Below are 132,232 nucleotides of genomic sequence, written 5' to 3' on the forward strand. Positions count from 1 at the left end.
TTTTTGAGATGATGTCTTGCTCCGTTGCCCAGGCTGGAGTGCAATGGTGTGATCCACTTCCTGGGTTCCAGTGATTCACCTGCCTCAGCTTCCCTAGTAACTGGGATTATAGGCGCATGCCACCATGCCTTGCTAATTTTTGTGTTTTTAGTAGAGATGGGGTTTTACCATTTTGGCCAGGCTGGTCTAGAACTCCAGACTCAGGTGATCCACCCACCTCGGCCTCCCAAAGTGCTGGGATTACAGGCATGAGCCACTGTGCCTGGCCGACCTTGGTATTTTATAGCAGGAAAACAGAAATGCCAAAATCCTGCTCACTCTTTCTAGGTGTGGCTGCTGAAGGAAGATAAGGATTATGAAATAGATGGCCAGGTAACACTGATAGTACACAAAGTTTTGACCCTGATACCAGTGCAAACAAATGAACTCCCTGGGAACCTGGGCTAAGCCTTATAAAAAGATCCTTTTTCCTAAGGTGGTGTCTTAGTCTGTTTTCTGTTGCTATAACAGAATACCTGAGACTGGATATTTATAAAGAAAAGGAGTTTGTTTGTGTCACATTTCTGTAGGCTGTCATGTCCAAGGGCTTGGTGGCAGCTTCTGGTGAGGGCTTCCATACTGCGTCATCACATGGCAGAAAAGCAGAAGGACAAGCAGGTGCATGCAAAAGACAGAAAGCAGGAGGTGCCAGGCTCACTTTATATCAGCCCACTCTCACAACAATGAACCCACTGCCATAACAATGCCATCCATCCATTCACATTCACGAGGGCCATGCCCTCACAACCCAATCACCTTTCATTAGGCCCCATGTTCCAACACTGCAACATTGGGGACCAAGTTTCAAAATAAGTTTTGGAGAGGACAAACACCCAAACCATAGAAAGCAGTTAGATCTAAATAATTTAAATAGCTTAAAACAAAATGGGCCATGAAGTCACGGGGCTCTTTCTTCCTGCTGCTTGGGATTCAGAGAAAAGCCAATTAAATTGACGCTGTGAGAAAGGGAAACAGAAAAGGATGGGAGGAATGTTTGACTGCTGCTAATCTAGCTGGGGAGCCAAGAAAAGGTATGTCTGGAAGGCATGGTTGGGTTTTTAATGTGTGGGAGGAGGTTTTGTTTCTTCCCTAGTAAAGAAAGAATAGAAGTGAGAGCCCCACCTATGCCCTTTTTTTTTTTTTTTTTTTTTTGGTAACCCACCAGAAATTTGCATCTCTAGAAAACAGGCCAAGTGGTATTCTGAGAATAAAACCAATCAAATCAGGCCCTGAATTTGAACTTCTCAAACATCCAGGACTTCCATTTTTCCCCAATCAGATCACCCAAGTAGGAGACTCAAATGGACACTGGCCAAAATACATCATGTGTCTCAGTTTCCTCATTTGTAAAATGAAGGACTTTGTTGAAGTCATCTCTGAGTTCCATTTCTACTCTGCTGTGCATTTTCTGTGATTCTAGATGGACAGTACGTACCTGTTACTTGGGGAAATAAGTGTAAAACCACCGGGAACTCATCCTGACTTGATAAATGCAATGGAACCCAGGGCCAAATAGGATGTGAGCACAATTAACCAGAAACCTTGGGGAATAGATGACTGTGAGTAACTGAATTTTCTGGCTATATAAAATATCTCTTTTTTCTCAAAGCCCATGGAGAGGCTCTAAAATATGAGCCCCCGTTTTGTCCAAGCACTTCCTGTCCCATGCAAAGATTTTGTTCTATATGCACGTTTGTAATTCTCTTTTTCCCCCATCTATTTTGGAAGCTCCAGGGCCCCTGACCCCCTTCTCTTGTATCAGGGGGTCTGATGACACATGGTGTGCAAGCAACATAACATGATCTGTGGTATCGTGGATGAAGCATGGATTTACCAAGAGGCACTCAGGCTGTGGATCTTCTCTCCACTGCTCTCCTACAAAGAGATGCAGACACATGCATGCTGCAGTGTAAATTTAAAACCAGGTTGGAGGTTGAGGGGCTTAAAGCAGAGGAAGAGCAGGACACACAGGATTCCCTGAGTTGTTAGGGAAGTGTGCCTGGGTCAGGCATAGTGGGGCTGCATGCACCCAGGAGAGGTCCAGGAGGGAGACTGACCTCACAGTGCCTGATATGGTTTGGCTGTGTCCCTATCCAAATCTCATCTTGAATTTTAGCTCCCACAAATCCTATGTGTTGTGGGAGGGACCCAGTGGGAGGTAATTGAATCATGGGGGCAGGTCTTTCTCATGCTACTCTCATGATAGTGAATAAGTCTCAGGTGATCTGATGGGTTTATAAAGGGTAGTTTCCCTGCACAAGTTCTCTTCTCTTGCTTGCTGCCATGTGAGATGTGCCTTTCACCTTCCACTACGATTGTGAGGCTTCCCCAGCCCCTTAGAACTGTGTGAGTCCATTAAACCTCTTCTTTTGTAAATTGCCCATTATCAGGAATGTCTTTGTCAGCAGTATGAAAATGGACTAATACAGTAAATTGGTACCAGTAGAGTGGGGTGCTGCTGAAAAAATACCCGAAAATGTGGAAGTAAATTTCGAACTAGGTAACAGGCAGATGTGGAAACAGTTTGGAGGGTTCAGAAGACAGGAAAATGTGGGACAGTTTGAAACCTTCTAGAGACTTGTTGAATGGCATTGACCAAAATGCTGATAATGATATGGACAATGAAATCCAGGCTGAGGTGGTCTCAGATGGAGATGAGGAACTTGTTTGGAATTGGAACAAAGGTGACTCTTGTTATGTTTTAGCAATGAGACTGGCAGCATTTTGCCCCTGCCATAGAGATTTGCGGAACTTTGAACTTGAGAGAGATGATTTAGGATATCTGGTGGAAGAAATTTCTAAGCAGCAAAGCATTCAAGATGTGACTTGAGTGCTGTTACAGGCATTCAGTTTTATAAGGGAAGCAGGACATAAAAGTTTGGAAAATTTCCATTCTGACAACGTGACAGAAATGAAAATCCCATTTTCTGAGGAGAAATTCAATTGACTGCAGAAATTTGCATAAGTAACAAGGAGCTGACAATGGGGAAAATGTCTCTTGGGACTGTCAGAGGTCTTCACAGCAGTCCCTCCCATCACAGGCCTGGAGGCCTAGGAAGAAAAGATGGTTTCATGGGCTGGGCCCAGGGTCCCTCTGCTGTGTACAGCCTAGGGACTTGATGCCCTGAATTCCAGCTGCTCCAGCCATGACTGAAAGGGGTCAAGGTACAGCTCAGGCCATGGCTTCAGAGGGTGCAGGCCCCAAATATTGGCGGCTTCCACATGGAGTTGAGCCTGTGGGTGCACAGAAGTCAAGAACTGAGGTTTGGGAACCTCTGCCTAGATTTCAGAGGATGTATGGAAATACCTGGATGCCCAGGCAGAAGTTTGCTGCAGAAGTGGAAAGCTCATGGAGAACCTCTGCTAGGGCAGTGTGGAAGAGAAATGTGGGGTTGAAGTCCCCACACAGAGTCTCCACGGGGGCACTGGCTAGTGGAGCTGTGAGAGGAGGGCCACTGTCCTCCAGACCCCAGAATGGTAGATCCACTGATAGCTTGCACCGTGTGCCTGGAAAAACTGCAGACACTCAATGCCAACCTGTGAAAGCAGCCAAGAGGGAGGCTATCCCCTGCAAAGCCACAGGGGTGGAGCTGCCCAAGACCATGGGAACCCACCTCTTTCATTAGTATGACCTGGATGTGAGACATGGAGTCAAGGGAGATCATTTTGGAGCTTTAAGATTTGACTGCTGAGTACTGGCATGGGGCCTATAGCCACTTTGTTTTGGCCAATTTCTCCCATTTGGAACATCGGTATTTACTCAATGCCTGTACCTGCATTGTATCTAGGAAGTAACTAACTTGCTTTTCATTTTACAGGCTCATAGGCAGAAGGGACTTGCCTTGTCTTAGATGAGACTTTTGACTGTGGACTTTTGAGTTAATACTGAAATGGGTTAAGACTTTGAAGGACTGTTGGGAAGGCATGATTTCTCACAAGATCTGATTATTTCATAGAGGGGAGTTTCCCTGCACAAGCTCTCTTCTCCTGTCTGCCACCATGTGAGATGTGCCTTTCACCTTCCGCCATGATTGTGAGACCTCCCCAGCTACTTGGAACCGTGAGTCCATTAAACCTCTTTCTTTCTGTAAGTTGCACATTCCTAGGAATGTCTTTATCGGCAGCATGAAAATGGACTAATACAGTGCCCTACATATTTATAGACAGGAGGCAGGGCTGACTAGATGACTAAGTAGCAAGGACAGCTTCCTGGGTGAAGAAGCTGCTTTGTTAGAATGGGGAAACTTTGGACACCCCTAGTGTCAAGCTGTACACCCCTTGAGCTCAGTCAAGCCTGCTGAGCCAAGTTTTCTCTAAGCCACCAAAAGGAAAGAGATAGGGTGTTCGGTATGATTGTCCAGGGTTATCCTGATTTGTCACTCCACAGCCCCTTACTGTGACTTTGAGCAAGATATTTAAACCTTCAAGCCTCCAATTTCTTCCTCTAAAACAGTACCTCACTATGTGGTAATAAGGATAAATACGAAAACATGAAATTCTGTCTGTGTAACAGAATGAAGGGGACTAAGACTCATTAGAGTACAAGACAAAAGTGGCTTTATTTCCACCCCACCCTGCCACCACAGTCTGTAAACTATGTCTGTTTTGCCTCTGAATTAAATTTCAGGCAAGGCTCATTACATTTCTGATATGACAAACATCCCTGCCCTCACACTCCATCCTGTGTCATTTTGGTCCTTACAATTTGCAGTCCAATAAATATACAATTTATGTAACTATTGGAGGAAATTAAGCCAGATATTGGGCGAAATTCACCCCCAATATTTCACGTAGGTTCTTTTCTATTTTCCTTAAGTGTCGGCTGGTCTGAGAAATAAAGGGACAGAGTACAAAAGAGAGAAATTTTAAAGCTGGGTGTCCGGGGGAGACATCACATGTCGGCAGGTTCCGTGATGCCCCACAAGCCGCAAAACCAGCAAGTTTTTATTAGTGATTTCAAAAGGGGAGGGAATGTACGAATAGGGTGTGGGTAACAGAGATCACATGCTTCACAAGGTAATAGAATATCCCAAGGCAAATGGAGGCAGAGTGAGATCACAGGACCACAGGACTGGGGCAAAATTAAAATTGCTAATGAAGTTTCAGGCACGCATTGTCATTGATAACATCTTATCAGGAGACAGGGTTTGAGAGCAGACAACCGGTCTGACCAAAAATTTATTAGGCAGGAATTTCCTTGTCCTAATAAGCCTGGGAGTGCTTCAGGAGACTGGGGCTTATTTCATCCCTACAGCCCGACCATAAAAGACAGCTGCCCCCTGAAGTGGCCATTTTAAAGGCCTACCCTCAGGGGCGTATTCTCTTTCTCAGGGATGTTCCTTGCTGAGAAAAAGAATTCCATGATATTTCTCCCATTTGCTTTTGAAAGAAGAGAAATATGGCTCTGTTCCACCCGGCTCACCGGCGGTCAGAATTTAAGGTTATTTCTCTTGTTTCCTGAACATTGCTGTTATCCTGTTCTTTTTTCAAGGTGCCCAGATTTCATATTGTTCAAACACACATGCTCTACAAACAATTTGTGCAGTTAAGGCAATCATCACAGGGTCCTGAGGCGACATACATCCTCCTTAGCTTACGACGATGATGGGATTAAGAGATTAAAGTAAAGACAGGCATAGGAAATCACAAGGGTATTGATTTGGGAAGTAATAAAGTGTCCATGAAATCTTCACAATTTATGTTCTTCTGCCACGGCTTCAGTCAGTCCCTCCATTCAGGGTCCCTGACTTCCTGCAACATATAACTCCATATATTCACTGATTTAGCTTCCTTCAACTCAGTTTTAGAACTGGAAGGTTTCCAGGCTGTGTGGGCAGGGGTTCGCCAGCCCTTCTCTCTGGTCCAGTGCTCCCTCCTTCATGGGCATTCCTACCTCACCCACCACCCACCCCATCCTACCAGGGCCCCTCATGTGCAGTGCCTTTGATGTGGACAGTGTTTTTTCCTTAGCTTAACGTTGCTCTCCCACTCTGGGGCATCTGCCAGTGCAGCTCCTCTTCAGGACACGTTATCCCTCCAGGACTCCTCTTGTTGGCATCCAAGACAGCCCCCTGCTGGCTGTGCCATGGGGCCCACATGGAGTCCCACACCCTTGACTCAGTGTGAGAAGCAGTGCAGTCTCTTCCAACAGAGCCCCCACTCCTTAGCTACTCCTTAGCTACCACTGGAGCCTCACCCAACCTCTTGCCTAGAGGAATTTTCAGGCATCTGTGTGCCACTGATTCTTGCCTACCCAGAGAAATACAGAGCACAGGTAACTCCCTTTTGGCTTGAAGCCTCTCACCTGGTGAGGGGAAACCATGTGCCTCTCCTGCTTCATGGGAGACGGGTGGGAGGTCAGGAGGATCTGCCTGTCAATGAAAACCAGAGCTGAACTGCATTTAAAGCAGTAAAAACAAATTTTAGTCAGGAACTATTACAATAGGGAAAAGGAGATTTCAGTATAGAACCGGGCTCAATTCCAAATACAGTATGGATGACAAGTGGGTATTTATAGCCAAGAAGCTGGGTTGGGGATGGAAAATCTAAGAGGAAATATGGAGGGTAAGGACAGATTCTGGCTAAATCCACTGGACAGGATTCTTGCTGAAGGCAAACCTGAGTGATCAGGTACCAAGGGTGGGGGATGAATATTTGGATCAGATATCAAGGGGTCAGGGGTTGCCTCTAAACTGACTTGCTGCAACTGGGCCATTAGGCCCAACATGGACAGATGCCAAGGTCAATGCCTAGAGGGTTTAGAGGAGCTGAGTCTTTGTCACTCCTCACCACAGAAGTCTCTCTGCCTCTTCCATTAGTCCTCAATGTAGGCAATGGGCTATAAGGGTGACAAAAACAGTTATCTGAGGCCCCTGTGGCAAGTCTCACATAGGATTTCAAGTGCCCTACTTTACAGCTGTGGGTTTAATAGCACTTGGCATGTGCTATTTGCAGTAACTGGGACTCCACGTGAAACTGAGAGATGAAGAACCGCATTTTGATATCCTGTTACAAATATAATATCCAGCCCACAGTGAGACCCTAATGAGTGTTATTCCTCTTTCTGTGTTGAATGAAGGAATGGATACATGACTCACAGGACACCTCAGGATCTTGCTGTGGCTCAGGGTCAGTGCTGTGAACAGCAAGAAGAGGACAGGGCTATAAATGTGGCAAACACTGGACCCTGCTTTGCTGGGCTGTGACACTTACTATGAAGGATTCCTTGCCATGTTTTTATTTTTACTCTATCACGCAAATACATGGGTGTTTCTGCCATTAACTATCTGAAAGTACAGTTCCAAGTACATCTGCAGTGGAAGATGCTTCTTCCTTTTATTCTGATTAGCTTTGAATGTATGACAGCATCCTATAATATAGCTAATAATGTTTTCTCACTTGGTAAAATTGCATTGCTTTCCTCAATACCCCCATATGCTGGTGGTATCTCCCTAAGTGTGGAAAAACCAAACCTTATGAATTTTTTCTTCTACTTGGAAAGAGAAAATGGAGCTGTGCTTTTGGTACCAAGCCTCACATTAATAGTCTTTTAAAGTCAATTCAACAAACACTTACTGAGCACATACTATGGATCAGATAGTGGTTAACAAAAGGGAGATACAGAACCATCCCTTCTCAGAGCTCATTCCCGTGCTGATGAAAGTGAGAAATGGGGGATTATAAACACAAAAATCAACTGACATTAGTGGTCCCCACTGGGTTCTGAAAACCAAAGGAAACATTTCTGAAACACACATGGATTCACAACATGTTTCACCACTGCCATCACTGCATAACCATCTTTGGGGGAGGGATATATGTTGACGAAGTCCCCCAGGCTGACTCCTCTGCATCTCACTTATTCTTGAAAACCACCACCATATATTGTGCCTTGAATTCTCCCCAGGTTTTCTCCCTCCTCCTCTCTTTTTCTTCCATCACAGAATGTCTTAATTTGCCTTCATTTTTGAATAAAAATTTCACCATATATAGAACTATAAATTAACAGGGTTTTTTTTTCTTATAGCACTTTGAAGATGTCATTTCATTGTTTCTTGGCTTATGTTGCTTCTGATGAAAGGGCCACAATCACTCACATCCTTGTTCCACTATTTATTAGGAGTCTTTTGTCTTAGAGCTGTTTTTAAGATTTTTTTCTTTATCATTACTTGTCAACAATTTGGTAATAATGTATCTTGGTATTGTTTACTTGGTGTTTATCTTTATTAAACTTCTTGTATTTATGAGTGTATTGTTTTTAGAAAATTTGGATAAATTATGGCCATTATTTCCTTAAATACTTTTTCTTAACCCACTCCCTGCTCCCATATTTCTGGGATTTCAGTCATGCATATGAGGCCTCCTTGATGTTGAATTACTGGCCACTGAGGTTCTGTTAATATTTTTCAGCGTTTCTTCTGTCTATGCTTTAGTTTGGATAGTTTCTGTTCAAGTTTCTGTCTTTAAGTTCAACTAAGTTCACTCTTAGTTTCCTCTGCAGTGTCGAGTTTGTCATTAAGCCCACCCATTAATTTTTTTATTTCATGTATTTTATTTTTCTAGAAGTATCAATGCATTTTTTTAAAAATAGTTTCTATTTCTCTGTTATTTTTCTTTAGATCTTTGAATATACTTATACTATTCAGTTAAAAGTCCTTGTCTGTTGTTTGTGTCTGTGTCTCTTAACTGAGTTTTTCTCCTTGTTACAGATCACATATTCCCACTTCTTTATGTCTAGTAAATATTATGTAAGTTTTTCATTGTTGAGTGTTTTCATTGTCTTCCTTTACAGAGTATTAAGTTTTATTTTCATAGGAAGTTAATTTATTTGTAGGACACCTTAATCCTTTTGAAGCTCATTTTAAAGCTTTGTTAGAGTAGGTCTAAAGTAGCCTCCATTCCAGGGTTCCTAAAGAGTGATTTTTTCAGAGTCTCTGCTGACTGCCTGAGATATTCAATGAATATAGTTAATTCCACTCTCAATGAATATAGCTAATTCCAACCCTGTAAAAGCTATGGCAATCTTGTAAATTTGTTTAAGTTCCTTGTAGATTCTGGATATTAGACCTTTGTCAGATGGATAGATTGTAAAAATTTTCTCCCATTCTATAGGTTGCCTTTTCATTCTGATGATAGTTTCTTTTGCTGTGCAGAAGCTCTTTAGTTTAATTAGATCCTATTTGTCAATTTTAGCTTTTGTTGCAATTCCTTTTGGTGTTTTAGTCATGAAGTCTTTGCCCATGCCTATGTCCTGAATGGTATCGCCTAGGTTTTCTTCTGGGGTTTTCATGGTTTCAGGTTTTACATTTAAGTCTTTAACCCATCATGAGTTAATTTTTGTACAACGTGTAAAATAAAAAAAAAAAAACCCATCAAAAATGGGTGAAGAATATAAACAGACACTTCTCAAAAGAAGACATTTATGTGGCCAACAAACATATGAAAAAACGCTCATCATCTCTGATCATTAGAGGAATGCGAATCAAAACCACAATGAGATACTATCTCACACCAGTTAGAATGACGATCATTAAAAAGTCAGGAAACAGATGCTGGTGAGGATGTGAAGAAATAGGAATGCTTTTACACTGTTGGTGGGAGTGTAAATTAGTACCATTGTGGAAGACAGTGTGGTGAGTCCTCAAGGATCTAGAGCCAGAAATACCATTTGACCCAGCAATCCCATTCCTAGGTAAATACCCAAAGGATTATAAATCATTCTACTATAAAGACACATGTGCACATATGTTTACTGCAGCACTATTTACAATAGCAAAGACTTGGAACCAACCCAAATGCCCATCAATGATAGACTGGATAAAGAAAATGTGGCACACGTACACCATGGAATACTGTGCAGCCATAAAATAGAAGGAGTTCATGTCTTTTGCAGGGACATGGATGAAGCTGGAAACCATCATTTTCAGCAAACTAACACAGGAACAGAAAACCAAACACTGCATGTTCTCACTCATAAGTGGGAGTTGAACAATGAGAACACATGGACACAGGGAGAGGAACATCACACACTGAGGCCTGTCGGGGGTTGCAGGGCAAGGGGAGGGACAGCATTAGGCCAAATACCTAATGCATGCAGGGCTTAAAACCTAGATGACTGGTTGATAGGTGCAGCAAACCACCATGGCACATGTATACCTATGTAACAAACCTGCATGTTCTGCACATGTATCCCAGACCTTAAAGTAACATAATAAAAAATAATTTTTAAAAAGCTATGGCAATCATTAAGCTTATAGCTCTCTGGTAGGTGTTTTCTCTCTAGTAGATGTCCTTTGCCCAACCTCATGGAGTCTTGCTCTACACACGCAGAGGTTGGTATTCAGCTGATCTCTTTCAAGATTTCTGGAGCTCTTTCTTGCTGTTGCTTCCACCTTTCTCTATTCTACAAATTCTAGCCATGTCAGTCACCCTAAGCTCCAATCTATTTTCTCATCTTACCAAGACTACTGTGTTCTGATTGTTTCCCTGCTTCTTGAAATGGAGTCTAGTGAATCCCTCCAGGGAGAAAGCCAGATATTGTAGAGCTCACTTCATTTGGTCCTCTCTGTTGGGAAGCAGTCCTGCATTTTCAGCTTTCCAATATCTGGAAAATACCTTATCCACTTCTCTGGTCTTTCTTGTGGTAGAAGGGCTAGTCCAGTCCAGTTACTGTCACAGCATGAAACAGAAGTCTCTCCACTCTGTTGTATTTTTCATGGAACTTAAGTCTAGCTGAGAGTTATATTTATCTGTAAAAAGAGGCTACAATAACTCCCTTCCTTGTGTCTACACCCCTTGAAATGTGACTTTACAACTTCTCTCCTCACAAGCTAGCATCTACTCACAGTCTCCTTTACTTGAGGCTGGCCTGGTGGTGAAATGACTTTCCTGGCTGACCCCAGGGCTGAAGAGACTGTGTGTGCTTCTGCTTGCTCTTCTGGGACTCTCCTGCCACCGTTTAAACAAGTCCACTTTACTCTACTGCAGGATAAGAAACATGCGGCTTCATCATTGCCATCACATTGCCCTAGCTGATAGCTGGTCAGCCGCCAGAGCTGTGCATAAGGACCTGAGATGAGTTGGATCCAAGCAAATCTGGAAGCTGAATGCACTTGCATTAGTGAGCCCAGACAAGAACTGCCTGAGCCAGCCTAAATTTCCAACCTGAGATTTGTGAGTTAAATAAATGGTTACTGTTTTAAGCCACTCAGGTTTGAGGTGCATTTTCACACAGCAATAGTTAACTAATACACTACACTCCCTGAGGGCAAGAGCAGTATCTCTCTTGTTCAATTCTGAGTCCACAGTATTAAGAACAGTGCCTGTAACATGGTAGTGTTTAATAGTGAATTAATGAACAAAATCAGTGGATTCATTGTGGGTTGGTGCTAGGTGGGACCTATCACCAGAAGTCAGATCTCTGCCACTACCCCTCTGTCCTTGTCATCTCACCCCATGACCTATTTCACAGCCCTCATGCTAACTTCTATTATAATCCTTCAGAAATGCAGTGGAGGAGCAGAGGCTCCTGTCTTACCTCACTCTTTCAGTCCCAGCTGGCTTTCTGGAGTGGTGCCACCTAGCCCATTTCCCCATGCTTGTTTCTCAACAACAGGCTGATGCCCTGGATGAAGATTTTGTACTTTCTGGGTCACACAGTTTTTGTGTATTCACCACGAGCTATTTGTTCTGCTCTGGAAAGCTAAGAACCTTTTCTTCTTTTGAAACAGACAAGGAATTAAGCTAAGCAAGAAGAAGGGGTCAAATGCAAAGGGTCACTTTCAGAGACTGGCTCTGTCATTGATGATGTTGGTTATAACAATTAGGGTCAGAACAGAGGCTTCTCTTTGCCAAAATACATCTGAAGTCCAAAGACATCACAGGGCTCTGATGCACACAAAACAACATTAAAAGACTCAGCGGGGTAGCACTGAGAGTCAGATTAACTGGAGGTCGGATCTTTGTAGCTAAGCTGGCCTGAATTCCATTCCTGGTTTTTACCATTTATTACCTTTTACTTGTGAATTAAACAGGTTACTTTACTTTCCTGAAATCATTTCCTAATCTGAAAAATAGAATAACACCTGCTGAGGTGGAGTATATGACTGGTCAAAAGTCCGCTGTACCCCTCTGGGGTGCCTTTCCTTGTGGTGCTCCTCCCTGTAGGATGATTATGTATAACCACCTTCATGAATTCAGGAATGGCCGTGTGATTGGCTTTGATCAATAAAATGAGAGCAAAAGTTCCACAAGCCACTTCTAAGTGTTTGAAAGCTGGCTAGTAGTGCAACGTGTTTCTTCTCTACCATGAGACTACCAGTGTTCTAGATAAGTGTCTGTCACCCTATGTCCAGTGTGACAAACACGAAGCAGAGTCACAGCTTATTCAAGATAAACATATGATGTGAGAAATAAACCTATTTTTTTTTGAAGATGGCCATTTCACTTTATTTTTTTTTTCATTTCTATGTAAAGATTTTTTTTATTATTATTATACTTTAAGTTTTTGGGTACATGTGCACAATGTGCAGGTTAGTTACATACGTGTACATGTGCACAATGTGCAGGTTAGTTACATACGTATACATGTGCCATGCTGCTGTGTGCACCCATTAAACTCGCCATTTAGCATTAGGTATATCTCCTAATGCTATCCCTCCCCACTGCCCCCACCCCACAACAGTCCCCAGAGTGTGATGTTCCCCTTCTTGTGTCCATGTGTTCTCATTGTTCAATTCCCATCTACGAGTGAGAACATACAGTGTTTGGTTTTTTGTCCTTGCGATAGTTTACTGAGAATGATGATTTCCAGTTTCATCCATGTCCCTGCAAAGGACATGAACTCATCATTTTTTATGGCTGCATAGTATTCCATGGTGTATATGTGCCACATTTTCTTAATCCAATCTATCATTGTTGGACATTTGGGTTGGTTCCAAGTCTTTGCTATTGTGAATAGTGCCACAATAAACATACGTGTGCATGTGTCTTTATAGCAGCATGATTTATAGTCCTTTGGGTATATACCCAGTAATGGGATGGCTGGGTCAAATGGTATTTCTAGTTCTAGATCCCTGAGGAATCGCCACACTGACTTCCACAATGGTTGAACTAGTTTACAGTCCCACCAACAGTGTAAAAGTGTTCCTATTTCTCCACATCCTCTCCAGCACCTGTTGTTTCCTGACTTTTTAATGATTGCCATTCTGACTGGTGTGAGATGGTATCTCATTGTGGTTTTGATTTGCATTTCTCTGATGGCCAGTGATGATGAGCATTTTTTCATGTGTCTGTTGGCTGCATAAATGTCTTCTTTTGAGAAGTGTCTGTTCATATCCTTCGCCCACTTTTTGATGGGGTTGTTTTTTTTTCTTGTAAATTTATTTGAGTTCATTGTAGATTCTGGATATTAGCCCTTTGTCAGATGAGTAGGTTGCGAAAATTTTCTCCCATTTTGTAGGTTGCTTGTTCACTCTGATGGTAGTTTCTTTTGCTGTGGAGAAGCTCTTTAGTTTAATTAGATCCCATTTGTCAATTTTGGCTTTTGTTGCCACGGCTTTTGGTGTTTTAGGCGTGAAGTCCTTGCCCATGCCTATGTCCTGAATGGTACTGCCTAGGTTTTGTTCTAGGGTTTTTAAGGTTTTAGGTCTAATGTTTAAGTCTTTAATCCATCTTGAATGAATTTTTGTATAAGGTGTAAGGAAGGGATCCGGTTTCAGCTTTCTACATATGGCTAGCCAGTTTTCCCAGCACCATTTATTAAATAGGGAATCCTTTCCCCATTGCTTGATTTTCTCAGGTTTGTCAAAGATCAGACAGTTGTAGATATGCGGCGTTATTTCTGAGGGCTCTGTTCTGTTCCATTGATCTATATCTCTGTTTTGGTGCCAGTACCGTGCTGTTTTGGTTACTGTAGCCTTGTAATATAGTTTGAAGTCAGGTAGCGTGATGCCTCCGGCTTTGTTCTTTTGGCTTAGGATTGACTTGGCGATGCGGGCTCTTTTTTGGTTCCATATGAACTTTAAAGTAGTTTTTTCCAATTCTGTGAAGAAAGTCATTGGTAGCTTGATGGGGATGGCACTGAATCTATAAATTACCTTGGGCAGTATGGCCATTTTCACGATATTGATTCTTCCTACCCATGAGCATGGAATGTTCTTCCATTTGTTTGTATCCTCTTTTGTTTCATTGAGCAGTGGTTTATAGCTCTCCTTGAAGAGGTCCTTCACGTCCCTTGTAAGTTGGATTCCTAAGTATTTTATTCTCTTTGAAGCAATTGTGAATGGGAGTTCACTCATGATTTGGCTCTCTGTCTGTTATTGGTATATAAGAATGCGTGTGATTTTTGTACATTGATTTTGTATCCTGAGATTTTGCTAAAGTTGCTTATCAGCTTAAGGAGATTTTGGGCTGAGACAATGGGGTTTTCTAGATATACAATCATGTCATCTGCAAACAGGGACAATTTCATTTCCTCTTTTCCTAATTGAATACCCTTTATTTCCTTCTCCTGCCTGATTGCCCTGGCCAGAACTTCAAACACTATGTTGAATAGGAGTGGTGAGAGAGGGCATCCTTGTCTTGTGCCAGTTTTCAAAGGGAATGCTTCCAGTTTTTGCCCATTCAGTATGATATTGGCTGTGGGTTTGTCATAGATAGCTCTTATTATTTTGAGATACGTCCCATCAATACCTAATTTATTGAGAGTTTTTAGCATGAAGGGTTGTTGAATTTTGTCAAAGGCCTTTTCTGCATCTATTGAGATAATCATGTGGTTTTTGTCTTTGGTTCTGTTTATAGGCTGGATTACATTTATTGATTTGCGTATATTGAACCAGCCTTGCATCCCAGGGATGAAGCCCACTTGATCATGGTGGATAAGCTTTTTGATGTGCTGCTGGATTCGGTTTGCCAGTATTTTATTGAGGATTTTTGCATCAATGTTCATCGAGGATATTGGTCTAAAATTCTCTTTTTCTGTTGTGTCTCTGCCCGGCTTTGATATCAGGATGATGCTGGCCTCATAAAATGAGTTAGGGAGGATTCCCTCTTTTTCTGTTGATTGGAATAGTTTCAGAAGGAATGGTACCAGTTTCTCCTTGTACCTCTGGTAGAATTCGGCTGTGAATCCATCTGGTCTTGGACTCTTTTTGGTTGGTAAGCTATTGATTATTGCCACAATTTCAGATCCTGTTATTGGTCTCTTCAGAGATTCAACTTCTTCCTGGTTTAGTCTTAGGAGAGTGTATGTGTCGAGGAATTTATCCATTTCTTCTAGATTTTCTAGTTTATTTGCGTATAGGTGTTTGTAGTATTCTCTGATGGTAGTTTGTATTTCTGTGGGATCAGTGGTGATATCCCCTTTATCATTTTTATTGTGTCTATTTGATTCTTCTCTCTTTTTTTCTTTATTAGTCTTGTTAGCGATCTATCAATTTTGTTGATCCTTTCAAAAAACCAGCTCCTGGATTCATTAATTTTTTGAAGGTTTTTTTTGTCTCTATTTCCTTCAGTTCTGCTCTGATTTTAGTTATTTCTTGCCTTCTGCTAGCTTTTGAATGTGTTTGCTCTTGCTTTTCTAGTTCTTTTAATTGTGATGTTAGGGTGCCAATTTTGGATCTTTCCTGCTTTCTCTTGTGGGCATTTAGTGCCATAAATTTCCCTCTACACACTACTTTGAATGTGTCCCAGAGATTCTGGTATGTTGTGTCTTTGTTCTCGTTGGTTTCAAAGAACATCTTTATTTCTGTCTTCATTTCGTTATGTACCCAGTAGTCATTCAGGAGCAAGTTGTTCAGTTTCCATGTAGTTGAGTGGTTTTGAGTGAGTTTCTTAATCCTGAGTTCTAGTTTGATTGCACTGTGGTCTGAGAGACAGTTTGTTGTAATTTCTGTTCTTTTACATTTGCTGAGGAGTGCTTTACTTCCAACTATGTGGTCAATTTTGGAATAGGTGTGGTGTGGTGCTGAAAAAAATGTATATTCTGTTGATTTGGGGTGGAGAGTTCTGTAGATGTCTATTAGGTCTGCTTGGTGCAGAGCTGAGTTCAATTCCTGGGTATCCTTGTTAACTTTCTGTCTCGTTGATCTATCTAATGTTGATAGTGGGGTGTTAAAGTCTCCCATTATTATTGTGTGGGAGTCTAAGTCTCTTTGTAGGTCACTCAGGACTTGCTTTATGAATCTGGGTGCTCCTGTATTGGGTGCATATATATTGAGGATAGTTAGCTCTTCTTGTTGAATTGATCCCTTTACCATTATGTAATGGCCTTCTTTGTCTCTTTTGATCTTTGTTGGTTTAAAGTCTGTTTTATCAGAGACTAGGATTGCAACCCCTGCCTTTTTTTGTTTTCCATTTGCTTGGTAGATCTTCCTCTATCCTTTTATTTTGAGCCTATGTGTGTCTCTGCACGTGAGATGGGTTTCCTAAATACAGCACACTGATGGGTCTTGAGTCTTTATCCAATTTGCCAGTCTGTGTCTTTTAATTGGAGCATTTAGTCCATTTACATTTAAAGTTAATATTGTTATGTGTGAATTTGATCCTGTCGTTATGATGTTAGCTGGTTATTTTGCGCATTAGTTGATGCAGTTTCTTCCTAGTCTTGATGGTCTTTACATTTTGGCATGTTTTTGCAGCAGCTGGTACCGGTTGTGCCTTTCCACATTTAGTGTTTCCTTCAGGAGCTCTTTTAGGGCAGCCCTGGTGGTGACAAAATCTCTCAGCATTTGCTTGTCTGTAAAGTATTTTATTTCTCCTTCACTTATGAAGCTTAGTTTGGCTGGATATGAAATTCTGGGTTGAAAATTCTTTTCTTTAAGAATGTCGAATATTGGACCCCACTCTCTTCTGGCTTGTGGAGTTTCTGCCAAGAAACTGTTAGTCTGTTAGTCTGATGGGCTTCCCTTTGTGGGTAACCCGACCTTTCTCTCTGGCTGCCCTTAACATTTTTTCCTTCATTTCAACTTTGGTGAATCTGACAATTATGTGTCTTGGAGTTGCTCTTCTCGAGGAGTATCTTTGTGGTGTTCTCTGTATTTCTTGAATCTGAATGTTGGCCTGCCTTGCTAGATTGGGGAAGTTCTCCTGGATAATATCCTGCAGAGTGTTTTCCAACTTGATTCCGTTCTCCCTGTCACTTTCAGGTACACCAATCAGACGCAGATTTGGTTTTTTCACATAGTCCCATATTTCTTGGAGGCTTTGTTCGTTTCTTTTTATTCTTTTTTCTCTAAACTTCCCTTCTCGCTTCATTTCATTCATTTCACCTTCCATCACTGATACCCTTTCTTCCAGTTGGTTGCATCGGCTCCTGAGGCTTCTGCATTCTTCACGTAGTTCTCGAGACTTGGCTTTCAGCTCCATCAGCTCCTTTAAGCACTTCTCTGTATTGGTTATTCCGGTTATACATTCGTCTAAAATTTTTTCAAAGTTTTCAACTTCTTTGCCTTTGGTTTGAATTTCCTCCTGTAGCTCGGAGTAGTTTGATCGTCTGAAGCCTTCTTCTCTCAACTCGTCAAAGTCATCCTCCATCTAGCTTTGTTCTGTTGCTGGTGAGGAACTGCTTTCCTTTGGAGGAGGAGAGGTGCTCTGCTTTTTAGAGTTTCCAGTTTTTCTGCTCTGTTTTTTCCCCATCTTTGTGGTTTTAACTACTTTTGGTCTTTGATGATGGTGTTGTACAGATGGGTTTTTGGTGTGGATGTCCTTTCTGTTTGTTAGTTTTCCTTCTAACAGACAGGACCCTCAGCTGCAGGTCTGTTGGAGTTTGCTAGAGGTCCACTCCAGACCCTGTTTACCTGGGTATCAGCAGCGGTGTCTGCAGAACTGCGGATTTTCGTGATCTGCGAATGCTGCTGTCTGATCGTTCCTCTGGAAGTTTTGTCTCAGAGGAGTACCTGGCCGTGTGAGGTGTCAGTCTGCCCCTACTGGGGGGTGCCTCCCAGAAATAAACCTATTTTGTTATAAACTAAAATTTCAGAATTACTACTGCAGCATAACTTACCCTATGCTGTCAGATAGACCTGCATTGTATTTCTTGTGAAAACATGAGATCAAAGTAACATGATAATCAATTACGGTAGTAATGCTGTATGGTTATTTCATAGAAGCATCCAGTTATGCTGTTATACAATTTGGAGAACTTATTTTTAGACCTTTTTTTTCCCCAGGCAATTTGATCTTTTCCTCACTGTGTCCACAAAACAAGATATTCTCCCTGCTTACTACAGGATAAATTACAGATTCTTCAGTATGGCTGCTATGTTGTAAAACCCCAGGCTGCCATTCACTTGTAGTCTAGGTGAATGTTGCCCTCTGGAGTTGGACCATGTAGAGTAAGTTTGTCCACAAGCGGCCTGGATGGCTTTGAATGCGGCCCAACAGAAATTCGACAACTTTCTTGAAACATGAGATTTGTCTTTTTTTTTTTTTTTTTTAGCTCATCAGCTATCGTTAGTGTTAGTGTATTTTATGCATGGCCAAAGACAATTTTTCTCCTTCCAACCTGGCCTGGGGAAGTCAAAAGATTGGACACCCCTGATGTAGGGCCTGCATAGCCATATGTAAGGGCATGCTCCTTAGGTGGACATACGGTAATTTTTGTGATCTGAAATCTATTCACCTTTTGAATTACATCTCTTAGTACTTCTCCTGCCAAAGTACTGAACTATTACTTCCCTAAATAGGCCAGATCCTTCATCATCTTCATGTCTTTATAGAAGCTAGTTTTTCTGCAAGAAATGTTTAATTATACCTGGCAGACTCCTATTCATCCTGTAAAGGCCAGCCTAAACGTTAGCTCTCCAATGACATTTTTCTTGACTCTTGGTTAGTTGCTCCTTCCTCCATTCCCTGAGAATTTAATCTAAAAGGCTTTGTTTCCTATTTCCATATAATCTCCCAATTAAAATGAGCTTTTCAGAGGTGACTGTGTCTTGTTCACACACATTCAGTACCTGTTTCATGCATAGCAGATGCTCAGGAAATGTTTGTTGGATATTTAGTGGGGGTAAGGGGTAGGGGAGAGCAAGCAGCCAAGTGACATTAATGCTGCAGTGTGCCATAAACTTTCTGTAGCCATGCAGAAACCTCTATATTTCTTAATTTCACATTCTGGAAAAGGTGGGCTTTAAATACTGGTTACTAAGGTCACTCCTACTTTCAAAAATCTGACTGACTTGTGGAGAGATCTTCTGAAATGGTAACATAAGAAGCTCCGAAAATCTATTCCATAAAAGCACTGAGAACATGAGCAAAAATAATCAAAATCAACATTTCCAGAATGCTGAAAATTAAACAAAGTCTCACAACAACCTGAGCATTTGTTTAAAAAAAGAAGAGCTGCTCTCAGTAAAAACAGGGAGCTCTGTTTTAACTTGCCCTGTGCCTGTTCTCCTCTCCCCAGCTGTCAAGTATCCTTAAAAGCAACAGTCTCACAATTATGGTAGCTGTGAATACCAGTGATCAAGCAGCCACTGGAGGGAGGAGAATGGGTTTAGAGCACCCCAAAGGCCCCATTCCCAGAAAGTTATCATTATATGACCTCTCTGGCAGTTCCTTGAAAAGCCCCATTCTCAGAACCTGTCTTTATTTTACCTTACTAAATGCTGATTCTGTGCAAACCACACTACAGGACATTTGTTTAAAAAAAAATCTGTGACAATTGTGCAACATTACAGTAACCCAAGGTAGCAATACAAGTTGGAGTTAACAGAGGATTAAAAGGATAAACTGGAAATAGAGATGCCCACCGGGGCTTCTAACACTCTAACATATCCTAGAAATCTAGAACGCCATGCACATGTTAGGGCTACATGCATGCCCAGGCAAAGACCTGGAAAGACTTGAATCTCTCATCTCTGGCTGACTGTGAGGGTCTGTGTAAGCAAGAAACTAAGGTTATGATAGAACTGTAAACTACCTGCTGGAGTGTTAAAGGTATAACCCAAAACACATGTAGAGCCCTTTGGGAAAGGCTGAGAGACTTATTTCAAAACATTTAAGGAAATCACTGTCCAAAATTAGCTGAACACTTTGTTTAAAAAGCACAGAATTCAGTGGCTGCACATGATGAAGAATGGAATTTTTACAGAATTAGTTCAAGTCTCTAAACAAAAGGCAACAACAGTAACAATAATAAACCATGGGGCGGGGTCTGATTTCCAGAATTTCCACATATTATTTATAATGCCAAATTTCCGATAAAAAATTATGAATCATGTGAAGAAACAGAAAACAATGGCTCATAGACAGGATAAAAAGAAGTTACTGGAAACAGTCCCTGAAGAAGCCCAGGCATTGGATTTACTAGACAAAAGCTTTAAGTATGTTCTATGAGCCTAAAGAAAGAATTAATTCTTGGATAAAGAATTAAGTTAAATATGAAAATGATTTTCCACTGAACAGAATATCACAATAAGGAGTTAGAAATAAAAAAAAAAACAGCAACTAACTAGAAATTCTAGATTTGAAAAGTACAATAACTGAAACAAAAAATTCACTAGAGGAACTCAGCAGCACATTTGAGCTGGCAGAGGAGGAATCAATACACTTGAAGATAAATCAATGAGATGCTCTATTCTGAGGAACAGAATCAAAAGAGAATGAAAATGGGCAGAGCCTTGGACACATGTGGGACACCAAGTATAAACGGGTGCATAATGACAGCACCAGAGAAAAGGATAGAAAGAGGAAGAAAGTATGTTTCAAGAAATAATAGCCAAAAATTTCCCAAGTTTAATGAAAAGCATTAGTCTGCAGACACAAACTCAATAAACTGCAAATAGAATAAATTTGAAGAAGTCCACACCTAGATCCACAACTGATCATCTTCTGATAGTCAAGCTGTCAAAAGCCAAAGACAATGAGAGAAGCTTGAAAGTTCCATATCCCCTGGAACTTCAGAGGAATGTGAACTGTGTACATTCAAGCTAGATATCTAGAACAAAGCTGTACCCCACCTAGTTATATAGAACCTGGGAAGCAGAGTTTTGGTTTTCTCTTTTTTTCCTGGATAAAATAATGTAACGAGCTAAAATATGGGATTCCATCACTAAAGTAAGAGGGGTAGAATGGATATTCAGGGATAAACAGCAGTTTCTAAAATTATAGTACCCAGGAATGTCTTGTTTTTTTTTTGAGACACAGTCTTACTCTGTCACCCAGGCTGGAGTGCAGCGGCACAATCTCAGCTCACTGCAACCTCTGCCTCCCAGGTTCAGGCAATTCTCGTGCCTCAGCCTCCCAACTAGCTGGGACTACAGGCGCCCACCACTGCACCTGGCTAGTTTTGTATTTTTAGTAGAGACGGGGTTTTGCCATGTTGGCCAGGCTGGTCTCGAACTCCTGACCTCAAGTGACCTGCCTGCCTCGGCCTCCCAAAGTGCTGGAATTACAGGCGTAGCCACCACGCCCGGCCCCAGTAATGTTTTGATTCCGTGTTAATCCAAGATGTCTAGGTTCCAGAGGTGAAATTGGAGACATAAAAAGACATAGTCCCAAATCATTTAATGTATCTTTTCATTCCCCCAAAAATTAAAAGGAAAAACAAAATTAGAAGAATGGAATTACTTTTTCTTTACAAACCTATTTTCAGTCCTCTATTTAATGCAGCAAATAAACATGCATTTATGCCCACTAAAAACCCATCAAAATCAACAGACACAGAAGCATAAAGTTTATTTACTTAAATCATTTCACAACTATTATAATGATAATGGACAATCATTTATTTAAAATAATATCCTAAATACTTACAAAAATAAATCAAATATTGGTTCTATTTTTCAAGTGTCAAAGTCTTTGCCATAGAAAATAGAAAGGACCTTTTATAAACTAAACATTACATTTGTGCTACATCATTTAATATCTCCACACTATTTTCTTTTATGGTTTGTGCTTTACAAATTTCCAAACTACTTCTTCACAATGTACAGGTGCATAATAAGAATGTATGCATACATTCACATACACACATTTTTACATAGGAATGTTTCTCATTAAATACACATTTAGAGAACCTAACACAGACACTACTGTGGCCTAAAAGCCACCCCCAAGCCCCAGGGTCAGATGTGCCCCTAGAAAGAAATAGGTACAGATGTGGACACATTATCTAACATTCAAATTAGCATTCTAATTATCAGAAATGATGACATAATGAGGAATACTCACTTTAATATTTCTAAAAAAGACATCATTAATCTATACTAAATCATTTGACAGCCTTATTCATTGAAAAAATAAACTTCAAATTTTTCTCAATATATAAGTTAATCTCAACATAGACATCACTGCCATATGTACACACCCTTAACCTTAAAAAGAAAAGGAATTTTAATCTTAGAGCAAGTGCTTAACATTGAAGATCATTTCCAAATTGGTCTGTGGTTTTACTTTATAGTCACTAGGACATTTAATTCCTTATCAAATAGACAAATGCTGAATATCTCTTCATTGGTATATGTACTCAAGCCTCCCTTACAACACAGATGTGTATAAATCATGGTTCAAGATGAAATGTTTATAATGCTTTACCACCCACAGGGTGTCAACTCACTACATTAACCAGATGTGGAAAAGAATCTCACTTCTGATCAGTTCCTGAACTTCTGTATGATTAATCACAATAATACAGAACTTTAAATTACATTAGTCTTATATAAATACTTACATATCAAACGTTTTGAATTCTACTTATCAACTAGAAAAGTGATAAATCAGAAATTTCCTTTTTCTCTATTAAGGAAAATGAATCTAGCCTTAAGTCCTTATTCAGAAATTTCATGATTTAGAAATTCCAAGTATAATAATCTGATCTGTGAAAACACTAATTTATTAAAGTTAATGTTTTACAATAAATTCCTTTAAAACAGAGCTTGAAAGGCTTGTAAAATCTCAATCGTAAGCAAGTAGAAACACCAAAGGGGCAGATGTCTTCACTGACTAAAATATGTCAAAATGCCATAATATTTAGAAAATGTTAAATACCATGCTAAAATATTTTCAAAGGCTCATTTTATTTTACCAGAAGTCACAGGCAAGCAGACACTACAAGAATATATGAAAATGAAACTCAACAATATAACTGTATCAAAATCTAAGAGGTAGTCAACAGAAGTAACCCTGATAGAACAAAATATCCTGACAGGTGCTCCCTAATCTCGGAGATGCAAATGCAGTATGAAATTCTTGTATTTTCAGTAAAAAGTTACCAGGCAAGAATCTAAAAATCAGATATCTAAAAAATAATAATACTGTAAATGGAACAATACTCACACTGTATTTGCAAAGAAAGTCTACGAATAAAATTTAGACCACAGCTCTACAGCATGCAAGCCAAATCCGGCCTACCACCTGTCTTTGTAAATAAAGTTTTACTGAAATACAACTATGCCCATTTTGTTTGTATATTGTATATGGCTGCTTTAACTCTATAATGGCAGAGTTGAGTACTTGCAACAAAGATCATGTAGCCCACAAAGCCTAAGACATTTACTAAAGTATTTACTCTTTGTCCATTCACAGAAAGTTTGCTGACCCCTGGTCTAAACACACTGCTGATAGGTATGTATGTTCAACAGCACTGAAATGATTAACTATGGTTGTCACAGCATAAGGTATTCAACTGTATGGAATGTAAGATGCTAATTATGTCACAATTCAGTTCCTTTTTATATCTGAAATAGTCCTAACATTTTTCTTCTTTTTGTGGTCTAACATCTAGTATCAAATAGTATGTCCAAGTTAGTTACTATAAAAAGATTTATTATGGTGCTATCCAATAGAACTTTCTGCAATGATGGGGAAATATTCTATAGCTGCCCTGTCCAATATGGTACCCACTAGCCACATGTGGCTATTGAGCATCTGAAATGTGGCTGGTGCAACCAAGAAACTGAGTTTATAATTAATTAAATTTAAATTGTCATATATGGCTCATGGCTATGATATATGACAGCACATATTTAACACAACTAAAATTCAAAAGTGCTAACCTTTAAAAATGACCCCAAAAGTTCAAAAGTAACACCTTTGAAAATAAGAGCTTTGGGCAGAAACAAGCTGAATACCACAAACTGAGCCCAAGATAAACTCCTTAATAAGTAAACAAAATCAAACTGATCCCACCTTGTTTCATCACTGCAACATCCCTTTTCAATGAAGCAAAATTATTATATGATACAATTTTTCAGCAGAAGCTAAATATAATTTTATGCTTAAAAGCAATAACTGAAATCTTCATTAATTACCTTAAAAAGTATATAGACATTTCACAAAAAGTATATATATATATTTTGCTTGCTTTCCATCAGAAAGTCACCTATTACAAATGTCAGTTTATTTCTTATGCTTAACATTTTAAACATGATGTCCAGAAGCTCTTATTTGCCATAGGTACATATTAGAACTATGAGATTAGATTTTCAGAATATGTAAAATTTCCAATTAATCAATTTTATTATTCCAAAGTCATTCCAATTGTCAAATCTTCCAAATGTTGTATCTTCCATGACATGACAAGGTAGAGGTACACATTCAATGGAAGAATTAGGGGACAGAAGTAAAGCCTTGTATATATTAAGTCAAAGAAATCACCCTTGCATAGTTCTCCATGTCCCTGCCTCAAGACTGTTTTTATATAAATCAACAAAAAACAAAAAAAGATTAAACAAATCCAGATAATGTTCTAAGATTAAGTATTACTGAATAGCTATTGAAAATTAATTAAGTTACTAATACAACTGAAAACACTTAACTAAAATATATAAGGCCAATTTGAAATTATAATACTCTCAAAAGACAAATGTTTGTTTGAAATGTGTGTATAACTGCATCTCCAATTATTCAAATGTGCTCCCTCAGAGAGATGGCTAATTCTATAATTTGTTTCTGAAGTCAACTGGCAAAATTAATTTGATGCATGTTGATTTTAAAATACCTGATATCCCGCATCATAAACTCTTTTTCAATCTGGTAGTTAGTTGAAAGGTACAAAATATTTTAAGGACACTTCTATTTTATGTGTTCTTTTTTGTTTTTTTGTTTTTTTGTTTTTTTTTTTTTTTGCAGTTTAATCAGATGTTGTAGCAGGGACTTTAACAGAGAGATTTCTTCTGGTGTTGGTGATGTGCCGTTGCTGTGCTAAGAAAGACCGCGCAGGAGTGCATGCACCAGTGTCACTGCAGGCACCACCGCCGCTCACCAGTCTAGACTCCATCCCCAGTTTCTGGAACGCTAGACTCTGAAAAAAAAATACATATATTTTTTATTTAACATGACTAAACAGAGTTTGCCAAGTGCGTCTCACATAAAGACACTTAATCCTTAAAACCAACCTATAAAGCTAAGGCTTTCCTCATTTTTATAGAAAATAAGGGTTCAGAAGCTGATTAATCTATGAAATGGTAATGCTAATAAGAAGGCACAAAATCCAGTTTCTCTATTGAATCCACTAAATTTAAAATTATTTAAAACAGTAACTTAAAATAATGGCCTGGAATTAGACCTAATTATAACAAATTTTTGTGTTTGGGCCATCACTCTACCACCTATGAGCAGACAGGTCACAATAGAATGGCTTAGATCAAAGGTTCTTGAAGGGTGGTCCCTGGATTAACAAGATTAGCATCCCTGGGAATTTGTTAAAAACACAAATTTAGGGGCCTTACCCAGACCTACTGAATCAGAAGTTCTGCCAGTGCATCTAGCAATTTGTGTTTTAACAAGTCTTCTGAGGCAAGTTAATGTTGGAGAACCACCAATATAGATTAAATTTACTATAGTCTATCTCAATATTGATACCTGATAAATTACCATATTTTGGCTGTTGAGTTTCTTATAAGGGAAGTCATAACTCTCCCACTAGACCACATAACACAATTTTACTGAACTTAGCATCACTAGTAACTAGTACAGTACATGGATATTAGATGCTCAACAAATATAGGTTAAAAAAAATGAATCAATCATGGACTACTTGGCTACAATATCTTCAGTGATTTATGTATCAAGAGGTCATGGAAGAACAAATAAATAATACACAGTCACTGATCTCAACTAGGATGACTGACTCATGAGAGAAAGTTCTGAGAATACCTCACACGTAATTTCCTTCAGGGCCCTTTAAGCAATATTTTACCCAACAGAAGAAAGGAAAGAGCTCAGATGAAAAGCATGGTGTCATGAAAGCATGAGCCATGTTTCAGGAAGAATAACTAGTGCCTTCTGGTGGAGCACAGCATTCACCCATGGGAATTTTATAAAGTGATATGCCTTTGTATAAATAAGAAGAGATAAAAGTAGATAATAGCCTATTCTGGCTGACTAGAATAATGCAAAAGAACCATATACATCATGAAATGCTACTCTTGAAAATATCCTACTGATACTACCAATGACAAAATAAAACACATTTCAAACTATGCTATTTTCTCCTTGGTAGGACAAAGAGACAATTATGAAGAGTAACCCCTGGATAAAAAAAAATAAAGTAATAAATACAGTAAAGGACACACAGGCTTTAGAGGATGTTAAAATAAATACTGAGTAACTAGAAGCATTTAATTTTGCATTACACAGATCTTCATATTTCTTCAGAAACCTTTTATGGGCAAAAATTGAATGTTTCAGCTCAAATAAGGCAATTTTAAAAAGGTTTATGAATTACTACACCTGTGCTTCATATGTATCAGCTAAAGGCTGATGAGTCACAATATCAAGTTAGTGGATTAGAGTCAACATTAAAGGAGAATATGACAAAACATCTGAGTGCAATACACAGGGTAACTTTTGTTTCAGTTATATACATAAACATGCTATGTCTTGGTTTATGGTATAAAATAAAATATATTTTCTTATATTGTACTTGGTCAAAAAAAAGTTTGCTCAAACACCGTTCTCATCCAATCATTTGCTGAACTTCAGCTCACCTTATTATACCAGGCAGAAACAATGAGTTTTTCTTCATAATCACGGAATTTTGCTACTTTGCATTCACTCTGGAAAAAAGATATGAGAACAATTAAAATCCCAGAAATTACCTCAAATTACTAAAGATAGAATAATTTCTTCACTATGTTCATTATTGAGAGAATCTAAAGATTGCACTTGTGAGGCACACAATGTAGTCAAATGTAAACTGAATCAAGCACAAATGCATGCCCAACACCTTTAGGAAAGAATAAGGTTTGTGACTAATAAACCTTTATTTCAAGAAATTTACAGGTAGAACAGAGTGATTTAAACATACATATACACAACTAGTGATTTTAAGGCTACTGCCCACCATATCTAGAGAAAAAAGTAACAAGTGGCTTAGGTAAACGAAACAGAGCTGCACCTCTGGAGGGGCCAAAACTAAGGAGAAAGAGGACATAGTCAAAAATGCCTGGAAAAATCTTTTTAAGTTGCCTATAAAGTTTATACAAATTTTTCTCTCTTAATTGTTGGTGGCCTGTGTACTAGATTCCATAGCCATATTTATGTGCCATCACAGAGACTGACATACGTTTCTTGAGTACCAGATATAGTTTGGTTGATATAAGTACTATTATCTTGATACACAGGAAGTTCATGATACAAAAAGTATATGTGAACCAAGCCCAAAAGAGAGGTGATGCCCTTCTTCGGACTCACACTCACTCCAGGCACAGAATTCCCAAGAGGGATGGCAGATAGAACAGCCTCTGCTATTTACATTACATTTCTCCTTTTTACTTTTTGCAGTGTGTGTCTAGATGAATACACACAAATTAAATGCCCATGTGCTGTGACTTAACCTAAGCTTTTCCTCAGAGTCTTACAGTTACAGGGACTATTTTCTCATCATATCTGTTGGGGATGTACATTTCAAACATCAACGATGGTGTATATTTTTACTGACTTTCACTGGGACGTAAACAGAGCAACTTAGATGTCAGCGATTATCCAATTCCAGTCTCACCATTTTATAGATAAGAAGATGGCCAGCCAGAGAGGAGAAGTAACAATTTTAAGAAAAGAAGTTACTAATAATGCTGCAACCCTGGCCTCTGATTTATGTAATATTTAATGTTAGGGGTACAGAAATAAAAGAGTCTTTGCCCTCAAGACACGTCCACATGTACCAAAAAGAAAACCAATGCTGTTGTGGAATAAATTCATGAGTTCGAAGCACATGGACTCAGTGTGGAGAGTGAGACAGTATTAAACTTCCCCTAAGGAATACAGGGAAAGTTTAATAAAGAGATATTTGACTTAGAATTTCAAGAATAGCATTTCTTCAGACAGGTCTCCCTACCCAGTGCTTTTGAGAACACACAACATAGCCTGGACAAGCATTGATAGCAAGGGCATATCGGGTTGGTGTTGTACTATGGATGTAGGAAGAATGGTGTTGTACTATGGACGTAGGGAGGAGGGGGTGTTAAAGTCTTTAAGTCTTTAAATAAAAATATTTCTACCACAGTTCATACCTACTTGCTCAAATACCAAGAAAAAGGTACATAAATAGAGTGCATTTCTTTGAAATATAACATTCCTAGATGATTTAAAAAGAAACTGAATACAGCTGGGTGCGGTGGCTCACATCTGTAATCCCAGCACTTTGGGAGGCTAAGGAGAGTGGATCACTTGAGGTCAGGAGTTCCAGACCAGCCTGGCCAACGTGGCAAAACCCTATCTCTACTAAAAATACAAAAATTAGCTGGGCGTGGTGGCATGCACCTGTAATCCCAGCTACTAGGGAGGCTGAAGCAAGAGAATTGCTTGAACCTGGGAGGCGGAGGTTGCAGCGAGCCGAGATTACGCCACTGCACCCCAGCCTGGGCGACAGAGCAAGACTCCATATCGAAAGAAAAAAAAAAAAGAAACTGAGTACCATTTAAGAGAATTTCAAGGCCAGTATGTAGAATTCAATATGGCTCTGCAATTATGCATCTGTTATTAAAAGGAAGTATATATTTACTTCAAGAATAGCATCAAATCTCACTACAGTATTAAATACAGTAGTTTTGTAAAACACTTTGCAAAGGAAACCAGAACGTGCTCAATTATAAATCTAAGAATACAGAATTCCATAGTGACATACTTACCTAAGGCTCATAAAAATAATATAACCACTAACACAAAAATATCTTTAATATTTAAAGACTCAGCTAATTAATGAGAGCATGCCATTACTAATATAACTTTACATGATTAATAACTAAGAATTCCACTTTAGTTCAGGAGTTCACTGGGATTCTGTGAGTACTTCCTTCTCCCAGAAATTCCACTATTAATAAGTTTGTTTAGGTTCAGGTGAGAAACGGCTGAAGACAAGAAAAATGTGGTTGACTGAATCAACACAGTATCTTTTTTAAACGGTAAAGATCAGGTTTATATCCCCCAAATGAAATCATATTTGCATAATTTTAAAAGAAACATTATAGCAGGTCTCTGTTAGAAAGTCAGGGATAGCCATATAATGCCTATTATTGACAAGAAGAGCTACAACTACAACGCTGCATATAAACAGGGTATATGAGCTACACACAGACCATCTATTGGGCGGCCAGTGAGATGCTTTGTAATAAACACACTGGGTGCTAAAACATGACATTTTTAACTTTTTGTAAAACTTGATCATTAATGGCAAATATATGACAGCAGTTAATTACCAGGATTCTACAAAATAATTAAGAGATGAGTAAATATAAAAGTTTTACCTCCAGAATCTCAATTCTTCTCTCTTTCTCTGCCAACTGCTTTCTTAGTAGCATTATTTCAGCTGATGCTGGATTTAACTTGGGATCCAAAGTTTTTATTACCTGTTTAAAGAAAAAAATACTATGTTCACTTTATATTTTGAAGTATTAAAACATACAGAACATATCTTACAAAAACTGTGTAAGTAAGGTGGAAAATAATCCACAAAGTCATCCAAGAGCTAACTGTAGCTTGTTTTACAATCCTAATTGGGATAACAAAAATAACTCATTCTATATACAAGAAACAGTACAAAAATTCGGTACAAAAATATAAATGTCCCCATTCCAAAAACAAATTTCCCTTCTCCAAGGCTCAGTACATGGAAATAGTTATTTAGCCTTTTCAATACTCAAACTTTAGGCATTAAAGTCTTGAAATAACCCTTTCTATATTTATTTGACTTGAGAATTTTTTAAAAAATCAAAATGAATTCAATAACTCTAAGGAAACTTATTGATTTTATAAAGTAAGAATAACACACAGAAGAAATTCTTAGCAATAATCTTTTTTACTATTATTATCCAGTCAAGTGTAATTCAATATATAAGATCAATATAATAAATGCTGGTGATTTTATTTGCAAAAGGTAGGGTGCTGAATCGCATTTATGTTATTACTAAAAATTGAGTAAAAAGATATGTTTGACCAGAATGTAGTAAAGAGATTCAGCTAAACTATGGAGATAGCATTCTGTTAGAAAACCAATTCAGAAATGTCAAGAATATATTTCAAGCAAAAACCATAAATTTCAAACAGGGACATCTGCATGATGTAGTTATAAAACTATTAAAAATATTTACAATTATTTAATGAGTTAGGAAAATTTCATCTATATTTATAAAGGAAAAAGAAGAAGACTGGATGGTAAAATACCAAAATACTATTATGGCTCCTTCATTCATTCAAAAATCATTTATTGAGTGACAACTATGTGGTAGATACTGGCAGATGAGGATTCAGCAATTTATGGGAGACATGGTGCCTGCCCTCATGGAATGCACATCATAAAAGCAGAATACACTGAATAATTTATATCAATTTAATTACAAAGAGCAAATCATAGTTTATCATCTCTAAGTGATAAATGGTTGTGATTTGTATATTTTCTGAATTTTCTACAATGGACATGTTATTACTTTAGCCAGTATCTTAACCATTATTTAAACCTCTTGCCCCAAATTAGGTAATGGGGAAAAAAATCATATTTATGAAAGCAAGCAACTGTCTTTTAAATGATATTAATCAATGGTGGCAAAAATGTGGTATTCATTGTCATGGTTTTGTTCAATTAGTTATAGTCCTCTTAAAATGTCATTTAGAAATACATATCAAGCATCTTATGGTCTTATCCTATGACCCAATACTTGCATTTCTAGGAAATAAGGTTAAGATAATAAACTAAAATAAAGAGAAAACTTTCTGTATAATTATGTTGACTACAGTCTTATTTATAGGAGCAAAAAAGGAAAAGGAAATGAATACAGATTATTTCCAACAGTAGGATAATGCTTAAGTAAACTATATCCCACACAACTAAGTATTATATAGGCATTATTTTACTTTTGCAAAGTCTGTTCCATAAATGTAGTGTGGTCACATGCCTGCGCTCCAAAGTGGGAGTGAAAGTGATTTATGCTGTTTTCAGGCCTCGCCCATTACATATCTCCTATGCAATCTAGGCTGTCTTTCTTCACTTGACCTAGTTGGACAAGGTCAAGTGAACCTGGGATCCCTATGCTGAAGAAGGCAGAGCCTCTGTCAGCTTAGGACTCTGAATGACTACATGTAGAAGTGTCCCTTCCCCATTTATGATTGGACTCAATGTGACTATGAAGTAAACCTCTACCTTTTTAAACCTTGAGTGTGATGAACATTTGAAAAGTGTTTAACTGTCTAATCTAAAACTAAATGCTACAACAATTTCAAATATATTTAAAAAGCTAAATTTTACAAAAGATAAAATGTTCATTTTGCTATTTCTAGAAAAACTGTATTCTTAGAAAATTTGCAAGAATTCTGGGCTTATTTTGCCAAGAACTAAAGATTCCATACATTATAGCCATCACTCTCTCTGACATCACTACAGTCTGTCTAAACAGTCTCTATTAGCTATGGCTTATTTTATCTGACACTGATGAGTGAGACTGAGAGTATGAGAACTGATTGGGAAATACCACAGAAACCTGACAGGTAAGGCAATACAGTTAAGAGAGAAGTGATTAGATACAGATACAAGAATGGCAGAAAAATCCGGTGAAATGGGCCTTGCTAAAACACAGGCCACAAAGTCTTGAGCTCCGAAAGATAAGTCACTCACATTTCTGGCCTTCTCCAAGTACATTTTATATCTTTCCTCCATTGCTTTCATATCTTCATCTTTCTTCTGAAGAGCAGCTTCAAGTTCATTGATCTTTTGTACTATTAGTAAAAATAAAATGAAACAATCAGTTATTAATATTTACTACCTATTAAAATACTTCATCCTCACATAAAATTATGTTTATATTTATTTTCTAAAGACTGATAAGAGAACTTAAAAGACTGTTATTTATTCTTTGTAATGAATCCTTATCTAAAAGTTTTGAAATACAACCAACACATCCTCAATCATTTATTATTTGACCCTTAAAAATATCTACAATCTGCTTTATTAGATCTTTTTCTCCTTTCTATCAAGTATAAATAGCAAATATACCTTACAGTAAGCACAACCACAAGAAAAATAAAGCATTTCTACACAATGTTTTAAAGTTCATATCAATCTGATTTGAAATCATTTTTATCCACATTTCCACAGATTAATCTTATTTTTTAATGTTTGATACTCCTGTATATCCATCAATTCCTTTTATTAGATTTTTTGCTTTAATAATATATCATTTATTAATGACTTCAGCACTAAAAATTATCATAGTCCTTATTTACAATATGTGTATCTACACATTGTGCAAAAACTTACGCATAGACCTTGCATCCTTCAATAAAAAAGGGTAAGTCCTTAGATATATTATTGTCTGATCCAAGTTTTCACAGATACCTACCATTTTGATTTATATCTGGCTGAAGATCTTCAATGAGTTCTTGTTTCTTCTGTAATTCTTCATGGACCTCTGTGAGTTTTTCCCTAAGTGGTAGAAAAAGCATGGAGACTGGTCTCTGCCATATAACATTTGTGGACCTTGGGCAAGTTGCTTTCTGACCCTTGGATCCTCATCTGTGAAATGGGAATACTATCTGCCTGACTACAGGGGTTGTCATGAGGATGTAAACAGTCAGGCACATAGCAGGTGCCAAAAAGGTTAAATTGTTTCCCTTGCCACCTTTGCTTCCTAAGAAAGTAAAATATTTTATAGGTTTAACATCCCATATAATCTAGTTGTGATAGTTAATCTGTTTTTTTAAACTTTTCAAATGATATTAACAACTGAAAGACGTAGGAGTTTGGGATGGGGGTAGCAGGGAGGCTGAATCTTTAGCATGCTTTTCACTTTTGCAGCAAGTGTATCAATTAGCATCAGGATATTTGCTTTTCTAAACAAAATCCAAAAATGAGATTAACTTTAGAGGCTTTTACAACCCCTCCCTTCTCATATTTGAAAAGAAATATCAGTTTTACTTACATATGAGCTTCCAACTTCTGCTTTAATTTGCTGGACTATAAAATTTAAAAAAAATGCTGTAAGATGACTATCTTGACAAAGGTCAATTTTCCAGACATCGAAATCTCTTTACGTCCTTTTGAAGGTGTACCAGGCAAAATTATAAATATTTTTAAAATTTGTATTTCTAATAACACACTTTAAGAAGCATGAACTTTTTAGGTTCTTTTTTTACTTCAAAAAGGAAAGGAAAAATAGAAAATGAAATATAAAAAGGTACAAAAACAGAAAGAAAAATGCCTCATGTTTCTGAATGTAATAAAAATTAAATCTGAACTTGAAAAACACCAAATGCAAGCTGAATGTGATATACTGAGGAGTATCAAACATTAAAATATTTTAAAAATCATTTATTCAGAATAAAAATTTTAAGATTTTGGGCCTCTTATGAGGAACAAACTTAAAGATCTAAAATAATTATCTTTATAATAAAACTTTATTATTATAGTTGTAAATACTTTAATAACTAACATCAAAATGAAGCAACTGGATATTGTTAAAAAGCAAAATTTTAAACATACAATTTCCTCTTTTAAAAACCAGTACTTTAAATTGCAATAGTCATTCGGCATCTACTGTATAGGTGAAGTATTTAAAATATATAATCCGAAATACAAGTTGGATACCAATATATTAAAATAATAAAGACATTTATCTTTAAAACACTGCAAGCCAAAATGTGCTCCCCCCAAAAGACCTCATTTTAAAAGTATTCTCTAGTATGGCTTAAAATAATATTTGTATTAGAGAAGTTACAATACCGTATATATGCACATATGAGATGCCGCCATGCATGAGACGATTTCTATTTTCCAAGCCCCCAGGGAAAAAAAAAGAAAATAATATAAAGCACATAAAAGACAGAAAGGAAATGCAACTCTTTCAATTTTCCTTTTCATCTCTTTACTCTGCAGAGTTTCCTCCCCCATCAACACAGGTATAATCACCTAGCATTGTATCTAATCTCAATCAATCAAGATATCCCTAACACATATCTAGTCCTTTTTTCTTGTTATTTTTAATTAAGTACAACAATCTCTCAATCATTACTTCTTTTTCTCTTCACATAAAAAGATCAAACTATAGAAAAGTTGCTAGGTATAGTCAGATTTTGGCTAAGTTTGATCTCTTTTAAATCCTCTTATCTCTGCTCTCACAATATCTGCTGTCAAAATCCATCAGAAAACGGTAAGGAAGGAGGAAGAAATGAGTGATGCCTCCAAGGCTGCATTAAAGTTTCTGTCCTTCAGAGATGGGTATAATCCATTTTTGGCATGCTCTTTAGGTAGAAATCATTTTCCCATTCTCTCTTTTCCTATTAGAAGGTTTCCTCAATTCTGATTACTAATTACTCTCATTTGGATTTTTCTCAGGCCAGCCCTGTTGGAATTCCAGCAGAACTATGAAGGCCTCAATTGTAGTATGCTCTCAATAAAGAATAATCATGAACTTTGGTATAGCTGCTGAATGATGTTGAATGATGATCAAGAATCATCACGAACTTTGGTATAGCTATTGAAGTAGGACAGACAGAAATCACCTTCCAATGTAGATGATCAACTGACAGGCTCCAAGTTGGCAAAATCACTGCATCTATTATGCAGATATATACGGTATTTAAGGGTATTCTCAATGATAAGGGCTGTACTTTCCCATACAAGATTAATTTGGGCATCATGATCTATTAAAGAAAAGCCATACACAGCAGAATTATTATAATTTCTAAGTTACTTACACTTTCGCCTTCAGACTTGGAACCTTGTTCCTGTAAAGACTTCTGGAGGTCCTCAATCTGCTGCTGCAATTCTCTAATACGCTCTTTGCTCAGCCTATTGTAAGATGGGTCATAAGCATTTACTTGTATTGAAAGTCAAAGCAGTTAAGGATCTACAAAGGTACATTCAGTTAGCAATTTAAGTAAAAAATATTTTTATAGCAATGACAAATGCGGAATAATTATCTGTGCCTGGCTACAATATGAAGTAGGGCAGGCTACATCTAAGAAAATACTTTTTAAAAGAAAACTTTTTTCCTGAAAGTATATATGCCTACATTTAAAATTTTAAGGAACTTAAATGTAGGTGGCAAAAACATTTCTACACTGTACTCACTGGTAGAAAAATCAGAAAACCAGCTCAATTTTTCTACAGTTGTATTTTTAATGAATGAAAACTAGATTTCCATCTTCTGTTTCAGATTTCACAGTGTATTGAAAGAGGAAGGTCACCATTTTCCAATCATTTCCACAAGTTTTTTTAAATTTAAATTAAAGGGACTGCCACTAGTAACTAATTCAGCTTCTAATGTGGCAAAATCTCATTCTTTAAAACCCTGCTTTGGAGTTACTTCCACTGGAAGTTACTAGGAAGAGTTAGTATCTCCCTCTCCCTCTATGTATATCCACACACATACACTCACCTGCCTGCTATAATATTCTATTGTTGCAGTTATCACATAATATAACAATTATCTATTTACATGTCTGCTTTCCTATGTTAATTCCTTAAAAGCTTATATGATTTTCGCAGTGCTAACAACTTGTCTTGAACTGAATAAGACAGTAATATGTAATGGTCTCTTCAGAAAAGTGTTAACAACTGGTATTGAACTGAGTAAGATGATAATATTTAATGGTCTCTTCAGAAAAGTGCTAACAACTGGTATTGAACTGAATAAAATAGTAATATTTAATGGTCTCTTTAGAAAACTAAATTGTTATTCTTCTTTTAACCACCGTTTATGTAACCTTATACACACAAGTTATACACAAGTTTGAGAAAGGTAAGATTCAAGTGTGTCTAAAATTTCTGTTGGTGTCTAGGATTCAATAAAGGTTAAACAAATCCAAATACCCTTATAGTAAGTATGCCATTTATAAACGGCAAGTTACCATAGTAGTTAGGAGTAAAGACTCGGTAATCAGATTGACAGAGAGTTCATTATGGAGGATCCAGAACTACTAGGTGTATAACTTTAGGTATGTTATTTAACTTCTCTGTATCCATATTCCTTATCCATAGAAAAAGAGCTAATCATGGTTACTATTTCATAAGAGTTATTATGAGGATTTACTGAGTTAATAGCAAAAAAGTACTTAGAAAAGCATATTATAATAAGTTTTGAGCACTTCATTGATACCACATAAGCACATCATTTGCTTTAAGCTCATTATCTGTAGTCTTCCTAACAACTTGTATTTACACCTGAAGACACTGAGTGTAAGTTTAAGTAACTTGTCCAGAAACAGTTAATAAGTTAAATTAGAAGTGGTATTTAAATTTGATTCCACAATTTATATCTCATCTATGCACTAGACTTCAGTAGAAAGCCAAACTGTCATTTATTCATTTGTCAAACTGTCTGAATTGTGAACATATCTAAATGAAATTCAAGAATAAGTAGCCTGGTGGGCCAGACACAGTGGCTCATGTTTGTAATCCCAGCAACTATGGAAGGCTGAGGCAGGTGGATTACATGAGGTCAGGAGTTCGAGACCAGCCCAGCCAACATGGTGAAGCCCCATCTCTACTAATAATACAAAAATTGGCCGGGCATGGTGGCTCACGCCTGTAATCCCAGCACTTTGGGAGGCTGGGGTGGGTGGATCATGAGGTCAGGAGATTGAGACCAGCCTGGTCAACACGGTGAAACCCCATCTCTACTAAAAATACAAAAAAAATTAGCCAGGCGTAGTGGCGTGTGCGTATAGTCCCATCTACTTGGGAGGATGAGGCAGGAGAATCGCTTGAACCTGTGAGGCGGAAGTTGCAGTGAGTCGAGATCGTGCTATTGCACTCTAGCCTGGGTGACAGAGCAAGACTCCGTCTCAAAAAAAAAAAAAAAAAAAGAAAAGAAAACAAATACAAAAACTATCCAGGCATGGTGGTGCATGTCTCTAATTGCAGCTATTCAGGAGGCTGAGGCATGAGAATCACTTGAACTGGGGAGGTGGAAGCTGCAATGAGCAGAGATCACGCGACTGTACTCCAGCCTGGGTGACAGAGGGAGACTCTGTCTCAAAAAGAATACAAAGAATAAGTAGCCTGGTTAGCCAAGAATGCTGAAATTAATGGATTATCCATATATTTTATAAATATAACTGAAATGAATCACCTGACTTCTTTCACAGAGTGAAGCTTATAGTGATGAAAGACTACTAACAAAAATATTAAACTATTTCTAGGTAATTCTAATTACTTTAGCTACAATAATATTTTCCATTTCTGTGAATCAAGATTTTATGGCTCGGTAATAAAATCACCAAGATTTTCAATTACTAAGGAGCACATCACCTCTGCTCAGTTTCCAGTTCATTCATCTTACGGTGTTTCTGTTCTAGCTGCTCCTGAAGTTCCTCAATACGTTCATTCTCAGAGCCCTCTTGCTGTAAGCGAAGCATCTTATTTTCATGTTGCAGTCGAATAAACACCTCCCTGATGTTACAAAGCAAAATCTTTTTTAATTTTTAAAAATATGAATCATTATATTCTTTAGTTAAAAAAAGGAAATTCCTGTCCACTTAATAGCTACCATTTTAAGATGCAAGTAGGACCAGCTAGCACAGCTGGTAGGGCATGAAACTCTTAAACTTCAACAAAAGCTTCTGAAAGTGTTTAAGAAAAAATTATGTAAACTGCAAGACTGTGCCTTTAAAAAAAAGCAGTAAAATTTTATAGGTACCATATAGGATTATGCTATAAATCATTAAATTGTTATTATGCCATTCCTGAAGAGATAATAGAAATTATTTTACTTTGGTAATTTAGAAACTATTCGCTAAAGGAAACAAATAGTATATGCTTAGAAAACACATAAAAGAAAAGCAATAGATTTAAGAAACTATAGTTTGACTAAAATTTTAATATATACCTTATAATGGCAATAAGAAAGTTTCTAGATCTTTTGTTTCTGAAAAAAATTTTATTAAAGATTTACAAGTACTTTTAAAAAATGCAACTTTTTATTAATATTATTGATATTAATATTATTTGTATTAAATAGGAAAGTAATACTCTCCCTTAGTTGTTCCCCTGCCAAATCCCATTCTTCAAAAGCAACTAATTTCAATTAATCTCAATTTTTGTAATTCTGAATGCCAATAGTATAACTCTAAAAAAAAAGCTCATATGGCTATTTTTTAAATTACTAATTTTAAGTTAATGATTGACTCCCCACTAAGCAAGATAAGTAACTTTTCTCACTTTACACATATACCACTTCTCCAATCAAAGACTTGTGAAATCATAGTGATTTTTGTTTTCTAATAATTTCCTAACTTTAAAGTATATACTTAAATCTCCCTAGTTAAAGCAATTATAACATAGCACATGGGGGTCATGTCATGTTATAAAAACTAAAATATGTTATTCAACAGGTTTCTGAAATTTTACTTCTGATAAAATTTTAAATTGTTGTGGTAGCAATAATAATCTGATTTAGAAAGTTCAAGTAGAAACAGCAATTTTCAGCTCTATGAGCCATAAAATAAGTTTTTAAAGGCCAAGACATTTACAAAAAACAAAAAAATTATAATATTAAATATAATTCTATCAAGTTACAAAACAAATTTACCTATATTCCACTGGCATAATCTCAGCGGCAAGATTCTCATAACTTTTTGTAGCAGATGCATCTAAAAAATAACAAAAAATAAATTAGCATTTCAGTATTTCAACTATTTTAAAAAACCCTCCCTCCTTCCCCACCTCCCTCGCTTCCTTTTTCTTTCTTTCGATAGGGTCTCTCTCTGTCCAAAAACCCTAACCCCCCACTCCCCTCCCCTCCCCTCCCCTCTCCTTTCCTTTCCTTCCTTTCCCTCCCTCACGTGCTCCTTCCTTCCTTCCTTCCTTCCCTCCTTTCTTTCCTTTCTCTCTTTCTCTCTTTTTCTCTTTCACACCAAGGCTGGAGTGCAGTGGTGCAATCAGAGCTCACTGCAACTTCAAACTCCTAGGCTCAAGTGATCCTCCCTCCTCGGCCTCCCAGAGCTAGGACTACAGGCATGCGCCACCATAACAGGTTAAGTTTTTATTTTTTGTTGAATGGAGTCCCACTATGCTGCCCAGGCTGAAACTCTTCTAAATCTAACAAAATTAACCTGTTTGGTTTAGGTGGTCCTGTTGTACTTGTGAACATCGAAGCTCTTCATTTGTTTCTTTCAAAGTATCACGCTGCTCAATTAGTCTCTGAAAAGAATTGTTAATATCAGCAAAGTATTGAATTCTGCCTATAAACAATGTACTTTATGCTTACAATAATTTATCTTAACTAGTTTAATAGTTGTTGCTTAATTTTAAGCGAAAATGTTTTAGTTTTAAGAAGCTCATTTTCTATTAAGTTACATAAATAATGTGTCTTTGTACATGGTTTTGACTTCCCCATCAGATAGCTTATCTTTGAACAAAATGAATGCAATTATGTAACAGAGGACAGATATGCAACTGGGGTAATAAAAAAGCATGGACTTTGGAGGCATAAAGACCATGGTTTGAATACCAATTTCACCACTTCCTAGCTATATTGTCTTAGGCAACTTATATAACTCTTTGGCTTTAGTATCCATAACTTCAAAATAGGAATACAGATACATAAACCCTTGCAAAGGTGTTCTGAGTAACAAAGGTGGTATTAGTCAAGGATCTAGAATATAGGTTAGTGTGTAAGAGATGCCGGAGACTAGTTACTTCTTTTTACCACTTGTGAAACTCAACTGGAAGAAGTGATAAGTAGTATCCTGGAGGTACACATTGGCGGAAAAACACCATTTCCCAAGGACAGCAAGCTGGTACTTCATATCATTGACTATTTTATTTTAGAGCCTACACCAATGACAAACTTCTAGGTTACGAACAGAAGGCTCATGTTTAAATCATTTTCCCAGAACTTGAAAAGTACTACTGAATATAAAATCATGTATTAAATGCTGTTATGTTCCAAGTCAATAAACAAAGCCCTAATTAGTCCATTACGTGTTTCAAGTCAATTTAGCAGTAAACTGGTAACTGATTCAAGGGGTCCGTAGGTGCCTTAAGGATCTCTGAACCCTAAAGTTGGAAATCTAGCAGGAGCAGGCACAAAGACCTCTGTAAATCTGTTCCTCCGTTAACGTAATGCACACACTAGCACATTTGTCATTATCAACTATTTCAGAATTCTGGGAATAAACCAAAGGCCTACAACAGTCTGGTGAGCATTTATTAAAGTAAACCTGCTAAACCTTGGTTAAAACAGCAAGCTTTTTGCTCTTTTAACTTTTCTAACTACTATTCCCGTCTCCCCAGCTCTGCAGTAACCTTGAAAACAAGCAGCCTTTCAATCGCTGTAGCTGTGAAAACCAGCAGCTCTAGCAGCCACCAGAATGGGCACAGACTGGATGGATATGGGGCTCCCTTAAAAAGCCCCATCCACAGAGAATTGTCACTGTTTAACCTGTCTTGCAGCTTCCTAAATCCCATTTATAGGGACTCTTCATGATTTGACCTGATTCACTGCTTGCTGTGCAGGAAATATTTCCGAGACATTTGGCAAATAGAATCATCAGCAACTGTTTACCACCACAGGTACTGAAGGCTGTGATAATGGCTACGGTACACAAGAGCCTGGCCAAAAATTTGCAAGAAAGATCTGAGAAACAAGATGTCCATAGGAATGTTTAAAAAGCTCTGACATGTTCCTGGAGATCTCGAAGGTCAGCCAAGTACAGGGCTGTGCACATGCCCAGAAAAGACATGAGAGGGCCCGCATTGTCTCAGCACTGGATAAACTTGAGGCCCTGAACAAACAGGAAAGCAAAGGCAGAATTTCAAACTGCCTAAGCACTGAAGGTGTTTTCCAACACACATAATGTCACAGCCTTTACCAAAGACTCAAGGCATCTATGGTAATCTCTGACCAATCGTGAACTAACCACTGTGGTAACTGAGCAGAAACTTCAGTGGCTACACAATACAAAGAATGCGGGCTTTACAGAATTAGTCCCAAAAAGTCACTTAAAAAACAAACAGCAACAACAATAAACCCTAAGAATGGAAAAAGTCTGATTTCCAGATTTGAAATTTTATATTATTTTAAATGTCAGATTTTCAACAAAAATACAAAATATAAAAACAGAATAGCCTATACACAGGGTGAAAAAAAAAAAGTCAACAGAAACAGGCAGGGAGAGTGCCAGTGGGTAGACAGACTAGACTAAGACAGAGAGAGCTATTCTAAGTATGTTCAAAGAACTAAAGCAAACCATTTGTAAAGAATTAAAAGAAATTATAGCAATGTCTCAGCAGAGTGTAAGAGAATTTATTAAAAAGAAATAACTAGAAATTTTGAGTTGAAAAGAACAATAAATGATATAAAAAATTCACTATAGGGGCTGGTTGTGGTAGCTCCTGCCTGGAATCCCAGTATTTTAAGAGCTAAGGTGAAAGGATTGTTCGAGGCAAGGAGTTCAAGACCAACCTGGCCAACATAGTGAGTCCCCATGTCTAAAAAAAAAAAAAGCAAAGCAAAACAAACAAACAAACAATTCACTATGGGAGGCTGAGGTGGGCCGATTCCCAGGAGCTTGACCAGCCTGGGCAACATGGCAAACCCTGTCTCTACAAAAAAAATATATATATATATATAAATTAGCTGGGTATGGTGGAATGTGCTTGTAGTCCCAACTACTAGGGAGACTGAGGCAAGAAGACTGCTTGATGCCCAAAGGGTTGAGGCTTCAATGAGCCGTGACTGCACCACTGCACTCCAGCCTGGATGACAGAGCAAGACCACGTCTCAAAAAAAAATAAAATAAAAGAACTAGATGGGCTCAGTGCAGACTTCAGCAGAGGAGTATCAGAAAGCTGTAGGACTCCATCAAGTGTGCCAATATACACATAACAGGAAACCCAGAAGAAAAGAAAAATTGCTAAAAACTTGCCAAATTTTATGAAAAGTTATAAAATTTCCTTATTCTTTAAAAATGGCACATGCATGCGAATGTTTACTGCAGCACTATTCATAATAGCAAAATCATGGAATCAGTCTAAATGCTCATTAATGACAGATTGGATAAAGAAAATGTGGTACATATACACCATGGAATACTATGCAGCCATAAAAAAGAGCAAGATCATGTCTTTTGCAGGAACATGGATGGAGGTGGAGGCTATTATCCTTAGCAAACTAACACAGGAACAGAAAACCAAATACCACATATTCTCACAAGTGGAAGCTAAATGATGAGAACTCATGAACACAAAGAAGGGAACAACAGACACTGGGGTTTACTTGAGAGTGGAGGGTTGGTGGAGAGAGAGGAGCAGAAAAGATAACTGTCGGGTACTGGGCTTAATACCTGGTTGAGGAAACAATCTTTACAACAAATCCCCATGACATGAGTTGACCTATATAACAAACCTTCATATGTATCCCTGAACCTAAAATAAAGTGTTTTTTTGTTTTTGTTTAAAAGAAAAAAAAAAGGTTTGCTTTAGTTCTTTGAACATACTTAGAATAGCTCTCTCTGTGTTAGTCTAGTATATCCACCCATTAGGACACCTCACTGGCTGTTTCTGTTGACTGCTTGTTGTTGTTGTTGTTGTTGTTTTACCATGTATAGGCTACCCTGTTTCTTTGTATATCTTGCATTTTTGTTGAAAACCTGACATTTAAATAATATAATATTTCAAATCTGGAAATCAAATTTTTTCCAACCTTGGATCATCAATCTACAGTTCTAAGAAATTCAACAAATTCAAAGTACAATAAACTAAAAAGGATCCACACACCTGGATATATCAAAGTCAAACTGCTGAAAGCCAAGGGCAAAGCGAAAATCTTGAAAGCAGCAAGAGAAAAAGGATTCATCACATAAAAGGAGCTTAATAAGATTAACAGTAGATTTCTCATCCAATAATGGAGGCCATAACACAGTAGGATGACATAAAATGCTAAAAGAAAAAGACTGTCAAACAAGAATTTTGTATCTATCAATACATCTTTTGAATATGAAAGATGAACTGAAATTTTTCCAAGAGTAAAAAAAAAACAAAACAGAGAATGTATCATTAGCAGACTTTCTCTATAGAAAAATACTAAAAGGAGTCCTTCAGGTTGAAATAAAAGGACACTACTGAGAAATTTGAATTTAGCCAAAGAAACACCACCAACAGAGGTAACTATATACACAAATATATTTTAATGGCTAGGCACGGTGGCTTATGCCTGTAATCCCAGCACTTTGGGAGGTCGAGGCAGGTGGGTCACAAGGTCAGGAGTTTGAGACCAGCCTGACCAACATGGTGAAACCCCGTCTCTATTAAAAATACAAAAATTAGGCATGGTGGTGCGCACCTGTAATCCCAGCTACTCAGGAGGCTGAGCCAGGAGAATTGCTTGAACCCAGGAGGCAGAGGTTGTAGTGAGCCAAAATCGTGTCACTGCACTCCAGCCTGGGCAACAGAGGGAGACTCCGTCTTAAAATATATATATATTATTTTAATGTATATTATATATATAGATTTATATATATAATATATATAGATTTATATATAATATATATTTAATGTATATTATATATAGATTAATGTATTTTTAACTTTTAGTCTACAATTTGATTTAAAAGACAATAGTATAAAGCATTAATTATAAAACACTATTAATGAGTTTATAATGTATAAAGATGTAATTTGTATGACAGTAACAGCATAAAGCAGAGGGGAGGAAAAGTTTTTATTTTGGAGTAGTTTTCAGTATACTATTGAAATTAAGTTTACCATTTACTCTAAATGGATTGTTTCAAGGTAAGATGCTAATTGTAATCCCCCATAACAGCCATCAGAAAATAGCTTTTAAAAACTAGTCAAAGAAACTAAGGAACTAAACTGGTATATTGAAAATGTCTAACACAAAAGGCAGTAGTAGAAAAATGGAGGAGAAAAAAAGACACACAGAAAACAAAATAAAATGGTAGACCTAAATGCTATTTTTATCAGTAATTACATTAAATGTAAATGGATTCCAAACTCCAATTGAAAAGCAAATACTGGCAGAATCGATTTAAAATGATCCAAGTAAATGCTAGGTGAAAGAAATAGATCTTAGTATCAAAGACGCAAATATAGTTTGAAAATAAAAGGGTGAAAAAAATGATGCAAACAGTAACCAAAAGAAAGATACAGGGCTATACTAATATTAAACAAAACAGACTTTAAGATAAATATTGTAACCAGAAAAAAGACAGACATTAGAAAAATCAATCTATCAGGAAGATATAACAATTACAAACATAAATGAACCTAACAGACCTAAAATACATGAGGTAAAAACTGACGGAATTAAAGGGAAAAAGAGATGATATAACAATTGGAAATATCAGTATCCTACTTTCAATAATAGATAGAACTATACACAAAGATTCAAGGTAGAATACTTGAACAATACTATAAACCAACTAGACCTAACTGACATATATAGAATACTTTACCCAACAGTAGAATACACATTTTTTAAAAATCCACATGGAACACTCTGCAGAACAGACCATATGCTAGGCCATAATACAGGGCTCAATAAATTTAAAAGGACTGAATGCACACAACGTATGTTCTCTGACCACAATGGAATTAAATAAATCAATGACACAAGGAGATTTAGGATATTCACAAATATGTGAAAATTGAGCAAGATACTCATAAGTAACCAGTGTGTCAAAGAAGAAATCATAAGGGAAAAAAAATTCAAAAGAATTAAACAAAAATGCAATATGCCAAAACACAGGATGTAGCAAAATAAATCCTGAGGTAAATTTACAGCTGTATCTATATTAAAAAAACAAGAAAAATTCCAAATCAATAACTTAACTTTCTATCTTAACTAGGAAAAAAAAAACTTATACACAAAGGAATTTGTGTTCCTTTACCAATGACTTATTAAAGATTATAGTAAAAATAGAGAATAGAAAACAAATTTTAAAACCACAAGTTAGTTATTTGAAAAGATCAACAAAATTGACAAATCTTTAGCTAAACTAAACCAAGAAAAAAAAACAGAGAAATTCAAATTACAAAAATCACAAATAAAGGAGAGGATATCACTACTTAGCAAAATTCTCTTGTTTCTCACAGAAATAAAGAAGAAACAACAATAAACAACTGTATGCCAATAAATTAGATAAATTAAATTGACAAATCTCTAGAAAGAAACAAACTAGTAACGCTAGCTCAAGAAGTCATAGAATAGCTGAATAGACCTAGAGCAACTAAAAAGATTGAATTAGTAATTTATTAACTTCCTACAAATAAAGCTCAGGCCCAGAAAACTGAACTCCACAAAACATTTAAAGAAGAATTAATACCAATTTTCATGAACTTTCCCAAAACATAAAAAAGCAGGGAAAATTTCTCAACTCACTCTATGTGACCAGTGATACCAAAAACAGGTATGACCTCACAAGAACATTACAAACCAATATCCCTTATAATACCGATGGAAAAATCTTCAATGAAATATTTGCAAACAGAATCTGGCAATATACTTTTTAAAGTATATATTATGAACAAGTAGAATTTATCTCAGTAATGCAAGATCGGTTTAACATGAAAAAAATCAATGTAATACATCATATTAATATAATAAAGTACAAATACTATATATCATCTCACTGATCCAGAAAAAGCATCTGACAAAATCCGATACTCTTTTAGGATAACAGCATGCAACAAACTACGAATAGAAGGAAAATTCTTCAACCTTGTAGAGGGCATCCAAAAACAAAAACGAAAACAAAGAACTCACAGCTAGTATCATACATACTGGTGAAAAATTCTATGCTTTTCCCCTAAGATCAGAACCTAAAGAATGATATCTGTTCATGCCACTTTTATTTAAGATTGTACTGACAATTCTAGCCAGTACAACTTAGCAAGAAAAATAAAAATTATCAGAATTGCAAATGAAGAAGTAAAACCAATTCTATTTGCAGAGGTCGTAATCTTACCTACAGATAATCCTGAGAAACTTACCAAAAAACTATAACTAGTAAACAAATTCAAAAAGGCTGGAAGATTCATGATCAATGCACAAAACTCCATCAAATTTCTATATATTAGCAGTTAACAAATCCAAAAATGATATTGATAATTTTATTTAAAATAACAACAAAAAGAATGAAACACTTAGGAATACATGTTTAAAAGGTGCTAGTCTTGCACACTGAAAACTACAAAACATTGTTGAAAGACACTTAAGATCTAAATAAATGAAATGATGGCCCACATTCATGGATCAGAAAATTAATACTGTTAAGTGGCAACATTTCTAAATTAATCTATAGATCAAGAAGTTCTTATAAAAATCTCAGCTGCCTTTTTTTTGCAAGAATTGACAAGCTGATTTCAAGATTCACATGAAAATGCTAGGGAATCAGAATAACAAAAACAGCCTCGAAGAAGAATAAAGTTTGAAAACTCACCCTTTCCAATTTCAAAACTTAACTACAAAACTACAGTAATCAAGTATCAATATATGAGTGTGGCACTAGCATAAGATTAGACATAGAGACCAGTAGTAAACCATTAAAAGACCACAAATAAACCCTTGCATTTATGGTCAAATGATTTTTTTAAACCTTTTTAATTATTAATAGAGGTTATTTTCTGAGCAGTTTTAGGTTTTTGGAAAAATTGAGCAGAAAATACAGTGTTCCTTTATATTCCTCTTAGCCTCTTCTCACTCTCAGTCTCCCCTATTATTACTATCTTGCATTTGTGTGGTAATTTGTTAGAATTGATGAGCCAATGCTGATACACTGTTATTAACTAAAGTCCATCATTTATATTGCGGTTTACTCTTTTTGTTATACACCCTGTGGATTTTCACGAATGTATAATGACATGTATACACCATTAAAGTATCACGGCCAAGTGATTTTTAACAAGAATACCAAATAATTCAATGTAGTAAGAATAGTTTTATCAACTGGTGGTAATGGTACAACTGGATATCAACACACAAAAGAATTAAAGCCAGATGCCTACCTCACACCATACACAAAATGGATTACAGACTAAATATACGAGCTAAAACCAGAAAACTGTTTAAATGAAAAACACAGGGTAAATCTTTGTACCTTAGGTTACACAATGGTCTTTTTTAAAAACATCACCAAAAAAGGACAAGCAACAAAAGGAAAAACAAGTAACTCAGATCTCATCAAAATGTAATACTTGGTGCTGCAAACTATATCGTCAAGAAAGTGAGATGACAACACATAGAATAGAAAAAAAAATTGCAAATCATATACCCAACAAGGAACTTGTATCTAGAATATATAAAAAACTATTCCAACTCAATAATTAAAAAGCATATAACCTAAGTAAAACATTGGCAAAGGATTTGAAGACATTTTTCCAAGGAAGATATACAAATGGCTAATAAGTACATAAAAGATGCTCAACAACATTAGTAGAGAAATGCAAATCAAAAACACAATGACATGCCATTTTATATCCAGTAGGATAGCTAAAATCAAAAAGATAATAGGTGATGATAAGGATGTGAAGTTAAACATGGTTACCATATGACCCATCAACACCATTTCTGCATATATGCTCAAGAAAAATGAAAACATATCTAAATAAAAACTTGTACATAAACATTCATAGCAGCATTATTCATAACAGCCAAAAAGTAGAAACAACCCAAATGTTCATAAACTGGTGAATGGATAAACAAAATGCCGTATATCCATACAATGGGGCATTATTCGGCAATAAAAAGGTTAAAGCACTGATACATGCTACAACACGGATGAACCTTGCAAGAGTCAGTCACAAAAATCACCAAGTGTATGATTACATATTGCAGAAAGACTAGGAAAATCTGTAGATAGCAAGTAGATTAACAGTTGCTAAGAGTAGGGCTGAGAGGATTAGAGTGCAGGGTAAATGGTGATGGGCATGAGGTTTCTTTTTAGAGTGATGGCAGTGTTCTAAAGTATGATTATGATGATGGTAGTATAACTCTGTGAATATACTAAAAACCACTGACTTGTATACCTTAGGTGAAATTTATGGTATGTAAATTAAATCTTAATAAAGCCATCGCAAAATTATTATCTATGGTCCTTGATCCCAAGCAACTTGACAGTCTAGAATTAGAAAATATTCATTGAGACTTATGACCTTGGCTCTACCATTTCATCTACCATTGTGAAGAAAACTAAAAAAATTGAAAGAAGATGTAAGTCATTTTTACAAGACAATTTTATGTCAAAAAATTCAATCTGGAGGAAGAGAGAACTGGTAGACATCACCACGATTATAGAAACAGCAAGAGCATTACAAAACTAAAAGAACAATGAAATATTCCTTATCAATTATATCTATGTTTACCTCTTTTTCCTTAAGTAAAGCTTCGTGTTTTTCTTCAAGCCGCTTCATTTCAAACGCTAGTGTGTCTGCCCTCTTGGATTCAGAGGAAAGTTTAACATGAAGATCTTGAACCTAATGTCAGAAACAAAAGGAAAAAAAGTCCTTAAAAGTATGTAAGTGTATAAATCTCAATAGTCTTTCAGAATTGAGTAAATGAAAAACTGATTAGGAATAAATATCTACACTAAAATTGCAGTCTAATTCTAAATACTTGTGGAAAATAACATATAGATAAGAATTAACATAAAACTAAAAATATTCAAATAATAGTTTTGCCAAAAAAATTAAAAGTCAGCCTCCTAATGTTATTTAGTAAACAGCAAAACAGAATTTAGGTTACGGCTCCATTCTCTAAGGCATTAACCCTGCTTACCAGAAATGCTAATAAACAAATCTCAAAAGAAAAAATAATTTCAGGAGGCAGTAAAAAGGTAAAAGACCCAGATAACTCAAACTCAATTATCAAGCCTCGAATTAAAATTAAAGAAAGAAATTCATCAGAGTAAGTTCATAGCTTATTACATGCAATGCTTCTCAATTTCTTTACCATTCTTAAGAAATCAAAAGGAATAACAAAGTTAAACTCTTACAATTTTATCAATTAAAAATTAAGATGTTTCTTACCTGCCTTTTGTATGTTTCTAATTGTGTACGTGCTGCATTTGCTTTTTTTAATTCTTCTTCTAAGCTGACTGTATTATGCATATACATCATGTTGGTTTCCTGTAAAGTTTTCACCTGCTTGCGAAGGTCATTCAGATCTTGTAGCTTCTGACGATATATCTCAACTGTTGACTCCAGTTTATTTGCTTTATCAGAGGTAGCCCTATAATAATAAAGACTAAGCATTACTGTATAAAAACTAGTATATACTCATAATTTTACTCTGGCTATAAAATGAATCTTCCAAACTATCACAAAAAAGAAAAAAGAAAAGTAAATGTGAGTGAGTGAGAGGAGGAAATTGTAAACTTTGTAAGAACTTTGGAAACAGACTCCAGCCTAAATCCATTTAAAGTTCAACCTATTTGGTATAAAGCCATCAAAATAAAAATGCTTCAAATCTGACACACTAATTTATCAAACTGTTTCATATATTAGCACAATGAATAAAAAATAATGATTTGTACATAAAATTAAACAACTCAGCTGCTCTGCAGCTTACAGGCCAACCTTCCTTTGTGTATAACATTCAGCATAGTTTCCTTCTAAGTATTTGACTTAACTGTATTTAGGACGTTGACTAAATTTATAAACTTGTCAGGCAAAGCACTTCCCTTTGGAGTTGTGCTTACCTGACTTAAATATATAAATAAACGAACAAACAAATAAACCAAATCACTTCACTATCACAAGTAGGTCCAAATTAATGGGTATACAAATTTTGTTTCAAACGAGTATTAAGAATTTCAAAAAATAATTAAGAAAAATTAACAAAAAAATATAAAGATCACGTGGACAGACTGTTCACTGAGTAATATTTCACATGAAAAAAGTAAATATAAACTTCATATTGCCAAATGACAATCCTCCCCCAAAAAAAGTTAGGATTCTTGCCTATATTTGATCTATAGTTTATCAAATGTCAAAATATGGATTGACGTTTCCTTACACAAAAATTTCCTTACACAAAAATTTCACAAAATATGATAGGCACAAGGAGGTCAAGTTAAATGTATCTATAAGTACTCCATTTATAAAATTTTAATTAAAGGTCTCATTTTGGGTTTATGGGTTCTAATGTGAAAATGTCTTAATAAAAATTGAGTATTATCCATGAACTGCAAGCCCAAACAACAAACATAAAAGAAATTAAAACTATCAGCCTGGATTAAAAACTGATCAATACTTGATATACAGGAATAATCCTATGAATCCCTGATTAAAATATGGAATACTCAAATTGACTAAATAGCTCAGAAATGGCATAATTATATTTTTTAAGACTTGCCATACCTAAGAACATCTATTTCATCTTTCAGGGCTCTTGTTTCTTCTGCAAGACTAGTCAATTCATCATTCCTATGCTGGAATTCGATTAGCTGCTTTTCAAGTTCTTCACAGTGAACACGGTAATCATCTTTTGCAGCTTCAAGCCTTGAACAAATAAAAAAGTATTTATAACTTCCATGATTTTTTATAATTATATAATTATATTATAACTTGCATGACTATATATGCAAATGCATATATAACACTCAACACAATAAAATATATGATGAACAAAATATGTATCAATAAATGCCAAAAGATTGAAATATCATGGAACATGTTGTCTAATAATAAAGGTTAATTAAATTAGAAATCAGTCGCAATAAGAAGTCTAGAAAAGCTTTAAATCTTTGTAAATTAAACAACACATTCCTAAATAACCCACAAGTCAACAAAAAAATCACAACAGAATTTAGAAAAAGTTTCAAACTAAACAATAACAAAAAGACAAGCAATCAAATTTGGGGGACAACAGTAAACCAGTGCCTCTCAGTTTTAAAGGTTTATGTTAGAAAGAAAGAAAGAATGAAAGAGAGAGAGAGGGAGGGAGGGAGGGAGGGAGGGAGGGAGGAAGGAAGGAAGGAAGGAAGAAGGAAGGAAGGAAGGAAGGAGGAAGGAAGGAAGGAAGGAGGAAGGAAGGAGGAAGGAAGGAAGGAAGGAATGGAGGGAGGGAGGAAGGAAGGATTAAAATCAATGATCTGAGTTTCAACTTTAAGAGGCTAGAAAAAGAAGAGAAATTTAAACCCAAAGTTAAGTATAAAGAAAGAAATCTAAAACTAATAATACAGAAGGCCAATAAAGGATGTTTGAAAAGATTAAGAAAACTGATGAACCTCTAGCAAGAGTGATCAAGAAAAATGAAAGAAAACCCAAGCAATATCAGGAATGTAAAAGGGTATATCATCACATCTACCAGTCATTATAAGGATAAAAAAAGAATATTATGAACAACTTCACGTCGATAAATTCAACAACTTAAATAACCATATACACTGAGTTTTAAGGATAAGAGAATATTATGAACAACTTCATGCCAATAAGTTCAACAACTTAAATAAACATATACACTGAAAAATACAACTTACCAAACTGAACACAAGATGAAATAGGAAATCTGAAAAGCCCTATGACCATTAAAGAAATTAAATTTGTCAGTAAAAACCCACTCACAAAGAAAACCATAGGTCCAAATTGTGTTACTAATAAACTGTATCAAAATTTAAGAAAGAAATAACAACATTTTTACATAAACTCTTTCAGAAAACAGAACAGAGAATATGCCTCAGTTATTCTATGAGACTACTAGAACTCTGATAACAAATCCTGAACAAGACATTACAAGAGACAAAATTCAGACCAGTATCTATTATAAAGACAGTTATAAAAATTCTTTCAAATTATTAACTGAATCTAGTCACATATACAGGATAATAAAGTATGAACAAAGTGGTTTATCTCCAGAATGTAGGTTTTTAACATTCAAAAATCAATCAGTATATTACAAGAATGAAAAAGAAAAACTACACCATCTTTTCAAGATGCAGAAAAATTATCTGACAAAAATCAACAGCTAATCATGATTGAAAAAAACAAAAAAAAAACAAAAAACTTTTAGCAGGGTGGAAACAAGGGGAATTTCCTCAATCTGACAGAAAGCACATCGAAAAACTCTACGGCTAGCATCATACTTGATGGATCCTAATTGCACATGATCCCTCTAAGACGAGGAAAAAAGCAATGATGGCTGCTCTTGCAACAAGGCAAGGAAAATAAATACAAGACAGAAATAATGAAAGGAAGATGTAAAGTTCCATTAATAGATTAAATGACTGTAGATTCCATAGTCTGTGTTCCTCTAAAATTCATGTTGAAACCTAATCCCCATTGTGGTGGTATTAAGAGGTGGGGCCTTTTGGGAAGTGATTAAGTTATGAGGGCTCTGTCCCCTTGAATGGGATTAGTGCTCTTATGAAAGAGGTTAAAGGGACCTAAGGATTCAGCAAGAGGAAGCCATCTTGGAAGCAGAGATCAATCCCTCAAACAGACAATGAATCTGCTGGTACCTTGATTTTGGAGTTCTCAGTCTTCAGAACTGTGAGTGGTAGATTTCTATTGTTCATAAATTACCCTGTCTAAGGTATTTTGTTAAAGCAGCAGGAATGGACTAAGGATTTTTTTTTTAATCTAAGTAAACTACCAGCTCAATAAGTGAATTTAGAAACTTTGCAAGATATAAAAGTTTCAATATATTTAAAATACAAGTTTCAAGGTGTAAGATCAAAGTTTCAATATATAATTGTACATCTATCTACAGATTAGCAGCAAATTTTCACAATAATTCTGAATTTGCATTTACAATAGTATCAAAAAAAAATACTTGGGTAAAAAATTAACAAAAGACATATAAGACTTCTGTGCTGGAAACAATACAGCACTGCCTAGTGAAATTAAATATTTAAATAAATGAGACTACAGTCATAGATAGGAATTCTCTATATAGTTATCAATTATACAATCCAAATCATAATCCTGAAAAGGTTTTTAATAGAAACTGATCAGCTGATTCTCAATTTTATGGGAAAATGCTAAAGACACAGAATAGCCAAAACAAATTTTGAAAAAGAAAGAACAAAATTGGAATACTTACACTACCAGATCTCAAAAGTCATACTCCAAAACCATAGTAATTAACATAGTGTCATACAGGCACAAATTTACTAACAGAAATGAAATGAGAATCCAGAAAAAGATCCCAATTTTAATGGTTATATCATTTTTCACAATAATGTGAAAATAACATGGCTTATAAGAGAATGTCCTCATTCTTAGGAAATATGCACTGAAATATACAGGGGTAAAGAGACATGTGTCCAACTTTCTCTCAAATGGTTCAGATAAAAATATGCAAATTATATGACTATATACAGAGACTGCTAAAGCAAATGGAGAAAACTGTAAAATAATTGTTGAATCTGAGTAAAAGGTGTAAAGAAGTTCCCTGTAGTATTCTTGTAACTTTTTTAGTGAGTTTGAAGTTATATCAAAATTAAGTAACAAAAAAATATGTATAGTACAATTAGAGTGCCTGTCCTCAAGGTCTTATAGTTCATGGCTCAGTGGTAAGCACACAAAAGATAATCAGTGTTTATTAAAGGTAAGAATACATGACTTTGTTAAAGAAATATAGAAGTTAAAATGAAAAGCACCTACTTGGCTTACGATTTACATTTTTTTCAATTTATTACAGGGTTACCTATCTTATTTGAGAAACTCCCTGTTCTCCCCAGGTTTCAGCAATCACTGCCTTGAACTCCTATTGGCTGTCCTATTGGCCCTGATTTGGTCCTTAACACATATTTAAATGGTTTTGTTTTTATGTGTATCTCCCACTTCCTAACTGGATGTTAGCCCTGTGATAACAGGAACCACTTATACCATCTGGTATTTTCAGGAGCTTAATCAGTATCCTAAAGATGCTTAACAATGCTTAATAATTAGTTGTTAATACTGTGACTTTTTGCTACTAGTATAAGAGACAGAACTCCATAAAATGATTTCCATTAAAAATGCTACCTGAAGTTTTCTTCCTGTAATTGTTCTAGTTGTAATTGTGCATGAAAATACTTTTTTGCAACCACTGTGTTTGGATCATCAAAAGAGCCATCCAACTGGTCAAGTTTTTCATTCATCATCTCATTTTCAGAAACCAGTGAATTCTTTTCATCTTGAAGTGTAGTCACCTAAGAAACAAATACACATACATAAGCACCAGTAGAAAAAAACAAACAAATAAAAACTCTTATTAGAGTCTAGAGTTCTGGATTCTAGATCTGACTAAGCCATTAAATAGCTTGGTCTGTCATACTAGATGAGTTCTAAGGATCCTTCTGAATGCAGAATTCAGAGTCTAGGAGATCTAAGTCAAAAAAAGAAATCAAATCAATACACATATGGAGAAAATAGAGTAACTATATCTTTAAAATGCTATGCCTGCCTTTGTTTGGGGAAGAAAATGTTTTCAAGTCTCTAAAATTTGATGCACAAATGAAACTTCAAAAAATTAATTTGTCTCCTCTTTTAGGTATAAACTAGTTTTTAGAATGATGTCACCTACTAAGCCAAAATATACACACATATGTTCAAAGTTATCATGATAGGTTGAGAGTATAAAATTATCAGTCTCACATATCACATATTCAAGAAATAAGCACATATGGTTAATTAATCAATAACAAAAAGCTAAGCTGTTTCCATTTGTACATTTAAACTATTTGCTTATGATTTAAAACGAATAAAAACATCTTAGTGTAGAACCACATCATTATCAGTACCTGGAGCAATTTTTTTTACTCATATTTTTAAAACATGTATGATTTTCTCTCCTGGTTCTACTTCTTTTCCATTTAAAAACATCTTTAAAAATGCATAGCTAAGGCTGTGTCTTTTGATAAGGCCAGAACTTTTACATATGATTAAGAATTAGTTTGAAAAACCATTGATTAACCTATTCTGATTTCCAATGTATTACTGAATAAGTTTGCTATCCATATTTTCAAAACATGTAATTCAATCCAGTTATGTAAATATGACTACACATTGACACAAACAACTAATAGGAAATTAACATCAAGTGATTGCCCTGAACACAGTATATAGGCAAGTTACTGTCTTCTAAATGAGAAATACAAAGTCTGGGAAACTGTCCCTGGGCAGACCATATAATGAAATAACTTTCTATTCCCAAATTCAATGCATGCATCCATGCCTATTATGTAAGCTGTTTAGTGACTATTACCTGTCATGCATAATAATTCTAAGTGATTCAGATACAAAAAAAGAATAAAGAGTTTCTGCCCCCAAGACCCTTACAGTAGAAATGTAAACAATTATGTAAAAGATGTTGAAGGTGCTTTGATAGAAGTACACTATAGGGTAAGGGTAGGGCACAAAGAATATCTCATTCTAGCTTGAGTGTAGGGGCTATCAAAAAATGACTGACAGAGGAAAAACAACACCCTCAGTCATCAAAATTGGGTAGGACTCCTCTAAAAAAGAATAGGACCAAGGGCAAATTTTAGTTTTGAACACCTGGTGAATAACCAATCTTGCTCCTATCCATATGCTTCAACGTGGCTCCAGAGCCACTTCTGGCACAGACATGAGTAAGAAGGGTGCGAGACAGGCACATTCCTTGTTCCCACCCCAGAACTGTGACTTGGAGCACTGGGTGGTGGTTCCAGGCATCTCCTTCAACAAGCTCTCATGGTGGTAAGTTCAATCTGCACCTGTCTCTGTCTCTCTCTGTTTGGGATTTCTGCACTTTTCACCTAAAACCAGATCATATATCCTTCATTATTTGTTACAAACACATAAATCTTTAAATGTAGAATTTTGTGTTCTTTGTTGAATAAGAATTTCTCAGAAGACTACCTAGATCCTACAAGAGAATGGTAATACCTGAATGGCTTAATCTTCTGTTTTTCCTATGAGGTATTTTACAGGGTGAATATGATCCCATTTAAAATGAACACATTTCGGGTACTTTGCCTGTGTTTGAAGGTGTATGTTACAATATGTAGTTAGGAAAGGTGCGAAGGAGAACAGATTAAATTTCCCTTACTTGAGACACTTACTTCGTTCAAATACAGAGGACTGGTTTTTACAGATGAAGTTAGAAGACCTGAATTCTAGTGCTCCCACTGCCCTAAGTGACTTGTCACCCTAACCAAGTCTTTTCCTTTTCTTTATTTCCAAATGCTTAAGGGTTAGAAGCATTATCTAGCCCTGTCATTTTAGATATTTACTTCCTCTAGCAAGGATAATGCTACCACACCTTTGCTCCTTGCCCTTACACTTTTCAGAGAATCAACTACAAATTTAGCTCATTATTCAAACAAAAAAATGCCACTTACATACAGCATATTATGAAGGTACACTTAACCTTCTGTACACCTTTTTCTAGACTTACTGCATAATATGCACATTTGTATTTTTTGATGTAACAGTAACATCATATGCAAATAATAAACATAGCACTTCTGTGCCAGGCTCTAAGTGCTATATATATGAATTCATTTAACCCTCACAACCACTCTGGGAGATATATGCTATCATCACTCCATTTCTCAAAAGTGAAAACTGAAGTACAGAATAATTAAGTAATGTGCCTGGAGCATATAACCAGCTAGTAATATGACCAGGTTCTGAATGTAGGTAGCCTGGTTTGACAATCTAACCTCTTAACCATTAACTATTGTTGCTCATGCCAAGTTCATTTTAACATACATGTGCATATGAATACAAGCGTATATACACACGTTTATATATAAATACATGTTAGCAAAAATTTGCCATAAGAGACTACATACATAAATATGAACATGTACTTGAATTTACTGGGGGGGAAGTGTCAGGTACCACTTAATACTTCCATAAATTACCTCTATTTAATATTCACATACACAATATGAAGTAGAAACTTTAACTTTCCCATTTTACAAAAATGAAAACTGAGTTGTTATCTAAATAATTGAAATTTTACAATTAGTAGAGTGATTTTCTCAAAGAAAGTTAAGCCAGCAAATTTCAACTATCAGAGAAAAATATTTATGAAATTCATACTTGAATATTCAAGCCTATAAGAAATCCTTTTAATGTTACCTCCATGAATTTAAACCAGAGAAAAATATTTATGAAATTCATACTTGAATATTCAAGCCTATAAGAAATCCTTTTAATGTTACCTCCATGAAGTTAAACCAGAGAAAAATATTTATGAAATTCATACTTGAATATTCAAGCCTATAAGAAATCCTTTTAATGTTACCTCCATGAAGTTAAACCCAATCTACAAAACATAGTGCCAACTAATTAATTACAATAAAAATCTTCTGTAAACTTAAAGAGGCAGTTTTTCTCGGCTCAGGGTTTTTTCCCATACCTGCATATCCAATTCTTCACATCTTTGCCTCAGCTCTTCTTTTTCTGCTAGTGCTTCCTGAAGTTCTTCCAAGGCTCTTTTAAGCTGAAATACAAAATGTCCTAAATCTTAGTAAATCATGTTTTGACACAAATATAGAAAAATAGAAAAATATACTCTTCTCACACACACATATACACTGATACGAGAAATTATTTTTTAAATTTACCTAATAACAAATGAGTCTTACAACAAAAAAAGAGAATTTTAGGCCAATATCCCTGATGAACATTGATGTGAAAATCCTCAATAAAATACTGGCAAACCGAATCCAGCAGCACTCAAAAAGCTTATCCACCACGATCAAGTTGGCTTCATCCCTGGGATGCAAGGCTGGTTCAACATACACAAATCAATAAATGTAATCCAGCATATAAACAGAACCAATGACAAAAACCACATGATTATCTCAATAGATGCAGGAAAGTCCTTCAACAAAATTCAACAGCCTTTCATGCTAAAAACTCTCAAAAAACTAGTTATCAATGGAACGTATCTAAATATAATAAGAGCTACTTATGACAAAACCACAGCCGATATTATACTGAATGGGCAAAAACTGGAAGCATTCCCTTTGAAAACTGGCACAAGACAAGGATGCCCTCTCTCACCGCTCCTATTCAACATAGTATTGGAAGTTCTGGCCAGGGCAATCAGGCAAGAGAAAGCAATAAAGCGTATTCAAATAGGAAGAGAGGAAGTCAAATTGTCTCTGTTTGCAGATGACATGATTGTATATTTAGAAAACCCCATCGTACCAGCTCAAAATCTCCTTAAGCTGACAAACAACTTCAGCAAAGTCTCAGGATACAAAATCAATGTGCAAAAATCACAAGCATTTCTATACACCAATAACAGACAGAAAGCCAAATCATGGGTGAACTCCCATTCACAATTGCTACTAAGAGAATAAAATACCAGGAATACAACTTACAAGGAATGTGAAGGACCTCTTCAAGGAGAACTACAAACCACTGCTCAATTAAATGAAAGAGAACACAAACAAATGGAAGAACATTCCATGCTCATGGGTAGGAAGAATCAATATCGTGAAAATGGCCATACTGCCCAAGGTAATTTATAGATTCAATGCTATCCCCATCAAGCTACCGCTGACTTTCTTCACAGAATTGGAAACAACTCCTTTAATCTTCATATGGAATCAAAAAAGAGCCCGCATAGCAAGGCAATTGTGTGCAAGAAGAACAAAGCTGGAGGCATCACATTACCTGACTTCAAACTTTACTACAAGGCTACAGTAACAAAAACAGCATGGTACTGGTACCAAAACAGATATATAGACCAATGGAACAGCACAGAGTCCTCAGAAATAACACCACACATCTACCACCATCTGATCTTTGATAAACCTGACACACACAAGCAATGGGGAAAAGATTCCCTATTTAATAAATGGTGTTGGGAAAACGGGCTAGCCATATGCAGAAAACTGAAACTGGACCCCTTCCTCATACCTTATACAAAAATCAACTCAAGATGGATCAAAGACTTAAATGTAAGACGTAGGACCATAAAAATCCTAGAAGAAAACCTGGGCAATGCCATTCAGGACAGAGGCATGGGCAAAGACTTCATGTCTAAAACCCAAAAGCAATGGCAACAAAAGCCAAAATTGACAAACGGGATGTAATTAAACTAAAGAGCTTCTGCACAGCCAAAGAAACTATCATCAGAGTGAACAGGCAACCTACAGAATGGGAAAAAAATTTTGCAAACTATCCATCTGACAAAGGGCTAATATCCAGAATCTACAAAGAACTTAAACAAATTTACAAGAAAAAAGCAAAAAACCCCATCAAAAAACAGACAAAGGATATGAACAGACACTTCTCAAAAGAAGACATTTATGCAGCCAACGGACATATGAAAAATTGCTCATCATCACAGGTCATTAGAGAAACGCAAATCAAAACTACAATGAGATACTATCTCACACCAGTTAGAATCGCGAACATTAAAAAGTCAGGAAACAACAGATACTGGAGAGGCTGTGGAAAAATAGGAATGCTTTTACACTGTTGTTGGGAGCATAAATTAGTTCAACCATTGTGGAAGACAGTGCGGCGATTCCTCAAGGATCTAGAACTAGAAATACCATTTGACACAGCAATCCCATTACTGGACATATACCGAAAAGATTATAAATCATTCTACTACAAAGACAAATGCACACGTATTTTTATTGCAGCACTATTCACAATAGCAAAGACTTGGAACCAGTGCAAATGTCCATCAAAGATGGACTGGATTAAGAAAATGTGGCACATATACACCATGGAATACTATGCAGCCATAAAAAAGGATGAGTTCATGTCCTTTGCAGGGACATGGATGAAGCTGGAAACAATCATTCTCAGCAAACTATCGCAAGATCAGACAACCAACCACCACATGTTCTCACTCATAAGTGGGAGTTGAATAAGCATACATGGACACAAGGAGGGGAGCATCACACACCAGGGCCTGTGGGGGGTGGGGGGCTAGGAAAGGGATAACATTAGGAGAAATACCTAATGTAGGTAACGGGTTGATGGGTGCAGCAAACCACCATGCCACGTGTATACCTATGTAACAAAACTTCACATTCTGCACGTGTAACCCAGAACTTAAAGTATAATAATAATAAAAAAACTTTGTTGTCTTTGTGTGAATTATATTTACATGACCTCATTAACATTGAAGGCTACATACAGTCCCACAGAACTAAATTTTATGTAAATCCCTGCAAAATATTTTTACAAGTATTAGAGAAGGCATTGTTTAGTTTTATTACAGAAAAAAAGTTTAGGAAAAACCAGCATGTTTACATTTAAATAAATTATTTCTTCAAACATTTTCTTTTGAAATACTTCTTGAGATGACTGGTGACACTCATAAAAGAAGAAGTGTCTAAAAATATAACAGAAAAAGTACTTAATGCATTTGCCTCTCCTTTTACCCTTTACTCTATAACCCAGATTGGGTTATAAATGGGAGAAGAGTGTCTTTTCCCCCTGTAAAACAGTCCTGAAGGAAAGGAGCTTTGAGTACAGGGCCTTTGAGCTATTTCTTCAATATCAAGTGAGAGGATAGCAACAGTGAAAAAAATTACATTATTAGATAAATTAAAACTTAGCAGAGTTTGTTTTTAATTGTCCTCTATTTCACTGTGCAACTATACAGCATGGTCCAAATATACAAGTGTCAGAAGGAATGTTCAATGCCGCTCAACTCTTTCAACATGATCACAAAAACCTCTGGAGACCAACACCACTGCCATTCAGTTGGGACCATGCAGAAGAATAAACCAAATTTCACGGAAGAAAATATTATTGTATATGCTCTCTTTGTAAGCCTTATGAGAGTAACTGGCAAAGAAACCCTAACATTGCTTTCAACATTTTTCTTCCATACTAAAATACTCACCTGTTGCTCCAATTCCCCAATAGCATCATTTGGAGGAGAGCTCAATATTTCTTTACTCATCAACTAGGAAATTAAAATAATAAAATTAAGTATAATAATGTGGTTTATGAAGTAAAATATATTTTCTTGAAAGGATAGTAAAATGATTTATATTTAGCTTTTCCTTGCCTTAATTTGAGGATCCTTAGAACACTATTCAGATAAAAACTTTATTAGAGGCTTCACTTAATAACACAAATTCAAGCATATTAGTGAGGACACTATAAGTAAACTGTGCTTTAAATACATAGATATATTAAAAATACTTGTGTACTGAAAAATTTCAATACAAGTCCTAAAAGACATATTACTGATGAAGAGTGAACACATTAAATAATTTTTAAAGGGATTCATATACATTGTAAGTTAATACTTTTTTAATGCAGCCTTTTTGAGAAGTCATTTTAAAAGTAGGAGTTACGATTATATGAAAAAAAGATCCTGTAAAATAACTCTTTGAGATGAAAGACAGATTTACTTATGTACAGGGATGCTCTGAATCCAAACCAACAATGCAAACTCAGGGAGTACAGACTACCAAAGTCCTGTATGATGTCTCCCTCTAAGTCATGCTACTTCCAAAGTCTGCTTTTCCTGAGGTCTCCTCTGCAATCCATCTCAGCCTTTTAGGCTGATATTAAGAATCAACACTGCACCACATTAATTCTGAATCCTTCCTGGCTCCACTTAGATAACTAGACTAGCTTTAATCCAACTTACCTGGTACAACTAAACCTAAGTACCACCATATTTGCTCACAGATCTAACATTTTGAAAATGCATATGGTATATATAAATGAAAAATTCAGGAAAGATTGTTATAACTGGAAGAAAAAAAAGAAAAAAGAAAAACTCCTGTCTGGTGAGAGACTGTTCTGGTCAGAGACTGTTTATCCTGCGTTTCCTGCTTAGTTGAAGTTATTTAAAGGAAGGGTCCCCAACCCCCAGGCCATGGACTGGCACAGTCCGTGGCCTGTTAAAACTGGGCTGCACAGAAGCAGGTGGGTGGCAGGCAAGAGAGCATTATCACCTGGACTCCACCTGCTGACAGATCAGTGGCAGCATTAGATTCTCATAGGAGCAAAAACCCCACTGTGAACACTTCTTATGTGAATCTAATGCTTGATTATCTGAGGTGGAACAGTTTCATCCCAAAACCTTCCCCCCGCCCGCCACCCCGGGTCTGTGGAAAAATTGTCTTCCACAAAACTGGTCCCTGGTGCCAAAAAGGTTGAGGACCACTGATTTAAAGAGACTTGATAATATTAATTTATTAATCAGCTTTTAAAATGCACAGGTACTAAAATTGGGCTTAAAGGCCTTTTAAAATATTTTTGGGGGTAAAAAAGGAAGACCCACTAGCTAAGGGGAAGTAAACTCACAACAAAGAGCAAGTTTTTAAAAAGAAAAGCATAAAGTATGAAAAGTTTTATATAATTTGGTTTAGGATTTTTATACCCATAGGAACATGATACAACTTACCTCTTGAATAGCAGTCATGACCACATGTTGAACAGACTCTTCCAGTGTCATTATATTTTGAATATGTTCTATGATTTAAAAAAATCAAATCTGAAAAAAATCTACCCTTTACACATAGTACCTTGGCCATCAAATTAATAGACTATAAAAATTCATTTACCCACAGATAATCCTTTATGTAAATACATTATTTGTCCACCAGTATGTCTTCCTTCCTCACCAAGATAAACTGAGTATTGTTAACCAAATGAATTCATTCTTTCAAGATTGAGATTGTTGCAGTCAGTACCTTGAAATCATTTCAAAAATCAATTCATACAGCAAAATACAAAAGTGTGAAAGCTTTTAAAAAGTTATGTATCTAGGAATTGAATTCCTTTTAAAAATAGACAAAATTGCTCAATAGTGCTTAGAATTATGAAAATATTACATATAATATTAAAATTTTTAGGATGCAACAAAATAATCACTTTAAGGCAAAATTACCACTTAAAATGTCAATTATAGCTTAGAAAAGGAACAGCTGATTAATTCACAAGAAAAACGAATGAGATAAAGAGGACAACAAAATTAAATAGTAAAAACAAAATAGAATCAAAGCCAAAAGTTGGCTCTTTAAAAAAGACTAATGAAACTTACAAACCTGGTTAAGATTAATTAAGCAAAAATAAGTTACGAATAACCAGCAATGAAAATATTAACAAAGCATTAATCAATGAAAAAATAAAAATAATCACAATTACAACAAAAAATTACTAGATTTATAAATAAATTACTACTTGTCAATTTGTGATTAAATATTTAGAGAAGTTTTAACCTTCCATGAGCAAATGTCCCTGCTTTTATGAAAAACCCAATATACAGATCTTTAACTTTATTTATAAGTGAGAAATAAAAGCCTACAGAGAAGTACTGGCTTGTCCTAGAAAAAAACTTCTAGTAAATAGTAGAGAGGGACTAATATAAAAATTCTCTGACACCTAGTCACTGTCCTTTTATAATTGATAAACTACAATTAATTTCATGTATTTTGTTTTATTTTTCTCTTTTCAGAGTTTGTAGGTAAATTTATCCCAACTTATATCCTTTCTTCATTAGCTAGACAATGTTGAATGTTTTCCAAGGCCCTGGCTTGAAGTATTTGCATTTTGCAAACTTAAGCACTCAACATTATTCTTTCATAAAGGTGGTGTACTAAGAACAAGTTTGGATGAATCATGCAAAAAAACATCAGCGTCAAAAGTCTCACCACCCAAACCGATTAAAGCCCTCAAGGGAAGGAGGTCTGGGCCTGTTCAGTTCATCATTCATCATTACATGCAACAAAATATGATCCTTTTGTACTCAGCAAAATATGGATCACTGTGTTTGGATATACCAATATAATGCATCGATTCCATTTATATCATTAGACCACTTATGTGGAGGATATATTGGACAGATACGCTTCTGAAAAGAGCAGAATATTACCTGAAGAAACTTGAATTATAAATTAGTAGCTGAATATTTATTTATGAAAACTGAATCCACATAAGGTTCTTACATGTAAAATAGACATAATGTATCAAATGAATAAGTACAATTTTTATTGAATATCCACTAAATCTTATGTACTGGGTATATTAAACTAATTAAACTAAAATACATTTAATTTAGCCACTGAATATGAATATCAGAATCCAGGTACAAATAGGACACTCAAGGTATGCCACTTTTCAACGACAGAGTTGGGCTAGAATTCAGATCTTCTGGTTTACGTTTCAGGGTGCTTTCTGCCAAGCTTTAATAGTACATTTTAATGCTAGCTTATATGGCAATGTAGAAAGTTTCTAGAAAGTTGAAATCCTCAAATGATTGAAATTCACTTACCTTGCTTCTTTTCACAGTTGATCGCACAACCTAAAATAAGCTGGAGCAATCTCCCAAGCTCCACTGGATCTGAACATTCGGTTATTTGGTTTAAATCAGGGATAAGTGCTTCTGAAATCTGCTGCCCCAAAAACTACAATATTAAAATAAATTAGATCACTCATTTATATCAGCTGCAAAGAATTTGCTACATTTAATATTACAATGAAAATAAATTATAAATTCATGAAACAACTTAGATAAAATAACAAATGACAAATAAATAATTATTAAAACCAGTTAGCAATGTTCAGGCAACATTCCAAAATTCTGAGAAACCAACCAAAAGCACTATATTTCCTTTTGGTTTTACATCAAATATCCTTTGATTTCACTGTCAGAGGGAAGAATTTAATTTAAGAAGCACTTGGCCTAGTCTACTATGATAAAACTTATGCCTGTCCATTAAATAATAAGCATATGTTAAGTCAAAGAATATTCATAATATTTTCATATATAATCAATTAACAGAGAAACACAATGTAAATCACTGCACTTTTACAAATGAACAACAAATCTAATGGATTAATTTTTTTTCCTGGTCTTATCTTTCTTTTTCTTATTTTTTAGCTGATTAAAAGGGTTCTTGGCATTAAAACAGCTTCAGAATTAGTTTTAGGTATTTAATAAATTGAAAAATTTTAGAGAATATTAAACATTTTGGGGAGAAATTAGAAGTTTAATTGTGTGACAACTTTAAAAAATAGAAACAAAAATTCTTTAATGGAAAAGTCATTCAAAAGCTGCCAATCATTAAGCGATAAACTCTCTTATATCAAAAACCCTACTAGAGAACTTGTTATGATGCTGAATAAGAAAAAACAAACTATCTGACTAATGTACTATCTAAAGTGACTTTATAATACTACTTTTATTTTGCATTTTTTCCAATTTACTTGTATGAGCATAATCTCAGTTATGTCTTTGCTACTGTTTACACTGGGAAGAAATGTCAAAATATTGCTTTAAATAGAAAATTATTTCAATTAATTATAAAGTCTAATTTATAGTATTGCACAAAATCAAATAATATTAAAGATGAAGGTAATTCTACTTGAAAATAATCAATTTGGAGCGTATCAATACCTAAGCAATGTTATCTTACAAATCAATATATCTAAGCTTATTTTCACAAATGAGCATTCTATAAAAATGACAATAAAACATGTTCTAATTATGACTTACATTCCAGTAAAATATTATAAACAAAAAACCAAGTGATTTTTCAGTCTTAAAGTGATTTTCATATAGCATGATGCATTTAAACAAAGTCAGATGTTTTACATACCTCATGATAATAACTCATAATTCCTTGAAGGACCTTCTTTACATTACTGGCCTAATGTGAAAAAAAATAAGAGATTCTTATTTCAGATTAATAATGAAAGAAAAGTTATGCCAGCATGAAAGACAATAAAAACTTTCCCCTAATTAAAAAGAACAACAAAAACATTATAATAGAGTTCTATAAATACAAACACATGATGCTTTTTAACCATCAGAGATTTCATCAGTGTTTAGTTAAGTAGGGTGATTCTCTTTAAAGTGGGCCACAATGAACTCAAGGGCCCACTTTAAAAATTTATACACGGGCATGTCCAGCTCCAGTCATGAGCAAGTTAACTGGGTTTTGATTTTCTCTCCTGTCACTAATAACTAGAAAATAAGACAAAATACATTAAACAATTGTTTGCAAGATTTAGACAACAAGTAAGTAGTACAGAACTCTGCTTTCTGAAAGAACGGAAACAAACAGAAAATGAGCCCTACACTAGTACAAGCTTTCTGTCTTGAGGCAATTTTCAGACTACAGCATAGGGAGGTGGAAACCAAACACCAAGCCTGATGTTCTCACTGATTGAAGAGACAGACATTAGAAGTTCAGGAAGGCCTGGGCAGTTTGAATTTGCAGGGCAGACAGATGAAAAGATGGGAGCTATGAAATGAGCAAGCTCTGGAGATTTGTGTAAAATGGTTCCTTTGACTCTTTGGCTAAATACCAGTTTGCATGTGGGTGGGTGAAACTGAATGTTCTTTCCAAAGAAATAACAATCCAGGGAACTATAAACTGAACCATTCCCAAAGATTATACAGGCCAAAAAACTTTTGAAATTCTCACTAGCCAGAATGAAGACACCATGCTACATGCACAAAACATTCATTAAAGACCCCAAAAAGGTCACAGCTTAGTAATGAGTCTACCTTAGTCCTAAAGGAAAGAATAACTTTAGGTCTGCCCCCTACCACAGCCAAAAATAGGCCTTTAAAGGATCAAACTGATTCCAAGTACCTGAACTGCTTGCAAGAAGAAAATTCAACACTCCTCAAAAGAATATACTTAATTGGGAGGCTGAGGCAGGTGGATTGCCTGAGGTCAGGAGTTCAAGACCAGCCTGGCCAACATGGTGAAACCCCGCCTCTACTAAAAATACAAAAATTAGCCAGGCATGGTGGCGGGCACCTGTAATCCCAGCTACTCGGGAGGCTGAGGCAGGAGAATCGCTTGAACCTGGGGGGCAGAGGTTGCAGTGAGCTGAGATTGCACCACTTCACTCCAGCCTGGGTGTAAGAGCGAAATTCTGTCTCGGAAAAAAAAAAAAAACTTAAAAAAAAATCAGCATTCAATAATAAAATTCATAATGTCTAGCATCCAATTAAAAAATTACTACACATGTGAAGAAGCAGGAAAATGGGAACCAAAATTAGGAGAAAACTCAGTCAGTACACATGGGTTCTCAGAAATGAAAGATAAAAGAATTGAGACAATGTTAAAACTTCTAGTTTAAAGATGTTCAAGGATTTGAACAAAAACATGAATGTAAGAAATAGGTTTTTTTTACAATAAAGAATCAAATACAGATTGTCAAACTGGATAAAAAATGTAAGACCCAACTATTAGGTGTCTATATGAAACACTTTCAATAAAAAGACATAGGCAGATTAAAAGAATGGAAAAAGAAATACTAATGAAAAACATAATCATAAAAAATCTGTAGTGGCTACATTAATATTAGAGCAAATTTGATTTCAAACAAAAGAATATTACCAGGGATAAAGAAAAGCATTTCATAATAAGTGAATTCATTCAAGAACACAAAAGAAATATAGTGTGTAATAAACTTAGTAACAGAAATTCAAAATACATGAAGTAAAAAGCAAAAAAATGCAAAGGAGAAATCAACAAAATCGAAATCATCATTAGAGATTTAAGGGCTCACTACAGAGTCTATATTACACTATACACATAATATAATAAGACAAAATATCAATAAAGATATGGAAAATACCACTATCAACAAATTTAACAAAATCTATATTTATATAACAACTGTAGAATGCATGCTGTTTTCATATACACATGGAACATTCACCAAGACAAACCATAGGTTCGGTCATAAAATAAGACTCAATAAATGTAAAATAACTTCTCAATACAGAGTATGTTCTCAGATCTATTAGAAACCAATAAATAAAAGAAAGGCGACTGGAAAATCCTCAAGTATTTTGAATTTGAATTACCTACTTCTAATGTATTCATAGGTCAAAGGAGAAAACTTTACAAGGGAAATTACCAAATATTTTGAACTGAATGAAAATAAAATAGTCTGTCAAAATAAGTGGGATGTGGCTAAGATGGTGGTTAATATTAGGGGAAAAAAGGGTTTAAAGTTTTTTATTTAAGCTTCCACCTTAAGAAGCAAGAAAAAGAAGAACAGGTTAAGTGAGAGAAAGGAAATAATAAAAATCAGAAAAATCAATGGAACAGAAAACATAAGCTAATTCTTTAAAAAATAAATAAGTAAAATTGAAAAGCATCTAGCCAGACTTATCAAGGAAAATAAATTCAAAAGACACAAATAACCGATAGCAGGAAAAGAAAAGGAAACATCATTAAATATCAGTTATTAGCACATTATTAGCACAGTAATTCAGTTAAGGACTGTGTATCAACAAATCACACATCCTATATGAAACAAATGTCCTACAAGACACAACAAAACTGACTTAAAAATAGAAAATCAGTTTGGCAGTTTCTTATAAGGTTAAACACATACCTACACAACTTAGCAATTCCACTCAGAAATTCACCCAAGAGAAATTAAATATGCATCTATCCAAAGATTCATATATGAATGTCTGTAGCTGTTGTATTCACAATAGTCAAAAATGATAAAAATTCAAACATCCATCAACAAGTGAATAGCTAAACAAACCACAAAATATCAGTCTAATGAAATGCTACTTAGCAAAAAAAGAAATAACTACTAATGCAGGCAACATGAATGAGACTGAAAAATTACACTGAGTGAATGAAGTTAGACAAAAAGAGTACATATTATTATGATTCAATTTATACAGAATTCCAGAAATGAACTCCATAGTGACATAAAACAGATCTACAGCTACCTAGGGCAAGGCTGGGGGTAGGGATTAACAGAGAATGGGCCTGAAGTGCATATTTTTGGTTAATAGGAATATTTTCTATTTAATTATGATGGTAGTTACATGAGAGAATACATGTGTTAAAATTCAAACTGTACACAATAAAAAGTACTATAAGTTAATTTGAAAAAAAGATTGGGTTAACTTAGTGTTAACTTTAGGACCACTGTTTGGATCAAGTGCTTCTCCCATTTGTTCTGCATACCTTTATTCTCCAGTTGTCCCCAACATCCTCTTTAATTCGGCTTAACCAAGATTCGTTAAACCAAGCTGCATCACTGAAACAACAAAAATACTAAAGATGAAAATGTTTTTATTACACAACAAAATTAAATAGAGCCAACAGAGAAAGTTACTTTATGTCTTAAAGCCTATCCTTAATAACAATACTGAATATTACTTATATAGCAATAATTTATCATATTATTTAAGTTATTTGCACCTTCAATTTAACAAACATTTACTAAATATTTAATGCTAGGTGCCCTGCTACCAGGAAGATGCAAAAGTCACAATCCTGAAGAGGTAAAAACCCCACATTTTAATGAGTGTCTACTCTATATCAAGCACTGTGCTTGATGTTGTTCCAAGTTATTTCATTTAAATATGATGGTAACTTGGCAAATACTCCATTATTATTTCCAGTCTTACTATTTAAGGAATTGAGGATGACAGAGTCTAAGTAATTTGCCCTGAGTGATACTATTAATAGCATATGGCAAGGCCCAAAATTAATCTATTCAACTGAGTAGAATTAAGCAGAATGAGTTTAAATGAGAAGTCTACAAAGTCAAGTTTAGTTTTAATGAAAAGCAAAGTCCCATATTGATACTGATGGCCAAGACAAAGACTTGCTATACTAAATTTTTGTGTATTTAATAAGGTTTTGAAGAACAACATTTGACTATATATAGTGAACTACATTGACTATATTCTAAATAAATATCAGAATCAGATGCTTTCTCTGAGTAAGGAATTGAGCAAGATTAATATGAAGATAATTTACCCTTTTGACTCTTAGAGAAGTAGTTATTAAAGGAGAAAAGTAAAAAGCACAAATAACTATACTCGAAGGAGAATGTGATAAATGTTCTAAGGGTAAAACAACTTCAAAATCACAGAACGTTTATGCTGGAAGAAGTCTTAAAGGTCTCATCTAAATTCTTACTTTACAAGTATGGCAACTAAAATAGGGGAAATATTAAAGAGCTTCTTTTCCAAGGTTGTAACTTCAATTTAAGAATGCAAAACTGAAACCTTTCTGCTCATATGTTCTAAAACCAGAAGATAACTCTTCTGGCTATGATAACCAAAAAAAAAATGGCTTCACTATTTTCAATTCATTTATTTGGAATTTGTAATCATTTTATTTTTTATTCATAATCAACATATAATAATTGTACATAACCATTTTCTTTTGAGCAGATTAATATTAGTTGTGCTCAACTATTCCCAGATGCCAAGTCTGCAATTACCGAAACAATTTATCTAAATGTGTAAATGCTATACTGCTAACCAGGTATTTACTTGAAATGACTGAATGAATCGAGTTAATGAGTCAAAACTGTCCAATTCACTTTCTTTTTATATCAGACTAAGTAATAAAAAGTCCTAACCAAAAGAGTTATGCCAGTTGTGATGTTTAATGTTATGTGTCAACTTGGCTAGGCCACAGTAACCAGATATTTGGTAAAAACCCATCTGGATGTTGCTGGGAAGATATTTTCTAGGTGATATTAACATTTAAATCAGTAGACTTTGAATAAAGCAAACTACCCTCCATAATGTGGGTGGGTCTCATCCAATCAGTTGAAGGCCTTAAGAAAAAGGCTGAACTCCCCCAAAGAAAGAGCAAATTGTGCCAGCAGATGGCTTTCCAACTCTAGCTGCTCTTTGAGCCTCTAGCCTGCTGGCCTACCCTGCAGAGTTTAGACTTGTCATCCTCCACAATCACATGAGCCAATTCCCTGAAAAAAAAATCTTGGGCCAGGCGCAGTGGCTTATGCCTGTAATCCCAGCACTTTGGGAGGCCGAGGCGGCCACATCACCTGAGGTCAGGAGTTCGAGACCAGACTGACCAATATGGAGAAGCCTGGTCTCTACTGAAAATACAAAAAAATGAGCCAGGCATGGTGGCACATGCCTGTAATCCCAGCTACTCGGGAGGCTGAGGCAGGAGAATCGCTTGAACTCGGGAGACAGAAGTTGCAGTGAGCCAAGATCGTGCCTTTGCACTCCAGCCTGGGCAACAAGAGTGAAACTCTGTCTCAAAAAAAGAAAAAGAATCTGTGTGTGTGTGCACATGTGTGTATATTGAGACATAGATTACACACACACACACACTCACCCTCTACTGGTTCTGTTTCTCTGGACAACCCTGACTACACCCCAGTCTTCTAACTGACCCTAAAAAAATCCAAGTATATGATTCTATGCTATAATTACCTTTAGAAATTGGATCTAGATGTAATGTATTTTTCTCTAGTTTTTCCAAGATAATTCCTTTTGTCTTACATTCCTCCTCATCTTCCTTTCTATCTCAAATCAACTTTAGCCCAGAGAAATACTTTCTAACTTAGTAAAAATATATCTCCTGCTTTCTTATACACAAATTCACCCTTCTCAAACAACTATAATGGCAGTCAACCTTTTCCACTATTAAACTTGATCTCCAACCTCAGAAATCTCAGGGCATCTCTTTTTTTTTTTCCTTTTGCACTGCAACCTCTACAACCTCTACAGGCCTTAGAGTCTTGGCCCCCAATAATTAGCTCCTTTTCTTATATTTCCCAGAACTTCAATAACACTCAAGGGATATCAAATAAGAAAGGGGACACAGGACTAATGAACCAAAATATGGTCCAATTATTTTCTAATAAAACTAAGTAAGAATTACTACGTTTTAACTCCATCCAGTGTATTTATCTTCCACAGTTTTACCAACTGAATTCAGGTAGTAAGAAATACCTACTAGTTACTACAAACAATATAGTTGTGTCACTTCAATGTATACCCAGAGCCTATTCTTCTTGAAATATCCAGAAATCTTCTCTATTAACCTATCAAACTGTGGTCTATATTTTGGACAGTTGGGTATAAAGTATAGATAGATGTTCATGTAAGTATGTCCATGGATAGATGTCCATAGATGGATGTCCATATGTACATGGACATCTATCTATACTGTAACATAACTATCTACACTTTATGTCCATACTTATGTGGACATCCATCTATACTTTATACACAACTGACTTTCATTTTATTAATACTCCGAAGTAAAAATCTATTGGGATGGCTTCAATACATTTCAATGATTACAGCTGGTTGGGAGCACTGAACTTGGAGTCAGACCAAACTGATGCAAATCCTAGCTTTGTTATTTACTCATCATTTAACTTCCAAAAGCAATTTCAATTACTTATACCTCTGTCCTCTTGTATAAATTGAAGGTAAAAATAACATCTACCTCACTAAACTAGTAAATTTTAAATGAAAGAAAGTCAAATAAGTTCTACAATGATGCTTTTATTTAGTAAATATTCAGATGTTGGCTATCATGATTTATCATGTTAAATGCTCAAATATCTGCTAAATGAATAAGCAAATAAATGCATGATTCTTAAGGTCTCTGAATATCCTACATTATCTGTCTCATTCTTCTCCCTCTTACAAAAAAAAAGTTTAGTCAAAGACAATAGGAACAGAGAGGTTAACTGGTGCTTAAAGTGACGAAGCTAAGTCTTTCTTTTGAAGATACAGCATGCACTATTTACAGTTGTTCTGTACTATCAAAAAAGATATGTTTAAGTCCTAACCCCTGTGAATGTGATTGAAATAAGGTCTTCATGTATGTAATAAAAGTAAGATCAGGTCTTAACGAATTAGGATGGGCCCTAATCCAATATGTCTGGTGCCCTTATAAGAAAAGAGACACAGACAGAGGTAAGATGGCCATGTGAAGACAGAGTAGAGATACGCTGCCACAAACCAAAGAATGCTTGGGACTACCAGAAGTTGGAAGAGGCAAAGGAGAATCGTCTCCTAGAAGCTTTGGAAGGAGCATAGCCCAGAAAATAGCTTGATTTAGAACTTCTAGCCTCCAGAAGTGTGAGAGAATTGATTTTTGCTGTTTTAAGCCACCTGGTCTGTGGCACTTTGGTACAGTGGCTCTAGGAAACTAATACAGTTGTATAGTATTTCCCATCTGTTTTTAAAATAACTGAAGCTCCTACATGCATTTGAAAAAGAGAGTTATGTGCTACATATTCAAATTGAAGATAATAATTAAGAAACTGTAGAACCCTAGTAATAACTCCATGACTCTTCATGTCTAAGTTAAACAGTTTAGACACCACTTTATAAAGATATTACTATTTGGAAAAATATCTGCCTCAAGTAAATAGAAAAAAACTATTGGTTAAATTTTGTTGCTTCCTTAAAAAGCAGAATTTCTCTTCTTACCTTCAGTAACAATTCTGATGTGACAGGATGTCAGCCACAATAGTCATCAATGCAATATGTTAAAAATTATAACATATTTGAGCTGGGCGCGGTGGCTCACGCCTGTAATCCCAGCACTTTGGGAGGCCAAGGTGGGCAGATCATGAGGTCAGGAGTTCAAGACCTGCCTGACCAACATGGTGAAACCCCATCTCTCCTAACAATACAAAAATTAGCCAGGCGTGGTGGCATGAGCCTGTAATCCCAGCTACTGAGGAGGCTGAGGCAGGAGAATCACTTGAACCCAGTAGGAGGAGGTTGCAGTGGGCTGTGATCGTACCACTGCATTCCAGCCTAGGTGACAGAGCAAGACTCCATCTCAAAAAAAAACCTATATATATATATATATATATATATATATATATATATATATATATCATATTTAAAGTGTTTTGAAGTGTTCAAAAACATGGTAAAATTAACCTTTTAATCGGAATAAGACATACTGGTCCAACTAAGGAAAAATGTATGTTTTATGTCTCACTACCCAGGATCCAGACTTCTGAAAAGTTCCAAAACTGGAAAGGAGTTTAAAAAGAAAATAAATAAAAAGTAGCCCCTGGATGATAAGGAGGCTCAGACACCTAAGAACATATAAAATCAAGTGAAAGAAGCAAAGAGAGAGCGAGAGAGAAAGAGAGACATATTTAGGGTTTATTTTAGGGCACTGGCCATTTGTTAATGATGACAGAGAATTTCTGATTATTTTATTTTTCCTGCAGAAAAGCTCTTAGAAGACTGTTACAGACAAAAGAAAGAAGAAATAAAGAAAAAGCATAGAGACGGAAGATCAGCATTAACAGCATAATCCAACAGACCATGGAAAAATTAGCTAAAATTTACTGACTCTACTCTAAACATCAGGTCCAGTGCTAGAGCATAGGAGGTCAAAGAGCTATATGCATCACATCATGGTAAAAACAGGTTTTTTTTTATTGTATTCTGGCATAAAGCTACCAAAGCCCACCAAAACATATAGAAAGGACAGCTCTGAATGAGACTGTTGAAATAAGTGAATGCATACCAGCCTTACATTATACCAACCACAACATTGCTGCATCTACACCAATATTCATAACATAGCATGATGAGCAGAAGGCAAAGCATAAATTCTAGTGACAAAAAACAATGATGACTTTCTCAAATCATCAGAAAAGAACTATGTCCAGAATGTTCGGCTCTGAAGAATTAAATCATTTCAAAATCAATTAAGATATAAATAAATAAAACTTTTTTTTTTTTGAGATGGAGTCTTGCTCTGTCGCCCAGGCTGGAGTGCAGCAGCAGGATCTCGGCTCACTGCAAGCTCCGCCTCCCAGGTTCACGCCATTCTCCTGCCTCAGCCTCCCGAGTAGCTGGGACTACAGGCACCCACCACCACGCCCGGCTAATTTTTTGTATTTTTAGTAGAGATGGGGTTTCACCGTGTTAGCCAAGATGGTCTGGATCTCCTGACCTTGTGATTTGCCCTCCTCGGCCTCCCAAAGTGCTGGGATTACAGGCTTGAGCCACTGCACCCGGCCAATAAAACATTTAAGAAATATTTTTAAGACAGAACGGGAGTAAGGTATATTTTAGAATAACTGTCAACCTCTTCAAAAGTTAACATGTTAGTTAAGTTTGTCTTTTAAAGTATTAATCATAAATTAACCATTAAATCAGTCTATTTGCAAGAGATCATTTAGAAGATTCTAAATAAGTAGGATTTTTATATCATTTTAATTGTTTTTCTAAGACAGGCATAGGATTTTTGTTTTAAAGGGTTTTCAATGTAAATCATGGCAAATCTTTGTAAGATGATGGTGACAAATAATCTGACTATAAAACAGTGAAGCCGAGATAGGATTCCAGTCTTAAAGTAAGCTAATATGAAGTTGTTATAATTATTAATTAATAAATTGTGAGTGCAGAATTGGCCTTGTTTGTCCTATTTAGGGGTACAGCTCATATTATAGACTGTAACCCTAACCCTTACACAGTGTTGGCAAATATTAGGGGAAAAATGGATTTAGAAACTTTTGATATTATATGATTACATAAAATGGGTCCAGCCTAAACACAACCACTTTATTAAAGTTTCCCAGTACCTGTGACTTCAAATTTCATTCATTCCTCATTTCCTTATTGGTGAACTCATAAATTACTACTATTAATTCAGAAATACATTTTAAAATTTAATACTTTAAAAATTTTTTTCCAAATCCAATATTTTATGCTTCAATAATTTCTAAGATAATAATCTCCATGCACGGATACCTTAAAATGACAACAGTACAACCAAAGAAAACACCATAAGCAATTATATCATTAACTTGTTTCTTTTATAGTTTTAAAATAGTGTGAACATGCTCATAACAAGTTTAAAATAAGTTAACTTGAATAAATGAGAATCCTGATCACATATCCGGTTAAGATGTATCTCTATGAACAAGCCAGGAATAATGAGGTGGTAAACTTTTTGTTCCCTAGCTGCAAGAATGCCTTGGTGCCATATTCCTGAATATGTCACTGGGTAAGATAAAGTTGCAACAACCTTTGGAATTCAAGTCCAAGTTTTCTTCCTTGGTATTTATTGGGTTTACAATGCTTTTCAGGGAGAGTCTGACCACTACTCACATTTGATGAAGAACTTGTGCCATGGCAACTCCACTAGTCAGCTGTTTGACATCTTGACAAGGTGAGGCAGTATTGAATGTCTGCAGCTAAAATGACATAAAGCAAATGATCTTACTGCTTCTTTATACCTACAAGGTAGCATTACAAAATGCAAACACAAACTGAAAACAGCTATAAAAAAAAAAAAATCGTCCTGTTCTGTTTAAATGTAGACCCAGACAAACAAATGGAACTATGCTAATATGTCTCTATGGCGGTGTAACTTTATAAAAATAAACTAAACATTTCACAAAATCATGCCTAAGACATCACATTGATGCCACGCATAAGTAATACATAATTTGGAATAATACAAAGCCAGGTATATAACTCTAGTCTTGTGTTTTGTCTATATTTAGCAGAACATCAGAAAAAGAACTTAAAGATAACCCAACATTTGCAACTTAAAATTTCACTCATATCATTTGACAGAAAAACAAAGGCTAGAAATGTCAAGTCTAAAGCTACTTACAGTTTATCCATGAGCTCTGAAATAAGACAGGACTTCTGTTTCCTATCTAAAAATTGGCCTTACGTCTTGAAGAATCAAGGTCTATCTATCATGTCAAGCTGTTTCCATCTATTTTGGCTTTAGGTATACTAACTTTTCACATATATCTGTTAAATATTCATGTATATATTGAAGAGAAGTGGAATAATAACCTCTTTTTACAATAAGCAAATATGAGATAGAAAAAAATGTAGAGCAAATTACATCATAGCTAAAATGGATCATAAACTTTCTAGAAATGTAATCTCAACCTATAAACACCTTAAGTTAAATATACTGATTCTCTTTTCCCACACATACTCACCCATTTCACTGTTCACTAATAATTTCTTAGTTTACCATTTAACTATCTTAATCCAATAAAATTCTCTCCCGCCATAATTCACTTTTAATGGTTCTGTATATTTTCAGAGTTGGCAATTGGAGATTCAGACCTCCATTATCTAACACAACACAGATGAATGATACCAGCAAAGTAAACCTAGCCAGTTACTTTCAAAGCACACAGAGACACTTTACTAAGCTCCTACACTATGTGAGACACTGTGGTACATGATGGGGCTACAATGGAAAATCACCAGGTTTCTACCCTTAAAGCTTCAGTCAAAAGTTAAGGAGAGGAGGAAAAGACATAAATCATTTCTAGACAATATGGTAAGTCCCATGATTACAGTATGCATAAAATGTTCTGCAAAAAATGGGTGTCAACTAGTCTAATTAGGGTTTGTATTTAGGAAAGGCTTCTTGGAGATGATTTCTGAATGGAAGGTCTAGAGGGAAGAGTAGCATATTTTCTAAGTAAAGAAATAGTCAAGGAAAAAAAGCTTCAGGAAATAGGAATATGATAAAAGTACAGATACATGAGAAGAGATATTATTTTTAGGGAACATGCAGCTCAGTATCACTGGATTTGCAGTGCAAAGAAGGCTGGGGAAGGGGTGACAACCAACAGGGTTGAAGAGACAGGACTCCAAAGGGCCATGACAAGAAGCTTGGACTTATTTTACACTTAATGGCATTATCTACATAATGGGAAACAGTAGAGTAGTTTCTGCCTCACAAGATGGTTGGGGAATTAAGTGAAATAGCAAATATACCTATATCGGGGCCTGGCATGTGGCATAAGCTCAACAGCTGTTAGCACATTAGCTATGAGTCAGGGTTTCTCCAAGTATAGGGCTTAGAAACAATATGTATCAGAATCTCTAGACATATTAAATAAGAAAATCCCCAACTGATTCTTAAATATGTCAATTTTGGAGAACCACTGCTCTGGGTGATGAAAAATCACTGAAAAGTAATAAGGAAGAGTGACATTCTTTGGCATATTTTGGAGAGCAGATAGTGACACAGAGTAGCTTTATGCTTGGGTCAGGCAGACCAGTCAGAAGGTTCCTGCAATGGCTCTGATGACAAAAATAGAGTAGAGGGAATCAGCATAATATTGACTGAGAGGACATGATGAATTAATGGAATATTTAAAATACAAAATAAGGATTTTGCAACTGGGTGGATGTACGGGGAAGAGAAACTCCAAGAATTAGGGCATCTTTAAAAGGAAAATAAACCGTGACTTCCACTTTTCAGCCCTTCTAACTTACACATTAACTTTTAATGTGTAACTTAGAAGTTACATCATTAACTTTTTACAAAATTGACACGATTCATGATTTTAAAAGGACAATTTCAGAGGCACCGAATACTAGGCAAAATAAGAGGTACACACGCTAAGAGACTACCTCCATGACCACTATGTTTGGATTAAAATCACTTTCCCCTCCTTACTGCCATGGACACTGGAGTGTCTCTGAGAAGTTCTTAAAATAGCTGCAAAATAAATTAGAAAACAATGTAATTTGATTTGGCTCAATTGAAAGGCTTACAACCAAGAACAGTGAATAAATTAAAAAGCTTAGTGGGCAGGCTGGGCGCAGTGGCTCATGCCTGTAATCCCGGCACTTTGGGAGGCCGAGGCAGGTGGATCACTTGAGGTCAGGAGTTCAAGAGCAGCCTGGCCAACATGGTGAAATCCCGTCTCTACTAAAAATACAAAAATTAGCCGGGTGTGGTGGCACATGCCTGTAATCCCAGCTACTAGGGAGGGTGAGACAGGAGAATCCCTTGAACCCGGGAGGTGGAGGTTGCAGTGAGCCAAGATCATGCCACTGCACTACGGCCTAGGCAACAGAGTGAGACTTTGCCTCAGGAAAAAAAAAAAAAAAAATGCTTATTGGGGCGAGTGAGATCAAAGCAGACAAAAGAAAATGTATTCTTTCTAACTTAAGTCTTTTTAGTGAGTGACTCAAAAAGGACAGACAGGGTTTCCACAGGTGTCTATCGCTAAACACAGTGTTCTGGCAAATAATTACCTTACTTTCTTCTATATTTCTAAATAAAATAATCAGAAATGTGGAAATGCTGTTCCTAAACTACTTTAATATAAATGTCACAGAAATCAAGGAAAATGGGGTTTTCACAACCGACAGCCAACAAAAACTCAATCTTGGATCAACTTTATTTTCATATTCTCCTCCTCCAGCTCCTCATTACAAAAAAACAACCATTGCTTTGAGTTTTAAGATCTTCATAAAAATAATTGAAGTTTTAATAATTTTCTAAATTTGGGCATATATTAATTATTACTCTTTCCTTCATCTGCCTGTCAAAGAATGCAAGAACCAAGAAAAACATTTAAATATATTTGGTCCAAACTTCTAATTTTATTGGTGAAAGTAAGGTCCAAAGATATTAAACAAATTTCCAATGTCACAGAGCCAAGTAGCAGAATTAAATTTATCTTTATACAAACATTTCTTCAAACTCTCATACATGTCCTCCAACATGTAAATGATGCCCACATTTACCCTTTTGCCCTGAATTTTCTGCTAAGTAGCAGTACAACATTTCTAACAGCCAATTATTTTAAGACAGTGAGTTCCAAATCATAAAATGCAATATTTAAAAAATTGCCACAAGAGGCATTCCTTCACATAACTAACTTTTCTTGATGACTTCTCTAATTCTGTTGATGTTGGCTCCATTCTCCTCCTAGCGCTGAAAGAAGAGTTATTCCCAACTGTCTTATCTCCATGATTTGGCCCCATCATAACTTTTTTTAATCTTCTATCTCCGGGCCGGGGTTATCATGACAAATGTGTATGTTCCACTATCTCCCTTTAATCTATAGCCAAAGGAGACCATTTGTTTTACTACTGGTGTCTCTTCCCTGTGTCTGGAGAACTAATTTCCACTGATTTCTACTTGCTGAAATCCAACAGTCCTCTATGACCCAGTTAAAAATTCACTCCCAAGTATTTATAAAAAACTAAGCTATATCACACTTAATGATGAAACACTAGTCTCTGAGGTCAGAACCAAGGCAATGATATTTACTATCACCACTTTGATTTGGTGTCTTATTGGCAATAGTTGTCAGTGTTCTCCTAGGGACAGAGCAGAAAATAGGTCATGTAAGAGCTCTGATCCCAAAAGCCAACTGGATTACTTTAGAAAGCACTGTGTTATAGATAAGACAGAAAGAGGTTAACAGGTTACAGTGGGATAAGGGTGGGAGACAAACTGTAGAAATGGTTGTAACAAAGAGTCCCTGAAAAGCAACATCTGACCCAAGACCTGAATGATGGAAGCAGCCAACCACTGGAAGAACTAGAAAGAATATTCTAGGTAGAGGGAAAAAAATCCCTGATGCATTAAAACAGCTTAGCTTCTTCAACAAATAGAAAGTCAATGCAGCATGATGAGCTTGAAGAAGTGTTGCTTGAGGTGACTTTGGAGAAAGTTGGGTAGGTGAGGTAAGATCAACAGTGCGGTTACTGGCAAAGGCAAAAATAATTAGTTAATTTAAAAAAAAAAGACAGTAAACTTCACTGGAAATCATCTAAAGAGGTAAAGAAAAGGCAACAGACAAGATAACCAGAAACCAAGACAAGATAATTTCACAAAGGAAACATCAAGTAAGAAAATGGCAATATAACACTTACTGGATTTAGCAAACAGATAATGAAGTGAAAGTCTTAGAGGAAAGAAACTCAAGGGTAGTGGGTTGAAGACTGAATGAGACTGAAGCATAAAGGGTGAGAATAAAACAACTCAAATTTTACTGTGAAGGAAAGGGGAAATACAGTATGACTTTAACATGGAGTAGTGGCTCTTTGTTCTCTGTTAAAAAAGGGGACTATTTCAGCAAGTTTATACATACAGAGAAAGGAGCCAATGGAGAAAAAGTAGTTGTAAATACAGAAAGGGAACAAATGATACTATAACGTTTTAGAAGAGGTGGAAGGGATGCAGTCTAAAGCCAGAGCCAAGGATAAGGAGGTGGTCATTTGCCCGAGAGGAAGAAGAGTTGGGGGCTCAGGTAGAATACTGATAAAGGTTTGCTAAGAGGAATGTGAGAGAAACTGTCTGGTTATTCTTAAGTATGGGCAATGTTATGAGAAAAGGTGCATTTGACAGTAACAGCATTAGTAGAGGCAACAGTTTGCACGGTCATTCAATTTTCTCCACAGTGCTCAGCAGCCCAAGAGAGGACTGAAGAAAACGACCAATTTTACTCTGTTATCTGTGATTCCTTATCATTTGGTTTACAATATATTTGCAGCTTTTACGGAATTTTATCTTCCACTGTAATTACACACAGCTCTGGCTACCACTCCGGTCCTCCCCAGTGCCTAGCTCAACATTGGAAGTCAATAAATTCCGGTTAAAAGAGTGGATACAGTCACATAATATTTTAAAATATTACAACAGAAAAGAAAATCCTGTGCTTCTCCACCACCTCACATGTAAGTCAATGACATCATAAAGACTGAGCTTAACACTTCAGTCAATTGAGGTTTACAATAATGTAGCAGATTCGGATACACCCTTTAATTAGTCTGTTTTAACAAAACAAATAATTAAAAGTAATGTTGCCTTGTTTCTATGACAGTCTTAAACACAGCACTTCCACCCCAATACCTATTTCAAATGAAAATTCAGCTGAACAGTTAGCTAATTGCTTTTAACTCACAAACCCTAAATATTTGCATTCCACTAAAAGCAAAAGTTATTTACTTACAAAGTGTAAATGCTTTAAATTATGGCTATTTCCAATAGGCTTCACACATTTCCATAAACCTAGATTTCTCATTCTTTGGAATTAGATGCATTAGATCACTAGGGAATCTCAACCGATTACAGCCTCCTGATCCCGTCTGTTTACATTCCATTCTGCACACACTCCCCTACACGCAACTAAACAACTGGTTTGGGATGAGCATCATCAACAGCACCCTGTGGCCCATCAAACACCATCCTTACTCAATATGGGTTAAGAACCACACCTGAATGCCAGCACTGATATCTAAGTAACTCTAAGAGGTGGGATGTCATTTTGCTGACTGGAATATTGAACAATCTGGGGACAGATATGCCTGTCCAGACCCAACACAAATTAACAAAAATCCTAAACACAGATAAATCCTAAAGAAAAATGTCAACTCATTTTCTTTAAAGAAAATGCTGTCCATTTAGAGGAGGAGAGGGCCAGTGAGAAAAAGGGAAAACGACCCCCGACTCCCAGCACATCTTTTTCTCCATACGGGAAATACAAACATCTCTTTGAAGCGGCTTCTACAAAATCGGATGTTCTAGAGTCCTGAAGGAGCACCGGTCCGGGAACTAAAACAGCCAGCCACTTCCTGGTCACCTGTGTCCAGGTAGAGCAAGGTGGTTTGAGGATGCAGGGTTAGGTTTCGGAAAGGGTCTTCACGCCCAAGCGGACCAAGGCAAGAGAGTCGGAGATCCAGAAAGTGGAGGGCTCGGGCGCTGTTCAGGGGGAGAAAATGGGGCAGCGGGGAGAAAAGAGGATGGGTGCTTGGTTCATATCCCAGCTGTTAGGGACACCAGGCAAGTCGAATCCTCTGGTTGAGACCACAGCCTCCACTGTTACGCTCCCAGAGCTTCCTTTACCTCCACCCCCGGACACCAACCCGCGCCCACACACCTGCCCGGGGACCCGCAGGTGGCACTCTCTCGGTCAAGGGCGACACGAGGTGAGAAGGGCAGGGAGCGCCGGGACCCTGTGCAGGTAGCCCCGGCTCACCTGGGAGAACCGGGCGCCCCAGGCTCCTCGCCTCGGCCCCCTCGCCCCCTCGCCTCCTCGCACTCACCCAGATCATGAGGCTGTCGCACAGGGGCAGCTTAGGCTGCGGCGGCGGCTGCGTCTCCTCCATGGCCGGCGCCGCTGTCGACGACGCCGCGGACACCTTCACCTCCCTCCTCCCGGTGCTCCTCCAGGAGCCGGCGTCCACGACCTGCTAACCCCCAGGAAAGCTCGGTACCAGGCCCGACCCGCGCAGCTCACGCCCTAACCCTCGCGCTGTCGACGTGTCCGGCGTCACCCCCTCCTCACCCGCCCCCGCCTCGCTCCAGCGTTCGCCCCCTCCCCTGCCTGGGCCCCGGCCTCGCTGCCAGGCACCTGAGCCCCGCCTTCTCCCACCCCTCCCCTCCTCCCACACGTCCTGCCCACTCCCGCACACCTCGCCCCGCCGCCCTGAGTGACCTGGCGGCGCACCAGTCACAGAGACGGTAGGTACCCGGGAGGGCGGGCGGGGCGGGGCGGGGGCGGGAAGAACCGGGATAGGTTGCGCAGGGGGGATTGCTGATTGGACGTGCCCTCGTGGGCTCTGACCAATCAACGTGAGACAAGCCTGAGCCTTGGGGAGAGAGTGAGAGTGGGTGGGAAGAGGTTTATGACCTGGCAGGTGCAGTGAGGGCGGGGGCGGGAGGTTGCGCGCGGGAAGCGAGCGCGCGTGCGCGGCGGGGCTTGGCAAGGCTGATGCTTGCACAGCCCCAGTGGCCGAAGAGGCAGAGGGGCAGCAGGGCACCGGCCGAGCTCAGGCGTCTTCCCTCCTTCTTCGCGGTAGCACGCCGCCTGGCTACACCTGTGGAGGCCCACCCTCTGCTTCCACATTGTCTTCAGAAATAGGTCATACCGGCTGGGCGAGGAGGCTCACGCCTGTAATCCTGGAACTTTGGGAGGCTGAGGCGGGTGGATCACCTGAGGTCAGGAGTTCGAGACCAGCCAGGCCAAGATGGCGAAACCCATTCTCTACTAAAAATACAAAAATTAGCCGGGGGTGGTAGCACATGACTGTAATCCCAGCTACTCAGGAGGCTGAGGCAGAAGAATCGCTTGAACCCGGGAGGCACAGGTTGCAGTGAGCCGAGATCACACCACTGCACTCCAGCCTGGACAAAAAAGCGAGACTCTGTCTCTAAAAAATATATAAAACAAAGAAAGAAAGAAATAGATCATACCCATGAATTAAAACTCTTCGAGGAAGGAAGAGCTGATTTCCTCCTAGGCACTCATTGGAAAGGGATGTTTTCATTTGCACACGTGGCAAATGTGCCACATTTATAAGGAAAATAAAATCCGTCAATGCTCCTTAAATAAGCTCTCACGGGACCATAGATCATGAGCAATTTTATTTTACATGGGGCAAAAGGGAAGACCGTTTTCAAGTAGCAAAATAAACGAAATGTTTTAAAAAACATGGAAGATATTAATGTATCCATTTTCCTTTGGCGGTTGAAAATTTGCTTTTTCTGAGAATATTGTGGGGTGGAGGGGGGTCGGGGGAGGTGACCTGAAATTGGAAGCTCTCCAAGGTATTGATTGAATAGGCTTAGGTGATTGAATAGGGCTAGACTATTCTTAGTCTTGCTGTCACTTCACTCATTCATAAACTCATCAATTCATGCTCTGAGTAAGAAAACAGCTGGCTTTTTTTTATATTGCTGCGTTTTTATATTTAGACACTGAAAGTTTAAAACTGATGGACAACTGCAACTAAAAGCCCCCAAGTGTAAATCAGTCTCATTCTAAAAATACAGTACGTACGTTTGCTATTGACTCCCTTAACATTATTCCAGAAATTTCTTAACGCCTCTGGAGTCACTTTATATGCTGGAACTAGGTACATTGGTAATGTGATTTAATTAAAACTACAAGATTTAGGAATTGAAGACCTGGTCTGAATCTTGACTTTATTCCCCACTGGCTGCTCTCCTATAGCCCCCAACCTCCACATTCCTAAGATCATTGTAATTAAAATGTAAACATACATGGTAAATGTAAACATACATGGTAAATGTAAATTATAAACTTTGTAAATATGAGTTACTATTATCATCTATACATATGGGAACTTCTCAACATATTTATCACTGAAAGCCACAAGTCACCAAATTTCTCAAATAAAATAATTCATGACAGTAAAATAATTCATAGTAAAATAATTCATGAATTATTTTATATGACAGTAACGGGGGGGGCGCAATTAAGTTACGCTTCTGTACTTTATAGAGAGTAAATTATCAGGGAAGGAAAAATTTAGCAATTTTTATCAAGAAACTTTAAAATATCCATATCATTTAAACCCATTATTCCAATTTATTCTGCATCAGTCATAAATTTTATTGAAGTCATCTGAAGTGCATTTGGAGGCTTTGAACAATGATATGTATGACAATGCTATGTATTGATCAATTGTATAATCGATTGATACAATGCCCAATAAGCAAGAAAGGCTAAATATTTTACAGCAGATTCAGTGCTCTGGAGAATATTTGATAACTCAGGAAAGTTGTCACAATGTATACTATTAAATAAAATTTAGATGAAAGTATCAGCCATATGACCTCAATATTATAAATATTATTTATGTATTTTAATATATACACAGGAAGAAGACAAAGGAATAATCATAAAACTGTTGTTATATTTATATACAAATGAAAAATGACTATTTTTCTAATCTTCCGTATTTTCTAGGCTTTCTACAATTAGCTTATATTACTTTATAATCAGAAAAAAAAGGCTTTAGAAGAAATGCCAAATACAACATGAGTTATCATTTCCAACTATTAAATTGGCATCAATTCTTTAGAAGTTGGCATCTATGTTTGGGGAGTTGAGTGAAACCAACTCTTCAACCCTAGCCGTGGGATTATAAATTGGTACAATCTTTCTGAAAAGTTTTTTGACAATATATATCAAGAGCCTTTAAAATGTTCAAAGTCTTTAAGCCAATAAGTTCACTTTCAGAATCTATTCTAAGAAAATAATCATATGCCAACAAAGTTGTTGATTGCAGTACTATTTATCAAGCAAAAAGGAAAAGAAACAGCTATTAAATGTCTGAAAGAGAAGTGATTAAACACAGTAAGTTATATTTATACAATGAAATGTATCATAGGCATTAAAATATTTTAAAATAAGTTTATTCAGGAAAATGCTTATCACATAACGTTAAGAAAAAAGTCATTATGCAATCTGTGCATACAGCATAGATCCCAACATATACATAAATATATGGGCCAGGTGCAATGGCTCAAGCCTGTAATGCCAGCACTTTGGGAGGCTGAGGTGGTGGGAGGATCGCTTGAGTCCAGGAGTTTGAGATCAGCCTGGGCAACATAGTGAGACCCCGTCATTACCTTGAATAAATAAATAAATAAATGTATGTACGTAAATATATATTTATGTGTGGATCCCTATTTGGGTGTGCCTGGGTGTGTGTATATATACTGTATACATACATCCCCAGAGAGAGAAAAAAAGAAAGAGACTACAGAAAATATACCAAGATGTTGATAGTGATGATGATAATGTCTAGGTATTGGAATAATGGGTCAGTTTTACCTTCTTTGTAATTTCCAGTGAATTTGAAATTTTCTACCATGATTTTATTGTCATGAAAAAGGAGTAAAGCCTGAAAATGTTTAAAATTATGAATATGGTAGAATCTCAACTGTGAAGAATATATATACGAATACATGCACACATACACATGTGTGCCCACACATGCGTGCATGTGTATGCATCCATACAGAGGGACATTGAGAAGAGAGTTGGCTAAAATTAAGCCCAAAGTTTAGTGTTATAGAGACCTGATATCACTTCTTATTGCCTGGGTGATCTTGAGCAAATGACAATTTCATTAAAGCTCAGTTTCAGTCTCTCTAAGCTGGGATAATACTAATATATTTCTGTGTATTTCTGTATTGATTAGGAATTTTTTTGGTGGTAAGTGGGAGAAACCAAACCTGGTAGCTTATTTTTTTTTTTAATGTTTTTGGAAGAATACAAGAGGGTTCACAGATTCAGAGGAAGAGCTGAAGAACCCAGCATGGGAAAGTGCAGGTCCCAAAATAGCTCATTGGATCTAGGTAGCAAAAACTATGGGAGTCTTTTCAGGATACCACCACCTGGATGAGTAGGATAAAATGGCTGCTCAGACTTTCTCAGTCATTCTGTTCAAGATGCCAATTCCAGGGGGAGCATCTGACTGTCCTGTCTTGGGATTTTGTCTAACCCTTTCCCAGAAGAAGATAGAGCACCTACACTGGCTGCCCCACATAGATCGCAGACCTAAGGCAAGATCACAGAGCTGTTGCCCATTGAAAGGAGGAATGATGCCTGCAGACAAAAACAAAACCAATTCTTTCCACGTGACTTCTTATGGTTGTTGTGAGCGTCAAATGTATGTAAAATGCTTAATATAAATCCTAGCTTATAGTAGTTGCTCAACACATTTTAGCTATTCTTTACACCACACATGTGTGTGTGCATGTGTGCACTGAAAAGAAACCTGAAAAAAAATTAAAATATTAGTAAATGTTATTCATGGTAATTATTATCTTTTTACATTTTCCAATTTCATCAAAATGGATATTTGTTTTTTACTTAAAACAAACTTTTTTGTGTGTGTTAGAGAGAAAGGATGAGAAAGAGATTTTAGGCTCTGAGTTGGTCTGTAAATAAATAGATAAATGATAAGAGGAGAAAATCCCTAGCTAGGCACTTTAAATAGAACTGTAGTAGGCCCTACTTGTAAAGAAGATATCTGTGTCTTACACATACAAGTGATGAAATGAAGAAATTGAGAATTCTAAGGCTTTCCTGCTGATTTCTAGGTAACCCTGAATGTCTCAGAATGGATATCAGCTAGAAGACTCTGACCTGGACAGATGCAGATCTAGACATACAGTTCCTGCAGTCATGCTAGTAGAGAGATCATGCCAGCAGCAAACAGTGCAACTGGACATCAGCAGCAAAGCATTCATTCCTGAAGGAAATTATTGAACCCACACACAGAGAATTCTGACAGCATTGTTTAGGTAAAGCTTCCCCTTCCACAGACGCCCAAACACATGTCCTGCAAATGTTGAAGGTAGGAAGGAAGGATGAAGGCATAAAAGAAGGGAGGGAAGAAAGAGGGAGAAAGGAAAGAACTGCAACATAGGCTCAATCTCAGCAACCAAGACAGAGGTAGCCAGAATGATATGAGATCCACCACTGGGATTAGTTTGCTTTTCTGGATGATGCCCACAAGAGTGGTCTGCGATCAAATATGCAAAGAATTATAGCAAATAGCAAACTCAGGCTACCTCAAGTCAACATCAAAGTTCAGAAGAAGCTGAATGCAGCAGCTGTGACAGTTTTCAGACTCTGGGAGGTACTTTGGAATAATAAGTTTCCAGGCCCTGAGGGAGGAGATTTATATGCCCTAGGCAGAGTCACAGAAAGAGAGACAGGAATGAAAATTGACATTTTACAACACCTCCTTGTTCTTAGACCTGTAAACACAGTGGGCACAAATACCCAAGGTGTATTTGAGCTCCAACAAATACCATACTAGGGTTTAGGGAAGCAAGACCAATCCCAGACAGTATGGGTAAGATTTAGCTTTCCGTTAATGGAACAACCTTGACCATAATTGACTTGGATCTGAACGTTTAGGTAATGGGACTGCGAAGATAGGGACAAATATCCTATGGATATTTTCAGCCAGCATAACTATTAAGGTAGAGACTGGAGAAAGGTGATCAAGGATGTGGATTCCTTCCCACTGTGTGTAAAAATGAATATTCATTTATTTTTCACACTGGCTTGAAACTCACTCTTGTTATGAAATTAATATTAATTTAGGAACTGTATGAGATACTGGAAATTTTACTTTTAGGGCTGTTGAAGACTTGAGTTACATGGATTTTATATCACTTAATGAAACTGCCTTTTAATGCATTTTACTTCCAAGAGATGTTATTGCCAACCTGTTGGGCTGCCCAAAGAGAGATTACTCTAAGGATTCAATGGAGAAATTGAAGCCAAGTGCAAGTTCAAATTAAGGGAGACGGCATCTCTGTCACTAGAGAATGCGCATCCATAGAGCAAGGGATTTTAAAATTGTACCATAAACAGAAAAAAAAAAATCTTAACTTCAAGGACTTTTGTTATTGCAGCCTGTTGTAAATTGGATTTTCCAGGAAGTAGACCCTGAGATGGAGATTAGCATGTTGGAGGGTTATTAAGAAATGCTCTTGGGAATAACAGCTGTGAGAGAGGAGGGAAGGAAGAAGTAGTGGGCAGAGGGAGAAAGCAGGTTGTGGTGCAGGCTCAATGAAAGTCTTGACTTATCCCTGGGGAGTGCTGAAGCTGGAATGGTCCTTTCAAGTTGTTCCAAGTTTGAATGAGGGAGTTGGTCTGTACACTTCCATGTTGACAAATCATTCGTTGCATGTGGGCTGCCCTAGAGAGGTGACGTGGCAGCCTAGGCAATTCACAAAGAAGGCTGATGGCTGATGGCTGTCTTCTGAAAGCACTCCAAGATGCTGGAAATATCCAGGCAGCACACCACAATATACTCTGTACGGCAGTAGCAACCACAGTAGCTTTGGGTGGGGATGAGGGTCCCATCACTCAGAATGGGAAAGCATGGTGTTTAAGTGTGGACAAGTATGACTGAAAGTGTGGCAATAGGTATCATAACCACAAAGTTAAAATAGTCACAGAGGAAGAATGTTGGCATCTTTGGTTCTTGGATTAGAAGCCTCCAAAATGAGGAAGGATTTTAGCCATAGTTATAATTTCATGTAGGGGCTTAGCGTCAAATAACTAAATGAATGACACCTTGGAGGATTTAAGACGGGTCCCTGGGGAAACAAAAGTTACAAAAAAGATAAATCACAATACAGAGTAATCTTATCAATTGTGTTTTAAACTTACAGGGAAGAGTGTTTAGCTTGCCATTTATTAAGTAAAAATAAATGTAACCATTTCATTTATTAAGCATATGTAAACTCACCCCAAAGCTCTAAATCAAACATAATCGCACATAATTTATCTTGTCCTTAATAACTCCGATGAGAAAAAATTGAAATAGCAAGGTAAATGTAGCATTTATTTTCAAATACCTAAAAACAACAAGTAAAAATAGGCATTTAGTAAAAATGTACTGATTATATAACCAATCTAAAGTATCATTTAAACGTATAAATCATGGAGTTTATATCTCAGTTTATCTGAGTGAATCACAAGACCTGTCATCATTTTACACTCTGTTAGAAGAGATGATCCACGGTTCTCATTCAGTTGGTGACCTATTTTTTATGTACAAAAATCCTTCTAATCCATGTAAGCAGGTTTTTAAAACAAAGACCAAACAGTGACACATAGTGAGTGTCTAACCATTTAATCCACAGATGTTTGTCTCTAAAAAGCAAGAATTACAGTATAACAAAGGGTACCTCCTATTGGTTTTTGTTTGTTTGTTTGTTTTTGAGACACGGTCTCACTGTGTCACCCTTGAGTGGAGTGGCATGATCCTGGCTCACTGCAGCTTCAAACTCCTGGGCTGAAGTGGTCCCCCCAACCTCTCCATCCTGAGTAGCTGGGACAACGGGCACGTGCCACCGTGTTCAGCTAATTTTTTCATTTCTTGTAGCGATGCGGTCTTCTTATGTTGTCCAGGCTGATCTCAAACTCCTGGGTTCAAGCAATCCTCCTGCTTCAGCCTCCCAAGTGCTGGGATTACAGGTATGAGCCACCATGCCTGGCTGCTCCTATTGTTTTTAGGTGTGTTGAAAATTAATATTTTAAAAATTAAAATTATTTAGTTACATTATATGTATGGAAAATAGATACAATCACATTCACAAGACTGGTTTCACAGGTTTAATAAGAACATAATGTTTAAGGATGATAGAGATCACTATGTTAGAAATAGTGATTATATTTTATTATCACTTGAGAAAAATACATTTGAAACTGTCATTACAAAATGTGGTATTCTGAAGCCTCCACATGTATATCAGTTGAAAATACATTGAAGTGATATCTGCCGAAGGGGCTAGAATATCTTGCTTTCCCTCCATGTGTTAGATAAGGATAACTTATATATAATATAATACATCTTAAAACATCAAAATGTTAGAGGGAAGAAGTTTATTCGATCATTTATGGACACCAGAAAAGGGAGCTTCTTAATCATAAGCATTAACAAATTGGGCTATAAGAACAAAGAACAAAAATGTTCCGGAATGCCAGGAAAGATGTGCAAAGGGTTTACTAAACGCTCTTGCAGAAAATTCCTTGAAGCTCATGGCTAGTAAAATGTTTGAAACGATTTAACCCAGTAAATGAGTACTTCCTAATGTGATTTGGGAATATTCCCCAAAGATCTTTAAAACAAAACGACCAAGAAATAATGAAAAACAAAACTACTGGGTAGGACCTAGCCTTATACAGAAAAGAGGGAGCTGCACATTTCATTAAAGGACTTGCCACTATAAAAAGATTTCCTTCCCAGCGCTTTGGGAGGCAGAGGCGGGCGGATCACCTGAGGTCAGGAGTTCAAGACCAGCCCGACCAACATGGAGAAACCCCATCTCTACTAAAAATACAAAATTAGCCAGGCGTGGTGGCGCATGCCTGTAATCCCAGCTACTCGGGAGGCCAAGGCAGGAGAATCGCTTGAACCTGGGAGACAGAACTTGTGGTGAGCCGAGATCATGCCATTGCACTCCAGCCTGGGCAAAAAGAGCAAAACTCCGTCTGAAAGAAGAAAAAAAAAAAGTTTCCTGGCCAAGCGCGGTGGCTCACGCCTGTAATCCCAGCACTTTGGAAGGCCAAGGCAGGAGGATCATGCGGTCAAGAGATCGAGAGCATCCTGGCCTGGTGAAACCCCGTCTCTACATCTCTACTAAAAATACAAAAATTAGCCAGGCATGGTGCCGCGTGCCTGTAGTCCCAGCTACTCGGGAGGCTGAGGCATGAGAAGTGCTTGAACCCGGGAGGTGGAGGTTGCAGTGAGCCAAGATCATGCCACTGCACTCCAGCCTGGCAACAGAGCGAGATTCCATCTCAAAAAAAAAAAGTTTTGTATAAACACAGTTGGTGACTGAGAACATATCCAATCATAAAGCTATAAAAAAAAATAATAGCTAAAACATGCAGCACTTATTAGGTGCTGTGGACTATTCAATTTACTTCACTTACGCCAATTCATTTGTCCTTAACAACCTGATAAAGTAAGTAATATTTTTCAACTTTATCTTACTGATGAGGGAACTGATGCATCAAGAGGTACCCAAGCTCATACAACTAATAAATTGCATACCTCAGAAAACCTCTTTCCAGATGTGAAGAAGAGATTCATCCTTGGGCAGATCAGAGCTGATTTTTAAAGACAATGATTGCAAATAAATATAACATATACAATCCTTCTTCAATCATTGCAGTTTCTGTACTTTCCCTTGTTACTGAAATAGTTCCTCAGGGAGTCAACATTGTTTTTGTTCAACATGGTGAAACAAGAAAATCCATTGTGTCTAGATGAGTGAAATTAATGATTACCTATTGAAGAATCTACTGACTGAAGGTTCATGACTACAGTAAATGAGTCAGGGCCCTTGAATATGCTAAGCTTTTGGCATTTTGTATCTGAAGATGAGCTTGAATTATTTTTACCCATTTTTTCATATAAACCTCAAATTTTTCTGAAGAATAATTAAGTTGGCCATTCGGATTAAATAACTGGCCTACCTGTGAGGCTGTATTTTTTTAATGTACAAAGTCCATTTTTATGTTATAATTACCACATTGATAGAGAGATAAAGAGAAAGAGGGATGCATATAAATAATTCAAGAGTAACAGAAATAATTACCCTTAGCCCTTAAATACTTCAGTATATATCTCTGAAGAATAAGAACATTCTCTTATCTAATTACATAGAATTATATAGTTGGGAAAATTAACATTGACATAATAGTATTGTGTAATGTGCACTCCTTCTTTAAATTTACCTAATTGTCCACAATTATTTTTTTCTTTCTCTTTTTTTCTGGGATTCAAAGTCAAGGAATCAGGATTATGCATTGTATTTGGCATGTTGCTTCAGTCTCCTCTAATCTAGGTCAGTTCTCCACTCTGTGTGTGTGTGTGTGTGTGTGTGTATGCATGTGTGTGTGTCTGTGAGAGAGACAGAGATGTTTCATGACAGCAACATTTTTGAAGAGTCTAGTAGATTTGTTGGATTGTTTCTTTGTGATCAGATTTGGTTCAACTATTTTTGGAAGAGATTATACTGTGAGCTTAGTGTATCACATTAGCAATAAAATGGTACTAGATTGTCTAATTACTAAGGAGATTAAATTTTACCATTTGATTAGAATGATGTCCACTAGATCTCTCCATTGTAAAGATATTTTCCCATTGTTATTACTAAATAATCTGAGAATGTGTGTGTATATTTTTACCCCCAATTTTTCACTCAATGCCTTTAGCATCCATTAATAATTATTGTCAGAATCAAGTATTACTATGGTGTGTAAAAGGGTGGTGGTTTTCTATTTCCACTATTCCTTCTATATCTATTAGTTGGCATTATTCTATAAAAATAGCTTTTCCTCTTTCTTCATATCCACCTTTAATTTTTTTAAGTGCCAATATGGACTATAAATATATTTTTATTCAGCATGTTATAATCCATTCCTGACATGAGTCATTTTAATCATCAGTCCCTCAGAAGTTCAGCCTGTGGGAATGCCTTCACATTGGCTTCTGCATCTTTTTTGCATAATCCATTGTTTTTTTGTGTACTTCTAGGCACAGGATATTACAGGATCATTTTGTACTTTCATTGACCCTATCCTGGACTCAGCCATTTCTCCAAGGATCCCTGGTTCCATGTTGTAGGGAATGATGTTTAGTAAGCCTGGATGTCTATGAGCAAAGCAGGATCCATTTCATAATTTCATTCCTTGAAAATGAGATTTTTGTCACCTGTTAAAATAGGGTCACTCTTGCAAAAACTATAATATTGAACCTAATAGTCATTTAGGCTTTAGGGTGAACATATTTATCAGCCTATTTATTTCATAAGGGGTAATGGTGGCAATGCTGAAGTTAGAGGGCCCATAGAGGAAGAAAGAAAGCTAACATCAATTTCTTCTATTCCAGGCACCATCACATACATGATTTACATTAATCCTCATAAAAATCTTAGTTTTGCAAGTGAGGGAGTAACTTGTTCAAAGTTACTGTTTGTGTTGTAGATATCCCAAAATTAAAACCCTTATTTGTTTGACCCTAAAATCTTCATCTGTGACTTCTACTACCAGAGGCCATTCTCCAAGCCAAGCAAGTAGGTCTGAGGGCTGAAAAGACACAATTCACCCACTTCAAGTTTCAAGAAGGGCAAACTCTGGTCATGCTGTCTTCTGTGTTTCACTTGAAGTTGTTCAGCATGACCTGCATGCACAGCCACCCTCTCATTGTCCTTTGGCTGAGAATAGGGTTCAAATGTTTTTCCCTATTGCTCAGGAAGTCTGTGGGAAACAATTTCCTATTTCATTTGCTTTCAGTGTTTATTCAAAAAGAACAGATAGGATCTCAAACTGAATGCTGTTTCAGTTGGATTGTTCATTACAAGTACTATCTGTTGCCAGAAGTTAGTGCTGGTGGTGGGAAAGCTTGTTGTAGGCTTGTAAGAGATAACTAAAACAAGCTGCCTGAGAAACAATGTTGGGTACAAAGCATAGAAGAACATGTTTTTGTCCCCTCTTCATTATTATCTTGGTCAAGTTCCTGAACTCTGTTGGCCCTCAGTTTTCTCACTGTAAATGGAGACAATAATAGTTTGCCTGCCTGAAGAAATGAGGTACGCTGTCTAGTACAAAATCAACAACCACATATTGAATATCTTCTACAATAGTTTCCTTTGACATTAGAAATGTGGAGAAATATAAGGCAGAGTTTCTACTCCTATTATGCTTAACATCCAGTTGAAGTTGCAGGACTTGCATCTCAAAAGGACAAATAAATAACACGGAGACATATTTGTAACACAGTGCGTGAGTGTCAAAGACAAGGGAAAGGATTAATCACCAATAACATTATAAGCTTCTCAACTTAAAATGATAATAAAGAACACTTTTCTCTTTTTTAAAAAAATATAAGTTTGGGAATAGATGTGCAGGATATGCAGGTTTTTTACATAGGTAAACGTGTACCATGGTGGTTTACTGCACAGATCATCCCATCACCCAGGTATTAAATCCAGAATCCATTAGCTATTTTTCCTGATGCTCTCCCCACCCCACAGGTGCCCATTGTGTGTTGTTCCCCTCCATATGTCTATGAGTTCTCATCATTCAGCTCCCACATGTAAGTGAGAACATGCAGTGTTTGGTTTTCTGTTCCTGTGTTACTTTGCTGAGGATAATGGCTTCTAACTCCATCCATGTCCCTGCAAAGGACATGATCCCATTCCTTTTTATGGCTGCATAGTATTCCACGGTGTATATGTACCACATTTTTTTAATGCAATCTATCATTGATGGACATTTAGGTTGATTCCATGACTTTGCTACTGCAAATAATGCTGCAATGAACATATGCATGCATGTATCTTTATAATTGAATGATTTATATGCCTTTGGGTACATACCCAGTAATGGGATTGCTGGGTCAAATGGTATTTCTGCATTTAGGTCTTTGAGGAATCACCACACTGTCTTCCACAATGATTGAACTAATTTACACTCCCACCAACAGTCTAAAAACATTCCTTTTTCTTCATAACCACTGCAGCATCTGTTGTTTTTTGACTTTTTAATAGTAGCCATTCTAACTGGTGTGAGATGGTATCTCATTGTGGTTTTGATTTGCATTTCTCTAATGATCAGTGATGTTGAGCTTTTTTTCATATGTTTGTTGGCTGCATGTATGTCTTCCTTTGAGAAGGATCTGTTCATGTTCACTTTTTAATGTCCACTTTTTAATGGGGTCATTTATTTTTTTCTTGTAAATTTGTTTAAGTTACTTGTGGATTCTGGATATTAGATCTTTGTTAGATAGATAGATAGATAGATAGATAGATAGATAGATAGATAGATGGATGGATGGATAGATAGATAGATAGATAGACAGATAGATAGCAAACAGTTTCTCCCATTCTGTAGGTTGTCTGTTCACTCTGATAATAGTTTCTTTTGTTGTGCAGAAGCTCTTTAGTTTAATTAGATCCAATTTGTCAATTTTTGCTTTTACTGCAGTTGCTTCTGATATTTTTGTTATGAAATTTTTGCCTACATCCTGAATGGTATTGTCTAGAGTGTCTTCTAGGATTTTTATAGTTTTGGGTTTTACATTTAAGTCTTTAATCCATTTTGAGTTAATTTTTGTATATGGTGTAAGGAGGGGGTCCAGTTTCAATTTTCTGCATACTGCTAGCCAGTTCTCCTAGCACCATTTATTAAATAGGGGATCCTTTCCCCATTGCTTGTTTTTGTTAGGTTTGTCAAAGATCAGATTGTTGCAGGTGTGTGGTCTCATTTCTGATTTCTCTATTCTGATTCATTAGTCTGTGTCTGTTCTTGTGCCAGTACCATGCTGTTTTGGTTACTGTAGCCTTGTAGTATAGTTTGAAGTCATGTAGCATGATTCTCATTAAATTACCATTGACCTTCTTTACAGAATTAGAAAAAACTATCTTAAAATTCATATAGAACAAAAAAAAGGGCCCAAATAGCCAAGTCAATCCTAAGCAAAAAGCACTTTTCTCTTTTCTCCTACCAATGTTTTAAACAAGAAAATAAGGAATAAGGAAGGAAAGAATAAAGGTACAACAAAACAAACAAAAAAGGAAAAAGAAAAGAAAAAATACAAAAAAAGCAGTAAAAGTAGATATGAAGATAAATATAAAAGTCAGTATTAATGTCTTCAGTTTATAAACCTCATTTTATCTTATGTGATTTATATCCAATTGGATAATACAAAAATTATAAATCTATGTTTATAAATACACAATATATAAAGATATCATTTGTGACAATAACAACATAAAGAGAGGGATGGAGCTGTGTAAATGCAAACATTTTGTATACAATTGAAACTAACTTGAATTGAAACTAGATTGCTATAAATGAAAACATTAATTGTAATCCTCAGGGCAACCACTAAGAATACAACTTTAAAATGTGTAGAAAAAGAAAAGAGAAAGTAATCAAAAAGGTATACTAGAAAATATGTATTTAATACAAAAGGAGGCAGTAACAAAGGAATTACAGAGCAAAAAAATATATATATAGAAAGCAAATAGCAAAATGGCAAAAATCCTACCTTACCAGTAATTACATTAAAAATAAATGGATGAAAGCTCTAATGAAAAGGCAAATGTTGGCAGTAAAGATTGAAAAACATGATCTAATTGTATGCTGTCTATAAGAGACTTGCTTTAGATTCAAAGTCAAAATAAGTTGAAAGCTAAGAAATGGAAGAAGCTCTTTCATGCAAACACTAACTAAAAGACAGCTGGAGTAAATATATGATTATCAGACAAAATAGAGTTTAAGAAAAAAATTATGCCTGGTGCAGTAGCTCATGCCTGTAATCCCAACTCTTTGGTAAGCCAAGGAGGGAAGATCACTTGACCCTAGGAGTTGAAGACCAGCCTGGGCAACATAGGGAACCCCCATCTAAAAAGAAAGAAAGAAAGAAGAAAGAAAGAAAGAAAGAGAGAGAGAGAGAGAGAAAGGAAGGAAGGAAGGAAGGAAGGAAGGAAGGGAGGGAGGGAGGGAGGGAGAGAAAAAAGAAAGAAAGAAAGAGAAAGAAATAAAGAGAGAAAGAAAGAAAGAAGGAAAGAAAGAGAAGGAAGAAAGGAAGGAAGGAAGGAAAGAAAGAAAGAAAGAAAGAAAGAAAGAAAGAAAGAAAGAAAGAAAATTAAGAAATTAGCTGGGCTTAGTTGTATTTACCTGTGGTCCCAGCTATTTGAGAGACTGAGGTGGGAGGCCTGCTTGGGCCCAAGAGGTTGAGACTATAGCAAGATGTGATTGTACCACTGTACTACTCCAACCTGAGCAATAGAACAAGACCCTATCTCAAAAAATAAAAAACAAAAAAATTGTTACAACAGACAAATCAGGATATTACATAATAAAAGAGGGTCAATCCATCAAGAACATATATCAATTATAAACCTATAAACAGAGCCTCAAAATATATGAAGCAAAGATGGGCAATTAAAGACAGAAGTAGGCAGTTCAACAATATGAGTAGGACAGTTGCATATTCCACTTTCAATAATGAATAAGTCAACAGGCAGATCATCAACAAGGACATAGAGGACTTGAATAACACTATAAGCCAACTAGACCTAAGAGACATGTACAGAACTCTCCATTCAACAACTGCAGAATACACATTCTTCTCAAGCGCACACGGATAATTCTCCAAGATGAACCATATGTTAAACTTCGAAACAAATCTCAATAAATTTTAAAATATTGAAATCATAACAAGGGTCTTTGGAATGAAATTAGAAATCTATAACAGAAGGGAAACTGGAAAATTCACAAATATGTGGAAATTAAACAACATACTCTTAAATAACCAATGGGCCAAAGAAGAAATCACAAGGGGATTTAGAAAATAGAGATATATGAACATGAAAACACAGCATACCAAAATCTATGAGATACAATGAAAGCAGTGCTCAGAGGGAAATTTATACTTTTAAATGCCTACATTAAAAAAAATCTTATATAAATAACCTAACCTTCTTAAGTGACTAGAAAAAAAAAAAAAGGCAGACTAAGCCCACAGCAAACAGAAGGGCTGAAATAATAAAGATTTGAGGAGAGGTAAATGAAATAAAACATAGAAAAATAATAAAGAGAATTAATGAAACTAAAGTTTGTTCTTTGAAAAGATCAACAAAATTGCCAAACTTTTAGCTCAACTGATGAAGACAAAAAGAAGATTCAAATAAAAAATGAAAGTGATAATATTACTATTAGCCTTATGAAAATAAAAAGAATTATAGAGAGTGCTATAAACATTTCTATGTGAAAAAAATCACATAACCTAGACAAAATGAACAACTTCCTAGAAACACACAAACTACACACACAAACTATCAAAATTGACTCAAGATGAAATCTGAATAGACCTAAAACAAGTAAGGATATTGAATCAGTAATCAAAAATTCTAACAGAAAAAAGCTCATGACTGGGTGGCTTCACTGGCAAAGTTTACCAAATATTTTATGAAGCAGAGTAATTCTTTTCAAACTTCCAGAAAGTAGAAGGGGAGGAAATACTTCCCAACTCATTCTATGAGGCCAGTATTACTCTGATATCAAAGCCAGACAAAGATATGACAAGAAGAGAAAACTGCATGCCAATATACCTTATGAATATAGATGCAAAAATTTTCAACACAATACTAGCAAACAAAATTCAACACTAGATTAAAAGGATTATACCTCATGACTAAGTGGAATTTATTCCAGGGATGCAAGGGTGGTTCAACATATGAAAAGAAGTCAAATCAACATATTACAACATTTATGAAAGAAAGAGTAAAACCCCACACATTCATCTTAACTGATGACAAAAAGCATTTGACAAAATTCAACAGTCTTTCATGATGGAAACATTCAGTAAAGTAGAAATAGAAAGCAGCATTCTCAACATGATAAAGGCCATCTGGAAAATTCCATAGCTAACATCAAACTCTATGTAAAAGACCAAAAGCTTTCCCTGTAATATCAGGCACAAGACAAGAATTTTCATTCTTGCCACTTCCATTCAACATTATACTGAACGTTCTAGCCAGGTCAACAAGCTAAGAAAAATAAATAAAAGGCATCTATATTAGAAAGGCAGAGGTAAAACTATTTCTAGTCACAGATGACATGATTTTATATCAAACAAAAAACTACTAAAGCTATGCATTACTCTGTTTTGCATTGCTATAAAGGAATTCCCAAGACTGGGTAATTTATAAAGAGTTTTCTTTGGCTCACAGTTCTGCAGGTTGTACAACCATGACACCAGGATCTGCTTGGCTTCTGGTGAAGCCTCGGGGAGCTTATACTCATGGCAGAAGGAAGGGGGAGTAGGCATGTGACATTGTGAGAGAGGGAACAAGAGAGAAGCCACCAAGAGGCCCCAGGCTCTTCTAAACAACCAGCTTTTATATGAACTAACAGAGTAAGAACTCATTACTGTGAGGAGAGCACCAAGCCATTCTTGAGGGATCTGTTCCCATGACCCAAACACCTCTCTCTAGGCCCACCTTCAACAATAGAGTTCATACTTCAACATGAGATTTGGAGGAGCCACACATCCAGACTATAGCAAGCTAATAGAGGAATTTAGCCAAGTTGCAGAATATAATATCAAAACTCCATGTTTTTCTACAATGGATGTCTCTACTGTATATAAAACCCCATTGTATTTATATACACGAGTAATGAACAACCTGAAAAGGAAACCATAAAACAATTTCATTTAAATTGTTTTAAATGGACATCAGTCCCAGTGTGGTGGCTCACACCTGTAATCCCAGCACTTTGGGAGGCTGAGGCAGGCGGGTCACTTGAGGTCAGGAGTTCAAAACCAGCCTGGCCAACATGGCAAAACCTTGTCTCTACTAAAAATACAAAATTGGCTGAGTGTGATGGTGCATGCCTGTAGTCCCAGCTACTCAGGAGGCCGAGGCAGGAGAATCACTTGAACCCGGGAGGCAGAGGTTGCAGTGAGCTGTGATCATGCACTCCAGCCTGGGAGACAGAGTGAGACTCTGCCTCAAAAACAAGCTAAACAAAAACAAACAGAAAAACAAAAATAAAATAACATCGAAACAGTAAAATATTTAGGAATATATTTAACCAGGGAAGTGTAACACTTGTGCACTGAACACTATAAAACTGTGCTGAAAGAGATTAAAGAGAACCTTAGTAAGCAGAAAGAGATTTCATGTTCATGGACTGGAAGATATAATGTTAAGATGGCAATACTCCCCAAGTTGATCTATGGATTCAGTGCAAGCTCTATCAAAATTTCAACTTCTTTTTTGAACAAATAGAGAAGCTGATTCTAAAATTCATATGGAATTGCAAGAGATGCAGAACATCCAAAATCCTGAAAAAGAAAGCAAAAAGAACTTAAACCCATACTTCAAAACTTACTGCAAAGTTACAAAAATCAAAACAGTGTACTATTGGAATAAGGGTAGATATATAGGTCACTGGAGTATAATTGAGAGTCCAGAAAGAAATCAATATATCTATGGATAATTTATTTCTAATAAGGATGTCAAGACCATTCAATGGGGGAAAGAATTGTCTTTTCAAAAAATGATGCTTGGACAAACAAATGTCTACATGGCAAAGAATGGATTTGGATCTTTACCTCATAACACATACATAAATTAATTCAAAACAGATTTAAAAATTCAAATGTAAAAGCTAAAACTATACAACTCTTGAAAGGAAACATAGGTGTAACTCTTCATGACCTTAGATTAAGCAATAGTTTCTTAGCTAAGGTATCAAGAGCACAAGCAACAAAAGAAAAAATAGATAACATAAACTTCATTAAAACTAAAAACAAAAAAATTAATTGAAATCGTCATAATTATATATACTTAGTGGGTACAGAGTGACATTTCAATACACGCATACAATGTGTATTATCAATCAGGGTAATTAGCATACCCATCATCTCAAACATCCATCATTTCTTTGTGTTGGGAACATTTAACATCCTCCTTTTAGCTATCTGAAATGATATATATATTACTGTTGACTGTAGTCACCCCACAGTTGTATAAAACACTAGAACTTATTCCTCCTATCTAGCTGTAAGTTTGTATCCTTTAACTAACTTCTCTAACTCCCTCCTTTACCTACCCTTTTCTGGTAACCACAATTCTACTCTCTGCTTCTATGAGCTCAGCATTTCTAGTTTCCACATTATGAGTGAGAACATGTGGTATTTATCATTCTGTGTCTGACTTACTTCACTTAACATAATATCTCCTAGGATCATCCATGTTGCTGCAAATGACAGAATTTTATTCTTTTTTATGGTTGAATAATATTTCATTGTGATATATATATATCACATATATATATATGACATTTTCTTTATCCATTCATCTACTGATGGGCATGTAGGTTGATTCAATATCTTGGCTATTGTGAATAGTGCCACAATAAACACAGGGATGCAGATCACACTTCAGCATATGGTTTTCCTTTCCTTTGGATACATAACCAATAGTGGAACTGCTACATCATATGGTAGTTCTATTTTCATTTTTTTTGAAGAAATTCCATACTGTTTTTACACAATGGCTATATTAATTTACATTCCCACTAACAGAATATAAGAGTTTCCTTTTCTCTGCATCTTTGCCGGCATTTTTTTGTGTGTGCTTTTAATAATAGCTAGTCTAACTAGGTGAGACAATATCTCATTGTGGTTTTGATTTAAATTTTCTTAATGGTTTGTGATGTTGAGCACTTTTGCACATACATTGCCATTTGTATGTCTTTTCAAAAAATGTCTATTATGATCATTTGCCCATTTTTAAATCAGATTTTTTTTTTTTTGCTGTTGACTTGTTTGAGTTCCTTGTATATTCTGGATATTAATCCCTTGCCTCTTCATTCTCTTGATTGTTTCCTTTGCTATAGTGAAGCTTTTGAGTTTGATATAATCCCATTTGTTATTTTTGCTTTTGTTGCCTGTGTTCTTGAAGTCTCATCATTAAATCTTTGCTCAGAAGTGTTTCTCCTATGTTTTCTTCTAGTGGTTTTATAGTTTTGCATCTTACATTTAAGTCTTTAATCCATTTCGAGTTGATTTTTGTATATGGTGAGAAGTAGGGGGTCTAATTTTATTCTTCTGCATATAGATACCCAGTTTTACCAGCAACATTTTTTGAAGAGTCTGTCCTTTCCCCAGTGGATATTCTTGTCACCTTTGTCAATCAGTGGGCCATAAGTACATTAATTCATTTTTCTGTTTTCTGTTCTTTGCCATGGTCTATGTGTCTGTTTTTATGCTAGTACCATGCTATTTTGGTTAGTATAGCTTTGCATTATAATTTGAAAGCAGGAACTATAATGGCTTCAGCTTTGTTCCTTTTGTTCAGAATTAGTTTGGCTATTTGGGGTCTTTTCTGATTTCATACAAATTTTAGGGTTTTTTTTTCATTTCTATGAAGAATGCCATTGGCATTTTGATATGGATTAAATTGAATCTGTACATTGCTTTGGGTTATGTGGGCATTTTGACAATATTAATTATTCCAATCCATAAACATGGAATTTTTTTTTCATTTTTTTCTCTTCAATTTTTTTCATCAGTGTTTTGTGGTTTTCATTGTAAAAATTTTTAATCTCTTTGGCTAAATTTATTCCTAGGTGTCTTTTTTGTAACTATTGTAAATAGGATTGTTTTCTTGATTTCCTCTTCAGCTAGTTTGTTATTGGTGTGTGGAAACATTACTGATTTTCCTATGGTGATTTTTTTAATCGTGCAATGTTAAGAGTTTTTTAAATAGTTCTAAGAGTTTTTGGTGGAGTTTTCAGGTTTTTCTCTATATGAGATCATGTCATCTGCAAACAAGGACATTTTGACATTCTCTTTTCCAATCTGGATGCATTTTATTTCTTTCTCTTGCCTAATTGCTCAGGCTAAGACTTCCCATGCTAGTTGAACAAGAGTGTTGAAAATGGGGTCCTTGTCTTGTTTGATTTCTTTGAGGAAAAGCTTTTCATTTTTTCCCATTTAGTATGATATTAGTTGTGAGTCTGTCACATAGGCTTTATTGTGTTGAGGTATGTTCCTTGTATACCTAATTTGTTTAGAGTTTTTATCATGAAGGCATACTGAATTTTGTCAAATACTTTTTCTGTGTCTATTGAGATGATTCTGTGTCTATTTAGATGTTTAATGTCTTTCATTCTGTTGATGTGATATATCACATTTATTGCTTTGCATATGTTGGACCATCCTTGCATCCCTGAAATAAATCCCCCTTGATCATAGTGTATAATCATTTTGCTGTGCTGTTAGATTTAGTTTGCTAGTATTTTATTGAGTATTTTTGCATCTATGTTCATTACAGATATTGGCCTGTAGTCTTCATTTTCGTTTTGTTCTTTTCTGGTTTGTGTATCAGCATAAGACTGGCATTATATAATAAATTTAGAAGAGTTCCCTCCTCTTTAATTTTTTTGAAATAGTTTGAGAAAAATTGTTGCTAGTTCTCTTTTAAAATATTGATATAATTGAGCAGTGAAGTCGTCTGGTCCTGAGCTTTTCTTTGTTGGGAGATGCTTATTACTTGCCATTTGTCTGTTCAGATTTTCTGCTTCTTCTTGGTTCAGTCTTGGTAGATTTTATGTGTACTAGAATTTACACACTTCCTCTAGGTTTTCCAGTTTGTTGGCAAATTGGAATGATTCTTTGCATTTCCATGGCATTTGTTTTAAGGTCTCTGTTTTAATTTCTGATTTTATTTATTTGGATCTTCTTCTTTTTCTCTTAGTCTCTTTTCAAAAAATCAACTGTTGTTTTGTTTGTCAATCTTTTGTATTTTTGTCTCTATTTTCATTAGGTCTGCTTTAATCTTTATTATTTGTTTTCTTCTGTTAATATGAGGCTTGGCTTATTCTTGTTTATCTAATTTTTTGAGGTGCTATATTAGTGAAGTTTTTTTTTTTTTAATCTTCCTGCTTTTTTGATGTAGTCATTTATTGCTTTGAATTTCCCTGGTAGAACTGCTTTTGCTATCTCCCATAGGTTTTGGTATATTGTGTTTCTATTTTCATTTGTTTCAAAAGGTTTTTTTAATTCTCTTCCTAATTTCTTCATTGCACCATTGATCATTCAGAAGCATGTTATTTAACTTCTAGGTACTTATGCAGTTTCAAAAGTTCATCTTGTTGACTTCTAGCTTTATTCGATTGTGATCTAAAGAAAATCTTAATATGATTTCAATTTTCTTAAGTTTATTGAGGCTTGTTTTGTGGCCTAAGTTTATTGAGGCTTGTTTTGTGGTCTATCCTGGAGAGTGTTGCATATACCGATGAGAAGAATGTGTATTCTGCAGCTGTTGGTTAAAACGTTTGGTAGATGTGTGTTGGGTCTATTTGGTGTATAATGCAGCTTAAGTTCTATGTTTTTTGTTGATTTTCAGTATAGATTACCTGTCCAATGCTAGGAGTGGAGTGTTGAACTCTCCACCTATTGATATATTGCAGTGTATCTCGCCCTTTAATATTTACTTTATATATCTGAGTGCTGCTGTGTTGGATGCATATATATTTAGAATTTATATCCTTTTATGGAATTAATCCCTTTATCCTTATGTAATGACTCTCTTTGTCTCTTTTTTATGTATTTTGACTTAAATTTAATCTCTTTTGTTTGACATAAGTAATTATAGCTACTTCTGCTCAGTTTTGTTTTTTGTTTATATGGAATCTTTTCCCATTCTTTTACTTCAGTCTATGTGTATCTTTACAGGTGAAGTGAGTTTCTTGTATATAAAATATAGTTTGATCTTGTTTTGTTTTTATCCTTTCAGCTAATCCATGTCTTTTAATTGGAGAATCCAAACTAATTACATTCACAGTTGTTATTGATAGGTATGGATTTACTTCTGTCATTTTCTTAATTGATTACTGGTTGTTTTTTACATTCTTTGTCCCTGTCTTTCTCTCTTATTGTTTCTCATGGTTTGGTTGTTTTGTAATAACGTTTGATTCCTTTCTCTTTCTTCTTTGTGTGTCTGCTCTACTAGTGAGTTTTATACTTTCATGAATTTTCATGTTGGTAGGTATCATCTTTTCACTTCCAGATTTAGGACTCCCTCAAGCATTTTTTGTATGGCCTGTCTAGTGGTGATAAATTTCCTCCTTTTTTTGCTTATCTGTGAAAAACTTTATTTGTCTTTCATTTCTGAAGGACATAATTGCTGGGTGTAGTATTATTGCCTGGCAATTTTTTTTTCTTTCGGTACTTTGAATATATCATCCCATTCTCCCTGGCCTATAAGGTTTCTGCTGAAAATTTTTCTGTTGGTCTGACAAGGATTTCCTTATATGTGACTTGACACTTTTCTCTTGCTCTTTTTAGAATTCCCTTTGTTTTGATTTTTGACAGTTTGACTACAATTTACCTTGAAGAGGGGCCTTTTGTGTTGGATCTATTTGGGAATCTCTGAGCTTCCTGGGTCACATTGTCCCTATCTCTCTCAAGATATGAGAAGTTTTCAGCTGTTATTTATTTAAATATATTTTCAATGTCTTTTCCTATCTATTCACCTTCTAGAACTTACATAATCTGAATATTTGTTCACTTAATGTCTCAGAAGTCTTGTATGCCTCTTCATTCTCTTCAATTCTTTTTTTTTCTTTTGTTGTCTTACTGGGTTATTTCAAAAGACCTGTCTTCAAGTTCAGAAATTCTTTCTTCTTGATCCAGTCAATAGTTGAAGCTGTTGCTTGTAATCTTTATTTTATTCATTGAAATCTTCAGTTCCAATATTTCTGTTTGGTTCCATTTTATAATACCTATCTCTGTTGAATCTCTTATTCTGATGATCAATTTTTTTCCTGATTTCATTGAATGGTCTATTTGTATTCTCATATCTGACTGAGTTTTTTTAAGATAATTATTTTGAGTTCATTTTTAGGCATTTCATATATTTTCTTTTTTGGAGTCTGCTACTGGAAAATTATTATGTTCCTTTGGAGGTGTCATGTTTCCTTGCTTTTTCATACATCTTGTGTCCTTATGTTGATATCTGCACATCTGGTGTAGCAGTTGCCTTGTCTCATTTTATCAAGCAACTTTCATAAAGAAAGAATTTTTCCTGTAGATTTGTCCTATAGTGTTGGTTGGGTAGTGTTTTGGCTTTGGGTCCAGGTGGGTGCAATAGTATAGTCTCTGTGTGATTCTGTTTGGTGTATTCAATGTTAGCAGTGTCTGCAAGTGCCTCAGTGGCCTAGGCTGCAAGAGTTTGTGGAGGCTATGGTGCAGCTTTGCAAAGTGTAGTGGGCCCCCAGTGGGCCAGATCTCTGTCCCCTGAGAGGGCCTATAGGCCTTTGGTAGCTCTGTGTCTGAGCGGGTGAGGTTTCCAGAGGTGGAAGACTCTGAGTGGGCCAGTCCTTAGGTCTTGAGGGTTGCACAGATGTTCAGTGGCTTGGCCACTGGAGTGGGTGAGGTTGCCACCAGTGGCAGGCCTTGGGTGGGCTAGTCCCTCTGGCCTCTGGGTGAGTTGTGTAGTGACTCAGCTGCTGGAATGAACAGAGTCACTGGCAGTGGACCCTGGAATGGGCTGGTGCTTGGGCCCCTGATGAGGCGTGTGTGAGCACATGGTGGCTATGTCCCTGGAGTGGGTGATTTATCAAAAAAAATAGACAACTTACAGAATGAGAGAAAATATTTGCCTATTATAGATCTGATGAGACTTATATCCAGAATTTATACAGAACTCCTACAATTCGATAACAAAAGACTACCTAATTCAAAAATGGGCAATGGATCTGAATAGTCATTTCTCTAAGGAAAATGTACAGATGGCCAATAAGCACATAAAAAGATAGTCAGCATCACCAGTCATTAGGGAGATACAAAGGAAAACCACAATGAGATACTTCACACTCACTAGGATGGGAAAAAGTAAACAAAACAAAACAATAACTACAAAACAAAACAAAACAGAATGTGATGAATATTGGTGAGGTGTGGAGAAATTGGAACGTTCATATATGGCTGGTGGGAATGTAAAATGGTGCAGCCAACATGAAAAAAAATAGTTTGGTGGTTCCTTGAAAAGTTAAACCTAGTATTATCATAAGACCCAACAATGCTACTCCTAGGTGTATTCGTTTGTTCTCATGCTGCTATAAAGAAATATCCAAGACTGGGTAATTTATAAAGAAAAAGAGGTTTAATGGACTCACAGTTCCCCATGGCTGGGAAGACCTCACAATCATGGCCGAAGGTGAAGGAGGAGCAAAGGCACATCTTACATGGTGGCAGGAAAGACAGCATTTGCAGAACTGCCCTTTATAAAACCATCAGACTCATGAGACTTATTCACCATCACAAGAACAGAACAGGAAAAACCAGCCACCAGGATTCAATTACCTGCCACCAGGTCCCTCCGACAGCACGTGGGGATTATAGGAGCTACAATTCAAGATGAGGTTTGGGTGGGGACACAGGCAAACCATATCATTAGGTATATAGTTAAGATAATTGAAGAGTTCAAAGAAATCTTGTACATGAACGTGCAGGCAGCCCTATTCTCAATAGCTAAAATGTAGAAACAACCCACTGTCCTCCAACTGATAAATAGATTAACAAGATGTGGCATATGCATACAATGGGATGTTATTCAGCTATGAAAAGGAATAAAGTACTGATTCATGCTATAACAAGGAAGAACCTCGAAAATATTATGCCAACTGAAAGAAACTAGACAAAAATGGCTACATATTGTAGGTTGTATTTATATAAAGTGTCCAGAAGAGGCATAGAGACAGAAAGCAAATTAGTGGTTGTCACGTGCTGGAGGAGTCGGGGTAAATGGAAAGGCCAGTGACTACTCAATGGACACAGGGTTTCTTTTTGGATGATAAAGATATTCTACAATTAGGTAGTAGTAATGGTCGCAAAACATTGTGAGTGTACTAAACACCACTGAATTGTACACTTTAAAATGTACTAAAAAATTGTACACTTTAAAATGACTAAAAGGGTGGATTTTATGTTATATGAATTTTACCTTAATTTTAAAAATACACGAGGAGAGAAGAAACATTTTAATTCTTATTTTATGTGCAGCATTATGCTAGTCATTTTCCTTTTCTTATTGATTCAAGTGGATATTTGTCCATAAACATGTCATGACTTAATTGAAAGAAAATTTCCAAACTGGACTTTAAACTTTTGAATTTGCTCGGATTCTACCTCTACTGTGGAGCCTTTTTTGAGCTCTCCTAAGACAGAACAAATGGCTCCATTTTATGTAATACCTCTTTACCTTTTTCAGGCTTCCATTATTGTACATATTATGCTTTGGCTTTATTATTTACATTTGTCATTTGTTTTTGCCTTGTAACATGTTTGTTGTTCTCTCTTACTAGTTTATGAGCTCTTCAAGATTGGGCCTTGCCCTTTGTGTTTGCATTTCTGAAGCCTGGAATATCACTCAGCACAAAATATACACTCAATAAAGGTTTTCCTGGCCAGGTGGGTTTACATATTTGGTTTCTGTAAGCACTACATTAATGGCTCCTAAAATAGCTATGTCTGTTTGACTTGTCTGTACAACACTCAGCATTCATTTCCCAGAATGAAACTAGGTCACATCTGGGACACATGAAAAGTTTTAAGAAGAGTTGTGTTTGAAATACAAAACCCTGAAGTGTACACCAAAGATAACCTGATCATGCCAAAAAATTATAACTGATAAAAACTTTATTTCATTATTATATTTTTGGTCTTTGCCTTTTACTTCTTTATTAAGTTTATAGTAACAGAATGATTTGCACATGTTGAAAATCAAAGCAGGATGAAAAAGGCAAAAAGTAAAGCAAAACATTTTACTTTATGAGTCTCTTACTTTGTGAATTCTCTCCTATGCTGGTTATTTTGTTTGGTTCTGAGGACAATTTGTGCACAAAACATCCCAGACATCTCCATTCTCCTGTAAAAAAAACAAAACAAACAAACAAACAAAAAGCTTGTGCTCAAAAGAGAAATTTAAAAATTTTTTAAATATCTGGTGCTTTTATCAGGGTTTTCTACTTTCTCAATAAAGAGGATCTAAGTGAAAGGGTCTCTCCTGACAGCAATAACAAGTAGAATACTTTTTGTAAACAAGAAAGGCATTTTGAATATCTGACTTTGTTGGTTTCCAGGACCAACAACAGAATTTGCTGGATACCCATGAACCTTTCACTGTGCCTGTGCTAGACACTGTGAATATACTTTGGGGACACTGGTTACTTTCTCTATTGTTAAAGTCATTCTTCAACTTGATCTTTTTTTGCAAAAACAAGGTAAAATTTCTTTTCTGAGGGAACAGCATTTGAAAATTGTAAATCATGCAAAAAAAATGGTTAGGCATATAAGAAAAATGGCCATTCCATTAATTATGTTCACGTCTGCTCACTTCCACTCTACACCCAAGTTCACAAAATGACAAGTGAAAAATCATGTACTTGCCTTTTACTGTACTATTTTCCTTTAAATCTTACTTAAACCTAGAATAGTATTTTATGTCTTCCATACATACTAGCATTGTTGTTGTTTTCCAGGCTTGCTGAGTTGAACAGACAATCCTCATTGTCTCTCTTTCTTCTGTTCACATTCCAAATTTGGGAAATGGGGTCATCTGACACAAAGGATCTGAATCTTGTGTCTCAGATTTTTGTGAAATCTTCTCTGCTTTACCATGTCTTATTCCCTTTTCTTCAAATTTATCAGAATTTATTGAATATCCACTATAAAGATGCCTGCCTCTGTGCAGGGCCTGTAGTAGGGGTTTAATAATGAGACTCTATTTTCTCTCACTTTTTCCATTTTATAAATATTCATTTTATCAATCAGGGCTCTAGTCAGAAAGAGAATGCACACCCATAGCTGACAGCATGAAAGGTGATATGGTATGGCTCTGTGTCCCCACCTAAGTCTCATCTTGAATTATACTCCCATAATTCTCACATGTTGTGGGAGGGAACCAGTGGGCATTTTCCCCATACTGTTCTCATGGGAGTGAATAAGTCTCATGAGATCTGATGGTTTTATCAGGGGTTTCCACTTTTGTGTCTTCCTCATTCTCTCTTAGCCTGCTGGAATCCATGTAAGATGGGAATTGCTCCTCCTTGCCTTCTACCATGATTGTGAGGCTTCCCTACACATGTGGAACTGTAAATCCAATTAAACCTCTTTCTTTTGTATATTGTCCAGTCTCAGATATATCTTTATCGGCAACATGGAAACAGATTAATATAGTAAATTGGTACCAGTAGAGTGGGGCGTTGCTGAAAAGATACCCAAAAATATGGAAGCAATTTTGGAACTGGGTAACAAGCAGAGGTTGGAACAGTTTGGAAGACTCAGAAGAAGACAGGAAGACGTGGGAAAATTTGGAACTTCCTAGAGACTTGTTGAATGGCTTTGACAAAAATGCTGATAGTGATATGAACAATAAGGTCCAGGCTGAGGTGGTCTCAGATGAAAATGAGGAACTTGTTGGGAACTGGAGCAACAGTGACTCTTGTTTTGTTTCAGCAAAGAGACTGGCAGCATTATGCCCCTCCTCTAGAGATCTGTGGAACTTTGAACTTGAGAGAGATGACTTAGGGTATTTGGTGGAAGAAATTTCTAAGTAGCAAAGCATTCAAGAAGTGACTTGTGTGTTGTTTAAGGCATTCAGTTTTAAAAGGGAAACAGCATAAAAGTTTGAAAAATTTGCAGCCTGACAATGTGATAGAAAATCCCATTTTCTGAGGAGAAATTCAAGATGGCTGCAGAAATTTGCAAAAGTAATGAGGATCCAAATGTTAATCCCCAAGACAATGGGGAAAATGTCTCTAGGGAATGTCAGAGGTCCTTATGGCAGCTCTCCCATCACAGGCCTAGGAGCTCCTCCCATCACAGGCTTCCCATCACAGCTCCTCCCATCACAGGCCTAGGAGGAAAAAGTGGTGGTGTGGGCTGGGCCCAGTGTCCCTGAACTATGTGCATTACCTAGGGACTTGGTGCCCTAAGTTCCAGCCACTCCAGCCATGGCTGAAAGGGGCCATTGTAGAGCTTGGGCCATGGCTTCAGATGGTGCAAGCCCAAGCTTTGGCAGCTTCCACATGGTGTTACGCCTGTGGGTGCATAGAAGTCAAGAATTGAGGTTTGGGAACATCTGCCTAGATGTCAGAAGATGTACACTAGGGCAATGTGGAAGGGACCTCTGCTAGAGCAGTGTGGAAGGGAAATGTGGGGGCTAGAGTCCCTTCTGGGGCACCACCTAGTGGAGGTGTGAGAAGAGGGCCACCGACCTTCAGACTCCAGAATGGTAGATCCACCAACAGCTTGCACCATGCACCTGAAAAGCCACAGACACTCAACACCAACCCATGAAAGCAGCCAGGAGCAGGGCTACACCCTGTAAGGCCACAGGGGTGGAGCTGCCCAAGGCCATGGGAACCCACCTCTTGCATCAGCATGACCTGGATGTGAGACATGGAATCAAAGGAGATCATTTTGGAACTTTAATATTTGACTGCTCTGCTGGATTGCAGACTTGCATGGGGCCTGTAGCCCCTTTGTTTTGATCAATTTCTCCCATTTGGAATGGTTGTATTTACCCAGTGTCTGTACCCCCACTGTATCTAGGAAATAACTAGCTTGCTTTTGATTTTACAGGCTCATAGGTGGAAAGGACTTGCCTTGTCCCAGATGAGACTTTGGACCATGGACTTATGAGTTGATGCTGAAATGAGTTAAGACTTTGGGAGACTATTGGGAAGGTGTGATTGGTTTTGAAATGTGAGGACATGAGATTTGGCGGGGGCCAGGTGTGGAATGATATGGTTTGGCTCTGTGTCCCCACCCAAATCTCATCTTGAATTGTATTCCCATAATTTCCACGTGTTATGGGAGGGACCCAGTGGGAGATAATTAAATCATTGGGGCAGTCTACCCCATACTGTTTTTGTGGTAATGAATAAGTCTCACGAGACCTGATGGTTTTATCAGGGGTTTCCGCTTTTGGAACTTCCTCATTCTCTCTTTGCCTGCTGCTATTCTTGTAAGATGGGACTTGACTTGCTCCTCTTTGCCTTCCGCCATGATTATGAGGCTCCCCAGGCCACATGGAACTGTAAGTTCAATTAAAGCTCTTTCTTTTGTAAATTTCTCAGTCTCAGGTATGTCTTTATCAGCAGCATGAAAATGGGCTAATACATAAGGCAACTGCCCATCAGGAGTTGTAGTCATAAAAATAGCAGCTACAGTTAGACAGTTGGCATTGAGGCAGTGGGAAGGGAGTACCTCTTGTTGGCTGAACCAAATAGAAAGCCAGAGGGCAATGGGAGCCTGGGTGGTACAGTTTTTAGGGTCAACCTCCCAGGACAGGAAGTAGGACAGAAAAGCAAGGCAAATGGATCTAGGTGACCAAACAAAAAATAAAGAGCATATTTACTTCTTTGTTTATTTCAAAACAATTCATGAAGCAGCATTATTATCCACATTTTGCAAATGAAGATATTGAAGTAGTCAAGTTTAAATAACTTGCTGAAAGTCACCTAGCTCCTAAATGGCAGACCTAGGATTTAAATTCATGTCTTCTAGGTCCACATACATTATTTTATAAGAGAATGTCTGTCCTACATTTTACGTATAGGAACTGCCTTATATTTAAGACAGCCCGAATCTTGTAAATGATCATGCCTTCCACTTTCAGTTAGACTATCAGGAAACTTAGAGTCAAATTCTAAGTCCCCTTTCCTAAGTGTGCAGGATTTTATAGTTTGTATTTCTTAGTGGCCTTGTCTTAATTTTTGATTTTACTTTCCCATTGCCCTGATTTCTTTATCACTGTATATTACCTATATTTTCTTCCGTATCATTTTTGACGAAGTGAATGATAAACAAATGAATAAATAGTTCTGTAACCTTGAGCCTATGCTTAATCAGCCTTTTCTGTAATAGAGAGCCATTATTATCGCTATATAGGGGTTGTGAACCCTCCAGTTCCACCCCTAAACACACATATCCATGATCTCTGCTTTAGAGTTTGTTTTACAATCACAGCCTTTTTGTAACCCAGCAGCCACTACCAATCAATTAGTATTGGCAGAAGAATTAAAACCAATTTGATATGCTTGGTGTAATATGACCAGTAAATTAACTGATAATATTGTAGGATCTTTAATATGGTAATGCCCTATAGAGAGCAGAACTGTGTTTAATAGAGGACATTCAGAAAGCTTTTAACCCAAGCTCCTTGTATGTGATGAGCATCATTATAGTCTGAATGCTTCCCAAACTTCAAGTACTTAAGTAAATGGCAAATTGAGCAATATGTGAATGCACTCTCTCTTCTAATAATTATTTTTTCTCCCCTGGACTTAAATTTGTGGCATTATTCCAAGGATCTCTCAATGGTTGTTGTTTTTTTTTTTTTAAGTGCTATACTATTTGGTTCTTTCATCCTAGATAAAGACCTATTTGGCCTTATTAATATGATTAGCTCCAATAAAGCTGTAGGGTCACAATTCCATTAGCTAATATCCTGAAGCAGCACGACAACACCATTCAGGAGAGAGTGGGATTAATTTAAGCAATTCAAAACTTGGATTCTATTCAAGACCATTTAGTGAAGGTTTCCAAAGAACAATTTAAAGAAGCTTTGCCCATAAGATTATAATGACATGAGTCACTATAATTATCAAAATGTTACTGATGTATAAGTTTCTTATAGTTTTATAAATATTTATGGATTATGTGTTTTCACATATATTTTCTCATAACTCAAGATAAAGCTTTAACAAGTTTCCTTTTAACATACATATCTCCCTATGTGTGTATAAATATATAATCAAGAGTTTGATTCTGTGGGGGAAGTATCAAAACTGGCTGATGTGCATCATTAAGATATTCTTTAAGCAAACCAGTCACCTTCTATTCTGTTGTGTGAAATTCAGGTGCACTGGTCTGTGAGCCTTGTTTAAGCTGACAGCCTGGCACTTTCTGTTTCTCCCCAAGTTGAGTATATGAGACTCTGACATTGACACAGATATGGCTATTTCAGCTTCAGAAACATTCTATTCTTTGACATATTTGAGAATTAAAATTAAGAAAATGTTCAAGATTCTGACCCCTTTCAATCTAGTATCTTCCTTGATTTTGTTATTTTCCATGTTCTTTCCACTGTTCCAATTGTTTCAAAGATGAACAACAAACATTTGATGATGTTTTTACATTTTAAAGTTTGCTCCTTTATCACCTCATTATATTTCCATATCATTCTGTGTAGTGCTATCAAGACTCACATTTTCCCAATGAAAATATTAATGTTCTGACATTCAGAACCAGACATGCTCCAGGAGGACTGGCAGACCCAATGGTGCCATGCTCATTGGTGTTCACCATTTATTATAGATTTAAAAATATCTGTGGACAACCCATTCCTGATATTGTGAGGAATACAAAGATATACAGAACACTTCAGTAAATGTCCTCTATGCTCCAGGAGTAATTTGAAGGCACCATACTTCTTACTTCCAAGGCCCTCCCAGGTGCTATTTTCTCTGCTTAGAAGACTTGTGGGGCACAGTGGCTCATGCCTGTAATCTCACCGCTTTGGGAGGCTGAGGCCGGATTATTGCTTGAGCCCAGGAGTTCAAGATCTGGGCAACATAGTGAGACCCTGTCTGTACAAAAAAATTTAAAGATTAGCCAGGTGTAGTGGCCTGTGCCTGTGGTCCCAGCTACTTGGGAGGTGGAAGCAGGAGGATTGCATGAACCTGGGAGATCAAGGCTGCAGTGAGCTGTAACTGCACTATTGCACTCCAGCCTGGGTGACACAGTGAGACACTGTCTGTAAAAATAAAAATAAAAAAAGACTCACTCTAACTTTTCTGAACTCTTCTTCACTTCTCTAAACTCCATGAAGTGAGTATCAGCTCTGCATTAACTACTGTATTCCCTGTCACTAGCAAAGTACATTGGTAAATGCTCATTTAGTATTTTTTGAATGATTGAGCTCAGCCTATTATCTTCTTGCCTCTTGCTGCCCCTGTAGTAATTACATTTCGTTGCTGCCCTTGTAATTATAGCACACATTTCTCTTGCTCTTAGAGTCCATACTGTTGTTTCTGCTTGACTCTGAAACAAACTCTTGAAAAACAGAGGACACAGAAGATCTCAAGAGTGTTTCCCCATGACAATTTATATTAAAACTCTGTTGGGCCTACTGTCAGTTCGAAATAAGAAGAATCAATAAGAGACAACACTGGGAACTAAACATAAAACCTGTTGGAATTCACTGGTTAAATAAAATTAGGTTGGGCATGGTGGCCCATGCTTATAATCACAGTACTTTGGGAGGCCAGGAGAGGAGGATTGCTTGAGGCCAGCAGTTTGAAGCTGCTGTGAGCCATGATCATGCCATTGCACTCCAGCCAGGGCAACAGAGTGAGACCCTGTCTCAAAGAAAAAAAATTAACCAGTTTCTGACTTTTCTAACTAGAAATAATAGAATCATATATTGTATCCTGTTTACAAGATTTTCAGCTACATTGTTTAATTAGTTACATTCAGTATATAATATCTATGATAAAGTTAGAATAAAGTTATTACTTCTAAAATGAGCAAAATATAATCAAAAGCCTTAAGGGGAAGAAATATCATAACTGTATTATATATTCATGTTGTTATGTTGGTGTAAGATATGTACATTTTAAACCTATGAAACAGTGACATAATCATCTTCATAATCTTCTATTCAAACTTTTGCACATTTCTGGCATGAGCACAGTGCCGAGCATAGAGTGGATGTTTGAGAAATGTTTTTGAGACAAGTGAATACATATACTATTACCGATATTTGACAAGAACTTTATGGTGTGCAAAGCCATTGTTTCATTTGAACCTCATAACAACGCAGTGAGTTGGGTAGAGAAGTGATTACTACCAAGTCTACCTTAAAATTGAAAAAAAGAACGACCCAAAGGGATTAATAATTAATTTGTCCAAGTTCACACACAGCTAGTATGTGGTATGGCTGCATTTCAGATCCAGTCTTGGGTATCTAAGTCTCAAGTCTATTCTGACTTCACTTCCAAACTTAAATTTATGTATGGTGAAAAAACTAAGAATTCCTTAACATTTTAAATGGCATTCAGTATATTTCTAAAATATCAAAATAAAATTGCTCTAATTTTATTAAAATTAGAGAATCATATATCTACATAGAATAGACACTATTAAAACAAATTTAGCACCTGAAAATAATTGAATAATTTGTCTTAGGACTAAAATGAGAGGAAAGCACAGAATATGTGAAGCAAAAGCAATCATGTTGTTAGTGAACTGTCAGCATCTCTTATACCAATGAGTGAATAATTATCACAAAAGGAAAGAAAAAATAAATCATTATCAAGCCTGCCTGTAATAGTGTTCCTCTGGGGATAATTATTTGTCTTTATTGCATTCTAATAGTACTACTTTACATATTATATAAAACCCTTCTATTTTTATTTTTTTATTTGATCCATGCTTTTAAAAATCCATGCTTTTAATAAACAAATTGTTTTCTTAATGTGTTTTGAACTTAGTAGAACAACAGACCATTGTTTATTCATTTGGTTCTACAATCAGTAAACATTTAATAACTTTACAGTAATTAGAGCTGTTCAGAAAAAAACACAGCAACCTCAGGGGTTCCTTGTTACCAGAATCCTCATGCTGAGGCTGTTACTGGTGTTAAAGAGAAAAGTCCTTTATCAAGTGGCAGAAAATACTTCTTTTTTTTTTTTTTTGCTAATTTTTAAAAATGGAAAAACTGTTCTAATTTCAAAAAATCTTCAATTAGCTTACAATAAAAGTACTGGCATAGTAAAATAATTCTAGCATACTATGAAGGCAACTAATCAATGAAGGGGAAGGCAAGAACTATTTTATCATGATTTCATAGCTGAGGAAAATACAATTGTGTGTATATTAAATGTAGTCATGAGCTCCTTGGCAGCTGAGGAATAGAGGGAAACACTGTTCTTAATATTTAGTAGATCCTGGAGTTCTGGGTGGCATCAGATATAGTTCCTAGAAAAGACTGAGTGAATGAACAAATAATGTAAATGACGGCAAATTTTATAATAAAAGTATACAAGTATTTTTCAAATAAGTCATTTTATAGCTGTGGCCTGGTGAAATCCAAAGACCAGAAAGATAAGACTCTAGTGTGGACCAGAGTGAGGTGGCCAACTGTAAAGCTTCCTGGAGATGGGTGCCTGCAGGGAAAAGCTTATGGGTGGTAGGGTGGGGATTGAGGAGCTGAGGAAATTGAGGAGGTTTCTACTTCACATGATTCTACAACTCTGTATGAAGTAGAATGCACCTCCCTCCTCTTTTAAAAACCCTTCAGTGGCATTCCATTACACTCATGACAACATCTGAACTCCTTATCATGGCCTTCAAGGTCTTATGTGATCCAGCCTCGGCCCCCCTGTAGTCACATATCCCCTGGATCATTCCACTCTCACCACGATGGACTTCATCCAAATCTTCAAACATTTTGAGCACTTGCTATTTAGTGTTCTTTTAAATGATGGTTTTTCTACCTGTAATGCTGTCTCTCTGCTCTTTCACTTGGCTAACTCCTAGTCATTGAATAGATTTCACCTTAAGTGTTTCACTACAGAGAAGACCATCTTGACTTCTACCTAACCCCATTTATATGAAATCATATCTATAACCCTTTTATAAAGAGTCTGGTATTTTTCTTCATAGCATTTATAACAACCCATTTGTGCTTTCATTTATTCGAAGTCTTTTTATGTATATATACATGGGTTAGTATATATACACACATGTATTTTCTATCTTTTTCCGCTGAGAGAAACTAGAAGCACTTCCGGCACCCAGATCTTGGTTTCTGATACCATTCTCCAGTAAAAGGAATCAGTGTTCTTTGGAGAAATCGCTGATTCTAGGGCAGGGGTGGGAAAATCCAAGATAAGCCTGGAGCATTTTGTAGTGACAGAATGCAAGGAAGGGCTCAACAAAATGGGGACGTGTGAAAAGGGCACAGTAGTCAACCTGAAAAAGCTCCCATTGGCCAAAGCTAGGCAGTGGGAGCTCTAACTTGTTGCCCCAGTTAGGGAAACAAAATAAATGACAGTATTGGAATATAACCTAAAAAATAAAATGAATATTCATAAATGTTTACTGAGTGATAAATGATTGAATAAATAAATAAATGGAGGAGAAAGGATAAATATTTCCTGCTGAATTCCAAATGATAAAGGTAGTTGCTGCCTCCTCCACGAGGCAGAGCTTAACTCTGCCTCCCTTGTGAGGGCTGGATTTAGTACTCACTTCTAATTGACAGAATATGAAAAGGGAAAAATAGAAACTTAACAGCAGAGAAATCTGCCATGTATCACCTTAACTAAATTAATAAGGTTAACATCATCAATGATAGCTCATGTTTATAGCTTGTATCCTTGATGTGATGCAGTGAGAAGGGCAGTTTGCCACTATGTCACTTGTCCAAAATAGCCAGAACTCTAGTCTACTTAAACGAACACATCAGACAAACCCAAATGGGGGGAGTTTCTCCAAAATGCCTAACCAATCCTTTTTTTTTTTTTTTTTTTGAGATGGTGTTTCGCTCTTGTCACCCAGGCTGGAGTGCAATGGTGTGATCTCGGCTCACTGCAACCTCCGCCTCCTAGGTTCAAGTAATTCTCCTCCTCAACCTCCCTAGTAGCTGGGATTACAGGTGCCCACCACCATATCCAGCTAATTTTTGTATTTTTAGTAGAGACAGGGTTTCACCATGTTGGCCAGGCTGGTCTCAAACTCCTGACCTCAGGTGATCCACCCATCTCAGCCTCCCAAAGTGCTGATATTACAGGTGTAAGCCACTAGGCCTGGCCCTAATCAATAATTTACAAAGGTGTCAAGGTCACAAAAAACAAAGAAAGTCTGAGAAACTAAAGAGATATGATGATTCAATGAAACATGGTGCCCTGGATTGGATCCTGGAAAAGGAAAATATTAATCAAAAAACTGGTGAAATTTGGTTAGAGTTTGTAATTTAGTTAGTAGCATTGTACCAATGAAAGTTTCTTAGTATTGATAAATACTGTATGGTTGTGTGAGACGTTAACATTAGGGGAAGCAATGTGAAGAATATATAGAACTCTCTGTATTGTTTGCAAGTCTTCTGTAAAACTAAAATTATTACAAAATGAAAATTTAAAAATGTCTTCTTCTATTAAACTTTATTTGCAGGGATGATCTCCGTGTTGCTCACTACTGCACACCCATTTTTGGAACAGTGATGTATGGTGGGTAAAACTTTGGTTTCTGAAGGCTGGATGCATGTTTGATTCCTGGCCCTGCTATTTATGAACTATGTGACTGGCAAGTTTCTCAAGGACTACTTCTCTCAGTTTCCTCATCTATAGAAGGGGCATAAGGTTGTTGCGAGAATTGGAGGGCTTAATATATATAAAACACATACAACAATGCAAGGTTAGTTATTATGGGTATAATTTCCATTTAATATGTCATTGTTGAATGAGTGAATAAATGATTCAGGGCTTTTTGCTAAGTGTGAATCAGGATTGAATTCAAGTCAGAGAGAATATTTGAAGAAGAGGCAGGATATAGAGTAGTTTGTTTACAGTAGAATGGAGGCTCTGTAAGGCATAGCTCGTGGGTTGGCACAAGCATGGCAGAAGGATAAGGAAAAATTGTGGGGCATGTAAGCCAGGAGTGATACTGTTATGGAAGTGTGTATGAGGGCTTTGTGTTTGGAGCAGTGGTGAAGGTTGACAAACAAGGGCAATTGGTCTCTCCTGGGCATATTGCCTTCAAATTGGTTCTTCACTTTCTCCTGCTCTGCTCTGTATTTCAGGGGACTGACCCTTGAATTCTGCATATTTGGCCAGTGGGAGGCACTGGTGGGACACTAGAGGGAGGGAAGAGCGGAGAAGCTGGAATATTTCTCCCCTCTCTCTCTGTCTTGGGCAGCAACTCCACAGCAGCGCCATCTCCAGAACAGTCCTGCCAGGGTGCCAGCTTCGCCCAGGGGCCAGTAACACTGCCTCCTCCTCCTCTGTCCCTCTGGCCTAGGGTCTTAGTGGTTCCCTTCAGTTATGATTCTCTGGGTTGCCTCACTACCCCATGCTTGGCTCTCAGTTCCTACAAGTCTGTGTAATTAATTCCCAGTTTTTAAATCCCTGTTACGAATACTCAGCTGGCAGCTATTTCCTGCTTAGACTCTGACAGAAACAAAAGGCACGATGGAATTCCCTGTCTTCCAGCCTGACTTAAACTCAGGGGAAAAGATTTTTCAGTGCTACCATAGACAGAAACGCTGGCTGCTTTCCTAATTGCTGGTTATAGGGTCAGTGTGCTGTGACCTAGCCTGGGCTTCGGAGCATTGCAAAGCTTAGAAGGAGGTGCTGATGAGAGCCCATTTAGGTGTATATCATGCACCACTGCCTTATGGAGAGTCCTGGACAGAAATGGACCCAATGGAAGGGAAAGATCTGATGAGAGGAGAAGGCCCTGGAATCTCAGCAATGCAACAGCCAGACCCAGTGTCACATCCATTGGGGGTTATGTGGGCTGAAGAGCTCCTTCTGCCTAAGTGTGCCAAGTATTGGAGTCAGGGGTATCCACATTACTCCAGCCCCTTTAAGTACACTTGGCATGCTTGCTGGACTTCATACAAAAAGACACTACTATCGTCAGCATTTTGTCTGGATGATGATAGTGAGGCAGCCATATGAACTACCTCTCACTTGAGTTCTTGCTTTCTCTCTTCCTCACCTGGGCTCCATATCTTACATCCATTGCTCGCCTGGCCCATTGGAAGAAAAATCTGGCTTGGCCAGCTGTCCTGCCTTTGACCTCAGTATCCCTTGCAGGTAGATTTCCAGCATTTATTTTTCAGCTTCTTATGCTTCCACCACAGTGAGGTAGGACTCTACTTCCACACACCCACTTAGCACATACCCAGGGACCTCCTCTTATTTTATTTTATCCTTAAAATATAGGAGACCAAATGAAAGATGGGATTGGTGAGTCTAAGATGAGACTGGCAGCAATAGTCAGGCAGAGGGATGGAGGCAAAAAGGCTACCCAAGAAGCTGTTAGATGTGGTAAGAACCTAGACTCCAAGACTGGAAGAGGTGAAGGTGTATGGGAAGATGCCACCCTAGATTTAGATGCTGGGTGGAAGGATTTGGCTGAATATATTTGCAGAATACATGATTTGATGACTAGTATGTTGCAGAGTTATCTAATGGGTATGTGTAAATTAAATATGTTCATATTTAAGGACTACTCATGGATATATACACATATTTATTAATTCACTGTAATCATAATTTTCTGATACCAAGAGATGTCTTTTAAAGGTAAAGAATGGTAATATTTAATGACAATCACAAATTATAGCTTGCAGAGGAGCCAATTCATTCCTTTCAACCCCAATCAGATGGTTACATAAACATCTTTGCCTGTCTGAGGGACAGTAGCAGTGACAAGAAGTAGATTAAGGGTGGGGGCTTTAGTTCCTCCACAATTTCTGCTGACTTTACCTCTCAATTCTCTGATCTGAACAGTTCACATTTCCTATGGAAAGGGCTTCGTAAAAGCAGTTTTATTACAAGCTGGCTAGCTTCTCCTTCCCACCATATTAAGTCCCCTAAGCAATTCCTTTATAGAAATTCTAGATTCTCTACTGAAAGTAGTATTTTGTAGTCATAAAATATTGATCCCTTCCCTTACAGTTTGTAGTTTATTTTAAAATACTAACATTAGGTAATCGCTCTGACAACCAGTAGTTATTTGCAGTACTCTCAAGTAAGTCTCAATCACCTCTGCCTTCTACACCTCTCCTGTAAAAGCAGCCTTGGCAGTATTCACGTCGCCAGAGGTGACTGTTTGATGAAGAGTAATGAAAAATGCATCACCACAGGCTGATACTGAACAGTTATCTGCTCAACCTACACAGCAGCCTGTTCTTAGCTAAGACTCAGGAAGAAGATGTACCTGGCATGCAGCATGGTGAAGAGCATGGATTTTGCATTTGTGCAGACCTAATACGAGTCCTGGCTTCCTGGTTTCACTATTTACTGGCTCTGAGACCACTGGTAATTTATTTATTTAACATCTTGGTTAAATAAACAACAAAGTATTCATCTACAAAAATGAGGATAACGGTATATTCCTTACAGTGTTTCTTTAGGAGATTAAATAAGTAGTAGGATCTGATCTGGTATGTCTGGCATTCCATGACTTGCTATGGTTGGTGATGGTGTTTTTAGGTGCATTTCCTGAAGGACGTTCCCACTCATTCCTGTTCCACAGGGCCTCCTCCCACAGGTAGCATGAGGTTAAAGCCATCATCAGATTTAGTGTTTTTTTAACGTCACCTGCAGGTTAGAATCACTTGGGGAGCTTTTCAAACATACCAATGCCAGGTCACATCCCGGAACAATTCAGTCAGAATCTCTAGAGGTAAAGCACAGGCTCACCAGGTGATTCCAATATGCAGCTAGGGGTGAGAATCCTTAGGTTAGAGGGACTATGGATCTAAACTTGGATGGCAACTATTATGATTCCTTGTGCTCTTCAAATTTGAGAAAACTGCCTTTTATTCTTCCTTTCTGGTGAGGAACATGGATTCCTCTACAGAAAATTATAGTTTGATATCACTGTAAATTTAGATGCAGGTGGAAGGATGTGGCTGAACATATTTGCAGAATATATAATTTGATGAGCAGTATGTTGCAGAATTGTCTAGTGGGTAAGTATAAATTATGTTGATATTTAGGGACCACTCATGAATGTTTATACATATATAAACACACACGTATATTTATCCATTGTAGTCATAGTTTTTTGATACAAAATTGTCTGCCTTTGGTCAGTGGAAGATCCTTCAACTTGGCCCTAATGTTATTTTAGTGTGATGCAATAGTCTTTGATAGCTTCTTTGCTCTCACTTACAACGAGATATCCCAGGCTTATCTTGTACATTTCTCATCTTCAATATGGTGCTGGCAGTTTCTACAAGGGAACTCGATTTTTTTGGTATTTAGACACTAACATCTTTACCCTTTGATTGTTAATTGATATTGGCCTGTCAATGCTTCTATGTATTCTTGGTGAAAAGAGCTAGCAATTTTACAAAAAAAAACAACAAAAAATTGATACTGGTATTTCCTATTCAAATTAAAGATCATAGTGTTTTAACTTTTTATATTTGTATGCCTTTTATTTCAGGCTAAAAATCTTGATTCTAAAGACATAAACATTTGCTTTATGAAAAATATATCCTAGTATATTTTTTAAATATGAATACTAATATTATTACTAAGAATAAGATTATTAAATGTATTTAATTGTATCCTTGGCATATATCCTATGAGGTATGGGAAGATAAAAGTACAGTTTTGAAAACTGAAGTAATTATTTTCTTTGTAGTTATGCCACAACTTAGTATAAGTTTAAGTATACTGTACCTTAATAATGAAAAGTAGCCAGATAGGATCTGTTACCTGTGGGGAAGGGAATGTTGACATCACAGAGTTGAGGGCTGCGAAAGTAGAAAAATGAAACCATTTAATGAATATACCACATCAAGTTCAGACTGATTGATACACATGTTAAACTTATTTTAAAAAGGAAAAAAGCAAAAAACCGAGGGCAGAAAATTGATGGAGAATTGAAAGAGAGCTTGGGACAGTTAAATCCACATGTGCCTTCTCTCTGGAGATAAAAATACAATGTTCGCTTGGTCATTCATTATAAGTGCCAAACTCCATTATTACTGAGTCTTCTTCTGCTTCAAATCATACATTTATTTGGGAGTTGTAAAACATTATAATTCCCAAAGTCGCGCTCCTTTCCATCTGGTTCATATCTAGTGCCCGGAAAGCTACTAAAAGGAACTTCTCCACTGCCTTGCTGTTTGCACTACACTTATGAGAATGCCAATGACTGCACTTAGGGGACTGGTCCTCAATACTCCCAAGGCCACCACCCCAGATGCCAGAGCAGAGGCTGGCACACTACAGCTTGCAGGCCACATTGCAAGACCACCTGTTTTTGTAAATAAGGCTTTTTTGGAACACAGCTCTGCCCATTCATTTACATATTGTCTGTGACTGCCTTCCTGTTACAATGGCAGAGTTAAGCAGTAGTGAATGAGATCAAATAATACGAAAGGCTAAAAGATATTTACTATCTAGCCCTTTCCTAAAAAACATTTGCTGAAACTGTATAGCAGTGCAGCTTGTGTCTGGAGTATAAAGAGTTAAAAACATAGCCCCACCCCCGCCCCCAGCAGTAAATCTTCATTCTTTCTGAGCATTTTTTAAGTGTTGAAAGGGGACTATATATTAATAGCATCACCAACCATTCTTTTGGTTTTGATTTTTATTTCATGAGACCTCAGCTTTTCCCGCCTCTCTTCTCCTAGTCGTAGGACACCACTGCCATGTAGTTTAAATGGGGCATCACATCGTCTGTCTCCTACCACTGATATTTTTAAAATCTCAGCTCCACCTCAGCCCCAATTATATTTTGACACTCATAGGAGGTGGTTTAATGCCACTTACCAGTGTGTGACCTTGAGCAAGTAATTTCATGTCTTGGGACCACAGTTTCTTCTTCAATAGAACAGGATATTATTTACTCTTGGGGCTTTGGAGATGTAATGAAATAATGAAAGTTCTTGGAACATAATTTGCATCCTAGAAAGGTGGTTATTATTATTGTTGCTGTTGATTAGTGTAAGGTAATGGTTAAGAACTTCAGCCGGACATCTTGGGTGATCTTGGGCAAGTTATTTAATTGCTCTGTGCTTCGTTTTCCTCATCTGCAAAATATAAATAACAGTGCTGATCATTTCTGTTTGTTATGAAGATTAAGTGGGATCAGGCATACACCAGAGCCTGCCCATGGTGAGCACTTATCCACTGTTAGCTACTATTATTATTAGTTATTCTTATTGGTATATTAACTCTTTATTCTTAAAACTAGAGTTGTGATTATAGTATGAGAAACAATATTTTTTAAACACTGAGTTAAGTTTTTGTACAAATATAAAAGGGTTTTGGGGAGAGTAAAATAATCAGAAAAAAACGAAAAGAGTAACACATTGTTATCTCATTCTACACTTACAGTCGTAAAGGTTTATTTTTTAACCACTTCCTTACCAACTCAATCACCTTGTAACAAAATCAACATTGTATTTATTTCCTGTAGATTCCATAACCTCCCAGAGTCTCTTTGTAAGTCTCTCTACAAAAAGAGCAGGTGAAATCAAGGCCAAATACATGTTCCTGATATAAATAGCAGGAAGTCGATGAAAGGTTTATTGTAAAAAGAGTAGGATTGAAACATATGCTTGAATACATATAAGCACAAGATGTTCTCCAGCTCTATGTAGCACCTGTGTAGAACAGCTAAGCCATATGTTTCAGAAATTATACTTTAAAAATTACTATGTAGACGTAAAAAAGGAAAACGCACATTTATACAAAAAATAAACATGTTTACTGTTAAAATAACTTCATGGTTCCTTCAAATCCTTTTTAATTGTAACAAGTTTTTATCTTGTAGTGTCTGCAGAAACTTCTTACAAAACCATTAAAGTAAATAAACAGCTTAGAAGTATATTGTCAAAATGATATTAAAATATCTATACAAGGTTGAAATTTAAATCAGCACAACTTTAATGGAACTCATGACATTTAGTATTAAGAACTCATGTCACAAAATAGCTAATGTTAGCTACACTATCCTTTAGTATTTGCTTGATCTTAAGGAAATAACTTTTTACTCTTTTTAGCAAAAGACCTAATAATATGTTAATGTTGTCTGTGTTGTATGTACGGTTTAGGGTGAGGGTGTGCACAAGGAGGGGAAGTAAGTTGGAGAGGTGTGATATTCTTGGCCTGATATATATTACTAGGGAGTTTCCTACATGGAATATAGGATAGAGAAGGAAGACTTCAAGGTTAGAATGGATGGAAATACTAAATTTAAAAATATAACAAAGAAATGTATGATTGTATTATTAGTTAATAATTAATTATTAGTTAATAATTAGTTAACGTAACACTTGCTATCCCATTAGTTTGACCCATGGTCTGGAGCTACAATTTAATTTAACTGAAGGGACAACTTTCAGTTGAAACTTCTTATATTTCCAAGTAGAGGTCTTTTTGAGCCTATTTCTAATGACTAGTTTAAACATTGATAATTAGCAACATTCATTCGTAAGGCAATAATTTATATAGTAGTGAATATCATTTTAATTCTGTAATTAGATAACCAAATTTTTAATAATAGGAGCTATCAATTTGCTGAATAAACCTTCCAACAGATAACACGAAAGAAAAACGTCTATACAACTCAGGTGAAAACATGATGATTTGGTTAATTAGCCTTTGAAATACTGTGGTTGTTCCATTATGTGCAATAAAATGCTTTGTAAAAAACTTGTCTAAAGGAGAAAGTCTGGGAAATGCTTCACAGGTAGTTTTTCTCTAGGAAGCTCACAATGCACATGAGTATATTACAAGATTAGTATAAGATATTCTGTAGTAATAAGACATATTTAACTCAGTGTTTCCCAAACTTAGTTGGCCATGGCTCTTTTTTAAAAATGAAATCTAGTGTTATTTTGGTAAATAGTGTTAGCTGCTTACACAAAAGCCATTCCCTCCCTCCCTTTTTAACAGAACCATGATTTCATTGGAACAGCAATATGCCCAGTCCCGGAGAAGGCATCATGAGTTCTCTATGCCAGTTTTAGCAATCCATAGTGGCTGCAGTGTGATGCAGAATCTGGCCAATGAAACCTAAGGAGAAGTCTGCTGGGAGGTTCTTCCTTGATCAGGAAAAACAACCACAACAACAACAAAACAAAACAAAAAAAGGATGGCTTAGAAAGAAGATTCTTGTGTTTTGGATGCTGTGAAAATAAGATGCCTTTAGAGATGACAGCATCTTGTAACCAGAAGTAACAAACCTGAGGTCAATTGCTAGCTGATGGAGCCTGGAGGAATACGAATATAAAAAGGGCTTGGCTCTTTGATGGAACTGTTGAATCCTCAAGTCAACTTGTTGGCTGCCTGTCCCTGTAAATAACAACTATCTTATCATATCAATTTAGCTGTCAGATGGGTTATTATTACTTGCACCTAAACACCATTCCCACTAATAAACCTTCTCTTGGGAAACCCTAGCACAGAATGAGAGTGCTCTCCTGACTTGTGAGATTGGGAGCCCAACACATGCTAGTCAGGAAAGGGAGCGTAATGGAGTTGTTCAGAGTTGGGACTAGAGGGATCCACTTAACTGCAAATTTTGCCCCAAGCAAGATTGAGCTAGCTGTTCTGATCATAGCAAATTTAGCCTCCATATAGGTCAGTGTGGCCCTCGTGGCATGAGGTACGTCAGTTAGGATAGGACAGATTATGCTGAGGCAAGAAACAAACTTAAAACCTCAGTGTTTTCAACAAACAGAAGTGTATGTCTCATCAAGCCACATGTTCACTGTGCACTGGTTAGGGGCTCTGCTCACAGCCATCCTCTCTCTGGAACCCAGGCTGAGGGAGAATCCCCATGTGGAACATTGCTGGTTGTTATGTAGGAGAAAAGAAAGCTCTGAGGATTCTCACACTGACAATCAAAGACTTGGTCCAGAAACAACACACATAATTTCTCACAGCTCATTAAACAGATTGGTCACAAGATCCTTCAACCACAAGGAGACCAAAGAATGAAATACTATTTCATGCCGTGGATCAGGAAGCATTCAGAGAACATCTTCAATAGCTGTCACTCACATCAAGAGTGGTTGGCATAGGACTTTCTAAACACAAAGTATGATTTAAGGCTCTTGGATTTTTCTCTGGGAGGTCTGCCTGGGTTAAAACAAGGCCCAAGTTGGTGGCCGGAGAATTATAGGGAACTGGATTTGGCCCCTGGGGGAGATAGCTGACAAAAGCTAGATAACGTATCAGGATTCCATCTAGGTAGCCTTTCACTTAACATTTGGCCCTAGCAGGGAAACTGGAGGGCAAATCAGATATGTACGGGTCAGTTCTTTGCTGGGTGTAGGTAGATAAGCCTTCCATATGGTTTAACTTGAGATAGGGCTTTCTGGGCTGGACGGGATGGGAAAAATGACTTATAAGTCAGACTAGCATGAAGGAAAATTTAACCTATGCTTAAAAGACAGCCAAGGTTCTACCCAGAGATACAGTTTCAAAAGTCAAATTTGAAGGAAGTGGTGAGCCAGAAATGAGATAAGTACATGAGGCCTGAGTCCGGGAGGGTTTCAAACAGAATGAAATGTAATGTGAGGAATACACTTTGACAAATGGCTTAGAAATAATGCAGCAAACCAAGGGAGAAGAATCAATATTTACTTTTCTTTGTGCCTAGTGTAAGTATAGTGTGGCAGTATCAAGGGGTTCAAACCAGCCTGGGCAAACATGTTTGTACTTTTGGGGAGAAAGCTGCCATTTGGTGTGGCCCCGGTGCTCAGGGCTTCATGGCAGAAGGATGAATTCCAGTCCTACTGGCTGGGAAGGGTTGAGGCTGGTCTGAACTGCATGTTCCATACTGCCTGCCTCAGGCTAGGTTTCCTCTAGGTGGAATAAAGCTGAAGCTGCTGACAAAAGACTGAGTACCTGCAGCTTAGCAGAGCTGAGAAAGGCGGGGCTGGACATGTTTCAGCTTTCATTATTTCCACATGAGCCTTTCCACATACACCTATCAATGGTGGCATTCAATGGGCCACTGACACAAGATTTCCATGGTTCTCAGTTCTTTATATATGTTCCCTCCCTCTTCAACCCAATGCTGGCCCCTGTATGTGCCATGCAACAGGGACCATTCCAGCACTCTTGACATAGTAAGAGCTCAGTAACGGTTGGTGTTGTTGATGGAACACAGACGTTTACCTGTAGAAACTGGATATAAAGTGGTCCAACTTGACTGGAAGCCATACTTCTAGAAGTTCTATATAATAAATGTGTATTAGTTGAGGAGAAAAATTGGTATTTGTTACACTTCTACTTTATGTCAGGTACTATGCCAGGCACTTTGCATATTTTCCCATTTAATCCTCACATTAACCATGAGGCAGAATTGATTTTCTCCCACTTGATAGATAAGAAACAAAGACTAACTTGTTAACTGGCGTGGATGAATTCATAAACTGTGTAAAGTAGTAAGTAATGAAGCTGTGATTTGAATGCAGGACTCAATGATTCCACGGCTCAAGGCTTTGTCACTTTACCTTTGCTTGCCAATAGAAATAATTCAGTACTTTGATCATCCAACGAGTTTCAAAAGGGGCCTCCTAGATATTTATACATCATGTTAATGAAGGGAAGCAGGGAAGAGAGAGTAATTAGGAAACTAATGAATCATCTGCTGTTGCACAAATAAGCTAATTTAATTTATTTAGGAAGAAGCAGTGGAGTGGTTCTGCATCTGTGTTCCAGCTACACAATCTTGGACCAGTCACTTAAACTCTAGAAGATGTGGTATTTGTAAACTGGGATCCCACTTTGTCAGGCCTACCCCACCAATTTATTGTGGGCAGATGAGATAATGTATGTGCAATCAATAGGGAAACTGTAAAGAAGTATTCAAATGGAAGGCATCCCTATTGATTTTGCCTAAATAACAGACACTAATAAATAAATCATTTTATATTTCAAATGTGTTTACAATTATGCAGTAGGGAGGCAGGCTCACTCTAGATTTTAATAAGGAAGCACTTCTAATCATGGCTTAAGGCAGGACTTAAATAAAAATTAGGTCTTTAGAAACACTTATGCTAATATGTAGTTTTAAATGATTTTCTGTGCATAATGAAACTTGACCACAAAATTAATGGGCAAGTTCATGCTAAATTGAGAAGTCGGGATTTATTAGCAGAAGTCTTTGCTTTTAAAGTTACTTTAGTTTTACAAATTTTATAGGATTGTCAAATATTCAGAAGTACTGGGAGAAACATCTTTTCTAAAAACATAATTGTTCTTTTAAGTTTTCCCTCTAGAAATCATAAAAGGATAAAAAAAAAGCTTTTCATATTCAAGACTCCCTCCTATTACTGTCAATAGCAGTTAAGTGTATTTATGGAGACATGAGACAGCACAAAGATTCTTCTGTAATTCATCACAAGTCCCATCTTAAGTATAATTACATTACACAGCTCCACTCAGTCATTAGTTTCTTGTTTAGCAATGATGTCCTTCATTTTAAATTCTTGATGATAATTATTTGTAACTATGCCCTTGAATTCTGAAAGCATGTGTCCTGCAGTCCTGGTGAACAATGGGTGTTTCTGGATTACAACACCTCTGGCTTCTCATAGGATATCATACAGGAAATAGTCTGTAACAACACGGAAAATTTGCAAAAGGTTCTCACCTTGAGCTACAACCCAAAATGAAGTTGTGTGGTTATGCATATGTGTATGTATGTGCAATAAAAAACTAAAAAAGCAAGTCGTTAGGTATAAGGCATGATTTTTAAAAATCCTTAGTGACCAAAACACATTTTAAAGCATTTGACAGTTGCTTAAATTAAGGCATATTAACACGTAAGGAAGATTGACCTGAAAGTGAGTTTTTTCAGTTCTACCAGTGTTTTTTTTTTTTTTTTTTTTTTGCAGAAAAACATCTTGTGTTTGTGTATTTATTCACTTATGGAATACCCATTATGTGCCAAGAACTGTTTGGGTGCAGAGAACAGGCTATAAGATACTCTGAGCCCTCCAAGAGCTCACAGGCCAGTGGCCAGGGGGAAAAAAAAACAGGTAAGTAAATCTAAAGAACTTGATTATCCTTAGGCCTGAGAGAAATAGCAGATCATGTTGATATTAAAACCTAAGCATTCTAGCTTGCTAACTCACATGCTGATTTGGTACATTCTTAAAGCTGGGCGTTTCCAGGGTTGCCTTACAATATTTTTACTGCTCCTCTTGGAACTTATACTCCCCAGTGCAACTGGCAACAACACAGATTATGCTCTGAATATAAAGATCAAATGCCCAGTCTTGATCTTCACAAGACAGGGCATTCCTTCTGGATGCCTCATTGGGACTCCAGCTCACTGTGGCATAGGGTCCTGTAGTTTACTGTAGCTCTGCAACATGCCACTCCATTCTGTCATTCTTGTCTTTTCTTCCTCACCTCCCCCAGCTTTTGTTCTCTTTGGCTCTTTTGAAAGCCACATTTATGTTCTTCACATATGGGAAGTATTTTTGGTCAAAATTTAAAACCTGTAATGCGTTCCTTGGCAAAATGATTTGCTAAGCAAGTCTGGCTTTAACTTGAAAGAAAAGCTTTCAGTAAGCAACAAAACAAAAATTTCACAAACCACTCTGGCCACACTGCAATTCTTATTCATCAAAGCTAAATATACTTTACATGCATGTATTAAATAAAACCTCCTTTCTCAGTGCAAGGAGGTGTGTATTGGAGTGATTAAAATTTTTATTACTGAGCTGC

At 36.6% G+C, this 132,232-nt stretch overlaps 1 protein-coding gene across 5 annotated transcripts; it reads right to left on the bottom strand.

The window, feature by feature from the left end:
* Positions 1-21,681: 21,681 nt before the first annotated feature.
* Positions 21,682-83,475, bottom strand: HOOK1 (hook microtubule tethering protein 1). 5 transcript variants are annotated; one of them, XM_063655017.1, is made up of 24 exons: positions 83,310-83,470; positions 82,941-83,087; positions 76,218-76,303; positions 69,304-69,376; positions 65,944-65,994; positions 64,617-64,749; positions 62,748-62,815; positions 61,227-61,289; positions 57,762-57,845; positions 54,395-54,561; positions 51,907-51,945; positions 50,786-50,926; positions 49,454-49,655; positions 48,791-48,901; positions 39,520-39,607; positions 38,997-39,057; positions 37,718-37,858; positions 35,161-35,254; positions 33,387-33,421; positions 32,808-32,890; positions 32,084-32,184; positions 29,724-29,825; positions 26,967-27,035; positions 21,682-25,279 (listed from the first exon to the last, which is right to left on the bottom strand). In XM_063655017.1, exons 2-24 carry the CDS (start codon positions 83,001-83,003, stop codon positions 25,109-25,111), a joined length of 2,226 nt encoding a protein of 741 aa, XP_063511087.1. In that variant the 5' UTR covers positions 83,004-83,087; positions 83,310-83,470; the 3' UTR covers positions 21,682-25,108. The 5 variants fall into 5 exon arrangements, with proteins under 5 accessions (XP_063511087.1, XP_063511089.1, XP_054341416.1 ...); XM_063655019.1 differs by having other exon boundaries at positions 82,941-83,084; positions 83,310-83,378; XM_054485441.2 differs by lacking the exon at positions 51,907-51,945 and having other exon boundaries at positions 21,683-25,279; positions 82,941-83,084; positions 83,333-83,475.
* Positions 83,476-132,232: the final 48,757 nt, after the last annotated feature.

This window comes from Pongo pygmaeus, chromosome 1 (assembly GCF_028885625.2).
Source record: "Pongo pygmaeus isolate AG05252 chromosome 1, NHGRI_mPonPyg2-v2.0_pri, whole genome shotgun sequence".
Classification (NCBI taxonomy): Eukaryota; Metazoa; Chordata; class Mammalia; order Primates; family Hominidae; genus Pongo; species Pongo pygmaeus.

Bases quoted from the DNA above. Each gene is read 5' to 3' on its own strand.
- HOOK1 (XM_063655017.1), bottom strand. From the start codon at position 83,003: ATGGAGGAGACGCAGCCGCCGCCGCAGCCTAAGCTGCCCCTGTGCGAC. The intron at 76,304-82,940 runs GTGAGTGCGAGG...ATGTCATTTTAG, and splicing joins GCGACAGCCTCATGATCTGG to CTGCAGACATTCAATACTGC. The intron at 35,255-37,717 runs GTGATGTGCTCC...ATCTTACAATAG, and splicing joins GAACTGGAAACTGAGCAGAG to GCTGAGCAAAGAGCGTATTA.